The sequence below is a fragment of the Haemorhous mexicanus genome, chromosome 2 (assembly GCF_027477595.1).
Source record: "Haemorhous mexicanus isolate bHaeMex1 chromosome 2, bHaeMex1.pri, whole genome shotgun sequence".
NCBI lineage: Eukaryota > Metazoa > Chordata > Aves > Passeriformes > Fringillidae > Haemorhous > Haemorhous mexicanus.
Genome location: NC_082342.1, coordinates 120,378,975 through 120,520,792, shown reverse-complemented (window position 1 = coordinate 120,520,792; position 141,818 = coordinate 120,378,975). Strand labels below are relative to the sequence as shown.

General features: G+C 46.0%; 3 protein-coding genes across 8 annotated transcripts in view; all 3 read left to right on the top strand.

The window, feature by feature from the left end:
- Positions 1-43,438: 43,438 nt before the first annotated feature.
- On the top strand, positions 43,439-105,370 carry DOP1B (DOP1 leucine zipper like protein B). 2 transcript variants are annotated; one of them, XM_059840152.1, is made up of 37 exons: positions 43,439-43,574; positions 47,162-47,328; positions 62,942-63,123; positions 63,274-63,444; positions 65,906-66,095; positions 67,394-67,492; positions 69,387-69,510; positions 70,021-70,121; positions 70,553-70,667; positions 72,291-72,411; positions 72,852-72,971; positions 73,524-73,629; positions 73,709-73,900; positions 76,139-76,823; positions 78,653-78,921; positions 79,104-79,256; positions 80,930-81,030; positions 83,172-83,362; positions 88,243-89,827; positions 90,216-90,327; positions 90,681-90,869; positions 91,132-91,257; positions 91,740-91,874; positions 94,805-94,860; positions 95,156-95,260; positions 95,342-95,408; positions 96,062-96,203; positions 96,410-96,492; positions 97,012-97,121; positions 97,758-97,904; positions 98,189-98,250; positions 98,884-99,012; positions 100,325-100,461; positions 100,786-100,841; positions 101,329-101,463; positions 101,895-102,024; positions 102,716-105,370. In XM_059840152.1, the coding sequence occupies exons 2-37, from the start codon at positions 47,191-47,193 to the stop codon at positions 102,968-102,970; spliced, it is 6,819 nt and encodes a 2,272-aa protein (XP_059696135.1). In that variant the 5' UTR covers positions 43,439-43,574; positions 47,162-47,190; the 3' UTR covers positions 102,971-105,370. The 2 variants fall into 2 exon arrangements, with proteins under 2 accessions (XP_059696135.1, XP_059696133.1); XM_059840150.1 differs by having other exon boundaries at positions 43,533-43,673.
- Positions 105,371-109,043: 3,673 nt separating this feature from the next.
- On the top strand, positions 109,044-133,790 carry MORC3 (MORC family CW-type zinc finger 3). Of its 5 annotated transcripts, none has more exons than XR_009485527.1 (18): positions 109,044-109,173; positions 114,271-114,343; positions 117,218-117,350; positions 119,458-119,672; positions 121,191-121,338; positions 122,209-122,356; positions 122,442-122,573; positions 122,815-122,934; positions 123,340-123,437; positions 125,470-125,574; positions 125,681-125,803; positions 125,915-125,989; positions 126,849-126,891; positions 127,831-128,015; positions 128,510-129,341; positions 129,466-129,629; positions 129,805-130,044; positions 132,179-132,319. XR_009485527.1 is itself a non-coding variant. In XM_059840148.1 (17 exons), the coding sequence occupies exons 1-17, from the start codon at positions 109,135-109,137 to the stop codon at positions 132,330-132,332; spliced, it is 2,787 nt and encodes a 928-aa protein (XP_059696131.1). In that variant the 5' UTR covers positions 109,044-109,134; the 3' UTR covers positions 132,333-133,790. The 5 variants fall into 5 exon arrangements, 2 of the variants coding, with proteins under 2 accessions (XP_059696131.1, XP_059696132.1); XR_009485525.1 differs by having other exon boundaries at positions 129,805-130,470; positions 132,179-132,315; XR_009485526.1 differs by lacking the exon at positions 132,179-132,319 and adding an exon at positions 130,384-131,643.
- Positions 133,791-135,835: 2,045 nt separating this feature from the next.
- CHAF1B (chromatin assembly factor 1 subunit B) overlaps positions 135,836-141,818 on the top strand; it is a 13,156-nt gene continuing 7,173 nt past the window's right edge. The window contains exons 1-7 of the mRNA XM_059840147.1: positions 135,836-135,884; positions 136,354-136,484; positions 137,939-138,071; positions 138,192-138,309; positions 138,702-138,805; positions 139,563-139,659; positions 141,233-141,317. Of these exons, the coding sequence (XP_059696130.1) occupies positions 136,359-136,484; positions 137,939-138,071; positions 138,192-138,309; positions 138,702-138,805; positions 139,563-139,659; positions 141,233-141,317 (663 nt within the window). The 5' untranslated portion in view covers positions 135,836-135,884; positions 136,354-136,358. The remainder of the gene's footprint in view (positions 135,885-136,353; positions 136,485-137,938; positions 138,072-138,191; positions 138,310-138,701; positions 138,806-139,562; positions 139,660-141,232; positions 141,318-141,818) is intronic.

Sequence of the window (141,818 nt, the reverse complement as noted above, 5' to 3'; positions counted from 1 at the left end):
GGGACTGGGCTCTGTGTCCCTGCTGATGGCAGCTTCTCCCTGGGGGCAGGAGGCTCTGCTGCCTCTTCTGCCTCAGCGGCCAGAGGCTCCAGGGACTGCTCCTCCTCAGCAGCTCCCGCCGGGGCAGCAGCTGCTGGCTCGGCCTCCGTGGGACTCTGTAGGGAAGGAGAGGAGCTGGTTAGGGCAGGCACTGCCTCTGCTGCCACCTCTCTGCCCACTGGGCTGCCACAGCTGGGCCCCCTGGGGGACAAGGCTGAGGCTCCTCCTCACTCACTGGTAGCAAGGCTCTGTCCCACATCTCAGAGCTGATGTCATTTCTCCACTGGGACAGCTCCTGCCTGCTCACATCTTCCTCCCACGGGGACAGCTTTTGCCCACTCCCATCGTCCCACCAGGGCAGCTCTTGGGCTGCGGCGCCTGCTCCTTGGGACAGCTCCTTGTCACTGTGCTGGCTCTCACCTAGGACAGTTCCAGCTCTCTCCTCTCTTCCCATTGGGACATGTGACAGTGAACATCTTGTCCCCTCCCCTCAGAGATCTTGGTACCTCTCCGCTTCCCTCTGGGACATCTCTTGGCCATCGTCCCATTGGGAATCATCTGAGACACTCACATCTCTCTGCAGGGACAACTCAGGGCTTCTTTTGTCTTCTCCCCACCCCAGCTGCTGCTGCCCACTCCAATTTTTTTCCCCCTGGGATATCTCTTGGGTCGTCACACATTATTCCCACTCGCACACCTCTTGCTACATCTCACTGAGGACTCTTCCCACTGCTACAGCTCCCAGACTCTGACAGTTTCTTCCTGTTCCTAGAGCTCTTGGTGTGTCCCACCTCTGCACGGGGAGAATTCCCCAAATCTCACACTTACCTGGAATGGGTACATCTCTGGGCTGCTCCTGGATCTCCCCTGGGACATTTCTTGGACTCGAAGTATTTCCTCTCGGTAGTACAGCTCTTTTACACCTTCCCACTGGGAAAGCTCACGGTCCATGTTGGCAAAGGGCCTCTCCTCCTCCTCAGTCTCTGACAGCGGCAGGACTGACCTGCGCACTGCCCCCGACCACTGCCCGCTGGGGGCCTCCAGCCAGCTGGGCAAGGGGCTGGTGACCGGGAGTTGGAGTTGCCTTTGTCCTTGTCGCTGTCCTTGTCGGTCGCTGTCGGCCTCTGTGGCTGTGGGCGTCCAGCGCAGACAGACACAGGGAGCTGCTTCCTGCACAGAGAGCGGCTCTCCTGTGACTGGGCACGCCAGGGCTCTGCGCCCCTTAGACACCCTCAGCCAGGCCGGGGCTCCCTGATGTCACAAGGCTCTCTGGCCACCAGCACGTCCCACATCACAAAGGGCCCTGACACCGTGGGCCCGTGTCACAAAGGGCCACCGCCGGCAGCCCAGCATCAGTGGAGCAGCCAGGAACTGGCTGGCAGCAGCCCCGCACTTGTGGCCTTTGGCCCCCGCTGTGCCCAGAGCCCTCAGAGGCTTTGGCCACGCTGCCACAGGACAGCCCCAGCCCCACAGGGCACAGCCCTGGCTCTGCCGGCTGCGCTGCCCAGGGCACCAGGAATTGGCCGCACCGACGGGCCGGGGAGCCCGGGCAGCAGGGCTGTCAAAAGTCATACAAAGGTAGTTAGGACCAACATGTCTGCTGTCAAAAGATTTCATCCAAAAATCAGCTAGAGTAGTTGAAAAATCTTTCATGGGCAGTTTTTTGACTTGCTGTTCCTGCCTTTTGAACATACAAATACCTTGTTTCTTCTCATCTGCTTCATTTTGGAAACCTTGAAGCACTACTGAGCAGCATCAAGAAAAATACTAGCAGTTGGCTCCAAAGGCTCAGAATGGGGATGGAAGTCCAGGAGGATTCCCTGGCTTCAGATGTGTGTGCACACAGGCAGAAAGCACCTCTCCTTTCTGGGGCTGCATTGCTGCACACAAGGAGCAAAATCAGAGTTGCTCCTGTTGTCGCAGTACAAATGTCTCCTGTGCAAACTCCTGCTGCAACCAACTTAGTGACCATAAAACAATCTTGTGATCCAGAAGCTGGGACTTTTGGGGTACTCCTTCTTCTTCTGCATGTCCTATATCATCCATTCTTATTCCTCTTGCTCTTCTTCTTCTTCAATCTATTGGTAATTTCTTGCTTTTATGACTCTTCTACTGTGCATGACTGAATTCCAAGTCATCTTCATCATCTTCTTCATCTTTGTCTAATGTTCTTTTGTTGTCTTCCTCTCCTCCCCAGTGTTTGCCTTGTGCATCCGCAGCTCCCTATTGCTGTTTGCTGGCCCAGCTCCCTCTGGTGCTGGCAGCCCCGTGAGAGGCGCAGCCCTGCAGGGAGGGAGGCTCTGGCAGCGCTGGCGGCTCACAGGGGACTGCGCGGCGCTGGCTCTGAAAATCCATCGGCACCGCTGAGAGACTGGAAATGAAACCTGGCCACTCTGTTCTTGTGCCTTTTCAGAAACTTTATTAGACAACTTGATGAAAAATTCTTCAAGAACAGGAACAGTTTTGGGGGCATTAGAATGTATCGTAATTACAGCATATGGTATATTAATGTTTTGTATCATAGACTGTAAAAGAAATAAACAAAATGAAATCAAAAGAAATTATTTTATAGTTTTATTTATTCATTCAATTTTCTCTTCATTTTTCTATCATTATCCTTCTTAACGTTATTCTTCGTCTTCATACTATTTCTTATCACTCTTCTTCTTTGCTACGTCTCTAGAGTTTTAGATTCTTATAACTATTCCTATTCCTATTCCTATTCCTATTCCTACTCTTCTTTTTCTATTTCTCCAACATATTTTAAAATTCTTATACCTATTCCTAGTACTCTTCTTCTTCTAAGTATTTCTAAATTCTTATTCCTATTCTTCTTCTATGGAAACTTCAAGAAGCCTTCTCTGTCTTGTCTTCTTCGTCTTTGCCTTTGTCCTCTTTATCTTTGCCATTTTTCTCTTCATCTTCTTTGTCTTTGTTGTCTTCATCTTCTTCTTCATCTTCTTCTTCATCTTCTTTATCTTCATCTTTGTTGTCTTCATCTTCCTCTTCCTCATCTTTTTCTCATCTCTTTCATTCCTCTGGCCGTGGCCTCAGGCAGGAACAGCGGAACAGCCCCCGCAGCGCCCGCAGCGCCCGCCTGAAGCGGGAGGGACGTTTCCTGGGCACGGCAACAGCTGGCAGCACCTCCTGAGCAGCTCCGCAGCGGGCAGCAGCTGCCGGCTCGGCCTCGGTGGGACAGCCTGGGGCAGGAGAGGTGCTGGGCAGGGCAGGGGCTGCCAGCTGGGACAGCTCTTCGAGAGAAGAGTCTGCCCATGGGGACAGCAGGGACTCTATGTCATCATCCTCTTCCATGCTGATGGCGTCCCTCTCACTGTAGGCGTCCCTCTCAAAGTAGGCATCCCTCTCGCTGCAGGACTCACTGTCCCAAACCGAGGTCTCTGGGCTGCCTTGCAGCAACAGCTCTGGCCCTGCCAGCTCCTCAGCAGCTCCGCACCAGGATGCAGCTGCCAGCTCGGCTCTCGTGGGACAGCCCCAGGCAGGAGAGGCGCCGGGCAGGCCAGGGGCTGCCTCTGCTGCCACCTCTGTGCCCACGGGGCTGCCACAGCTGGGCCCCTCTGAGGGACAAGGCTGGCTGTTCTCCTCCTTCACTTGGCCTACAATGGCTCGCAAGAAATCCCAAGAGCCAGAGCTGCAATTGTCATCCTGGGACACCACTTCGAGAGAAGACTCTGTCCATTGGGACAGCTCTGACTCTGTCTCCTCCTCCTCCTCCTCGCTGTAGGTGTCCCAGTCACTCTCCCAAGGCGAGGCCTCCTGGCTGCCTTCCTGGGACAGCTCTGACTCTGCCAGCTCAGACTCAGCCGCTGCCCACTCCGGCTGCTCCCTGGGGGCCGGGAATGCCAGCTGGGCAGACCTGGTGCTGGGGGGGCTGTGGGGGGCAGGCACCGGCCTCTCTTCCCTCTCTGCCCTCACTCTTCCTTCCACTACTGGATCCTCACTTCCATCCTGCGGCTGCTGCCCGGATCCCTGGATCTCCAGCAGTACCTGGCTCAGGATCACACAGCTGATGAGGCTGGCTAAGTCCAGCAGAGCCTGGCTGCAGCCTGGGGGGCTGACAGGGCCAGGGACTGGGCTCTGTGTCCCTGCTGATGGCAGCTTCTCCCTGGGGGCAGGGGGCTCTGCTGCCTCTTCTGCCTCAGCAGCCAGAGGCTCCAGGGACTGCTCCTCCTCAGCAGCTCCCGCCGGGCCAGCAGCTGCCGGCTCGGCCTCCGTGGGACTCTGTAGGGACGGAGAGGAGCTGGTTAGGGCAGGCACTGCCTCTGCTGCCACCTCTCTGCCCACTGGGCTGCCACAGCTGAGCCCCCTGGGGGACAAGGCTGAGGCTCCTCCTCACTCACTGCTAGCAAGGCTCTGTCCCACATCTCAGAGCTGATGTCATTTCTCCACTGGGACAGCTCCTGCCTGCTCACATCTTCCTCCCACGGGGACAGCTTTTGCCCACTCCCATCGTCCCACCAGGGCAGCTCTTGGGCTGCAGCGCCTGCTCCTTGGAACAGCTCTTTGTCACTGTGCTGGCTCTCACCTGGGGCAGTTCCAGCTCTCTCCTGTCTTCCCATTGGGACATGTGACAGTGAACATCTTGTCCCCTCCACTCAGAGATCTTGGTACCTCTCCGCTTCCCTCTGGGACATCTCTTGGCCATCGTCCCATTGGGAATCATCTGAGACACTCACATCTCTCTGCAGGGACAACTCATGGTTTCTTTTGTCTTCTCCCCATCCCAGCTGCTGCTGCCCACTCCAATTTTTTTCCCACTGGGATATCTCTTGGATGGTCACAAATTCTTCCCACTCGCACACCTCTTGCTACATCTCACTGAGGACTCTCCCCACTGCTACAGCTCCCAGACTCTGACAGTTTCTTCCTGTTCCTAGAGCTCTTGGCGTGTCCCACCTCTGCACCGGGAGAATTCCCCAAATCTCACACTTACCTGGAATGGGTACAGCTCTGGGCTGCATCTGGATCTCCCCTGGGACATTTCTTGGACTCGAAGTATTTCCTCTCTGTAGTACAGCTCTTTTACAGCTTCCCACTGGGAAAGCTCACGGTCCATGTTGGCAAAGGGCCTCTCCTCCTCCTCAGTCTGACAGGACTGACCTGCCCACTGCCCCCGACCACTGCCCACTGGGGGCCTCCAGCCAGCTGGGCAAGGGGCTGGTGACCGGGAGTTGGAGTTGCCTTTGTCCTCGTCGCTGTCCTTGTCGGTCGCTGTCGGCCTCTGTGGCTGTGGGCGTCCAGCGCAGACAGACACAGGGAGCTGCTTCCTGCACAGAGAGCGGCTCTCCTGTGACTGGGCACGCCAGGGCTCTGCGCCCCTTAGACACCCTCAGCCAGGCCGGGGCTCCCTGATGTCACAAGGCTCTCTGGCCACCAGCACATCCCACATCACAAAGGGCCCTGACACCGTGGGCCTGTGTCACAAAGGGCCACCGCCGGCAGCCCAGCATCAGTGGAGCAGCCAGGAACTGGCTGGCAGCAGCCCCGCACTTGTGGCCTTTGGCCCCCGCTGTGCCCAGAGCCCTCAGAGGCTTTGGCCACGCTGCCACAGGACAGCCCCAGCCCCACAGGGCACAGCCCTGGCTCTGCCGGCTGCGCTGCCCAGGGCACCAGGAATTGGCCGCACCGACGGGCCGGGGAGCCCAGGGAGCAGGGCTGTCAAAAGTCATACAAAGGTAGTTAGGACCAACATGTCTGCTGTCAAAAGATTTCATCCAAAAATCAGCTAGACTAGTTGAAAAATCTTTCATGGGCAGTTTTTTGACTTGCTGTTCCTGCCTTTTGAACATACAAATACCTTGTTTCTTCTCATCTGCTTCATTTTGGAAACCTTGAAGCACTACTGAGCAGCATCAAGAAAAATACTAGCAGTTGGCTCCAAAGGCTCAGAATGGGGATGGAAGTCCAGGAGGATTCCCAGGCTTCAGATGTGTGTGCACACAGGCAGAAAGCACCTCTCCTTTCTGGGGCTGCATTGCTGCACACAAGGAGCAAAATCAGAGTTGCTCCTGTTGTCGCAGTACAAATGTCTCCTGTGCAAACTCCTGCTGCAACCAACTTAGTGACCATAAAACAATCTTGTGATCCAGAAGCTGGGACTTTTGGGGTACTCCTTCTTCTTCTGCATGTCCTATATCATCCATTCTTATTCCTCTTGCTCTTCTTCTTCTTCAATCTATTGGTAATTTCTTGCTTTTATGACTCTTCTACTGTGCATGACTGAATTCCAAGTCATCTTCATCATCTTCTTCATCTTTGTCTAATGTTCTTTTGTTGTCTTCCTCTCCTCCCCAGTGTTTGCCTTGTGCATCCGCAGCTCCCTATTGCTGTTTGCTGGCCCAGCTCCCTCTGGTGCTGGCAGCCCCGTGAGAGGCGCAGCCCTGCAGGGAGGGAGGCTCTGGCAGCGCTGGCGGCTCACAGGGGACTGCGCGGCGCTGGCTCTGAAAATCCATCGGCACCGCTGAGAGACTGGAAATGAAACCTGGCCACTCTGTTCTTGTGCCTTTTCAGAAACTTTATTAGACAACTTGATGAAAAATTCTTCAAGAACAGGAACAGTTTTGGGGGCATTAGAATGTATCGTAATTACAGCATATGGCATATTAATGTTTTGTATCATAGACTGTAAAAGAAATAAACAAAATGAAATCAAAAGAAATTATTTTATAGTTTTATTTATTCATTCAATTTTCTCTTCATTTTTCTATCATTATCCTTCTTAACGTTATTCTTCGTCTTCATACTATTTCTTATCACTCTTCTTCTTTGCTACGTCTCTAGAGTTTTAGATTCTTATAACTATTCCTATTCCTATTCCTATTCCTATTCCTATTCCTATTCCTACACTTCTTTTTCTATTTCTCCAACATATTTTAAAATTCTTATACCTATTCCTAGTACTCTTCTTCTTTTCAGTATTTCTAAATTCCTATTCCTATTCTTCTTCTATGGAAACTTCAAGAAGCCTTCTCTGTCTTGTCTTCTTCGTCTTTGCCTTTGTCCTCTTTATCTTTGCCATTTTTCTCTTCATCTTCTTTGTCTTTGTTGTCTTCATCTTCTTGGTCTTCTTCATCTTCTTTATCTTCATCTTTGTTGTCTTCATCTTCCTCTTCCTCATCTTTTTCTCACCTCTTTCAGTCCTCTGGCCGTGGCCTCAGGCAGGAACAGCGGAACAGCCCCCGCAGCGCCCGCAGCGCCCGCCTGAAGCGGGAGGGACGTTTCCTGGGCACGGCAACAGCTGGCAGCACCTCCTGAGCAGCTCCGCAGCGGGCAGCAGCTGCCGGCTCGGCCTCGGTGGGACAGCCTGGGGCAGGAGAGGTGCTGGCCAGGGCAGGGGCTGCCAGCTGGGACAGCTCTTCGAGAGAAGAGTCTGCCCATGGGGACAGCAGGGACTCTATGTCATCTTCCTCTTCCCCGCTGATGGCGTCCCTCTCACTGTAGGCGTCCCTCTCAAAGTAGGCATCCCTCTCGCTGCAGGACTCACTGTCCCAAACCGAGGTCTCTGGGCTGCCTTGCAGCAACAGCTCTGGCCCTGCCAGCTCCTCAGCAGCTCCGCACCAGGATGCAGCTGCCAGCTCGGCTCTCGTGGGACAGCCCCAGGCAGGAGAGGCGCCGGGCAGGCCAGGGGCTGCCTCTGCTGCCACCTCTGTGCCCACGGGGCTGCCACAGCTGGGCCCCTCTGAGGGACAAGGCTGGCTGTTCTCCTCCTTCACTTGGCCTACAATGGCTCGCAAGAAATCCCAAGAGCCAGAGCTGCAATTGTCATCCTGGGACACCACTTCGAGAGAAGACTCTGTCCATTGGGACAGCTCTGACTCTGTCTCCTCCTCCTCTTCCTCGCTGTAGGTGTCCCAGTCACTCTCCCAAGGCGAGGCCTCCTGGCTGCCTTCCTGGGACAGCTCTGACTCTGCCAGCTCAGACTCAGCCGCTGCCCACTCCGGCTGCTCCCTGGGGGCCGGGAATGCCAGCTGGGCAGACCTGGTGCTGGGGGGGCTGTGGGGGGCAGGCACCGGCCTCTCTTCCCTCTCTGCTCTGCCTCTTCCTTCCACTGCTGGATCCTCAATTTCTTCCTGCTGCCCCTGTTCCTGCGGCTGCTGCCCGGATCCCTGGATCTCCAGCTGTACCTGGCTCAGGATCACACAGCTGATGAGGCTGGCTAAGTCCAGCAGAGCCTGGCTGCAGCCTGGGGGGCTGACAGGGCCCGGGACTGGGCTCTGTGTCCCTGCTGATGGCAGCTTCTCCCTGGGGGCAGGAGGCTCTGCTGCCTCTTCTGCCTCAGCAGCCAGAGGCTCCAGGGACTGCTCCTCCTCAGCAGCTCTTGCCGGGGCAGCAGCTGCTGGCTCGGCCTCCGTGGGACTCTGTAGGGAAGGAGAGGAGCTGGTTAGGGCAGGCACTGCCTCTGCTGCCACCTCTCTGCCCACTGGGCTGCCACAGCTGAGCCCCCTGGGGGACAAGGCTGAGGCTCCTCCTCACTCACTGCTAGCAAGGCTCTGTCCCACATCTCAGAGCTGATGTCATTTCTCCACTGGGACAGCTCCTGCCTGCTCACATCTTCCTCCCACGGGGACAGCTTTTGCCCACTCCCATCGTCCCACCAGGGCAGCTCTTGGGCTGCGGCGCCTGCTCCTTGGGACAGCTCCTTGTCACTGTGCTGGCTCTCACCTAGGACAGTTCCAGCTCTCTCCTCTCTTCCCATTGGGACATGTGACAGTGAACATCTTGTCCCCTCCACTCAGAGATCTTGGTACCTCTCCGCTTCCCTCTGGGACATCTCTTGCCCATCGTCCCATTGGGAATCATCTGAGACACTCACATCTCTCTGCAGGGACAACTCAGGGCTTCTTTTGTCTTCTCCCCATCCCAGCTGCTGCTGCCCACTCCAATTATTTTCCCACTGGGCTATCTCTTGGGTGGTCCCACATTCTTCCCACTCGCACACCTCTTGCTACATCTCACTGAGGACTCTCCCCACTGCTACAGCTCCCAGACTCTGACAGTTTCTTCCTGTTCCTAGAGCTCTTGCTGTGTCCCACCTCTGCACGGGGAGAATTCCCAAATCTCACCTACCTGGAATGGGTACAGCTCTGGGCTGCTCCTGGATCTCCCCTGGGACATTTCTTGGACTCGAAGTATTTTCTCTCGGTAGTACAGCTCTTTTACAGCTTCCCACTGGGAAAGCTCACGGTCCATGTTGGCAAAGGGCCTCTCCTCCTCCTCAGTCTGACAGGACTGACCTGCCCACTGCCCCTCACCACTGCCCACTGGGGGCCTCCAGCCAGCTGGGCAAGGGGCTGGTGACCGGGAGTTGGAGTTTCCTTTGTCCTCGTCGCTGTCCTTGTCGGTCGCTGTCGGCCTCTGTGGCTGTGGGCGTCCAGCGCAGACAGACACAGGGAGCTGCTTCCTGCACAGAGAGCGGCTCTCCTGTGACTGGGCACGCCAGGGCTCTGCACCCCTTAGACACCCTTAGCCAGGCCGGGGCTCCCTGATGTCACAAGGCTCTCTGGCCACCAGTACATCCCACATCACAAAGGGCCCTGACACCGTGGGCCCGTGTCACAAATCCCCACCGCCGGCAGCCCAGCATCAGTGGAGCAGCCAGGAACTGGCTGGCAGCAGCCCCGCACTTGTGGCCTTTGGCCCCTGCTGTGCCCAGAGCCCTCAGAGGCTTTGGCCACGCTGCCACAGGACAGCCCCAGCCCCACAAGACAGAGCCCTGGCTCTGCCGGCTGCGCTGCCCAGGGCACCAGGAATTGGCCGCACCGACGGGCCGGGGAGCCCGGGCAGCGGGGCTGTCAAAAGTCATACAAAGGTAGTTAGGACCAACATGTCTGCTGTCAAAAGATTTCATCCAAAAATCAGCTAGAGTCGTTGAAAAATCTTTCATGGGCAGTTTTTTGACTTGCTGTTCCCACCTTTTTAACATACAAATACCTTGTTTCTTCTCATCTGCTTCATTTTGGAAACCTTGAAGCACTACTGAGCAGCATCAAGAAAAATACTAGCAGTTGGCTCCAAAGGTTCAGAATGGGGATGGAAGTCCAGGAGGATTCCCAGGCTTCAGATGTGTGTGCACACAGGCAGAAAGCACCTCTCCTTTCTGGGGCTGCATTGAAGCACACAAGGAGCAAAATCAGAGTTGCTCCTGTTGTCGCAGTACAAATGTCTCCTGTGCAAACTCCTGCTGCAACCAACTTAGTGACCATAAAACAATCTTGTGATCCAGAAGCTGGGACTTGGGGTACTCCTTCTTCTTCTCCATGTCCTATATCATCCATTCTTATTCCTCTTGCTCTTCTTCTTCTTCAATCTATTGGTAATTTCTTGCTTTTATGACTCTTCTACTGTGCATGACTGAATTCCAAGTTATCTTCATCATCTTCTTCATCTTTGTCTAATGTTCTTTTGTTGTCTTCCTCTCCTCCCCAGCGTTTGCCTTGTGCATCCGCAGCTCCCTATTGCTGTTTGCTGGCCCAGCTCCCTCTGGTGCTGGCAGCCCCGTGAGAGGCGCAGCCCTGCAGGGAGGGAGGCTCTGGCAGCGCTGGCGGCTCACAGGGGACTGCGCGGCGCTGGCTCGGAACATCCATCGGCACCGCTGAGAGACTGGAAATGAAACCTGGCCACTCTGTTCTTGTGCCTTTTCAGAAACTTTATTAGACAACTTGATGAAAAATTCTTCAAGAACGGGAACAGTTTTGGGACATTAGAATGTATCGTAATTACAGCATATGGTATATTAATGTTTTGTATCATAGACTGTAATAGAAATAAACAAAATGAAATCAGAAGAAATTATTTTCTAGTTTTATTTATTCATTCAATTTTCTCTTCATTTTTCTATCTTTATCCTTCTTAACGTTATTCTTCGTCTTCATACTATTTCTTATGACTCTTCTTCTTTGCTACTTCTCTAGAGTTTTAGATTCTTATAACTATTCCTATTCCTATTCCTATTCCTATTCCTATTCCTACTCTTCTTTTTCTATTTCTCCAACATATTTTAAAATTCTTATACCTATTCCTAGTACTCTTCTTCTTCTAAGTATTTCTAAATTCTTATTCCTATTCTTCTTCTATGGAAACTTCAAGAAGCCTTCTCTGTCTTGTCTTCTTCGTCTTTGCCTTTGTCCTCTTTATCTTTGCCATTTTTCTCTTCATCTTCTTTGTCTTTGTTGTCTTCATCTTCTTCTTCATCTTCTTCTTCATCTTCTTTATCTTCATCTTTGTTGTCTTCATCTTCCTCTTCCTCATCTTTTTCTCACCTCTTTCAGTCCTCTGGCCGTGGCCTCAGGCAGGAACAGCGGAACAGCCCCCGCAGCGCCCGCAGCGCCCGCCTGAAGCGGGAGGGACGTTTCCTGGGCACGGCAACAGCTGGCAGCACCTCCTGAGCAGCTCCGCAGCGGGCAGCAGCTGCCGGCTCGGCCTCGGTGGGACAGCGTGGGGCAGGAGAGGTGCTGGCCAGGGCAGGGGCTGCCAGCTGGGACAGCTCTTCAAGAGAAGAGTCTGCCCATGGGGACAGCAGGGACTCTATGTCATCTTCCTCTTCCCCGCTGATGGCGTCCCTCTCACTGTAGGCGTCCCTCTCAAAGTAGGCATCCCTCTCGCTGCAGGACTCACTGTCCCAAACCGAGGTCTCTGGGCTGCCTTGCAGCAACAGCTCTGGCCCTGCCAGCTCCTCAGCAGCTCCGCACCAGGATGCAGCTGCCAGCTCGGCTCTCGTGGGACAGCCCCAGGCAGGAGAGGCGCCGGGCAGGCCAGGGGCTGCCTCTGCTGCCACCTCTGTGCCCACGGGGCTGCCACAGCTGGGCCCCTCTGAGGGACAAGGCTGGCTGTTCTCCTCCTTCACTTGGCCTACAGTGGCTCGCAAGAAATCCCAAGAGCCAGAGCTGCAATTGTCATCCTGGGACACCACTTCGAGAGAAGACTCTGTCCATTGGGACAGCTCTGACTCTGTTTCCTCCTCCTCTTCCTCGCTGTAGGTGTCCCAGTCACTCTCCCAAGGCGAGGCCTCCTGGCTGCCTTCCTGGGACAGCTCTGACTCTGCCAGCTCAGACTCAGCCGCTGCCCACTCCGGCTGCTCCCTGGGGGCCGGGAATGCCAGCTGGGCAGACCTGGTGCTGGGGGGGCTGTGGGGGGCAGGCACCGGCCTCTCTTCCCTCTCTGCCCTGCCTCTTCCTTCCACTGCTGGATCCTCAATTTCTTCCTGCTGCCCCTGTTCCTGCGGCTGCTGCCCGGATCCCTGGATCTCCAGCAGTACCTGGCTCAGGATCACACAGCTGATGAGGCTGGCTAAGTCCAGCAGAGCCTGGCTGCAGCCTGGGGGGCTGACAGGGCCCGGGACTGGGCTCTGTGTCCCTGCTGATGGCAGCTTCTCCCTGGGGGCAGGAGCCTCTGCTGCCTCTTCTGCCTCAGCAGCCACAGGCTCCAGGGACTGCTCCTCCTCAGCAGCTCTTGCCGGGGCAGCAGCTGCTGGCTCGGCCTCCGTGGGACTCTGTAGGGAAGGAGAGGAGCTGGTTAGGGCAGGCACTGCCTCTGCGGCCACCTCTCTGCCCACCGGGCTGCCACAGCTGAGCCCCCTGGGGGACAAGGCTGAGGATCCTCCTCACTCACTGGTAGCAAGGCTCTGTCCCACATCTCAGAGCTGATGTCATTTCTCCACTGGGACAGCTCCTGCCTGCTCACATCTTCCTCCCACGGGGACAGCTTTTGCCCACTCCCATCGTCCCACCAGGGCAGCTCTTGGGCTGCGGCGCCTGCTCCTTGGGACAGCTCCTTGTCACTGTGCTGGCTCTCACCTGGGACAGTTCCAGCTCTCTCCTCTCTTCCCATTGGGACATGTGACAGTGAACATCTTGTCCCCTCCACTCAGAGATCTTGGTACCTCTCAGCTTCCCTCTGGGACATCTCTTGGCCATCGTCCCATTGGGAATCATCTGAGACACTCACATCTCTCTGCAGGGACAACTCATGGCTTCTTTTGTCTTCTCCCCATCCCAGCTGCTGCTGCCCACTCCAATTTTTTTCCCACTGGGCTATCTCTTGGGTGGTCCCACATTCTTCCCACTCGCACACCTCTTGCTACATCTCACTGAGGACTCTCCCCACTGCTACAGCTCCCAGACTCTGACAGTTTCTTCCTGTTCCTAGAGCTCTTGGTGTGTCCCACCTCTGCACGGGGAGAATTCCCAAATCTCACCTACCTGGAATGGGTACAGCTCTGGGCTGCTCCTGGATCTCCCCTGGGACATTTCTTGGACTCGAAGTATTTCCTCTCGGTAGTACAGCTCTTTTACAGCTTCCCACTGGGAAAGCTCACGGTCCATGTTGGCAAAGGGCCTCTCCTCCTCCTCAGTCTGACAGGACTGACCTGCCCACTGCCCCTCACCACTGCCCGCTGGGGGCCTCCAGCCAGCTGGGGCAAGGGGCTGGTGACCGGGAGTTGGAGTTTCCTTTGTCCTCGTCGCTGTCCTTGTCGGTCGCTGTCGGCCTCTGTGGCTGTGGGCGTCCAGCGCAGACAGACACAGGGAGCTGCTTCCTGCACAGAGAGCGGCTCTCCTGTGACTGGGCACGCCAGGGCTCTGCGCCCCTTAGACACCCTCAGCCAGGCCGGGGCTCCCTGATGTCACAAGGCTCTCTGGCCACCAGCACGTCCCACATCACAAAGGGCCCTGACACCGTGGGCCCGTGTCACAAAGGGCCACCGCCGGCAGCCCAGCATCAGTGGAGCAGCCAGGAACTGGCTGGCAGCAGCCCCGCACTTGTGGCCTTTGGCCTCTGCTGTGCCCAGAGCCCTCAGAGGCTTTGGCCACGCTGCCACAGGACAGCCCCAGCCCCACAGGGCACAGCCCTGGCTCTGCCGGCTGCGCTGCCCAGGGCACCAGGAATTGGCCGCACGGACGGGGTGGGGGAGCCCGGGCAGCAGGGCTGTCAAAAGTCATACAAAGGTAGTTAGGACCAACATGTCTGCTGTCAAAAGATTTCATCCAAAAATCAGCTAGAGTAGTTGAAAAATCTTTCATGGGCAGTTTTTTGACTTGCTGTGCCTGCCTTTTGAACATACGAAGACCTTCTTTCCTCTTATCTGCTTCATTTTGGATACATTGAAGCACTACTGAGCAGCATCAAGAAAAATACTAGCAGTTGGCTCCAAAGGTTCAGAATGGGGATGGAAGTCCAGGAGGATTCCCAGGCTTCAGATGTGTGTGCACACAGGCAGAAAGCACCTCTCCTTTCTGGGGCTGCATTGAAGCACACAAGGAGCAAAATCAGAGTTGCTCCTGTTGTTGCAGTACAAATGTCTCCTGTGCAAACTCCTGCTGCAACCAACTTAGTGACCATAAAACAATCTTGTGATCCAGAAGCTGGGACTTGGGGTACTCCTTCTTCTTCTCCATGTCCTATATCATCCATTCTTATTCCTCTTGCTCTTCTTCTTCTTCAATCTATTGGTAATTTCTTGCTTTTATGACTCTTCTACTGTGCATGACTGAATTCCAAGTTATCTTCATCATCTTCTTCATCTTTGTCTAATGTTCTTTTGTTGTCTTCCTCTCCTCCCCAGTGTTTGCCTTGTGCATCCGCAGCTCCCTATTGCTGTTTGCTGGCCCAGCTCCCTCTGGTGCTGGCAGCCCCGCGAGAGGCGCAGCCCTGCAGGGAGGGAGGCTCTGGCAGCGCTGGCGGCTCACAGGGGACTGCGCGGCGCTGGCTCTGAAAATCCATCGGCACCGCTGAGAGACTGGAAATGAAACCTGGCCACTCGGTTCTTGTGCCTTTTCAGAAACTTTATTAGACAACTTGATGAAAAATTCTTCAAGAACGGGAACAGTTTTGGGACATTAGAATGTATCGTAATTACAGCATATGGTATATTAATGTTTTGTATCATAGACTGTAATAGAAATAAACAAAATGAAATCAGAAGAAATTATTTTCTAGTTTTATTTATTCATTCAATTTTCTCTTCATTTTTCTATCTTTATCCTTCTTAACGTTATTCTTCGTCTTCATACTATTTCTTATGACTCTTCTTCTTTGCTACTTCTCTAGAGTTTTAGATTCTTATAACTATTCCTATTCCTATTCCTATTCCTATTCCTACTCTTCTTTTTCTATTTCTCCAACATATTTTAAAATTCTTATACCTATTCCTAGTACTCTTCCTCCTCTAAGTATTTCTAAATTCTTATTCCTATTCTTCTTCTATGGAAACTTCAAGAAGCCTTCTCTGTCTTGTCTTCTTCGTCTTTGCCTTTGTCCTCTTTATCTTTGCCATTTTTCTCTTCATCTTCTTTGTCTTTGTTGTCTTCATCTTCTTGGTCTTCTTCATCTTCATCTTCTTTATCTTCATCTTTGTTGTCTTCATCTTCCTCTTCCTCATCTTTTTCTCACCTCTTTCAGTCCTCTGCCCGTGGCCTCAGGCAGGAACAGCGGAACAGCCCCCGCAGCGCCCGCAGCGCCCGCCTGAAGCGGGAGGGACGTTTCCTGGGCACGGCAACAGCTGGCAGCACCTCCTGAGCAGCTCCGCAACGGGCAGCAGCTGCCGGCTCGGCCTCGGTGGGACAGCCTGGGGCAGGAGAGGTGCTGGCCAGGGCAGGGGCTGCCAGCTGGGACAGCTCTTCAAGAGAAGAGTCTGCCCATGGGGACAGCAGGGACTCTATGTCATCTTCCTCTTCCCCGCTGATGGCGTCCCTCTCACTGTAGGCGTCCCTCTCAAAGTAGGCGTCCCTCTCGCTGCAGGACTCACTGTCCCAAACCGAGGTCTCTGGGCTGCCTTGCAGCAACAGCTCTGGCCCTGCCAGCTCCTCAGCAGCTCCGCACCAGGATGCAGCTGCCAGCTCGGCTCTCGTGGGACAGCCCCAGGCAGGAGAGGCGCCGGGCAGGCCAGGGGCTGCCTCTGCTGCCACCTCTGTGCCCACGGGGCTGCCACAGCTGGGCCCCTCTGAGGGACAAGGCTGGCTGTTCTCCTCCTTCACTTGGCCTACAATGGCTCGCAAGAAATCCCAAGAGCCAGAGCTGCAATTGTCATCTTGGGACACCACTTCGAGAGAAGACTCTGTCCATTGGGACAGCTCTGACTCTGTCTCCTCCTCCTCCTCCTCGCTGTAGGTGTCCCAGTCACTCTCCCAAGGCGAGGCCTCCTGGCTGCCTTCCTGGGACAGCTCTGACTCTGCCAGCTCATACTCAGCCGCTGCCCACTCCGGCTGCTCCCTGGGGGCCGGGAATGCCAGCTGGGCAGACCTGGTGCTGGGGGGGCTGTGGGGGGCAGGCACCGGCCTCTCTTCCCTCTCTGCCCTCACTCTTCCTTCCACTACTGGATCCTCACTTCCATCCTGCGGCTGCTGCCCGGATCCCTGGATCTCCAGCAGTACCTGGCTCAGGATCACACAGCTGATGAGGCTGGCTAAGTCCAGCAGAGCCTGGCTGCAGCCTGGGGGGCTGACAGGCCCAGGGACTGGGCTCTGTGTCCCTGCTGATGGCAGCTTCTCCCTGGGGGCAGGAGCCTCTGCTGCCTCTTCTGCCTCAGCAGCCACAGGCTCCAGGGACTGCTCCTCCTCAGCAGCTCCCGCTAGGGCAGCAGCTGCTGGCTCGGCCTCCGTGGGACTCTGTAGGGAAGGAGAGGTGTTGGTTAGGGCAGGCACTGCCTCTGCGGCCACCTCTCTGCCCACCGGGCTGCCACAGCTGGGCCCCCTGGGGGACACAGCTGAGGCTCCTCTTCACTCACTGGTAGCAAGGCTCTGTCCCACATCTCAGAGCTGATGGCATTTCTCCACTGGGACAGCTCCTGCCTGCTCACATCTTCCTCCCACGGGGACAGCTTTTGCCCACTCCCATCGTCCCACCAGGGCAGCGCTTGGGCTGCGGCACCTGCTCCTTGGGACAGCTCCTTGTCACTGTGCTGGCTCTCACCTGGGACAGTTCCAGCTCTCTCCTCTCTTCCCATTGGGACATGTGACAGTGAACATCTTGTCCCCTCCACTCAGAGATCTTGGTACCTCTCCGCTTCCCTCTGGGACATCTCTTGCCCATCGTCCCATTGGGAATCATCTGAGACACTCACATCTCTCTGCAGGGACAACTCATGACTTCTTTTGTCTTCTCCCCATCCCAGCTGCTGCTGCCCACTCCAATTTTTTTCCCACTGGAATATCACTTGGGTGGTCACACATTCTTCCCACTCGCACACCTCTTGCTACATCTCACTGAGGACTCTCCCCACTGCTACAGCTCCCAGACTCTGACAGTTTCTTCCTGTTCCTAGAGCTCTTGGTGTGTCCCACCTCTGCACCGGGAGAATTCCCCAAATCTCACACTTACCTGGAATCGGTACAGCTCTGGGCTGCTCCTGGATCTCCCCTGGGACATTTCTTGGACTCGAAGTATTTCCTCTCTGTAGTACAGCTCTTTTACACCTTCCCACTGGGTAAGCTCACGGTCCATGTTGGCAAAGGGCCTCTCCTCCTCCTCAGTCTGACAGGACTGACCTGCCCACTGCCCCTCACCACTGCCCGCTGGGGGCCTCCAGCCAGCTGGGCAAGGGGCTGGTGACCGGGAGTTGGAGTTGCCTTTGTCCTTGTCGCAGTCCTTGTCGGTCGCTGTCGGCCTCTGTGGCTGTGGGCGTCCAGCGCAGACAGACACAGGGAGCTGCTTCCTGCACAGAGAGCGGCTCTCCTGTGACTGGGCACGCCAGGGCTCTGCGCCCCTTAGACACCCTCAGCCAGGCCGGGGCTCCCTGATGTCACAAGGCTCTCTGGCCACCAGCACGTCCCACATCACAAAGGGCCCTGACACCGTGGGTCCGTGTAACAAAGGGCCACCGCTGGTAGCCCAGCATCAGTGGAGCAGCCAGGAACTGGCTGGCAGCAGCCCCGCACTTGTGGCCTTTGGCCCCTGCTGTGCCCAGAGCTCTCAGAGGCTTTGGCCACGCTGCCACAGGACAGCCCCAGCCCCACAGGGCACAGCCCTGGCTCTGCCGGCTGCGCTGCCCAGGGCACCAGGAATTGGACGCACGGACGGGCCGGGGAGCCCGGGCAGCAGGGCTGTCAAAAGTCATACAAAGGTTGTTAGGACCAACATGTCTGCTGTCAAAAGATTTCATCCAAAAATCAGCTAGAGTAGTTGAAAAATCTTTCACGTACAGTTTTTTGACTTGCTGTTCCTGCCTTTTTAACATACAAAGACCTTGTTTCCTCTCATCTGCTTCATTTTGGAAACCTTGAAGCACTACTGAGCAGCATCAAGAAAAATACTAGCAGTTGGCACCAAAGGTTCAGAACAGGTATGGAAGTCCAGGAGGATTCCCTGGCTTCAGATGTGTGTGCACACAGGCAGAAAGCACCTCTCCTTTCTGGGGCTGCATTGCAGCACACAAGGAGCAAAATCAGAGTTGCTCCTGTTGTCGCAGTTCAAATGTCTCCTGTGCAAACTCCTGCTGCAACCAACTTAGTGACCATAAAACAATCTTGTGATCCAGAAGCTGGCACTTGGGGTACTCCTTCTTCTTCTCCATGTCCTATATCATCCATTCTTATTCCTCTTGCTCTTCTTCAATCTATTGGTGATTTCTTGCTTTTACAACTTTTCTACTGTGCATGACTGAATTCCAAGTCATCTTCATCATCTTCTTCATCTTTGTCTAATGTTCTTTGGTTGTCTTCCTCTCCTCCCCAGTGTTTGCCTTGTGCATCCGCAGTTCCCTATTGCTGTTTGCTGGCCCAGCTCCCTCTGGTGTTGGCAGCCCCGTGAGAGGTGCAGCCCTGCAGGGAGGGAGGCTCTGGCAGCGCTGGCGGCTGTCCTAAGTTGGCTATATGATGCTTTTATCCCCAATCGTCTCATTCCGTTTATGCTGAATAGTAAGTTTTGCACCTTTAAGACTTGCTCCAAAGATTGAGAAAAAGAGAAGAAGCGCGCAGTTTGTTTTCAAACACTGAACTCACTCCTACACATTCCTGCTCCTGGACTGCGTGTTTCTGCGGATGAACAGACGGGGGGACAGGGCTCTTTTTTTTCCTTGCTTTTTAGTTAGTTTAGCTAGCTGAGGCAAAAAAGTTCCCTGGACTGAGCTTTTTTTCCCTTTTTCCCCTTTCTGTAGACCTGTTCACACCTGCTCTAGACTGAACAACCATAAGAGCACCAGCAGCTCGCCTCGGTGGTCCGGGCCGGGCCTGGGCCACGGCATTTCCAGCGCCGGAGAGACTGATAAAAGACTGAGTGAGCTGAACTAGAATCTGGGGAGGGGACTTTCTGGGTGTGTCATCTCCTTTAGAGCAGCAAGGGGTTTTATTGTTTAATATTAAGTTTTCTTGTTTAATAAATAGTTTTTTTCCACTTTTCTCCAAAGAAGTATTTTCTCCTAGACCGGTTGGGGGAGGGGTGGTAGAATCCGATTTCCTAAAAGAGCCCTGTAGAGGTTCTCTCCCAAATTTGCCCTGAACCAAAACAAACACATCAATTGGCGCCCAACGTGAGGCTCGAGAAAGTAGAAAAAAGCATTATTGATTGCATGCTAGTTGTGCTTGCTCTGTAGTGAGTTAAAGCAGTCAGTAGCCATGTTGCTTGATTTCGTAATGTCTCTTGGAGTGGAGGCCTTCATGTGGTTCTGGTCTATAAGCCTTTTTGAAGTTTCAGTACCTTTCTGGTCACTAAGATTGCTGTCCCTAAGACGTAAGTTTCACAGTACAGGGGCACGGATTGAAATAGCTATTTTGCTGGCCTTGGTGATAATGATTTATAAGGCATTTACAAAGTTGCTGGACTCTGCTTACAATATGTATGGTGTATAGTTTCTTCGTCCTACCCCGCGTCCTAGTTCCGGCAGTATGTTTTGGGAATTTATTAGTAATTGCACCCAGTTTGTTAGAAGAGAAGCAAAGAATGAGACTTTCCAGCCTTTCCTTTCCTTCTTCTCCTCTAAATCTGTTATGTCACTTTTTGAGAATGTTCAGTTTCCCCTGACTGTTAAGGAGACCATGTTTCTAGCATTTAATGTAGTAAGCTTCCTCTATATAGTCTGCAGCTTCTCTAGAATGAGGGCTGAGATGTCCAGAAGAACTGACAAGACCCCTGACCCAGAAGTAGACTCAGGCATGAAAAATGATGAGTAGTGTAGAGAATGAGAAAATATGGGCCAAACCCTGAAAGAATTTTCTGATCCTGTAGACTGAGATTTTCCATGTGAACAAATTCAAAACCCAGCTGAGGTGAGAAAATACCTGGAAAAGAAATGCCATAGTGACTGTAAAGAAAAAAGTCTCATTACAATAAGCTAGGCCCTGGCCTACGCTTATCGCACCCTGCTAGATACTAAAGGGCAGCAGACAGAGGCAGGCAGGCAGAGAAATAAAGCAGCAGCTACTCCAATCACTCAGGCTGCAGCCAACACTCCAGCTGCTCAGGCTGGAGCTGAACCAGACAGTAAGCCTAAGCCACTGGCAGTTGCTGCAGGAAAGAAGTACACGAGCAAAACCAATCAACCAGTGACTGACGATGATGATCCAAGAAAAAGACCCTCACCACCAACTACTAATAAAAAGCCCAAAGTTAATGAAACTGATACAGCCTCAGAAGCCAATATAGAGTCCTATTCCCTGAAGGACCTTCGTAGCCTAAAGAAAAATTATACCCGGCGACCTGATGAATCCATAATTAGTTAGTTAGTCCGTCTCTGAAATGCTGCAAGTGAAGCTACAGTTTTAGATGGCAGTGAAGCCAGGCATTTAAGATCCCTGTCACAAGATCCTGTCATTGACCAAGGAATGATGAGGGAGGCTAACCCTCACAGCCTCTGGGCACGGGTCCTGGGAAGTGTTGCACAAAGATACCTGTGTGCAGACGATCTCTATATGCAGCAAACACAGTAAAAAACCATAGAGCAAGGGATCCAACGCTTGAGAAAAATGGCAGTAGCAGAGATTGTCTTCTCAGATGATGTAAACACTGTAAATCCAGACTTGGTACCATGCACATCTGTAATGTAAAGAAAACTTGTACGACTCGGGCCACATGAATATGCTTCTGCTCTAGCAATAATGAAGCGAGATGACGGTGAGGAGACCGTGCTGGATATGGCAAAGAAACTCCGAGCATATGCAGACGCTGTGCATGGCCCGACACATGCCAGAATCGCAGCAGTAGAAACACGTCTGCAGAAATTAGAAGATAAGATAGAAGAGAATCACAAGAAGCTCAGAGAAGAAATTAAAAAAGACCTTCTTCAAATCTCAGCAGTACAGATCAGAAGTTCTGGTGCCCAACGCAGACGCTCCCCAAATAGAGAGAGAAGGTACACCCCACGAGCTGAGCTGTAGTTCTTCCTGCGTGATTGTAGAAAAAACATGAAGAGATAAGATGAAAAACCTACTGCTGCTCTAGTACAACGGGTGCGTGAACTGAAGACTCAGAGAAGAAGTTCCAAAAGGGAAGCAGCTCCAGTAGCCAGTAACCAAACTGTCATACATGATAATAATGACAATATTTTTAATACCCTTGAAAGAACCTCCAAGACATATGTCCAAAGAAAAAAAGATAACCAAGCTTAGAGGGGCCCTGCCTCTAGCCAAGTAGAGGCTAGGGAAAACCGTGTTTTTTAAACTGTGTAAATTCGTTAGCCTAGCACATCTGAACCACAAGAATACGAAGCTTTAGTCGACACTAGTGCACAATGTACATTTATCCCATCGAGACATGTGGGGGCAGAGTCTATTTCTATTGCCAGTGTGACAGGGGGATCCCAGGATTTCACTTTAGTAGAAGCTGAAGTGAGCCTGACTAGAAATGAGTAGAAGAAACACCCTATTGTGACTGGCCCAGAGGCCCCATGCATTTTAAGCATAGACTTCCTCCGAAGTGGGTATTTCAAAGACCCAAAGAGATTCAGATAGGCATTTAGAATAGCTGCTGTAGAGGCAGAGGGCGTCAAGCAATTGAACACCTTGCCTAGACTGTCAAAAGACCCATCTGCAGTAGGACTTCTGAAAGTAAAAGAGCAACAAGTGCCAATTGCCACCTTGATAGTGCACCGCCGGCAGTATCGGACGAATCGAGATGCCGTGATCCCCATCCACAAAATGATCCGTGAGCTAGAGAGCCAAAAAGTAGTCAGCAAGACCCACTCACCCTTCAACAGCCCCATCTAGCCTGTGTGTAAATCTGAGAGAAAATAGAAATTAACTGTAGACTACCGTGCATTGAATGAAGTGACTCCACCACTGAGCGCTGCTGTGCCAGACACGCTAGAACTCCAGTATGAGCTGGAGTCCAAAGCAGCAAAGTAGTATGCCACCATTGACATTGCCAATGCATTTTTCTCCATTCCTCTGGCAGCAGATTGCAGGCCTCAGTTTGCTTTCACCTGGAGGGGAGTGCAGTATACCTAGAACCGATTGCCCCAAGAGTAGAAGCACAGCCCCACCATCTGCCATTGACTAATCCAGAGTGTACTAGAAAAGGGTGAAGCTCCAGAACATCTGCAATACATTGATGACATCATTGTATAAGAGAAGACGGCAGCAACAGTGTTTGAGAAAAGAAGGGAAATTATCCAGATTCTCCTGAAAGCCAGCTTTGCCATCAAAAAGAGCAAAGTCAAGAGACCTGCTCAAGAGATCCAGTTTCTAGGAGTGAAGTAGCAAGATAGACGGCGTCAAATTCCCACTGATGTCATCAACAAGATCACAGCAATGTCTCCACCATCCAGCAAGAAAGAAACACAAGCTTTCCTAAGTACCATAGGCTTTTAGAGAATACACATTCCTGAGTACAGTCAGATTGTGAACCCCCTCTACCTAGTCACCCGTAAGAAGAACAAGTTCCACTGGGGCCCTGAGCAGCAACAAGCCTTCACCCAAATCAAACAAGAGATCGCTCATGCAGTTGCCCTTAGCCCAGTCAAGACAAAACCAGAAGTGAAGAATGTGCTCTACTCTGCAGCCGAGAACCATGGCTTGTCCTAGAGCCTTTAGCAGAAAGTGCCTAAAGAGACTCGAGGCCGACCACTTAAATTTTGGAGTCAAAGCTACAGAGAGTCTGAAGCTAACTATACCCCAACAGAGAAGGAAATTTTAACAGCCTATAAAAGAGTCCAAGCTGCCTCAGAAGTAATAAGCACTGAAGCACAACTCCTCCTGGCACCCCGACTACCAGTACTGGGGTAGATGTTCAAAGCAAAAGTTCCCTCTATGCACCATGCCACCAGTGCCACATAGAGCAAATAGATTGCTCTGATCACACAGCGCGCCCATATTAGAAAACTGAATCGCCCTGAGATTCTAGAAATAATTACAAACTAGCCAGAAAGTAAAAACTTTAGTCTTACTGATGAAGAAGAAGAAGTAACACGTGCTGAAGAAGCTCCACCATACAATGAACTGCCAGTGGAAGAAACGCGCTACGCTCTTTTCACTGACAGTTCTTGTCGCATTGTGAGAATGAAACGAAAGTAAAAAACAACCGTATAGAACCCCACACGACAAGTTGCTCAAGCTACCGAAGGAGAAGGTAGATCAAACCAACTTGCAGAGCTCAAAGCCGTTCAACTAGCCCTAGACATTGCTGAGAGAGAGAAGTAGCCAAGGCTCTACCTTTACACTGATTCATAGATAGTAGCCAATGCTCTGTAGAAATGGCTAGAGAAGTAAAAAAAAGCTAACTAGCAACGTAGAAGAAAACTGATTTGAGCTGCCGATGAGTAGAAAGACATCGCTACCAGGGTAGGGAAGCTACCTGTAAAAGTCCGCCATGTAGATGCCCATGTCCCCAAGAGCAGAGCTAATGAGGAGCACCAAAACAATGAGCAGGTAGACCGGGCTGCAAAAATAAAAGTGTCAAAAATAGACCTAGATTAAAAACACAAAAGAGAGTTATTCCTAGCTCGGTGGGCCCACGACGCCTCAAGTCATCAGAGTAGAGATGCCACCTATAAGTAAGCACGAGACCGAAGAGTAGATCTAACCATAGACAGTATTTCTCAAGTTATTCATAACTGTAAAACGTGTACTACCATCAAGCAAACCAAGCGAGTAAAACCCCTGTAGTATAGTAAGCAGTAGTCCAAGTACAAGTATAGAGAAACCTGGCAGATCAACTACATCACACTGCCCCAAACACGCCAAAGCAAGCACTACGTGCTGACCATAATAAAAGCCACCACGGGATGGCTGGAAACCTATCCTGTGTCTCATGCTACTGCCCAGAACACCATCCTAAGTCTTGAAAAACAAGTCCTGTAGAGACATAGAACCCCTGAGCAGATCAAGTCAGACAATGGGACTCATTTCAAGAACAGCCTTATCAACACCTGGGCTAGGGAACATGGCATTGAGTAGGTGTACCATATTCCCTACCATGCACCAGCTGCAGGGAAAGTGGAGAGGTACAACAGACTGTTAAAAACAACTTTGAAAGCATTAAGTAAGAGATCTTTCAAAAACTAAGAGCAGCATCTGACAAAAGCCACCTGGCTAGTTAACACCCGAGACTCTACTAACCGAGTAAACCCTGCCCAATCTGAACCTTTGCATAAAGTAAATAGAGACAAAGTCCCAGTAGTACATGTCAAAAGTTTATTAAAGAAGACAGTTTAAATCAATTCTGCCTCAAATACAGACAAACCCATTCGTGGGGTTGTCTTTGCTCAGAGACCAAGTTCCACATAGTAGATAATGCAAAGAAATAGAAAAACACGATGTGTACCTCAAAGAAATCTCATTGTTAAGTGAGACCTACGTGTAAATATCACTGTTTGCTAAATGTTACTACCATTGTCTGTATATAGCTGTATATTAAATGTCTGATGTATGTGTTTATAGAGTTAGAATATATATATTAGTTTAGTAGTAAGCTGACGATATAAGAATAAGAAGTGAAATGTCCTAAGATGACTATATGATGCTTTTATCCCCAATCGTCTCATTCCGTTTATGCTGAATAGTAAGTTTTGCACCTTTAAGACTTGCTCCAAAGATTGAGAAAAAGAGAAGAAGCGCGCAGTTTGTTTTCAAACACTGAACCCACTCCTACACATTCCTGCTTCTAGACTGTGTGTTTTCTGCAGATGAACAGACGGCGGGACAGGGCTCTTTTTTTTCCTTGCTTTTTAGTAAGTTTAACTAGCTGAAGCAAAAAAGTTCCCTGGAATGAGCTTTTTTTCCCTTTTTTCCCTTTTCTCTAGACCTGTTCACACCTGCTCTAGACTGAACAACCATAAGAGCACCAGCAGCTCGCCTCGGTGGGCCGGGCCGGGCCTGGGCCACGGCATTTCCAGCGCCAGAGAGACTGATAAGGGACTGAGTGAGCTGAACTAGAATCTAGAGAAGAGACTTTCTGGGTGTGTCATCTCCTTTAGAGCAGCAAAAAGTTTTATTGTTTAATATTAAGTTTTCTTATTTAATAAATAGTTTTTTCCACTTTTCTCCAAAGAAGTATTTTCTCCTAGACCAGTTAAGAAAAGAGTAGTAGAATCCGATTTCCTAAAAGAGCCCTTTAGAAGTTCTCTCCCAAATTTGCCCTGAACCAAAACAAACACAGCGGCTCACAGGGGACTGACTGCACGGCGCTGGCTCTGAAAATCCATCGGCACCACTGAGAGACTGGAAATGAAACCTGGCGACTCTGTTCTTGTGCCTTTTCAGAAACTTTATTAGACAACTTGATGAAAAATTCTTCAAGAACGGGAACAGTTTTGGGACATTAGAACGTATCGTAATTACAGCATATTTTATATTAATGTTTTGTATCATAGACTGTAATAGAAATAAACAAAATGAAATCAAAAGAAATTATTATCTAGTTTTATTTATTCATTCAATTTTCTCTTCATTTTTCTATCATTATCCTTCTTAACGTTATTCTTCGTCTTCATACTATTTCTTATGACTCTTCTTCTTTGCTACTTCTATAGAGTTTTAGATTCCTATAACTATTTCTTTTCCTATTCCTATTCCTATTCCTATTCCTATTCCTATTCCTATTCCTATTCCTATTCCTATTCCTATTCCTATTCCTATTCCTACACTTCTTTTTCTATTTCTCCAACATATTTTAAAATTCTTATACCTATTCCTAGTACTCTTCTCCTTCTAATGATTTCTAAATTTTTATTCCTATTCTTCTTCTATGGAAACTTCAATAAAGCTTCTCTGTCTTGTCTTCTTCGTCTTTGCCTTTGTCCTCTTTATCTTTGCCATTTTTCTCTTCATCTTTTTTGTCTTTGTTGTCTTCATCTTCTTGGTCTTCTTCATCTTCTTTATCTTCACCTTTGTTGTCTTCATCTTCCTCTTCCTCATCTTTTTCTCATCTCTTTCATTCCTCTGGCCGTGGCCTCAGGCAGGAACAGCGGAACAGCCCCCGCAGCGCCCGCAGCGCCCGCCTGAAGCGGGAGGGACGTTTCCTGGGCACGGCAACAGCTGGCAGCACCTCCTGAGCAGCTCCGCAGCGGGCAGCAGCTGCCGGCTCGGCCTCGGTGGGACAGCCTGAGGCAGGAGAGGTGCTGGCCAGGACAGGGGCTGCCAGCTGGGACAGCTCTTCGAGAGAAGAGTCTGCCCATGGGGACAGCAGGGACTCTATGTCATCATCCTCTTCCATGCTGATGGTGTCCCTCTCACTGTAGGCGTCCCTCTCAAAGTAGGCATCCCTCTCGCTGCAGGACTCACTGTCCCAAACCGAGGTCTCTGGGCTGCCTTGCAGCAACAGCTCTGGCCCTGCCAGCTCCTCAGCAGCTCCACACCGAGATGCAGCTGCCAGCTCGGCTTTCGTGGGACAGCCCCAGGCAGGAGAGGCGCCGGGCAGGCCAGGGGCTGCCTCGGCTGCCACCTCTGTGCCCACGGGGCTGCCACAGCTGGGCCCCTCTGAGGGACAAGGCTGGCTGTTCTCCTCCTTCACTTGGCCTACAGTGGCTCGCAAGAAATCCCAAGAGCCAGAGCTGCAATTGTCATCCTGGGACACCTCTTCGAGAGAAGACTCTGTCCATTGGGACAGCTCTGACTCTGTCTCCTCCTCCTCTTCCTCGCTGTAGGTGTCCCAGTCACTCTCCCAAGGCGAGGCCTCCTGGCTGCCTTCCTGGGACAGCTCTGACTCTGCCAGCTCAGACTCAGCCACTGCCCACTCCGGCTGCTCCCTGGGGGCCGGGAATGCCAGCTGGGCAGACCTGGTGCTGGGGGGGCTGTGGGGGGCAGGCACCGGCCTCTCTTCCCTCTCTGCTCTGCCTCTTCCTTCCACTGCTGGATCCTCAATTTCTTCCTGCTGCCCCTGTTCCTGCGGCTTCTGCCCAGATCCCTGGATCTCCAGCAGTACCTGGCTCAGGATCACACAGCTGATGAGGCTGGCTAAGTCCAGCAGAGCCTGGCTGCAGCCTGGGGGGCTGACGGGGGGGGGCTGACAGGGCCAGGGACTGTCTGTGTCCCTGCTGATGGCAGCTTCTCCCTGGGGGCAGGAGGCTCTGCTGCCTCTTCTGCCTCAGCAGCCAGAGGCTCCAGGGACTGCTCCTCCTCAGCAGCTCCTGCCGGGGCAGCAGCTGCTGGCTCGGCCTCCGTGGGACTCTGGAGGGAAGGAGAGCCGCTGGTTAGGGCAGGCACTGCCTCTGCTGCCACCTCTCTGCCCACTGGGCTGCCACAGCTGGGCCCCCTGGGGGACAAGGCTGAGGCTCCTCCTCACTCCCTGGTAGCAAAGCTCTGTCCCACATCTCAGAGCTGATGTCATTTCTCCACTGGGACAGCTCCTGCCTGCTCACATCTTCCTCCCACGGGGACAGCTTTTGCCCACTCCCATCGTCCCACCAGGGCAGCGCTTGGGCTGTGGCGCCTGCTCCTTGGGACAGCTCCTTGTCACTGTGCTGGCTCTCACCTGGGACAGTTCCAGCTCTCTCCTCTCTTCCCATTGGGACATGTGACAGTGCACATCTTGTCCCCTCCACTCAGAGATCTTGGTACCTCTCCGCTTCCCTCTGGGACATCTCTTGGCCATCGTCCCATTGGGAATCATCTGAGACACTCACATCTCTCTGCAGGGACAACTCAGGGCTTCTTTCCTCTTCTCCCCATCCCAGCTGCTGCTGCCCACTCCAATTTTTTTCCCACTGGGACATCTCTTGGGTCGTCACACATTCTTCCCACTCACACACCTCTTGCTACATCTCACTGAGGACTCTCCCCACTGCTACAGCTCCCAGACTCTGACTGTTTCTTCCTGTTCCTAGAGCTCTTGGTGTGTCCCACCTCTGCACGGGGAGAATTCCCCAAATCTCACACTTACCTGGAATCGGTACAGCTCTGGGCTGCTCCTGGATCTCCCCTGGGACATTTCTTGGACTCGAAGTATTTCCTCTCTGTAGTACAGCTCTTTTACAGCTTCCCACTGGGAAAGCTCACAGTCCATTTTGGCAAAGAGCCTCTCCTCCTCCTCAGTCTGACAGGACTGACCTGCCCACTGCCCCCGACCACTGCCCGCTGGGGGCCTCCAGCCAGCTGGGCAAGGGGCTGGCGACCAGGAGTTGGAGTTGCCTTTGTCCTTGTTGCTGTCCTTGTCGGTCGCTGTCGGCCTCTGTGGCTGTGGGCGTCCAGCGCAGACAGACACAGGGAGCTGCTTCCTGCACAGAGAGCGGCTCTCCTGTGACTGGGCACGCCAGGGCTCTGCGCCCCTTAGACACCCTCAGCCAGGCCGGGGCTCCCTGATGTCACAAGGCTCTCTGGCCACCAGCATGTCCCACATCACAAAGGGCCCTGACACCGTGGGCCCGTGTCACAAAGGCCACCGCCGGCAGCCCAGCATCAGTGGAGCAGCCAGGAACTGGCTGGCAGCAGCCCCGCACTTGTGGCCTTTGGCCCCCGCTGTGCCCAGAGCCCTCAGAGGCTTTGGCCACGCTGCCGCAGGACAGCCCCAGCCCCACAGGGCACAGCCCTGGCTCTGCCGGCTGCGCTGCCCAGGGCACCAGGAATTGGCCGCACGGACGGTGTGGGGGAGCCCAGCGAGCAGGGCTGTCAAAAGTCATACAAAGGTAGTTAGGACCAACATGTCTGCTGTCAAAAGATTTCATCCAAAAATCAGCTAGAGTAGTTGAAAAATCTTTCATGCGCAGTTTTTTGACTTGCTGTTCCTGCCTTTTTAACATACAAAGACCTTGTTTCTTCTCATCTGCTTCATTTTGGAAACCTTGAAGCACTACTGAGCAGCATCAAGAAAAATACTAGCAGTTGGCTCCAAAGGCTCAGAATGGCTATGGAAGTCCAGGAGGATTCCCAGGCTTCAGATGTGTGTGCACACAGGCAGAAAGCACCTCTCTTTTCTGGGGCTGCATTGCAGCACACAAGGAGCAAAATCAGAGTTGCTCCTGTTGTTGCAGTTCAAATGTCTCCTGTGCAAACTCCTGCTGCAACCAACTTCGTGACCATAAAACAATCTTGTGATCCAGAAGCTGGGACTTGGGGTACACCTTCTTCTTCTCCATGTCCTATATCATCCATTCTTATTCATCTTGCTCTTCTTCAATCTATTGGTAATTTCTTGCTTTTACTACTTTTCTACTGTGCATGACTGAATTCCAAGTCATCTTCATCATCTTCTTCATCTTTGTCTAATGTTCTTTTGTTGTCTTCCTCTCCTCCCCAGTGTTTGCCTTGTGCATCCGCAGCTCCCTATTGCTGTTTGCTGGCCCAGCTCCCTCTGGTGCTGGCAGCCCCGTGAGAGGCGCAGCCCTGCAGGGAGGGAGGCTCTGGCAGCGCTGGCGGCTCACAGGGGACTGCGCGGCGCTGGCTCTGAAAATCCATCGGCACCGCTGAGAGACTGGAAATGAAACCTGGCCACTCTGTTCTTGTGCCTTTTCAGAAACTTTATTAGACAACTTGATGAAAAATTCTTCAAGAACGGGAACAGTTTTGGGACATTAGAATGTATCGTAATTACAGCATATGGTATATTGATGTTTTGTATCATAGACTGTAATAGAAAAAAACAATATGAAATCAAAAGAAATTATTTTCTAGTTTTATTTATTCATTCAATTTTCTCTTCATTTTTCTATCATTATCCTTCTTAACGTTATTCTTCGTCTTCATACTATTTCTTATGACTCTTCTTCTTTGCTACTTCTCTGGAGTTTTAGATTCTTATAACTATTCCTATTCCTATTCCTATTCCTATTCCTATTCCTATTCCTATTCCTACTCTTCTTTTTCTATTTCTCCAACATATTTTAAAATTCTTATACCTATTCCTAGTACTCTTCTTCTTCTCAGTATTTCTTAATTCCTACTCCAATTCTTCTTCTATGGAAACTTCAATAAGCCTTCTCTGTCTTGTCTTCTTCGTCTTTGCCTTTGTCCTCTTTATCTTTGCCATTTTTCTCTTCATCTTCTTTGTCTTTGTGGTCTTCATCTTCTTGGTCTTCTTCATCTTCTTTATCTTCATCTTTGTTGTCTTCATCTTCTTCGTCATCTCCTTCATCTTCTTTGTCTTCATCTTCCTCTTCTTCATCTTTTTCTCATCTCTTTCACTCCTCCGGCCGTGGCCTCAGGCAGGAACAGCGGAACAGCCCCCGCAGCGCCCGCAGCGCCCGCCTGAAGCGGGAGGGACGTTTCCTGGGCACGGCAACAGCTGGCAGCACCTCCTGAGCAGCTCCGCAGCGGGCAGCAGCTGCCGGCTCGGCCTCGGTGGGACAGCCTGGGGCAGGAGAGGTGCTGGCCAGGGCAGGGGCTGCCAGCTGGGACAGCTCTTCGAGAGAAGAGTCTGCCCATGGGGACAGCAGGGACTCTATGTCATCTTCCTCTTCCATGCTGATGCCGTCAATCTCACTGTAGGTGTCTCTCTCGCTGCAGGACTCACTGTCCCAAACCGAGGTCTCTGGGCTGCCTTGCAGCAACAGCTCTGGCCCTGCCAGCTCCTCAGCAGCTCCGCACCAGGATGCAGCTGCCAGCTCGGCTTTTGTGGGACAGCCCCAGGCAGGAGAGGCGCCGGGCAGGCCAGGGGCTGCCTCTGCTGCCACATCTGTGCCCACGGGGCTGCCACAGCTGGGCCCCTCTGAGGGACAAGGCTGGCTGTTCTCCTCCCTCATTTGGCCTACAGTGGCTCGCAAGAAATCCCAAGAGCCAGAGCTGCAATTGTCATCCTGGGACACCTCTTCGATAAAAGACTCTGTCCATTGGGACAGCTCTGACTCTGTCTCCTCCTCCTCTTCCTCGCTGTAGGTGTCCCAGTCACTCTCCCAAGGCGAGGCCTCCTGGCTGCCTTCCTGGGTCAGCTCTGACTCTGCCAGCTCAGACTCAGCCACTGCCCACTCCGGCTGCTCCCTGGGGGCCGGGAATGCCAGCTGGGCAGACCTGGTGCTGGGGGGGCTGTGCGGGGCAGGCACCGGCCTCTCTTCCCTCTCTGCTCTGCCTCTTCCTTCCACTGCTGGATCCTCAATTTCTTCCTGCTGCCCCTCTTCCTGCGGCTGCTGCCCGGATCCCTGGATCTCCAGCAGTACCTGGCTCAGGATCACACAGCTGATGAGGCTGGCTAAGTCCAGCAGAGCCTGGCTGCAGCCTGGGGGGCTGACAGGGCCAGACACTGGGCTCTGTGTCCCTGCTGATGGCAGCTTCTCCCTGGGGGCAGGAGGCTCTGCTGCCTCTTCTGCCTCAGCAGCCAGAGGCTCCAGGGACTGCTCCTCCTCAGCAGCTCCCGCCGGGGCAGCAGCTGCTGGCTCGGCCTCCGTGGGACTCTGTAGGGAAGGAGAGGCGCTGGTTAGGGCAGGCACTGCCTCTGCTGCCACCTCTCTGCCCACTGGGCTGCCACAGCTGGGCCCCCTGGGGGACAAGGCTGAGGCTCCTCCTCACTCATTGGTAGCAAGGCTCTGTCCCACATCTCAGAGCTGATGTCATTTCTCCACTGGGACAGCTCCTGCCTGCTCACATCTTCCTCCCACGGGGACAGCTTTTGCCCACTCCCATCGTCCCACCAGGGCAGCTCTTGGGCTGCGGCGCCTGCTCCTTGGGACAGCTCCTTGTCACTGTGCTGGCTCTCACCTGGGACAGTTCCAGCTCTCTCCTCTCTTCCCATTGGGACATGTGACAGTGAACATCTTGTCCCCTCCACTCAGACATCTTGGTACCTCTCCGCTTCCTTCTGGGACATCTCTTGCCCATCGTCTCATTGGGAATCATCTGAGACACTCACATCTCTCTGCAGGGACAACTCAGGGCTTCTTTCCTCTTCTCCCCATCCCAGCTGCTGCTGCCCACTCCAATTTTTTTCCCACTGGGCTATCTCTTGGGTCGTCACACATTCTTCCCACTCGCACACCTCTTGCTACATCTCACTGAGGACTCTCCCCACTGCTACAGCTCCCAGACTCTGACTGTTTCTTCCTGTTCCTAGAGCTCTTGGTGTGTCCCACCTCTGCACGGGGAGAATTCCCCAAATCTCACACCTACCTGGAATTGGTACAGCTCTGGGCTGCTCCTGGATCTCCCCTGGGACATTTCTTGGACTCGAAGTATTTCCTCTCTGTAGTACAGCTCTTTTACACCTTCCCACTGGGAAAGCTCATGGTCCATGTTGGCAAAGGGCCTCTCCTCCTCCTCAGTCTCTGACAGCAGCAGGACTTACCTGCCCACTGCCCCTCACCACTGCCCACTGGGGGCCTCCAGCCAGCTGGGCAAGGGGCTGGTGACTGGGAGTTGGAGTTGCCTTTGTCCTTGTCGCTGTCCTTGTCGGTCGCTGTCCGCCTCTGTGGCTGTGGGCGACCAGCGCAGACAGACACAGGGAGCTGCTTCCTGCACAGAGAGCGGCTCTCCTGTGACTGGGCACGCCAGGGCTCTGCGCCCCTTAGACACCCTCAGCCAGGCCGGGGCTCCCTGATGTCACAAGGCTCTCTGGCCACCAGCACGTCCTACATCACAAAGGGCCCTGACACCGTGGGCCCGTGTCACAAAGGGCCACCGCCGGCAGCCCAGCATCAGTGGAGCAGCCAGGAACTGGCTGGCAGCAGCCCCGCACTTGTGGCCTTTGGCCCCCGCTGTGCCCAGAGCCCTCAGAGGCTTTGGCCACGCTGCCACAGGACAGCCCCAGCCCCACAGGGCACAGCCCTGGCTCTGCCGGCTGCGCTGCCCAGGGCACCAGGAATTGGCCGCACGGACGGGGTGGGGGAGCCCGGGCAGCAGGGCTGTCAAAAGTCATACAAAGGTAGTTAGGACCAACATGTCTGCTGTCAAAAGATTTCATCCAAAAATCAGCTAGAGTCGTTGAAAAATCTTTCATGGGCAGTTTTTTGACTTGCTGTTCCTGCCTTTCTAACATACAAATACCTTGTTTCTTCTCATCTGCTTCATTTTGGAAACCTTGAAGCACTACTGAGCAGCATCAAGAAAAATACTAGCAGTTGGCTCCAAAGGCTCAGAATGGGTATGGAAGTCCAGGAGGATTCCCAGGCTTCAGATGTGTGTGCACACAGGCAGAAAGCACCTCTCCTTTCTGGGGCTGCATTGCAGCACACAAGGAGCAAAATCAGAGTTGCTCCTGTTGTCGCAGTACAAATGTCTCCTGTGCAAACTCCTGCTGCAACCAACTTAGTGACCATAAAACAATCTTGTGATCCAGAAGATGGGACTTTTGGGGTACTCCTTCTTCTTCTCCATGTCTTATATCATCCATTCTTATTCCTCTTGCTCTTCTTCTTCTTCAATCTATTGGTAATTTCTTGCTTTTATGACTCTTCTACTGTGCATGACTGAATTCCAAGTCATCTTCATCATCTTCTTCATCGTTGTCTAATGTTCTTTTGTTGTCTTCCTCTCCTCCCCAGTGTTTGCCTTGTGCACCCGCAGCTCCCTATTGCTGTTTGCTGGCCCAGCTCCCTCTGGTGCTGGCAGCCCCGTGAGAGGCGCAGCCCTGCAGGGAGGGAGGCTCTGGCAGCGCTGGCGGCTCACAGGGGACTGCGCGGCGCTGCCTCGGAAAATCCATCGGCACCGCTGAGAGACTGGAGATGAAACCTGGCGACTCTGTTCTTGTGCCTTTTCAGAAACTTTATTGGACAACTTGAAGAAAAATTCTTCAAGAACGGGAACAGTTTTGGGACATTAGAACGTATCGTAATTACAGCATATGGTATATTAATGTTTTGTATCATAGACTGTAATAGAAATAAACAAAATGAAATCAAAAGAAATTATTTTCTAGTTTTATTTATTCATTCAATTTTCTCTTCATTTTTCTATCATTATCCTTCTTAACGTTATTCTTCGTCTTCATACTATTTCTTATCACTCTTCTTCTTTGCTACTTCTCTAGAGTTTTAGATTCTTATAACTATTCCTATTCCTATTCCTATTCCTACTCTTCTTTTTCTATTTCTCCAACATATTTTAAAATTCTTATACCTATTCCTAGTACTCTTCTTCTTCTCAGTATTTCTAAATTCCTATTCCTATTCTTCTTCTATGGAAACTTCAAGAAGCCTTCTCTGTCTTGTCTTCTTCGTCTTTGCCTTTGTCCTCTTTATCTTTGCCATTTTTCTCTTCATCTTCTTTCTCTTTGTTGTCTTCATCTTCTTTGTCTTCTTCATCTTCTTTATCTTCATCTTTGTTGTCTTCATTTTCCTCTTCTTCATCTTTTTCTCATCTCTTTCATTCCTCTGCCCGTGGCCTCAGGCAGGAACAGCGGAACAGCCCCCGCAGCGCCCGCAGCGCCCGCCTGAAGCAGGAGGGACGTTTCCTGGGCACGGCAACAGCTGGCAGCACCTCCTGAGCAGCTCCGCAGCGGGCAGCAGCTGCCGGCTCGGCCTCGGTGGGACAGCCTGGGGCAGGAGAGGTGCTGGCCAGGGCAGGGGCTGCCAGCTGGGACAGCTCTTCGAGAGAAGAGTATGCCCATGGGGACAGCAGGGACTCTATTTCATCTTCCTCTCCCATGCTGATGGCGTCCCTCTCACTGTAGGCGTCCCTCTCAAAGCAGGCATCGCTCTCGCTGCAGGACTCACTGTCCCAAACCAAGGTCTCTGGGCTGCCTTGCAGCAACAGCTCTGACCCTGCCAGCTCCTCAGCAGCTCCGCACCAGGATGCAGCTGCCAGCTCGGCTTTCGTGGGACAGCCCCAGGCAGGAGAGGTGCCGGGCAGGCCAGGGGCTGCCTCTGCTGCCACCTCTGTGCCCATGGGGCTGCCACAGCTGGGCCCCTCTGAGGGACAAGGCTGGCTGTTCTCCTCCTTCACTTGGCCTACAGTGGCTCGCAAGAAATCCCAAGAGCCAGAGCTGCAATTGTCATCCTGGGACACCTCTTCGAGAGAACACTCTGTCCATTGGGACAGCTCTGACTCTGTCTCATCCTCCTCTTCCTCGCTGTAGGTGTCCCAGTCACTCTCCCAAGGCGAGGCCTCCTGGCTGCCTTCCTGGGACAGCTCTGACTCTGCCAGCTCAGACTCAGCCACTGCCCACTCCGGCTGCTCCCTGGGGGCCGGGAATGCCAGCTGGGCAGACCTGGTGCTGGGGGGGCTGTGGGGGGCAGGCACCGGCCTCTCTTCCCTCTCTGCTCTGCCTCTTCCTTCCACTGCTGGATCCTCAATTTCTTCCTGCTGCCCCTGTTCCTGCGGCTGCTGCCCGGATCCCTGGATCTCCAGCAGTACCTGGCTCAGGATCACACAGCTGATGAGGCTGGCTAAGTCCAGCAGAGCCTGGCTGCAGCCTGGGGGGCTGACAGGGCCAGGGACTGGGCTCTGTGTCCCTGCTGATGGCAGCTTCTCCCTGGGGGCAGGAGGCTCTGCTGCCTCTTCTGCCTCAGCGGCCAGTGGCTCCAGGGACTGCTCCTCCTCAGCAGCTCCCGCCGGGGCAGCAGCTGCTGGCTCGGCCTCCGTGGGACTCTGTAGGGAAGGAGAGGCGCTGGTTAGGGCAGGCACTGCCTCTGCTGCCACCTCTCTGCCCACTGGGCTGCCACAGCTGGGCCCCCTGGGGGACAAGGCTGAGGCTCCTCCTCACTCACTGGTAGCAAGGCTCTGTCCCACATCTCAGAGCTGATGTCATTTCTCCACTGGGACAGCTCCTGCCTGCTCACATCTTCCTCCCACGGGGACAGCTTTTGCCCACTCCCATCGTCCCACCAGGGCAGCTCTTGGGCTGCGGCGCCTGCTCCTTGGGACAGCTCCTTGTCACTGTGCTGGCTCTCACCTAGGACAGTTCCAGCTCTCTCCTCTCTTCCCATTGGGACATGTGACAGTGAACATCTTGTCCCCTCCCCTCAGAGATCTTGGTACCTCTCCGCTTCCCTCTGGGACATCTCTTGGCCATCGTCCCATTGGGAATCATCTGAGACACTCACATCTCTCTGCAGGGACAACTCAGGGCTTCTTTTGTCTTCTCCCCATCCCAGCTGCTGCTGCCCACTCCAATTTTTTTCCCCCTGGGATATCTCTTGGGTCGTCACACATTCTTCCCACTCGCACACCTCTTGCTACATCTCACTGAGGACTCTCCCCACTGCTACAGCTCCCAGACTCTGACAGTTTCTTCCTGTTCCTAGAGCTCTTGGTGTGTCCCACCTCTGCACGGGGAGAATTCCCCAAATCTCACACTTACCTGGAATCGGTACAGCTCTGGGCTGCTCCTGGATCTCCCCTGGGACATTTCTTGGACTCGAAGTATTTCCTCTCGGTAGTACAGCTCTTTTACAGCTTCCCACTGGGAAAGCTCACGGTCCATGTTGGCAAAGGGCCTCTCCTCCTCCTCAGTCTCTGACAGCGGCAGGACTGACCTGCCCACTGCCCCCGACCACTGCCCGCTGGGGGCCTCCAGCCAGCTGGGCAAGGGGCTGGTGACCGGGAGTTGGAGTTGCCTTTGTCCTTGTCGCTGTCCTTGTCGGTCGCTGTCCACCTCTGTGGCTGTGGGCGTCCAGCGCAGACAGACACAGGGAGCTGCTTCCTGCACAGAGAGCGGCTCTCCTGTGACTGGGCACGCCAGGGCTCTGCACCCCTTAGACACCCTCAGCCAGGCCGGGGCTCCCTGATGTCACACGGCTCTCTGGCCACCAGCACGTCCCACATCACAAAGGGCCCTGACACCGTGGGCCCGTGTCACAAAGGGCCACCGCCGGCAGCCCAGCATCAGTGGAGCAGCCAGGAACTGGCTGGCAGCAGCCCCGCACTTGTGGCCTTTGGCCTCTGCTGTGCCCAGAGCCCTCAGAGGCTTTGGCCACGCTGCCACAGGACAGCCCCAGCCCCACAGGGCAGAGCCCTGGCTCTGCCGGCTGCGCTGCCCAGGGCACCAGGAATTGGCCGCACGGACGGGCCGGGCAGTCGTGGGCAGCGGCTCCAGGAGCTGCGGGAGCCCGGGGAGCAGGGGTGTCCCTCAGGGCTCTGCTGGGCACCGGGACTCACCCTGCCCTCAGCAGTGACAGCCGGGGGCACCGAGCGCGGCCTCGGCGCCTTTGCCGGGCACGGGAAGCCGAGCGGGGCAGGGGCAGCACGCAAGGCCGGGGCCATGCACGGGCACCCGGCCGGGCTGGAGAAGCGGCACCACGAGAGCCTCCTGCGCTGCCACAAGGCCGGGGCCCGGCTGCTGCAGCTGCCTCGGGGCAGTGCCTGAGGCACCGACTCCTGCAGCTCTGCCCCGGCCTCTGCGGCGCCACGGGCACCGAGGCCGGGCCGGGGCTCGCTCCCTGCTGCCCGCAGGGCGCTGCCGAGGGCTCTCCGCCCGCCGGGGCCGGGGCCGGGCGCTGAGGGAGCGGCGCCGCCATTGCTGCCGCCCTCAGGGGCTCTGAGGGGAGCGCGGCTCCCGCCAGCCCCGCTCCACCCGCACGGGCCACAGAAATACAGAGCATGTTAGAAAATTTCCATAGTGTAGTATATAATATAGATAATTCATGCTATGTAGGTGTATAAAATATTATAAAGATCCAACATCTGCTTCTGACCATAATAAGCCAAAGGCAGAATATTTTTTATTCAAACAAGTTCTCAGACTTCATCCAATAAAAATCAGGTTGTCTGCTTTTCTGTCCAGGAGCAAAGTCTATGCAAATATTTCCGGGACATCCTTCAGATAGCATCAAATCCGTTAACGTGTGAATGGGGCCTTCATGGGCAATCAGCACCAATTTCCCAGGAATGCCAGACACTCCCCGGAGACTGCACCTGGATAGATTGCATCAAAATCGGCCACATCCCTGTTACATGTGAAAGAAGGTTACCCCGGGAAACCAGACAAACCATTTGGATTTCTGGACTTACTTTTGTATATGTTCGGATCTGTAAAGTCCCAGCTATACATATGAAGGGACATTCAGTAGTCTGTTGTCATTTCTGCCTCAAGCAGAATAAATGGTATATATGCCTGCTGCTGGAAGAAATTGGGGTGAACAGGTGCTGACACTCTGTCAAATGATCCCAGGGTTCACCCAGCACCGACACCCGGGGTTGACGCTGCCTTAGCTGTGGTGGGGTTTTTTTTCGCAATTCTATTTTTGTTGTTGATCTAATAAATTTTTGTAAGAATTTTTAAAATAAATTTTGGCTACCAATCTTATCATTTACAGCCATAGCTAAACCCAATTTCAATTTTATGTCTTTTCTTGTAAAGAAAGCAAGCAAGCAGCACTGGGTAGCCAGGTGTCCTAGGGTGACTTAGGATGCTTCTATCCCCATTTGTGTGTGTTATTTATGCTGAATATTACGTTCTGTGCCTTCAAGACTGGCACTGCAGTTTTGTTTTGGGCCTCTTATCAGTCATTTCCCCATGGCTGGCGGGACATACAGACAGTAGAGTACATAGTGCTGTTTTTGCTTTTAGCGCTGCTTTTCGCTTTGCTCTTCCTTCGGCTTTGCTTCTGCTTGCTCTTGCTTTCTGCTTCTTCTCATTAGTTAGTTTAGCTAAACAGTCCAAATTTCTTCCTGGACTATTTCTCCTTTCCTTTTTGGATCTACTCGAGCGTACTCTGGACTGCGACCTGGCAAACACCGAGAGTTTGCACCTTGTGGCCTGCAGCAGCTACCCCAGAGCCAGAGGGACTGACAACAGAGCAACCACCCTAGGAGAGACTTTCTGAATTTGTCGTCTTTTTCAGACTGGTGAATGAGTGGTGTCATCCGGTATTGTTCATTTTGTGTGCTGGGTTTCTGTGCCTGTCAAATAAACAGGTTCTTTCCACTTCTCTCCGAGGAATCCTTCCCGAACCGGTTGGGAGGAGGGGCTGTATGTGTTTGCTTTCTGGAGGGGGCCCCTTTTTGGGGATTGTCTCTTAATTTTGCCCTAAACCAGGACACCAGGGAGTCACTGCTCTACTCATGACACACACCACTTACAAGTTCGGCAAAGTAGATCTACTGGTTTTAGGCCTACAATGCATTTTCTAATGTGTTTAGTTAGTCCCAACCAGGAAATATCAATGAGATGAGATCAGCAATTTCATCATCTTTCCAGGTGCTTGTTGAAATAAACAGGGCACGAGATCTTTCTCCTTTTTAATGCCGTTATAAAAGTGATCAGCTCAGAAAAGGGGGGGGTTGGCAGGTCCGTGGGTTCCTGCCGCTGCTCCCAGGAGTGACTCGGAAGAGGAGGAATGTGCAGCTCTGTCCCCTAGGAGCAGAGCCCGGAGTCCTGTCCTCGCGAGGGCAATGGGGATGTACCCCGGGTCCAGTTTGGTTTGTCGATCCAGGAGTCCTGGACCTGACTGACTTCTTTTCCAACTGGGACGAGGAGTGACCGAGGTTCTCAGCGTCTCTGCTGGCTTCGGACCTCGGCCCTGCTGTTCAAACACCATCCTGACCTCTCAATTCTGCTTTGGCTCATCTCTTTTGGGGTATTTTCTGGGATTTGGTGGGGGTCTCGTCCCAATGCAGTCTGGGTTTTGAGATAAATTTGCATGTCTCCTGAGATGCAAATTCCCCCTCCCTCCCCACCGTCGGGGGAGGGGGGTTGTCATCCTCTTGGCAGCAGGCAAGGGTGGTACTGAAAAAAGAATTCTCCACACTAGAGGGTTAACGACGATACTCAACAGGTGATTACAACCTTTAACTAACAAAAGAACTCTTGGCCAGCGATCAGTTCCCAGCTTAACTTTAAACTCTGCAATCCCTTCTCTTAAAAAAAACGGGTAACTCTTTTTTTACTCATAACACTCCTTGCCTTCTTGTCCTCTATGACTAATACAGTACATATTTACGCTGATGCATATTTATTATATTATATTATATTATATTATATTATATTATATCATATCATATCATATCATATCATATCATATCACATTACATTACATTTATTATATTATATCATATTATATAATATCATATCACATTACATTCCATTATATTTATTATATCATATATCATATCCATTACATTGCATTATATTTCATTATATTGTATTTATTATAATTTATTAATAAGCAGCTAAAAACAGTTATAATTTGTACCATATCTAAATACCTATGATCAATAACAACATGCAAAAGCTAATACATAAATGCAAATGCCATTTATGGATTTTTTTTTATTATTTAAGACCATTATCTGGTCATTTTTAACAACTTCCCATGGGATGAACTTAAGGAAGGACAGGACACATGTTTTGCAGCTGTGGAGGGGGACTCAGGGAAGGAGGAGCAGCAGTTGCTGCCCCTGGAAGAGGGAATGTGCCCTGGGATGGGGCACAGTGCCAGGGCAGGGCTCTGCACAGAAATTGCAATGTCCAACCCAAATTTATCAATTCTTTATTTCCTTTCTCTTCCTTTTTATTTTAACTGCCTCCCCTGCCCCTCTCCCAGGTCTGTTGTGTGGGAATTGTTTTGTGACTCTCAGATTGTGGTGCCCTTGCTGAGTGTGAAGTTTAAGGGTTAATAATAATAATGATAATAATAATGAAATAATAACGAATTAATCATGGGCTGTTTGTTTTACTGATCTTTCCATGGCACGTCACTACCACAGAATCACAGAATCTCTGGGTTGGAAAGGACCTTAAAGACCATCCAGCTCTACCCCCTGAGAACAAAATTGGAAAACATCCTGAAAAATACACCATATTTTAGGACATAAATGTTATGTCTTAAGGAAATCATCAAAAATCCAGTTTCTTTGCTCAATAAGACACAAGCTTAGAAGCTCTGAGCATCATTTCCCAGAATAATTCTAAAATATAAAAATTTAAATTTGAATTGGTGGCACTGCAGTTTGGAAAGGTTAAATTCCTAAAATCTATCTAGGAAGGGGAGAGGCAGGTGGTGCCAAGAAAGAAAACAGTATATTAATGTAACACAATATATATTTATTGTACTTAATGTAATATAACTTAATATTTATTGTGTTACTTAATACTTAATGTAACTTATCAGGGGCCACTGCTGAAAGAGTATCATCCAAATATGAACAGTTTCTCTTCTCTCACCTTGAATAACTGAATTCATGCATTTCCATTGATTTTTTTTTCCAGCTGCTTTGAGAAACCAGAGTTTTCTGCCTGCTTGTTAAAAAAACCCCCAAAACAAAAAAAATCCGCCTTAAAAAACAAACAAACAAACAAACAAACAAACAAACAAAAAATCCCAAGAGAGAAGGAAAAAAGGGAAGAAAAAAAGGGGAAGTGGAAGAGGGGAAGGAATGACAAGGGAAAAAACAAGAAGGGAAGGGGAAGAGAAACTGAGGTTCAGTGATGTTTCCACAATATACGAATCAATATTTGAATCCTTTTCAGGCACAATCCTGTATTTTACTTCCCATGGGTACTTTGATTTTGTTTTGTTGGTTTGTTCCTTTGGTTTGTTGTCACTGGATTAAATTCCTCCAGCACAATCACTTTCTTCCAAGCAAACAGCTCCTTACATGGAACTCCAGCCCTCTATAAATGTGACATCCAACTTGCCATAAAAAACATAAAAATTTCCAAAAAATGCTTTTTTCCCTTTAAATCCACATAGTAGTGTAATATCTATATACTGTAATACTGTAATATCTATATATCCAATATCCTATCTTAGACTGTAGTATAATAGAGATTGGGAAATGTTGAAATGCTTTTTCATGTCACTAACTCAGTGTAATAACATATTATTTTATATAATATATATATAATTATATATATAATAATAATATATATTTTAATATATATTAATGAAATAATTAGGTGACTTGCCAGATTTGGGGACTGTCTTGTCTGAAAGACAAGATAACAGAAACAGAGACCAAAGCTCTGAAAAAATAAGTATTTATTGACCCTCATTATCAGGGAGTGAAAATACAAGAGGGTGGAACCAGAAAAAGAAATAAAATATATTCGTTTCCTCTACAAGATGGCATGAAAACAATTCAAAGGTTAAAACCAAACAAAAGAACATCTAAACTCAAAGGAATGTGTGAATATGTATGAACTCTTATGAATATGCATGTACCCCCTGTAATGTAACTGTAAATATAATTAAATATATATATAATATATAAAATATAATATATATAAATATATAAAAATTAAAATATATAAAAATATAAAATATATGAAAATTATAATATATATAAAAAATTAAACTTTTTTAAGAACAAATCACGATTTAAGTTAACCTTGTGCTTTTGGCAAGTAGCCAAGCACCCAGCGCTGGATTTTATCCCTTTTATCCCTTCATAAACTTTTATAAAAATTTAAAACAGTGAGCCGTGTTTCTCACATCCCCGTGCATCCCGGGTTCTCCCGGTGCATCCCGGAGCTCTCCCTCTACTTCCCGGGGCTTTCCTGGTGCTTCCCGGAGCTCTCCCCGTGCATCCCGGAGCTGTCCCGGTGCTTCCCGGAACTCTCCCGGTGCTACCCGGAGCTGTCCCCGTCCATCCCGGGGTTCTCTCGGTGTATCGCGGGGCTCTCCCGGTGTTTCCCTGAGCTCTCCCGGTGTATCGCGGGGCTCTCCCGGTGTTTCCCTGAGCTCTCCCGGTGTATCCCGGGGCTCTCCCGGAGCTTTCCGGAGCTCTCTCGGTGCATCCCGGGTTCTGCCTGTGCATGCCGGGGCTCTGCCGGTGCATGCTGGAGCTCTCCCGGTGCATGCTGGAGCTCTCCCGGTGTATCCTGGAGCTCTCCCGGTGCTTCCTGGAGCTCTCCCGGTGTATCCTGGAGCTCTCCCGGCGCGGAGCGGCCGCGGGGGGAGCGCGGAGCCGCCGTCCCCGCTCGCGCCGCCAGAGGGCGCGCAGCACCCCGGTTGCCCGCTGGGCTGTACCATCTCCCTGCAGGGGGGGGGGTGGTTGCCGGTGACGCGCTGCGGGCTGTGGCACGACGCGACAGAGCGTGACATCGGTAGAAAGATGACAGCGACAGCGCTTGACAACGACAACGGGTGACAACGACAACCGCGGCGGCCTCGGCTTATAGGGACAGCTGGAGCCCTCCCGCACCGCGATGTCTCGGCGCTCCCCGCGCGGCGCTCGGTGGTGCGGCCCCGCTGCGGGCGCGGGCGCGGGCGGCGGCGGCGGCGGCGTTCCGTAGGGCCGGGCTTCCACAGGACCAGCGTTCCGTAGGGCCGGGCTTCCATAGGACCAGCGTTCCATAGGACCAGCGTTCCATAGGGCCGGGATTCCATAGGCCGGGATTCCGTAGGGCCGGCGTTCCATTGGGCACGTTTCCATAGGCGCTGCGGAGCCGCTCCCTCCCCGCCGCCGCCCGGTTCCCCTCACGTCGCCGCCGGCCCCGGGAGGTGCAGGGGCCCTGCGCAGGTAGGCGGTGGCGGGGAGGGGACGGGAGGGGACCCGGCTGAGGGGGCAGCGCTGCCCCAGGCCGGACTGCCGGGATCGCAGAACGGGCGGGGTTGGAAGGGGATCGGCCACTGCAGCCCAGCCCAGCCCTGCCAAGGCGCTCACCTGGAGCAGGTGACACAGGCGGGTTCGGAACGGCTCCGGCCAGGGGGACCCGCGGCATTCCCAGGGGATGGACACGGCCCGAGGCTGCCGGTGCTCCGGGAGCCTTTGGCCAGGGCTGCCAGGGGTGCCCGGGGTGGGATTTGGGGGGGTCTGGGCAGGATCTGGGTGATCCTGATGGATCTTCCCCAGCCCAGCATATTCCATGATTCTCCCCATGCTCCGCCACCTTCATGGGAAGGAGCTCTTCCTCAGGTTGAGGTGGAATTTCCTGTTTTAATTTCTGGCCATCGCTGCTGGTCCTGACCGCTGAAAGGACCCTGGCAGCATCAGTGGTGGAAGGTGATGAATGATTATTTACATCGGGATTTGCTAGAGAAGTTTGTGACCTGGGTTTGGTTTATGTGCCTAAAGGTCACTGGCAGGTAGCTTTTGTGTGGGTTTTTAATCATTTTGTGTTATTACTTATTTTCCTGCCTCTGTGTCCAAGCACAAACATGCTCTATTTACCTTATTTCGATTATTGGGTTTTATCTAAACTTGCTGACATCTGGCAGCTGAGGTGCAGGAATATCAATCCACACTAAATCATTATTTACATCCCTGCTTTCCTGTGTGGAAATCAACCCTTTACCTGTCTTTTCACTGCAAAAATCCAGATTAAATACCTTGAGAGCTCATGTGTCCTGTCAGCAAAGCAGCTGCCTAATTCTGAGTGACCCAGACAAATCTCTTCTCCATGGAAGTGGCAGCAGCCCTGACTTGGCAGAGAGCTGCTGGAAAAACTTCCCAGCTCCTGCTTTGTCCTCAGGAGTGGAAACAATCCCATGATTAAGATCCTTGGATGAGATGAGGGAAATAGAGTTCCATTTCTTGCCCAGTGTTTGTATCAAATTACTCTTAATTTTTGCTGACAGTATCTTGCAGCTTTTCCACTTTGTTGGGTTTTATGGGAGGATTGACTTTTTTTTTTTTTTTTTTTTGGAACAAGCAGAGCTGGATCCCAGATAAATGAAATGTTATTCCCTGATTTCACTCTCTCTGCTGTGAGCTGCACTGCAAACATCCTGATAAAAACAAAATTAAATCCTCTTTGTAGCCAAACAAACCAACCCAATCTGGCCCTGATGACATTATGTGATAATTTTATTTTTCCATGGAGGTGGATCTGACTTGGCTGGCACAGAGTGGTTTTATTGGCAATGCCTCAATCCTGCTCAGGGGAGTGCAAAGGTGCCTTAAACCTGCACTTAAAATCCTTCCTGGTTTTCATTTCATCCAGCATTTTTCTGGTTTTGAGAGTTTCTTACCAAATCCCTTCTAGTGATGGAGTTAAAGTTGTTTATTACAACACATTTAATGTTTTAAAGGACGTGGAGGATGGCTTGGGTTTGTTTTTGTGTCCTAAACAGCAGGAGACTGAATGCAGATGTCCTTCAGAAATGTAAAATATTTTGTTCCAGAGCTGTGATTTCTTTTCTGTATCAGTGGTGCAGCAGGGATTGACCTAAACCTAAACCCAAAACATATTTAAACTATTCTAGAAGAATATTTGGATGTTTTCTAACAGAACTGGGGGCAGAGGTAGCAAAGGAGAGAAGGAAGGATTTTTTAAGTAGGGAAAATCCAACCATGCTTGGATTCCATTGTTTAAAGCAGGTGTATTTGAATTTTTAACCCAAATGCCTTGCAAAACACATGGAAATCAAGTCTGAACAGCTGATCTTTAAATATAAAAATATTAAAAATTTGTTTATTGAAACAGAGGAAGGTTATAATGCATGGCTTGGTATTTTGGCACAACACCTTGGACTTGCACTTGATCACCTGCTGCTGCCAAGTGGAGTTGCAGAGCTCTGAGAGCTCCTTGTGCAGAGGGCTGAGAGCCCTTGAGCAGGATTCCCCATGGAAGCTGTGTTTGCACAGGGAATGTTCCCCATTCCAGGCTCCACGTGACCTTGCACAGCACAGGGATGAGTTCTGGAGGCCATTTCCAACTCCTTTGAGGGAGATTTTGGGGTCCTCTCCTTTGTTATTGTGTGTGGAATGGGAAAACACCTCCCAGAAATAGGAAAAAGTGACTAAAAATGTTTTGGAAAAGTCAATGGAGAAAGTCAAAATTATTGGAAATTATTATTTGGAAAAGTCAAAATTAATTTGGGAATTATTTTTAATTCAGTGTTGAAATTTTGACCTGTTTGCTCTGAGAGCTCCTTGTGCTGAGGGCTGAGAGCCCTTGAGCAGGATCCCCCGTGGAAGTTGTGTTTGCACAGGGAATATTCCCCATTCCAGGCTCCAGGAATATTCCCCATTCCAGGCTCCAGGAATATTCCCCATTCCTGGCTCACCATTCCAGAGCACAGGGGATGAGTTATAAAGGCCATTCCCACTTCCTTGGAAGGAGATTTTGGGTTCCTCCCCTTTGTTATTGTGTGTGGAATGGGAAAACACCTCCCAGAAATAGGAAAAAGTGACTAAAAATGTTTTGGGAAAGTCAGTGGGGGGGGTCAAAATTAATTTGGGAATTATTTTTAACTTTGTGTTGAAATTTTGACCTGTTTGCTCTGAGAGCTCCTTGTGCAGAGGGCTGGGAGCCCTTGAGCAGGATTCCCCATGGAAGTTGTGTTTGCACAGGGACTATTCCTCATTTCTGGCTTTAGGAATATTCCCCATTCCAGGCTCCCCATTCCAGAGCACAGGGGATGAGTTATAAAGGCCATTCCCAGCTCCTTGGAGGGACATTTTGGGATCCTCCCCTTTGTTATTGTGTGTGGAATAGGAAAACACCTCCCAGAAATAGGAAAAAGTGACTGAGAATCTTTTGGGAGAGGCAGTGGGGAGTCAAAATTAATTTGGGAATTATTTTTAATTCTGTGTTGAAATTTTGACCTGTTTGCTCTGAGAGCTCCTTGTGCTGAGGGCTGAGAGCCCTTGAGCAGGATCCCCCGTAGAAGTTGTGTTTGCACAGGGAATATTCCCCATTCCAGGCTCCAGGAATATTCCCCATTCCAGGCTCCAGGAATATTCCCCATTCCAGGCTCCCCATTCCACAGCACAGGGATGAGTTCTGAAGGCAATTCCCAACTCCTTGGAGGGAAACTTTGGGATCCTGCCCTTTATTGTGGATGGAATGGGAAAACACCTTCCAGAAAGAGGAAAAAATGATTGAAAATCTTTTGGGAGAGGCAGTGGGGAGTCAAAATTATTTTGGGAATTATTTTAACTTAGTGTTGAAATTCTGACCTGTTTATTGTGCTGGCAGTGCTTCTCCATATTTATGATCTCAGCTGAGGCAGAACTGAAATTTGGGTGATTTTTGTAACTCTTTGCATGTCTGAGTTTTCCAGGAGGCTCCACCTTGCTATGAGCAGCCGAGATGGATCCAGAAGAGCAGGATTTACTTGGGGATTACAGATACAGGAATTATTCCTCAGCAATTGAGAAAGCTTTGAGGAACTTTGAATCATCCAGTGAATGGGCAGATCTCATCTCTTCCCTTGGCAAGCTCAATAAGGTACAGTGGGAGGGGAATTTTTATCATTTCTTTGTGATATTTGTATTGCTGTGAACTTTTCTAGCACTTCCAGCACTTGAAAAAATTAAAAATTCACTCAAGAATAATGGAAGGAGCTAAGTCAGTGTTTTTTTAATATAAAGTGAGACATTCTGGTGAATGTCTCACATTTATATAAAAGAGCTTTCCTGCAAATGGTATTTGCTGTCTTTATTCTGCTAATTTAATTTAATTAATTTAATTTTAATAATTTAATATTTACATCAAAGAAACCCTCACTCTAGAGCAGCTAAAAAGCTCTTCTAGAAAAGAGGAAATGACAAGTTTTAGAATGTTTTCTGAGTCAAAGCTTTAATTTAAAAGTCACATTTCCCTGGCTGTGCCCTCCCCTTGGATTTGGGGAAATTTGGTGGGTTTTGGATGACCATGGAGAGAGACAGAAATGTTGTTTTGGGGCAGGAGTTCCACATTTCTGCCTTCAGTTTTTCATCACGATTCTGGCTCTCATCAAGAGCCAGATGCCTTTAACATGCTTTTCTCCAAAGGGAAAATATGAAGTAATTAGAGTGAGAGGAAGGCTTTGATGTTTTCTCTTGACCCAGATGAACACTGAGCACCTACCTGAGCTCTTACTCAGGTACAGAATTGCCAAAATCTGTGCCAGCAGAGCAGGAACCAAAGGAAAAGCTCTCAGCTGCTCCAGAGCCCATCTGCTGGGGGGTTTTAGGGATTTAATCTTTTTAGGAGCTTAAGAATTGCTGGAGCAAATCCTCCCCAGTGTTCATCCCTGTCTGCTGTCTGAAAATCAGGAGGGATGTGGCAGGGGAAGGAAAAGAAGATGTCAGTAGCTGTGGGGATTTGTGGGGATTTTTGAAGGAGTTTTGAATAATTAGAGATGGGATTTTTGAGTTGTTTTTGATGATGTGGTTTATTTTTTATTTTCTGTATGGGTAGGAAGGGTGAGTTTGGCTCACATGGTTCCAGTATTGTTTAGAAGGTCACAAGACCTTTAAGTTTTAAGACTTTGTAAGGAGTTATTGCCCAATAAAACACTGTTAATAAGGATATTTATGGTTTTGACTCAATCTTTAAGTATTTTGTCTTATGGACTGCAGTGTGAGCTTTCTTAGCTAATTATGTTATGACACAAAACCTACAGTGCTACATTCTAATTTCTCTGTTTACTTTTGTAGTTACTTTTATTTTTTTTAATCTTAAACTTTAAAACTTTGAACTTTCTTTTACTTAGCTTAATCTTTCTCTGCTTTAAACTATAAATTTCCATTCTTGCTTCCAGCACCTCAGTTTGGGAGCCTTTCCCAAGGTCTCAGATCAAATCCTGGGTTTAATTCTAAGCTTTGGCTTCCAGGCCCAGAGCTCTGAGTTTTTTGTATTTGGGATTCTAACAAGTAACCATTCCCTGAACTCCTGGAATCACCTGGTCTCTGACAGCCTCAAATAAAAATATTATAAATATTATTGTTGATTTTTATCAGGGCTGGGGGAGGAGCCTCTGCCAGGAAAACCTCGGTGCTGGAGGTGGATGAGCAGGAAGGAGAGCAGTGATAAAATTGTTTTCACAATCTCCACCTGGTTATATTGAAGATCCTGGGGGTCACTCGTGGGCAGGAATAACTGAGATTAATCACCCATGAAAGTGCTGAGAAAAGCAATGACAAAACACCAGAAATCAAGAAGTCCAGAAGTTCTGTTCCAGAGCAGTGTGAAATCAGCATTACACCACATGGGTGTCATATTTTTGGAGACTTTTTCTCCTGCAGGCACTGTTGAGACACAAACACTTTTTTATTTTCATAAAGCTCAGTGGCATCACCTTCCAGGTAATCCAAAGGCTGGGAAAAGAAAGATGCAGATGTCCTTCAGAAATGTCAAATGTTTCCTTCCAGAGCTGTGATTTCTTTTCTGTTTCAGTGATGCAGCAGGGATTGACCTAAACCTAAACCCAAAACATTTTTAAACTATTCTAGAAGAATATTTGGGTGTTTTCTAACAGAACTGGGGTCAGAGGTAGCAAAGGAGAGAAGGAAGGATTTTTTAAGTAGTGAAGGATGGATTTTTTTTATGTAGGGAAGGAAGGATTTTTTAAGCAGGGAAAATCCAACCATACTTTGATTCCATTGTTCTAAACCAGGTATATTTGAATTTTTAACCTAAATACTTTGCAAAACACAGGAAAACCAGTTCTGAACAGCTGGTCTTTAAATATAAAAATATAAAAATATTTTTTAAATGGTTTGTTGGAATACAGGAAGATTACAATTCAGGGCTTGGCATTTTGGCACAACATGTTGAACTACAGTAGGAGGGATTGACCTAAACCTAAACCCAAGCATATTTAAACTATTCTAGAAGAATATTTGGATGTTTTCTAACAGAGCTGGGGGGAAAAGGCAGCAAAGGAGAGAAGGGAGGATTCTTTAAGCAGGGAAAATCCAACCCAGCTTGGATCCCATTGTTCTAAACCAGGTATATTTGAATTTTTAACCTAAATACTTTGCAAAACACAGGAAAACCAGTTCTGAACAGCTGGTCTTTAAATATAAAAATATAAAAATATTTTTTAAATGGTTTGTTGGAATACAGGAAGATTACAATTCAGGGCTTGGCATTTTGGCACAACACGTTGAACTACAGTAGGAGGGATTGACCTAAACCTAAACCCAAGCATATTTAAACTATTCTAGAAGAATATTTGGATGTTTTCTAACAGAGCTGGGGTCAAAGGCAGCAAAGGAAAGAAGGGAGGATTTTTTAAGTAGGGAAAATCCAACCCAGCTTGGATCCCATTGTTCTAAACCAGGTATATTTGAATTTTTAACCTAAATACTTTGCAAAACACAGGAAATTCAGGTCTGAACGCTGATATTTAAAAATAAAAATATAAAAATTTTTTTTAATTATTTGTTGGAATACAGGAAGATTACAATTCAGGGCTTGGCATTTTGGCACAACACCTTGGACTTCAGTAGGAGGGATTGACCTAAACCTAAACCCAAAACATGTTTAAACAATTCTAGAAGAATATTTGGATGTTTTCTAACAGAACTGGGGACAGAGGCAGCAAAGGAGAGAAGTAAAGATCCCTTTAAATATCCCTTAAAAATGAGGTATAAATGGAGCTTGGTGAAAAGAAACAACTCTGCTGCCTCTCTGGTGGTCCTTGATCTTAAAATCTCTTCCAAGCTCCATGATTCTCCTCAGAATAAACTGGAGCTTGTTTTTGAGTTTCCCTGTTGCTTCTGCAGCTCAAAAGAATATTTTCTGGTGACTTGTAGAAGTAGTGAAGCAACATCTGAATGCTCAGATGGCAGATCTGCAGAGATTTGATTATATTTTATAGATTATTTTAGTTTATTCTGTTTTATCATTGAAGGGAGGTGAGCTTTATGTGCCTTGACATTTCACTGCAGCCAGCTTCACCGTGCCTAGCTGGGAGGCAGGCAGAGGAATAAAGGGGTTTATTTTTTTGTTTTGTGACTCATCTCTTGCTTCAAGTAGGTCAGAGGAATGTTGTCCAAGACTGTGTTTGTTTCTCATGGGTGTTCTGGGGAGCCTGAGGAGTTGCTACAGTTCCACCCCTTTTTTGGGCTGATTTTGGGGTTTCTGAGGTCAGGAGAGATGAATTTCCCCCTCAGAGTTAAAAACCTGCAGGTGCCAGGTGTGAGCATGAGAGAATTGGCAGAATCTGCTCGTTGATTTTACACCCCAAAGGTGGAAGGGAAGGATCTTGGGGGGTTGTTTTGAATAGATCATGGTGGGAAATGAGAACCAGAGGAAAATAATATTCCTAATAAAAATGTAAATAAACAGATGCAAATATAGAAATATTCTATCAATAGAAAGAATTAAGATATTATCATATAAATATTATTTATATAATATTTGTAGCTGATATTTATATAAAAATATAAATATTACATTCTACTATTAGAATATAGATACTATATACTAATAAGAATATAAATGGCAGATGTATATATAGAAATAGTATAGAAATATAAATAATTAAAATATTAGACTATAAATATTATTTATGTAATATTTATGTAAATAATATTTCTATCTAGTATTTATAGAAATAGTCTGTTATACTGTTAGAATATAAATATTATATTCTAATAAGAATATAAATGAGCAGATGCAAATATAGAAATAATATAAAATATAAATAATAAAAAAAGAATATTAATTTTATATTCAAATATTTATATAAATTTTATTTATATCTAACATTTATATAAATATTATGTTCTACTATTAGAATATAGAGACTATATTCTAATAAGAATATAATGTGCAGATGCAAATATATAAATATAATATATACATAAAGAATTAAAATACTATAATATAAATATTACATTCTACTATTTATATAATATTATTTATATCTAACATTTAAATATTAGAATAATATTTATATAATAATATTTATATTTATATAAAATATATTCTAATAAGAATATAAAGGGGCAAATGCAAATATGTATAATTCTTTATAGAAATAGAAAGAATTAAAATATTAGAATATAAATACTATATTCTAATATTTTTATAATTATTATTTGTATCTAACATTTATAAAAATATTCTACTATTAGAATAGAAATATTCTATTCTAGTAAGAATAGAAGTGGGCAGGGGGATGAAACAGGCAGTAAAGATGGGTGTCAGTGTTTTTCAGAGGTTTCAGCTTCATTTCCAGTGGGAAATCATTGCAGACTTTGATAAAAAACCTGCTGGGGAGGAGGGATGTTTAAAATTAAAAATGAAGTTAAAACTTGTAAACTTAAAAAGAACTGCTGGTTCAGTACAGGTTGGTTTGTCAATGCAAAAGGTGCTTCTAACATTATTTTTATATCCAAAATATTATTATTTTTCTATCCAAAATGCCTAGTGCTGTGTTCAGAGGACAAACAAATAGCAAATCTCTATCAAATGTTCATGGCTGGGCAATTTCAGGCACTGAGAGTATAAGAATGTGCTGAGTTGGGGAATCCCAAATGCTCAGTTGGCAGGAGGGATTTTAGCCACAGTCTGGGGATTTGTTTTCCATAAATACCAACTGTGGGTGAGGGCAGGAGGTGGGCAAATGGCACGGCTGGACACAAGAAAAATTAGGTAGATTGGCTATAATATTAGATATATATATAATATATAATATGTGATATGTAATATATAATATGTAATATGTGATATATAATATATAATATACAATATATAATATATAATATACAATATGTGATATGTAATATATAACATGTAATATATAATATGTAATATATAATGTATAATATACAATACACAATATATAATATGCGATATGTAATATATAATATATAATATATAATATGTAATATATAATATATAATATATTATATATTATATATTAAATCATATTTTGTATATTGTATAATATATATTATTAGATATGTTAGCTATAATATTAAATATAAAATATAATATGTAATATATATAATATATGTAACATATTATATATTATATGTAATATATAATCTATTATATGTAATATATAATATGTAATATATGTAATATATTGTATGTTAAATATTAGATCATATAATATATATTGTATATGGTATAATATATATTATTAGATATGTTGGATATAATATAAAATACAAAATATAATATATAATATGTAATACATAATATAATATGCAATATATAATATATTATATGTAATATATAATATGTAATATATTGTATAGTAAATATTAAATAATATATTGTATATGGTATAATATATATTATTAAATATGATGGATAAAATATTATATATTATATATTATATATTATATTATTCGATATTTTGGAGTACAAAAGATTGGATTTTGGTTCTGTAAGGAAGCCAGGAAAGGAGTGTTTTTTAAAAACTCCCTGCAGGTTGGGGTGGTGAGGATTGCCAGAGAATTCCCAGAGCAGCTGGGACTGCCCCTGGATCCCTGGCAGTGCCCAAGGCCAGCCTGGGGACACTGGGAGGGAGCTGGCCCTGCCATGGCAAAGGCTGACCTTAAATAAATAAATAAAACATTGCAATGAAAGAACTAAAATAGAAAAAGAAAATAGTTATATTAATAGTTAACAATAAATTAATTAAATTTATAAATTCAAGAATAATTATAAGAAATAAAAGAAAAATATAAAAAAATTAAAAAAAAATCTTTAATGTCCCTTCCAATCCAGTGCATGCAGGAACTTCAGTATTATGTGCTCTAAAAGTGCACTTTCAAACTGCTTTTTACCCTTAGATAAAAATTTCTATATTATGATATAAATAAATAAATAAATTTTAAATTTTTCTATTTATAAATTATTTAACATAAATTATGAATTATTTTAATATATTTATTATATAAATTTCACGTTTTCAAACAGCTTTTTATCCTTGGATAAAAATATTTTATATTTCTTATATAGATTTCTATCTATTAGAAATAATTTTTTATATTAATTATTGAAAAATTATATATGTCTTTTAATATTAAATTATACATTATTTATATATATTATATAAATTTCAAACTTTCAAACTGCTTTTTCTCCTTGGATAAAAAAATTTATATTTACTATATAAATTTTCATATATTGTAAATAAATATATATAGTATTTAAAATTAAATATATTAATTATAAATTATTTTATATATTTATTATATGAATTTCAAACTTTCAAGCTGTTTTTTATCCTTGGGTAAAAAAAGTTATATTCAATACATAGATTTTTATATATTAGAAATAAATTTTAGTCCAGCTCTTACTTTCCTCACAACCAATTTTAAAATCAAGTCTCCTATTTTAGAATTAATTCTATTCATGGTATCTCTATAGAAGCTGGAGCTCTGTTTGCAATTTATTTTGAACTTGGAAAATGAATCAGTGGAAAAAAGATCACAGGTTCTTCTTCTCCCCCTCTCCTCACAACCACTGTTGTTTAAACAAGAATTAAATAATCATATTAATATATATTAACAAGAATAATGAATTTTATTATTAGCTGTTTCCTAATTGAAAATGGAATTTTCCTAAATAAAAATTCCTGGAATTCTAGTGGTGGAATTTAAAATATTTCTTTGATTTGCCTGGAATTTTTATCATTAATTTTAACAGATTTCTGCTGCAGAAGGAACTAAAGCAGGAACTGAGGAAATGCAAATATTCCTCTGTGCTTGTGGTTTAATTTTAAAGCATAGGTGTAAAAAATAGCAAGTTTTTGTAGACAATTCTGTATTTTTATAGCCCAAAATCAGAGAAATTCTGAGCACCCTGAGGTGTTAATGTTGGGAAAAAGGTGTGGGATGGGATCTGGAGTTTATTCACTTCTACCAGCCAAATTATAACTCCAGCATCCCTGGGTCCTGATTCTTTGTTCTTTTTCTCTTGTGGAAGCTCAGGATATTTTAAAATCCAACTTCTCAGCTTTGTCTGTCACCTGGAGGAGATGACTTATCATTTAAAAATCTCTCTATTTTCACCTCACTGTTATTTCAGTGAACATTTTGAGCTCTCTCTGCCAATGAATGCCTTTCAAACCTTCTAAAATCCCATGAGCTGCAGTTCTGGGCAAGCTGGGAAGAACCCAGCCAAAGTTATAATTCCAGCATCCCTGGGTCCTGATTCTTTGTTCTTTTCCTCTTGTGGAAGCTCAGGATATTTAAAAATCCAACTTCTCAGCTTTGCCTGTCAGCTGGAGGAGATGAATTATTATTTAAAATTGTGTCTGTTATCACCTCACCCTAATTTCAGTGAACATTTTGAGCTCTCTCTGCCAATGAATGCCTTTCAAACCTTCTAAAATCCCGTGAGCTGCAGTTCTGGGCAAGCTGGGAAAAACCCAGCCAAAGTTATAATTCCAGCATTCCTGAGTCCTTTCTCTCTCGTGGAAGCTCAGGATATTTAAAAATCCAACTTCTCAGCTTTGCCTGTCAGCTGGAGGAGATGAATTATCATTTAAAAATCTCTCTATTTTCACCTCACTGTTATTTCAGTGAACATTTTGAGCTCTCTCTGCCAATGAATGCCTTTCAAACCTTCTAAAATCCCATGAGCTGCAGTTCTGGGCAAGCTGGGAAGAACCCAGCCAAAGTTATAATTCCAGCATTCCTGAGTCCTGATTCTTTGTTCTTTTCCTCTTGTGGAAGCTCAGGATATTTAAAAATCCAGCTACTCAACTTTTCCTAATCCAACTTCTCAGCTTTGCCTGTCACCTGGAGGAGATGAATTATTATTTAAAAATCTCTCTATTTTCACCACACTGTTATTTCAGTGAACATTTTGAGCTCTCTCTGCCAATGAATGCCTTTCAAACCTTCTAAAATCCTGAAAGCTGCAATTGTGGGCAAGCTGGGAAGAACCTGAACCTTCCAGCAAAGCAGCAGGGAGGGCTCTTGGGACAGCCACAGCCTTCCAAAATGTTGGAATGGGGTTTCAAATCCCTGAACCTGCTGGAGATCAGGTGTAGCAGCCTGGGGTTTGGGTATAAAACCTTCTGTGATTTTCTCAGAATCTGCAAATGAGGTAAATTCCTTTAGCAGCCACATCAACTCAGGTGTTCTCATTTATGTCTTACATAAAAAGAACCTGAAAGGCCAGGAACTGGCAACAGGAGGAAAAACTCTCCTAAAAGCAGGCACTCTAAAGAAAAGCTGCTCTTTGGTTTGCTCTTCCCTTCCAGGCAGCAAATCCAACATCCCATTCCTGCCCATCCCATGGCAAATTCCAAAGAAAAGGAATGTGTAGGAGCACAGAGTGCTCAGCAGAAATAGGAGCCTCCTCAGGCCAGGTCTCATAAGCTCCTGGAGATTTATTTCACACCCAAGATAGCTCAGCTACTTTAGAGGCATAAAATCAGCAGGATGGCTTCTGTGGTAGTGTTAGAAACAAAAAGTTTTAATAAAAGGCAAAATAGCAAAACTCTACAGGGGAAAACCCAGTCAGGTGCCCGAGGTTCTTGTCCCTGGTAAAACACCCCACAGAAGCCATTGGTTTCTTTGTTCTCTTCTTTTTCTAGTGAATTGCTCAGGTGGGACTTATTGTCCTGTCCAGTTGGCCATCCTTAAGTGTGAGGTGAAGTCCCCCAGGCCTCTGAGGTGTCTTTTTCACCTCACTGGAAAAAGAAACTTCTGGGCTTATTTCCTTTTTGAGGGGACAAAGGAGAGTTTTGTCACTCCATCAACAAGGAGCACATTCCTACACTCAGCCTGTGGTGTTGTCCTGGCAGGCCACAAAATCCTTGTGCTTTTCCATTTTCCCTTTCTTTTCACAACATCCAAGGGATTGTTTTGGGATGAGATGACCCATGCTGCAAGAAGGATGGAGAGAGACAGTTTCCAAGGGCTGGAGGGTTTCCCACACTGTTGGTTTTGGTTTGAAGTTGTTGCTGCTGCTGTGGGTTTAAGTGTAGCAGCAGCACACCACACTCCCCATGGCAGAAGGACTTTTTGGGTGATAAATCCCAGCCAAGGTTTATTCCAGCAATCCCACAGGAAATCAGGGACAAAGCACAAACAGTGGAGTTTGCACAAGGTTAAGTGTGGGGTGGCACAAAGGGCTCTGCCCTGCAGGGAGGATGGGGTGGCCACCAGGGATACCATAGCAGTGAGGGAACAGAGAAAGGAGAAACCAGGAGAATTTGGGGTATATGGGAAAGGAACTGGGAGAGATCATGGTGTTGTAAGGCTCCATGGGGAAGCCTTACAACACCTGGGGATTTCCCTGAAGGTTCCAAAGGATTCCACAACTCCCCTGTTTTTTCTTACCATGAAGACTTCCCCAGTGGACCTCTGCAGACACTTAACAGGGAAACATGAGCAAAACAATAAAAACAATGATTACAACCCAAAAAATTCCTTCAACAAAAGGTGAAACCCATCCTGTCAACCCCCATTGTCCAAAAATTCATTGATCCAATTTGAATTCTCAACTTCTGTTCTTCTGCTTTCTCCCTCAAGTAGAGGGAGCAAGGAGAAGTTCCTCTTGATCCCAGCTTGTGGATGCTTGTGTGGATGGATTCTGAGGGTGAGGAAAGGTTGAGGCAGCACACCCCTTCAAAGTCTTGGCAGCCATGTGTGGGAAATGGATTTGTAGGGAATTCTGAGAGCCTGACAGCAGGCTCACCCAGTGTGCACCTGTGTGCAAACCTTGGGACAAGAAATGCTGAATTAGAAACGCCCTGGAATAGGACAGACATTGCTGGGAGAGAAATGGAGCTAGAAACAAGTTTCCAAGGATGGCCTTGCAAACCAGACTGGATGGTTTGGAGAAACAGAACTGTGAAAGATGCATTGCAGTGGGACCCACCAGGGGTGATTTTAGATGATTGGCTTTGAGGCATTTACAGCATGGTGTGGCTAAAGCTGACAGGCCAAGAAACACTTACAGTGCATTGTAATTAGGGAATAATTAGCTTCTAATTGTGAATTATAACATCTGTATTGTCTCACCCTTCTCAGGAGACTGAAAATGGAATAAAAGTTTTTAAAACACTTCTCAGTTGCCCATCTCTGGGCCAGGAAAGGGGCATTGCCCAACACCAATGCCATGGGCAAGCAATAAAAAGTTACAGCAATAAAAAGTCTGTGGCTCCTCAGTTTTGCAATGTTACCTGCTTGGCAGTCTCAGTGTCACCAAGCAGGTCCCTGAGTCAGAGGAGGTGACATTTGCCAGTGTCACCAGGCAGGTCCCTGAGTGCAGAGCAGGTGACATTTGCCTGCTTGCTAAGCCAACATTCCAGGTGACACAGCTCACCCAGACCTTCAGCTGTGCCCCCCCAAGGTAACAACAGTGAGACCACAACTCTCTTTTCTTTGTTCCAGTTGTGAACAAAGTAGTCCTGTGCCCCCAGCATTAATTAATTAATTAATTAATTCCCACAAGAGAATGTTTTTTTCTCTTGTGGAGAAGTCTCTATAACATTAAAAAGAAAAAATTCTCTCCCTAAGTAAACTAAATAAAGACTACTCCAAAAGTAGTAACTGAAAATTTTAAATTTTGTTTCTTTATGTTACCAGTAAAAAAAAAAAAAAAAGAAGTGTTCTAAAAGGTTTATTTTAATTCTTACTACTTTTTTTTTTCCTTTAGTTACTATTAATAAAATTTTCTTTCTACCCTTCTAAAGTTTTAAACCTACTTTACCTTTCTCCTAATCCTCTTTTCCTACCTCACAACAAAAAATAAGTACATGGCTAATTAACCAACACCAAAACAAACCACACCCTTTAATACATTAAACCAAAAAATCTTAAAATTAAAGAAATTTTGAGTTAACACACCAAAACCACCACACAAATTTAATATTTCCACCCAGTTTCAAACTAAAACCACCACACTGGCTGTCAAAATTTTCATCAAATTCAGTGTATGATCTCTTTTGGTGTGCCAGTTATCAGGGACAAGTGGGAATTTTTCTAAGATGGGATATTGGGAAGGAATTCCTGGCTGGGGGTCCCTGGAAGTGCCCAGGGGATTTGGGGTGGCCTTGGAGCACCCTGGGATAGTGGAAGGTGTCACTGCCCAGCCCTGGATGATCTTTAAGTTCCCTTCCAACCATTCCAAGATTCTAAATATTCAGTTTATCATTAAATATCATTTTCCCTGATGGTTGGGGAAGGGAGTTCTTATTTCCTTCAAATCCTTAGGAAATGTTGGAGCCAAAGCTGAGGTGCCATTCTTGCTGTGGTGGAGCTGTGGAATAAATAGTGAATATTTCCATTTTCTGCCTGGTTGATATTTAAATATTGGAATATTAGGATGGTATTTGTTCAGTCTGAACACTGAGAGGGAAACTATTTACTGTTAGAATCCAAAATACAAAAAACTCTCAGAATTTTGAGCCTGTAAATCAAAACTTAGAATTAAACACAAGATTTAATCTGAAACCTTGGAAAAGGCTTTCAAACTTAGGTGCTAAAAGCAAAAATGTAAATTTATAATTTAGAACAAAAACATGTTAAACTAAGTAAAAAAAAGTTTAGAGTTTTAAAGTTTAAAATATAGAAAAAATAATTACAAAAGCAAACAAAGAATTTAAAATACAATAGTATGAGTTTATGTATTATAATTAACTAAGAAAACTTATATTGCAGTATAAGTCCTTAAAACAAAATTATTCAAAATTAGGTCAAAAACATAAATATCCTTATTAACAGTGTTTTATAAGTCAATAACTCCTTCAAAAGTTTTATAACTAAAAGTCTTGTAACCTTCTAAATCATACTGTAACAATGTAAACCAAACTCACCCTTCCTACCTATGTAAAAAATAAAAAAGTAACAAAACACATCATCAAAAACAATTTAAAAATCCCATCTCAAATTCCTTCCAAAACTCCCCACAAGTGAATGATCACAATTTACCCCTGGCCTGCTTTTTTGTAATGATCTCCTTTTCTATCTCTAAATATGCAGAGAGGGTGTGGGCAATTCAAGCCAAGCAATATCAATAGAAAGTTTCAAAGTCCAGCTTGCCAGAAATCTTCCCAGTTCCTACAACTCTTAAAGATTTCAATGTTGAAATAATATTCCTCATGTGCCACATGAGCAAAAGGCCCAAATATAAAAGGGATCCAAAAAGTAACTCCAGAAATATGTGAAATAATGGTTTCTTTTTGGATTCTGGTTTTTACCATCCATTAAATGCAGCTCTGCCTGCTGGGGACAGGAGGAGGGAATGAAGTGGCTCTAAGTGACATCTGTGTGTCTACCAGGATGGGCTGACTTTGCTGTTTGCTGTTCTTGTAAACTCCCAACCTTTTTTTTTTTCTTCTTGGGTAAATTTCCTGCCAGCTGCTCTCACTGAAAGGATTTGATCTTCTCCCCTTCCTGCTGAGGAGTGCTCAGGGCAGAGTCACCTGGTGTAGGCTCATCCCAGGAAAGGAATTTTCCTGGAATAAGCAAAACAGAAGAACCTCAAGTTGAAAAGAATTCCATAGGATAAAACCATGATTTCATTTTGGGAAGAGACAAGAATTTGCCTGATCCTGAAAATATCCCAAATGTCCACAGGCTCTGGAACATCTGTGCTGGTTCTCAGCTTCCTTTTTCTGCCTCTGTCGAGGTCAGGATTGAAGGCACTTCAGACCATAGTTCACATTCAGGCTCAGATTTTATTTTTTCTTGTTTATGTTACAGTCTCACAAACCCTGAGTTCTGCAGTATTTCACTAACAAGTCACAAAATAGTGAACTATCATTCACTACAAGGCTTTTTAAGGATAAACTGTCCAATTAAGAAATGACACCTCAATTATTTTCCATTTTAACCCAACACCCAACCACCCGTGCCACAATGAGGACTTTTTTATCCAATGACACAAAACCACCCAAACCTGTGGAGAAGAAGGAGAAGAAGAAGAAGCAGCCTCCACCCTAAAACCTCCACCTTGCTTTCTATCTCTGACTGCATTCTAAACCCTTCAACTCTGAGTTTCCCACCCTGGGATATCACACACTTCTACCCAAACCCCACCCCCACAATCCCAGCTCTGTCATTCCATTCTGGAAGCTTCTCCAGGCCCTCAGGTCACTGCAGTGTTCTCTGGGGGTCAGTGCCTGGCAGCACAGACAGTCTGGAATTCTCAGCAGCCAGGGTTCCAACACATCTGTTTGTGTTTGCCCATTGAGCAAAGCCTGCAGTGCCCTTGACTTGCAAATTTTCTTTTTGATTGTCTGTGACTTGAAGAGAAAACTGATTTGTTTCCCTGCTGAATGCTCTGGTGGTTCAAGGAAAGGAGTTCCCTTTCCCAAGAAGGGAGGCACAGTTTTTTCTAAAGTTTTCTAACATTGTTTCAAATCTCATTTCAGTATTTCCAGCCCCAAACACCTCTCACTGGGCCATGAATGCACTGAGTTCCCCACCTCAGTGAGTGCAGCCACAGAGAATGCCAGAGCAGAGGCTTTTATCCCATTTCATCACCTCTGCTTTGCTTGGAAGCTTTGTTATTTTTGTTTCAGATAATGGGAAAAATTTGTTCCCTGTGAGGGAGAGGAGGTCTTGGCACAGGTTTTCCAGAGAAGCTGTGAGCTCCTCATCCCTGGAAGTGTCCAAGGCCAGGTTGGACAGGGCTTGGAGCAGCCTGGGACAGTGGAAGGTGCTGGAACAAGATGATCTTTAAGGTCCCTTCCAACCCATTCCATGATTCCATCCATGAAGGGAGAATTTATGAGGAAAAAGAAATCTTGAATTCTTTTTTTATTCCCTAAAAGCTGAGATGCTCTTCTTGTCGCTTCCCTTTTCTCCTGGAGATGGGATTATCTGGGATAATGGGATACCCTGCCCCAATCCTGTTCCTTTTCCCTCCTCTAAGCAGACTCACACCAGGCTTTTCCAAATTTTCCTTGGCTGATCCCAAATGAAAACTCAGCTGCAGAGTTCTGCTGTTAGGAGTTCAAACTCTTCCCAATATTCTCCTCTTCATAAACAGCCATTAGATATTTTATATTTCACATTATAACTCTTACTTCTCCTCTCCTTTCTCTCCAAACTTTAACAAATAGATATTAGGTATTTTATATTTCACTCTATATTTCTTCTCCTCAACCTTTAATAAACAGCCATTAGATATTTTATATTTCACTTTATAACTATTTCTTCTCCTCTCCTTTCTCCTCAACCTTTAATAAACAGCCATTAGATATTTTATATTTCACTTTATAACTATTTCTTCTCCTCTCCTTTCTCCTCAACCTTTAATAAACACCTATCACATATTTTATATTTCACATTATAACTATTTCTTCTTCTCTTGTCTCTCCTCAACCTTTAATAAACAGCTATTTGATATTTTGTATTTCACTTTATAACTATTTCTTCTCCTCTCCTTTCTCCTCAACCTTTAATAAACACCTATCACATATTTTATATTTCACATTATAACTATTTCTTCTTCTCTTGTTTCTCCTCAACCTTTAATAAACAGCTATTTGATATTTTGTATTTCACTTTATAACTATTTCTTCTCCTCTCCTTTCTCCTCAGCCTTTAATAAACAGCCATTAGATATTTTATATTTCACTTTTTCACTCATTTTTTCACTTTTTTTTTCACTCTTTCTTCTCCACTCCTTTCTCTTCAATCTTTAATAATTAAACCGCCATTAGATATTTTATATTTAATTTGTTCACTCTTTTTTTCACTCTTTCTTCTCCTCTCCTTTCTCTTCAATATTTAATAATTAAACAGCCATTAGATATTTTATATTTCACTTGTTCACTCTATTTTTCACTCTTACGTCTCCTCTCCTTTCTCCTCAACCTTTAATAAACACCTATTACATATTTTATATTTCACATTATAACTATTCCTTCTTCTCTCGTTTCTCCTCAATCTTTAATAAGCAGCCATTAGATATTTTTATTTCCCTTTTTCACTTTCTTTTTTCACTCTTTCTTCTCCTCTCCTTCCTCCTCAGTCTTTAATAAACAGCCATTAGATATTTTTATTTCACTTTTTCACTTTTTTTTCACTTTTTTTTCTCTCTTCTCCTCTCCTTTCTCTTCAATCTTTAATAATTAAACAGCCATTAGATTTTTTATATTTCACTTTATAACTATTTATTCTCCTCTCCTTCTCCCCAGGCTCTGCAGAGTAACCTGAAGTATTCTCTGCTGCCCAGGAGATTGATCATCAGTAAAAGATTATCCCAGTGCTTGCACCCAGCCCTGCCCAGTGGGGTGCACCTAAAGGCTTTGGAGACCTATGAAATCATCTTTAAAATCATTGGCACAAAATGGCTTGCCAAGGATTTATTCTTGTACAGGTAAATTGAATTTTTTCCTAAGGTACAAAAGGGCTCACTAAGAATTCGTTTTGTACATATAATTTTAATTTTTTTTTAAGGCATAACCATCTCAATCTATTTAAATTAACTCTCATTTTATCTTTTTTTATTTTATTTTATTATTCAAAGCTCTGGTTTGTTCCCTCTGCTGGCAAATGCAGCAATGTCAGTAAGACCTGTTCTCCTTGGCTTGTATGAGAAATATTTTCTCCCTCTCCAAAAATCCCTCCTGCCTGGTCTCCAGGCCTTTGTCATTGGGCTGCTGCCTGGCTTGGAAGAAGGATCAGAAATTTATGACAGGTAATATTAATTATTCCATATTCATTGAAGCAATATCCAGTGGTTTGGCTTTCTAGAGAATTCTCAAGAAATTTCTGTCAGATTTCTATAAACAAAAGAGCTTCTGAAGGGGGATGAATGGTGGGACCTGGAAAAATGCTGAAACAAAAAAACCCTTTCCTCCCTATTTTCATCCCAGGAAGAGAAGAAAAGAGGAAAAGGAGGGTTAAAAAAAGAGAAGAGGAAAAGGAGGGTTTAAAATAGAAATGCTGAGGAAAAGGAATAAAAAATTTCTTAAAGCTCCTCTGACTCCTAAATAATTCACCTGACTCCCCAAACCACTGCTCTGGAGATAAATTCTGTTTGAATTCTGTAACATGAGAGAGCAGCTGAATTCTTTCCAATATTTCTGTAAAATCTGGGAAAAATATGGAGCAGGGAATTAATGGGAATTGAAAATTAAATTCCAAGACCTGACCTCTGTTTTTACACCTTTTCCCTCTGTTTTTGATGGCATCATTTTCCTCTTTGAACAAACAGCATCTGACATATATTTCATAAAGCTTGGGAAATATTTATGTTAAAATGAATGTAATTGGGTTTTTTTGAAATACCAATTTCCATGGGGGACTTTTTCTTTTGTTCACTCATTGCAGTGATTCTATGTTAAGAATATCTTGTCAGAAGATGTGTTAGGTTAATTTCCAATCCTTTTTCATGAGAGGCTCTCTGCTGAGTGTTTTCAGAACCTTCAATATTGAGAACTAAAATTAATTAGATGAACTTTCAATATCTGACCTCTGGTTTTACAACTTTTCCCCTGTTTTTGGTGGCATCATTTTCCTCTTTGAACAAAGAGGATCTGACATAAATTTCATAAATCTTGGGAAATATCTATGTTAAAATGAATGTAATTGGGGTTTTTTTGAAATACCAATTTCCATGAGGGAGTTTTTCTTTTGTTCACTCATTGCAATGATTCTGTGTTAAGAATATCTTGTCAGAAGATGTGTTAGGTTAATTTCCAATCCTTTTTCATGAGTGGCTCTCCACTGAGTGTTTTCAGAACCTTCAATATTGAGAACTAAAATTAATTAGATGAACTTCCAAGATCTGACCTCTGGTTTTACACCTTTTTCCCTATTTTTAATGGCATCATTTTCCTCTTTGAACAAAGAGGATCTGACATAAATTTCATAAATCTTGGGAAATATTTATGTTAAAGTTAATTTAATGTTTTGGGGTTTTTTTTTTTGTGAAATGCCAATTTCCATGAGGGAGTTTTTCTTTTGTTCACTCATTGCAATGATTCTGTGTTAAGAATATCTTGTCAGAAAATCTGTTAGGTTAATTTCCAATTCTTTTTCATGAGAGGCTCTCCACTGAGTGTTTTCAGAACATTCAATACTGAGGACTAAAATTAATCCACCTCCTGCTGTTCCTGAAAGTGAACAAAGTGCTGAGGTGGTGCTTCAGCCCAGACACCATTTCCAGCTCCAAATTTCCCTGACTTTGTGCACTCACACAGAAAATGGGAGAGGAAAACTGCTTTGAGGGATTTTTTAATAAAGAAATGGAAAAAAACCCCATCACACTGGGAGGTTTTTCCTCTTCTGAGCTGAGATTTTCCTCTTTTCTCAATCTTGCATTCCTCCTGTGAGGTTTTAATTCCTCCTTTATGGTCAAATACCAAAGTGTTCCAGAGCAGGGGCTGTGCTGCACTCCCAGGATTTTCAGTGGGATGGTCTGGAATTCATTTCAGGGTGTCCTGTGTGCAATTTGTTGTTTTACCTCATGGAATCCTGGAATGGTTTGGGTTGGAAGGGACCTTAAATCCCACCCAGTGCCACCCCTGCCATGGCAGGGACACCTCCCACTGGGCCAGGCTGCTCCAGCCCCAGTGTCCAACCTGGCCTTGGGCACTGCCAGGGATCCAGGGAACTTCACATCTCTTGTTTTTCTTCATCCAGTGCCTTAAAAATGGACCCTGCTGGTTTGAAAGGAGGAATTTTTAGGATAACCTCCAGCTCCCAGACTGACAAAATTGCCTTTCAGACTTCAGCATCCTAAATGACTTCCAGTTCATCTTTTCACACCTCTGACAATAAACATTCTGCAATCACAGGTGCTGAGTTGTTTGGTCAGAGCTAAATATTTGCAGCTATTTCCTGGAGTATTTTCCAGTTTGTGAACAGAGACTTGGTTTTAATGACAAAGAATTGAGTGGGTTTGATTTTTTTATACAATGAGATTCATCCACCACCACCTGGGATAGGGGAAGGTTCCCTGCCCATGGCAGGGGGTGGAATGAGATGATTTTGGGGTCCTTTCCAACCCAAACCATCCCAAGATTCTGTGATAAAGGGAAATATTGACAACACAAAGCTGCAAAACATCAAATAAATTATATCAACTCTATATAATTCCATTTCTGTGGTATAAAATCAGCTAACAAAGGGTTTTTTTCTCTGCCTGGGTACAGAACAGATGCTCTGCTGGTGAAGCTGTCCCTGCTGATGGGCCAGGAGGTGTTTTATGGAGCTCTCTGGGGCAGTGTCCTGGGCAGCCCCTCCATCAGGCTCCCTGCTTCCCTCTTCGTTGTCAGCCACATCAACAGGGAGCTCTCTGGCAAACAGCAGAAATTCATGCTTGGCACTGATTATAAACTCACTGTAAGTTCATTTTACAGCCCTGTCGTGGTTTGAAAAGCCAGGTGTCTGCTAAGGAAGGCAGGAGCCTCCCCTGAAATGGAAAATGTCAACCATCTCCTCCAAATTGTTATCATTTTGAAATTAAGGGGCTCTCAGGCAAAGATATGGGAGTAGGAATAACAGTTCTTTATTAGGGAAAAAAAGTCAAAGAAAAAAATAAAATAAGAATGCAGTGATACCAAACAACCCTGCCAGAGTCAGACCATGCCCTGGCCCCTGTGTGTCAAGGTGGTGGCACAGTCCCATCCCAGGGGGGCTCAGGCTGGTGGCACAGTCCCATCCCAGGGGGGCTCAGGGTGGTGGCACAGTCCCATCCCAGGGGGGCTCAGGGTGGTGGCACAGTCCCATCCCAGGGGGGCTCAGCCCTCCTGCAGTGCCAGCTGTGGTGCTGCTGGAGCAGGGATCCTGCACAAGGGGGGAGTTTTCCTCTGCAGCTCCAGGGCTGCTGGAGATGGGCCTGCTCTCCCTCTGGGAATGCAGGGCAGCAGAAAGCTGCTCCTCTGGGAATGCAGTGGGCAAAGGCTGCTGGGCTGTTCCCAGGGCAGATTGGATCCAGGTAGGAATGCTTGGCTCCTCCCCTGGGTGGAGCATCTCCCCATGGGATGGTGGAATTTGATCAGCCCTGCAGGGACACTCAGTGGCCATGGACAGCAGAGATCTCCTGGAGGGAGGATGGGCTGTGGGAGAGATAAAGAACAAACATTTTGAGAAGAGAGACTGAAAGATCCATGCTCTGAAATTGCTCCATCCATTTAATTTGAAGAGCAGCTTTTCTGATTTTCAGTGTTTAATGTGTAGTTCCCATAGTGTTTGCTGTTCCTAGGTTTTGTGTCTTTTTGTTTTTTCAGTGAAGTGGAAATCTTCTGTAGGGAGTAATTTATGTTGAGTGATGGAATAAGTGTAAGGCTAATTAGAGTAATAGCTGCATTTTGGGAGGTTTTACATCTTGTAACTCTGGGACATTCTGTACTCTTACAAACCCAATTTTAACAATTCTTTTAATACCCACAAAATTTTTTTTTTAACTCACTTTGGGTACAGGAGTTAAATTGTAATTATCCTCTTAGTCAAACAAAATGTTGTTCGTAGGTAGCCAAATTTCCTTCCTTCCCTTCCTTCCTTCCTTCCTTCCTTCCTTCCTTCCTTCCTTCCTTCCTTCCTTCCTTCCTTCCTTCCTTCCTTCCTCCCAAACCTTCCCAAGCCTTCCAGTGATTATTTGATAGCAAAATCCAATAAAATGTTGTGTTTCCCTTTTCCAGATAAAGTCTTTATGTGTGTCAGTGCTGGATTCCAATGTCCTTGTGCAGAGGAACACTCTGGAAGCAATCCTCTTCTTTTTCCCATTTTATACAGCTTTGGTAAGAGGATTCTTTTGGGATTTTCCCATGGAAGGTGTGTTCTGTGCAAGCAGCCCAGCTCCACTTCTGTTATTGCCAAATGGCTGAATTTTGAACCTTCAAAATCCAAGAACTTTGGGATTTCTTGAGCCCCATCAATTTGAGGAGTGGAGGAGATGCTGCTGCTTCTCAGAGTCTTTACAGCTTCCAAGGCTGAAGCAATGATTTCACAGGGGCTTTTGGGGGATGTTTGGGATGTGCTTGAACTATTCAGGCCTGAGCAACTCATGTGGAAAACATGGAGTTTATTCAAGTAGGATTTTAGAATTTAGAATTGTCCACATGAAGTTATTTCTGGTAAAGACCAGGGGAGAAAAATCTTTCTTAAAACAAAATTTGTTCCTATTGTTTCCTCATCTCCCTGTAGGCAGTGTTTAGGATGGAGGAAGAGATTTTAAGTCTTAAGGAGAGGAGAAGCTTTGGGGTGAGCTCAGGGTGGACTTTTCCAGAGGATGGAGGGACAGGACACAGGGAATGCTTCCAACTGAGAGATTGTAGGGTTAGATGGGATATTGGAGAAAATATTCAGCCCTGGGAGGGTGGGCAGGGGCTGGGATGGAATTCCCAGAGCAGCTGGGGCTGCCCCTGCATCCCTGGCAGTGCCCAAGGCCAGGTTGGACACTGGGGCTGGGAGCAGCCTGGCACAGTGGGAGGTGTCCCTGCCATGGCAGGGGGTGGCACTGGGTGGGCTTAGAGGTCCCTCCCATCCTGTGACTTCGTGATCCCACTTTTCTCAGATCCCTTGAGATTGTGTCACGTTTCTTTTATTGACAAGGATGAGAGTGTTGAGCCTTTCATTAGTAAATCTGCAGACCACACTAAGCTGGGAGCTGTGTCTTTCTCTTGGAAGAAGAAGGGCTCTGCAAAAAGACCTGGACTGGTTGGATGGATGGGCAGAGTCTAGCAGGATGGAGTTTAATAAATCCAAGTGCCAGGTCCTGCATTTTGGCCACAATAACCCTCTGCAGTGCCAGAGGCTGGGGCCAGTGTGGCTGGGCAGTGCCCAGGCAGAAAAGGACCTGGGGGTACTGACTGACCATGAGCCAGCAGAGTGCCCTGGTGGCCAACATGGCCAATGGCTCCTGGCCTGGATCAGGAATGTTGTGACCAGCAGAGCAGGGAGGGCATTCTGTCCCTGGCTGTCCCTGGCTGTCCCAGGAGCAGGGAGGTCATTCTGTCCCTGCCCTGGGCACTGCTGAGGGCACACCTGCAGTGCTGTGCCCAGCTCTGGCCCCTCCATTTGGGAAGGACCTTGGGACACTGAGCACATCCAGAGGGGACAGCGAGGCTGGAGGGGGGCTGGGAACACAAACCCTCTGAGGGAGCCCTGAGGGAGCTGGGGGTGCTCAGCCTGGAGAAAAGGAGACCCAGGGGTGCCCCCATCACTCTCACAGCTCCTGAAAGGTGCCTGTGCTCAGCTGGGGCTGGGCTCTGTCTCCAGCAGCACTGACACAACCAGAGCACACAGCCTGGAGCTGCACCCAGGGAAATACAGGTTGGAGAGCAGGGAAAAGGTTTTTCCAGCAAGGGGGAGAAAGTTCTGGCCTGGCTGCCCGGGGAGGTGGTGGAGTCCCCATCCCTGGGTGTGTTTGACAAAGCCTGGAGGTGGCACTGGGTGCCAGGGCTCAGTTGGGCTGTTGGGGCTGGGCTGGACTCCATGGGCTTGAAGGTCTCTTCCAACCTGGTCATTCTGGGGATTCTTGACATTTTTAGCACACAAACCATTTTCCTGCTGATGCTTTGTTACCTTTTTCCCCAAAATATTAATATCCCCAGTTCAAAAGCCCAGCCCATCAACAGTTTGACTCCTTTCAGTGCTCACCAACAGCTGAAAAATCTTTCTTTTCCACCCTAGGACTGCAAGGAAAGTACCATCCTGCTCAGAAGGGCTGATCTGGTTTACATCCTGTCAGCAGCCACTCAGACACTGCTGAGGAGAGACATGTCCCTCAACAGGAGATTGTATGCATGGCTGCTAGGTACTGTGCAAAATCCAGGGGTTTTCAGTGTTCTGCATACTTGAGAGCAAAAAAAAAAAAAAAATCAGTGTTTAAAATTGAAATACACTTCTTTAGCTCTTAATGAATGGTGATAAAGTAAAGTGGTGTTTATCTGCCATTTATGAAGGGCCTAATACAATTAAATATTTGGTGAACAGGGCTTCTCTTCAGAGGTGAATTTATTTCTCTCTGAATCCCAGGGTATCTGATATATTCTGGTTCCACCCACAGCTTGCTGTGAAGTGGTTCAGTGGACTAAAATGACTAAAAGTTACTATTTTAACCTTATTTTTCTGGAAGAACTGGTGATTCCCATTGCATTTGGCCTTGGTTTTGATTTATGTGTTTTGCTGAACATCTGAATGCCCTCAAACTGGGACCTGTGGGCTGTTGAAATGCCAGATGCTAAAACTGCAGTGTAAATTCAATATAAACCCCTCAGTGCTCTGTGCTGCTCTCTGAGCTCCTCCTGCCTCTGTTTTCTTGTAGGCTCTGATATTAAAGGTGGCACTTTTGCTCCAGACTCCACCACTTCTGAAGACCATGCTGTTTATTTCTTTGGAAAATACTCTAAAGATCTTTTGGTTGAGGTTGGTGTTCATTTTATACAGATCTATTCCAGATAAATTCATGATCCTTGCAATTTTAGCTCAAACTGTGTCCAGAATTATTCCCAATTATTGGTTTGTCCTTCCCTCTCTGTGCCTGTGGTTATATTTCCCTCTTTCTCAAAGCCTCTGTGCTGTATTTATCCCAATATTGGATTGCTTTTGGAATCTAAGGAAACCAAAGGGAAGCATCTTGGCTGAACTACCTGAATTATTTAAAAATGTTACTCTGGATAAGATCAGCCTTTGAGTAGAGATGGTGGAAGTTGGAATTGATTTGTTTGCCCTGGATGGAAAATTAGAGTTCATTTGTAGCCAGTCATAAACAAAATCGAATTTAGCACCACTTCAGCACTTATTAAGATGACAATCTGTCTCTGATGGATAACATTGTGATGTTTTCCTTTTCCTAGAGTTTGATTGTGATTCTGCATCAGAAATTCCCAGAGGCTGACCCAGAGGAGCAGCACCAGGCTTATCTCAAACCCTTCAGGATCCTCATCAGCCTCCTGGACAAACCTGAAATAGGTGAAATGTTCATCCCAAATCTGAGTAGGACTTAACAAAACCCTGCCCAACTCTAATCCTGTGTTGTGTGGGAGTGTGCAGGAGGCTGTTCCTTGCCTTGGCCCTGCTCTGGAACAAATTCCCTCTCCGGGTTCTCTCTGGGTGCCCCACTGAGCCCTGCAGAGCATGGATGGGTCCCAGGGAGGGAGATGAAAATCTGTGCCCTCCTGTAGGGTAAGCACAGACCAGGCTGGGGGTTGTGCCAACCCCAACCCTACAGGCTGGGACAGAGTGTCCTGAGAGCTGCTCAAGCAGGAAAAGGCCCTGGGCGTGCTGGTGACAGGGGCTGGACCCGAGCCCGGGGTGCCCAGGTGGGCAGGAGCCCCCTGGCAGCTGGGCTGGATGTGGAATTGTGTGTCCAGCAGGAGCAGGGCAGGGATTGTCCCTCTGTGCTGGGGTCCCTCGAGGGCTGGGTCCAGTTCTGCTCCTGCAGGAGAGCCCTGGAGGGGCTGGACCATGTCCAGGGCAGGGAAGGGAGCTGGGAAGGGGCTGGAGCCCCAGGAGGGGCTGAGGGAGCTGGGAAGGGGCTGAGCCTGGAGCAAAGGAGGCTCAGGGGGCCCTTGTGGTTCTGCACAAGTCCCTGCCAGGAGGGGCAGTGAGGGGGGTTGGGCTCTGCTGCTGTGTCCCAAGGGAAAGGAGGAGAGGAAATGGCCCCAAAGGGCACCAGGGGATGCTCAGGTTGGAGACTGGGAAAGAAAATGTCCCTGGCAGAGTGTTCAGGCCTTGGACTGAGCTGCCCAGGGAGGTTTGGAGTCCCTGGAATTGTCCCAGAGCAGTCTGGATTTGGCCTTGGGGACAGGGTTTGGGGTGATCCTGAAGGGCTCTTCCAGCCTTGATAATTCTGGGGTTCTGAGCCTTGAGCTGGCATCTGAGGACACTTTAAAAAAGCACTTCCACCCTTGTGTCAATATTCAGCTCCATTTTTCCCTAGGGTGGACCTGCTCTTCCCTCTCTGGGTCTGTCCATGCAGCACCAGCAGGACGAGGCTCTGCCCTTCCTTATTTCAAAGGCAAATTTCACTTCTCTGCAGCAAAGAATTAAACCAAAGTGACTTTACAGATTTTAAAAAATATTTTGGGTGGGGAGTGACGTTGCCAAAGAGATTGTTTCTGTTAGAAATGTATTGATTAATCTAATTTAGAAAGTAAACGAGAGACATTGCCCTGCTGGATGTGTTGCTTGGCTGCCTGACAATCTGCATTAATCCAAAGTACAGATAAAGGGATCATAAATCCCTTTTAAACCAGGGATATTTAGCTAAACTGCATTATCCAGTTTAATCTTCCCAGTCAGAACATAAAGTTTGACTCCTTGAGCCTTAAGCCATTAAGACTTTCCTCCCTTTAGAAATGGATTTACCAATGCAACAATTATTTAAAGGTATCAAATCAAACATAACAAGCTTTGACCTTTTCTGCTATTCTTAGTCACTTCAACTTTTCTATTTTCATTTTTAAAGCACTCATTGCAATGCTTTATACACTACTTTTATTTTTTTTCATTATTCCAAGTTTAGGGCACTGAAATTATTTCCTTCCCTCCTCTGTAGACAATTCCTGGATTCTTTGTTCCCTTTCCTTGCAGGGCCACAGGTTGTTGGGGATCTGTTCCTGGAAGTTCTTAGAGCTTTTTATTCCTACTGCAAAGACACCCTGGGTTCTGATCTCAAACTCAGCTACAATCAAAGTGGCAACACCCTGGCAAGGTATGGCAAATTTCCAGCTCTGAGCTGAAACTGGATCACTTTTTTAAAGTTTAATGGTTAAAATGAAAGAGTTTATGAAGTTTTGGGTTGTAACAAAGTGACTTTCTGGCCAGAGGATGAAATTTTTCTCTGGTTTCCCCTTTTCTCTACACACAATGAATTTCTCTTGGATTAGCAGAGAAAAAATGAAGTTTGCTACATGTGATGGGAGTTGAGTAACCACAGTGACATCAGGCTGCTGGCAGAGCTTAGCCTTGTGATTCCCATCATCTGAGAGATGCTCCAGCTCCTGAATGATTTAGCCTTTGATTTAAAAAAAAAAGAAATCAACGTTTTTTAGCTTGTAGAGAAAGGGGAAAAGAGATTTTCGAGTCCATCAGTTCATGTGATGTGAATCCTCACTGACATCTGCTTTTCTCTCCCTTTTCTCTCCCTTCCAGTGCAATCAAAGAGAACAAAAATGCTTCAGAAATTGTCAAAACAGTGAATTTGTTGATCACATCCTTAAGCACTGATTTCCTCTGGGATTACCTGACCAAATGCTTTGAAGATTGTTTCAGGTATTTATGTTGTGCTCTCAAAAATGCCACTTCAGAGCTGTCTGTTCAGGATAATAATATTTACTGGAGCTTTTAAGGGGCATCACACATGGTAGAACCAGCCAGGTCTGTAAGTTGTGTCCACAAAAAATTCAGGAGTGCAACCAGGTAAACAATTAGGTGGGAATTTCAACCTGGGAACAAAAGAAATTCCTTTCAAATCAACAGAAGAAAGAAAAAGAGTTGGGAGGGGAGGTGGAAAGGTCTTTATAGAAGAAAAATAAAGATTCTAAATGGGCTTAAGGGTCTCTTCCAACCCTCTGATTAGATGGTATCTCTCTTTTTATCCTTTTATAACTCTAAGAAGATTCTGCAATCTGAAAATTAGCAGTTCTTCATTATACCACACAGAGCTGAGGTTGTTTTGACAGAATATTTTCCCCTGCTCTGTTAGAAGCCTTTTGCCTCAGAGCTGTTCAGTATTTTGTGCTGATTTTAACAAAGGTTTTTGCTTGTAACCAGAATTTTGCCATGGAAAAAAACCCTTCCATAAGAATGTTTCTTTCACTCTAGAAACAAATCCACAGGGATGAGGTATCCTCTGGAAAATGTGAGCACTCCTCCTACCATTTCAGAGCTCTGCACTCTGCTGGTGTTCCTGCTGGATGTGATTCCTCTGGTAAGGCTGGGCTGAGCAATCCCTGCCCAGTGATGGATGAGGTGGGATAACTCCTTCAAACATTCCTTTTTTATTGCAGGAGCTCTACTCTGAAGTGCAGACTCAGTACCTGCCCCAGATGCTCAGTTACATGGTGCAGTCTCTCCTGGAAAACATGGAAGTCTTGGGACTGCCAGAACTCACTCATGCCTTAAAAACCTGTTTTAAGGTGCTCAGCAAGGTGCAAATGCCCCCTTCCTACCTGGACATCGAGACAGGCAGTGGCAATGGGGTAGGTGATTTTCAACCCCTCAGAGATGGGTAAAACCCTTTAAAACTCTTGGTTTAAATGGTTTTGGGACAGAATTTAAGATGCTAATTCTTCTTCAGCCTCGATGACAATTGCACCTGAAGGGAGCCACAGGAATGTGGAGAGAGAGAGAATTTAAAAAAATTCAATTTCAGAATTGGATGGAGAGAGAGAATTTCAAGGGATGGAGGGAAAGGACACAGGGAATGGCTTTAAACAAAAAAAGAGTAGGGTTAGATGGGATACTGGGAATTAGGAATTGTTCCCTGGGAGGGTGGGGAGAGGCTGGATGGAATTCCCAGAGAAACTGTGGCTGCCTCATCCTTGGAAGTGTCCACAGCCAGCTTGGACAGGGTTTGGAGCAGCTTTGGAGCACCCTGGGACAGTGGAAGGTGTCCCTGCCATGGCAGGGGTGCCACTGGATCATCTCTAAGATCCCTTCCAACCCAAACCTATAATTCTATGAAATTCTTAATTACAACAATAAAGATTTCTGAAACTTCCCTTCTTTGGCTCCTTCCAGAGCCCTCTGCTGCCTTGTTACTCTCACTGGGTGTTCAGCTCTGGCCTGTTTGAATGATTTGTGGCACTGAAGGGACTTAGTCTTGTCTACCCCTGAGAAGGATGGGATCTAAATGGTTTTGGAAGCAGAATGCAGTAGGTAAAAACTGAAGTTACCAAACGCAGCCCAGCTTCACAGCTGGTTAGGTCTGCAGGGCTTTCAATGAATATTTCAGTGGAACACAATGGGGCATTGTTGGTGTGCAAAGGACCATGCTGAGGAATGAGGAATAGATGGGATAAAGCAACCCCAGGAGCACAGCCTGCCAGAATGTGCCAGCAGAACAAACAGCTGCACTGGAGCAGAAATAATGCAGCAGATGGAACACTGCTCTGGGGGGAATATGGGTTTGAAGGGAGCACATCCCTCTGTTTGATGAGTCAATTGGGAGGTTATGCAGATATTTATATCAGATATTTATATAAAATAAATGTATATATATGTTTTATATTATATATTTATACAGGTATTGGGTTTTAAAGGGGAATAAATGGAGCTGCTCTGGGTGGAAATGGGTTTGAAGGGAGCACATCCCTCTGTTTGATAAGTTAATTGTGAGGTTATGCAGATATTTATATCAGATATTTATATATAATAAATATATATATAATATATTTTATATTATATATTTATAAAGATATTGGTTTTTTAAGGGAAATTAATGGAGCTGCTCTGGGGGGAAATGGGTTTCAATGAGTCAGTTGTGAGGTTTATACAGATATTTATATATAATAAATATATATATATAATATATTTTATATATTTATACAGGTATTGGGTTTTTAAGGGGAATGAATGGAGCTGCTCTGCGGGAAATGGGTTTATATAATATGTATATTATATATTTTATATTCTATATTTATACAGATATGGGGTTTTAAAGGGAGATGAATGGAGCTGCTCTGGGGGAAATGGGTTTTAATGAGTCAATTGTGAGGTTTATACAGATATTTATATATAATAAATATATATATATATAATATATTTTATATTATGTATTTATACAGGTATTGGGTTTTAAAGGGGAATGAATGGAGCTGTTCTGGGTGGAAATGGGTTTGAAGGGAGCACATCCCTCTGTTTGATGAGTCAGTTGGAAGGTTATACAGATATTTATATCAGATATTTATATAAAAGAAATATATATATATATTTTATATTATATATTTATACAGATATTGGGTTTTAAAGGGAGATGAATGGAGCTTCTCTGGGGCAAACAGGTTTTAATGAGTCAATTGTGAGATTTATACATATATTTATATATAATAAATATATGTATATGATATATTTTATATTATATATTTATATAGATATTGGGTTTTAGAGGGAAATGAATGGAGCTGCTCTGGGGGAAATGGGTTTTAAGGGAGCACATCCCTCTGTTTGATGAGTCAAATGTGAGGTTTATAGAGATATTTATGTGAGGTTTATAGAGATATTTATATCAGATATTTATATATAATAAATATATGCATATTGTATATTTCCATAGATATTGGGTTTTAAAGGGGAATGAATGGAGCTGTTTGTAAACAACTGTGATTGTGAAGCTGGGAATCACAAACAGGAATTTTTCCTTTTTGTGTCACTGCTGTTCTCCAAGTGAATCCTCTGTTGGCAGTGCCACATTAACCACATCCCTACTGCTGTTGCAGAGCCCGGTGCCAAAAGATGTGGATATAACCCTGGAGACCAAACCTGGGCTGCAGGAGGAGGAGGAGGAGGAGGAGGAGGCTCCATTGCCCACCCTCAAGTCAGAAGACAGTGGCATTGGCCTGAGTGCCTCCTCTCCAGAGCTCTGGCAGCACCTGGGGGTGCCCACGGTGACCCTGGAGAGAGATGATGTCTGGAAAAAAGGAGGGAGCATCCAGAAAGCTCTGCACTGCATCCAGGAGCTGGTGGCCAAGTTTGCCAGCAAATACATTTTTGGGATGCAGCTCCAAGACATGAGTCCTGAAGGGATTGCAACAATACATCTGAGTGGGAAGGAGAAAAAGGAGAATGGCTACAGGTTACCTGAGAGTGGCAACAAGAAAAAGAGTCCCTGGGAGGGCAAGCAAATCACTGTGCCTCAGGTGAAGCAAATGCTCTCAGAGCTGTTCTCAGCCAGGGGCTCACCCTTCAGGAGCAAGAATTCCACTGCTCTCCTCTCTGAACACAAAAAGGAGAAGGAGGAGGAGGAGGAGTGGGACCTGGAGCTGGTGCTGGGACCCCTCAGAGGGGACTGCAAGGAAGCTTTCTCTGCAGCTTGTCACCTGCTGCTGGATTGCACAACATTCCCAGTCTACCTGTCTGAGGAGGAGATGGAACAGTTGTATCTCTCTCTGTTTCAGGGGCCTGGTAAGAATTTTCCTTTCCTGAGCATTTTTAGGATGCAAACAGTGAGAGCTTGGCTATTTTCAAGACTAGATTCAGTAAAATCCCTTGGACAGGGCTGAAGGCAAATTGGGAATTAAAGTCTCATTCACCTCAGCATCTGGGGTGTGCCTGGCAGCTGAGTTCTGCCAAGCTCCTTCAATTCAAATTTTTTTTTTGAAAAATTCCACTAGAAAATTTGGAGCTGAAGGGAGACAAAGACCTCCTGGCCTGTACAGCCCTCCATGGTTCAGGATTTTCAGGATATCCATCCCTGTTGTCCGTGGGTTGTGTCCCCAAAAAAGGATGTTGTAAAGGAAGATGGGTGTAGGTGGAAAATTTGAGCTCTAAACCATAACAGAGGCAAAATCATATCTAATCCCAAACCCTCAGGATTCAAAGGAGTTCAGTGTAACAAATAAGGATAACTCTGTACAGCTACAGGGCCTGTTTGTTCTTGGATTTCCAGTTCATTCCTTGGCTTTAGCAGGAGCTGGAATTGACCTGAGGTTAACTCACAAACAGGTTTGTGGGGAATGGAGAGGTGGGAAAGTGGAAAACTGGGTTCTGTTCCTCACCTCACTCCACATTCCTGCTGTCTGATGATATTCCCATCGTGGAAATATTACCATCATGGCTGAGCATGGCATGGACATGGAATACTTCCATTGCTCCCTCAGGAAAAGATGGCTTGGATTGATGTCAGCCACTTCAGTTATAATTTATAAATCCTGAAAGGAGGGGCCTCAGTGCTACTGGAAGAGCATCCATGGATCCTGAGCCCTCTGGAGCTGGTTGTGACAATGGCAGCTGGAAAACAAACCAGCAGCTCTAAATAATAAACATATTAATTGGGAATATTTATTGGGAGTATTATATGTTGTTGGGTTGGGAATAAACATAAAGGGCAAAGCAGAAATCCTAGAGGTTTTGGGGTCCTGCAAGAGCTTTCTGCTGGGAGAAGTAGGGAAAACATGGAGAGGTTGTGCCTGCCTCATCCCTGGAATTGTTCCATGCCAGACTTGGAGCACCCTGGGATAGTGGAAGGTGCCCCTGCCATCTCCAAGGTCCCTTCCAACCCAAACCTGCTGTGATTCCATCTGATTCTGAGCTGTTGATGACAGGATCTGGGCAGTCATTTTGGTCCTGTGACCTTGCTTAGAGGATTTTTGGGAGTATGACCCCATCCCTGAGGTTGTTTCATGTGGATTCTTTTGCTTCCTTTTTTTTGCCATGGTCAGGATGAAATGTGTGAGAGGGAATTTCTTGTTGGGACTCAGATGTTTATCAGTTCTTGTCTCTGTCACAGTCTCACAAACCCTGAGCTCTGCAGCACTTCACTGCAACACACTAAAAATGGAGCCCCATCTCTCTCTCTCCAAGGCCTTTGAAGGATAAACTGTCCAGTTAAGAAATGACACCTCAATTATTTTCCCTTTTAACCCAATGCCCAACCACCCGTGCCACAATGGGGACTTTTTTATCCAATGACACAAAACCACCCAAACCCATGGAGAAGGAAGAGAAGGAGGAGCAGCCTCCACCCCAAAACCTCCACCTTGCTTTCTATCTCTGACTGCATTCTAAACCCTTCAGCTCTGAGTTTCCCACCCTGTGATATCACACACTTCTATCCAAACTGCACACCTAAAATCTCAGTTTCATTATTGAATTTTGGAGGCCTTCTCCACGTCCTCAGATCAAATGCAGTGTTCTCCTGGGGGTCAGTGCCTGGCAGCACAGAAAGTTGAAAATTCTCAGCATCCAGGGTTCCAACAGTTCCAAACCCTTTCTGTCCCTTCCCTTGTGAGCAGGAGGTGATCCCAGCTTCCCTCTCTGGCTGAAGTCCCTGATGACAATCTGCTGCTGTGTTAACGACTGCTATGTGCAGAACGTGTCCATCTTCACCCTCCTGGAGGTCATCAACCACTCCCAGTCCCTGGCACTGGTGATTGAGGACAGGATGAAGAGGTACAAAGTGTCTGGCCACAACCCTTTCCTTGGCAAGCTGCAGATGGTCACCCTTCCTCCCATTGCTCCTGCAGTCCTGAAGATGATCTCAGAGAAAACAGATTTCTACCAGGTGTCCATTTTCTTTTCCTTTTTTACTGCCCAGCTACACTGACCCTCTAATTCATAGAATCCTGGGATTCTGAGGCAATTTGGGAATGCCTTCTGCTAACAGGAAGCCAGGAAGGAAATGGCTCCTATTATTAATATAATTATGAATATATTTATATTTAGTTGGCTGCTCTTTTTCCCTAGAGAGTTGCCTGTGTGCTCTGGAATCAGCTGAACAAGGAGACTCGGGAACACCACATTGCCTGTGTGGAATTGTTCTACAGACTTCACTGCCTGGCTCCCTCAGCAAATATCTGTGAGGACATCATCTGCCAGGCCCTGCTGCACCGGGACAAAGTAGGTCCTGGGGAGCTGCAGCTCTCCTCATGGAGAGCAGGCTGCCACAACTTCCCAAGGGAATTTCTTGGGAATTGCAGTGAGGACCTTTGGAGAAGGAGAAAAAATATTTTTTAGAGAAAAGTAGAATAGAATAGAATAGAATAGAATAGAATAGAATAGAATATGATATATAATATATTATATGATATACTATAATATACTATAATATACTATAATATACTATACTATACTATACTATACTATACTATAATATAAATGACATGATATAATATGTTATGATATTATATGTGATATACTATAATATACTATAATATAATATAATATACACTATAATATAATATAATATAATATAATATAATATAATATAATATAATATAATATAATATAATATATGACATGATATAATATGATATGATATGATATATAATATAATATAATATAATATAATATAATATAATATAATATAATATAACATTGTTATTGTTTAAATCTTTATACATTATATTATTATATTTATTTATTTAATATCTTTATTTTGTATATATAAAATAGATTTTCTATTTTATATTTATATTTTAAGTATAACAGTGTTGAATTTGATCTAAAAATTTATTTTTATAGAACTAAGGATTTTTTAATTTTTGGTGTTTAAAGGATGTTTTAGGAAGGAATGTGGTTTAAATGCTTTATTTATTCAAGGGATTTAGAATGAATTGTGAACAATGTGGAGGGATGTTTTTTGGTATTGGTTAAGTATTTATTGGTAAATTTGTTAAATAAGTTGAAATCTTATCTTTATTTTCTGGTTTTGTTGTTTTTATACATGTGGAATGTGTTGAGAAGATTGTTTACCTGAAGGGATTTGGTAATTAGATTCTAGTGAGAGTTGTTTATATTCATTAACCAACCACTCAAAGCTGTGTCCTGACTGTAAAGTTTTTCTTTAGTATCCTTTAAATATCTCTTTAGTGTAGTTATAATATAGCATTAGTGGGATACAGTGTTGTCTAATCAAGCAGTTGTTCAGCATTCTGGATCAGTAGAGTCAGATCCCAATCACTCCCAGATGTTGGGATCACCCTGATTCTGCCTGCACTGAGGCTCCTCCAGCACTGTGGAATTGTTCCAGTGCTCCCCAAATTTCCTGCTGCTCCCTTCTCCATGTGCTCACTCCCGTGGTTGCTGTGTTTTCCAAGAGTCTGACAGGCTCTGTCCATGCTTTTACATTTCCCTGGGATTTGTTCAGCATGGGATTAGTGCTGGACTTAATCCCTGGATACAAAATCCAGCACTAGACATTAGCTGGGGTTTTTAGTTCAAGCAGAAATCCTGTAATTTTTGTCAGGATTTCCCACCGCCCCATCTCTACCAATACCTGTAAAATCACTTTATTTTTTTACAATATTTGGTCTGACAATAAACTGTATTTAAGTGAGCCAGTTATTAATTCTTTTCCTTCCCTAATATCATGACAGCATAGTTCTTTAACAGCTGGCAGAACATTTTGCCCAATAAGATTTTAACCAGTCTTTGCTATTGTTTTCCTGTGCATGCAATTTTGCAACATAAAATTTTGCAAACATTTTTAAAGCTTTCTACCAATAACCAATGTATTCCAATTTTCTTTCAACTTGGAAACCTCCCTAAATCTCCTTTCTTTCCTTGCCAAGGGGACAAGGCTGGAAGCCCTGTTCAGATTCTCTGTCATGTGGCACCTGACCAGAGAGATCCAAGGCAGCAGAGTGACTTCCCACAATCGCTCCTTTGACAGGTATTTCCACTTCCATTTGCATTTTTTATATTTAATTATATTGTGCTTTATTCTCTTTTCTGAGGTGGGGAGGAGTTCTCTGTAGGGAGAGTAAAAAAATTTGAAAAAGCAACATTTTCCACTTCCTTGGGGTTTATCATTGCAGGGCACTCTGCATACTCTGTGGTTTTTTTGGGTGAAGTAAGTTGCTATAAAAATAGAAAGAGCTTCATAAGAGAGAAGTAGCTTTTCTGGAGAGCAGATATTTTTTGTCTTGGAGTGAATTAAATTTTCCTTCCAAAGAAAATAACACCAGCTCCTTGTAAAAATAAAAATCTTAGTTTAGTTTTACTTCCTATGGGATAAAATGAGATAAAAGCAAATAAATATGGGAAAGAACTTGAAAAGTGGGAGGATTTGTGTGGCCTTGCTTGTACAATTCCTGAGCTCAGTCCAGGAAAAGCTGCTTGGCCAAAGCTGTTGGGAGCAGACCTGAGCCACTGAGCACGCTCTGGGTGTGTTCCCTGCCAGGATTTTATTGCTTGATTTAAGTTTTTTTTAGGGATTTCAGCTGTCCTTGGTGCTGGTGATGCCTTGGAGAGGCTCCCTAGAACAGAGGCTAGACAAGACTAAGGGAATAAGAGCAGGTATTTATGAAAGGCCTCCACAGACACACCTTGGGCACTCAGCAGCCTCCCAGAGGCCTCACCCAAGCTGGACAATGCTCACCAGTGTTTCACACAATTATCACCTTGGTCCATTCACATATCAGGGGTTAATCCTCCACTGACAGCCTCAGGTAATGAAGTCATTTACCCCCAGTTTGCTCCCTCCCAATTCACTTTTGTTTGTATTTTCAGGGCCTGAGGCTGTAGGGTGTCCTTGGATCTCAGGCCCAGGGGGATTGTTTTTGTCTGAGCAAAATGTGAAGACAGTGATGCCTTGAGAGGGGACCTGGAACAGAGGCCAGGCAGAGTTAAAGGAATAAAGCAGGGATTTATTAAAAAGGCCTTTAAAGGATCCACCCTGGGCAGCACAAGAGCCCAGCTGGGGCTACACCCAGGATGAACCAAAATGGACCCAAGATGGACCCTGGGTCAGGAGTTTTCTCACTTCTATAGGTTTTGGTCCATTTCCATATTGGGGTTAATTGTGCAATTACAGCTCCAGGTTATGCAGTCCCATCCTCCCAGTCTGCTCTCCTCAGTTTGCTGCTGTTTGTACCCTTTGGGCCTGGAAAAGGATTGTTTGGTGTGACTGAACTCTGAGGAGAGCTTGCTAACACTTGACATGAAGTTCAGAGTTACCCACTAGTGCAGTACAGAATCTGGAAAACATAAAAGCTAAAACTTAAGGCATCAACAGTAACTAACACTTTATAAGGAGTTCAGAGTTGTGCACTAGTGTGTGAGAAATGGATTTGTAAGAATGCATTGTAAGATTTGTAAGAATGGATTTGTAAGAATCCAGGCACTAATCCATACACTAATGTGTAAGAATCCATGCACTAAAGTGTGAGAAATCCATTCCTCACATCAATGCAGTACAGGATTTAAAAACCAGAAAAGCTGCTGATTTGGGGAAACAAACAAACTTCACAACTTTTGTGAAAGTTGTAAAGCCGGTATGTTTATTACATCATCATCATCATCATCATTATTATATGTATACGTATATTTATATTTATATTTATTTATATTTATATTTATATTTATATTTATATTTATATTTATATTTATTCCCCTTAATAGGACACATGTGCCTCTGGGAACTCCAGATCCCTTTTTATCTCCCTCTCAAATACACATGCATGCAATATCACAATAGGTTCATGCATATTCATTCTACTGATTTTGTGTGACATTTGCTGCTAATTTTTTCTTGATCAGAAAGAACTCCTGGGTCACCCTGCCCGTTTCCCACAGCAGCCTCTGTCTGTTTCAGAGTTCAAGGGGCCTCCTCCTTATCTCTGTCCTTCGGCTGAAGCAGTTTCTTAGAGCATAGGCTTTTTGTGAGAACAGCAGTCAGACCAAACAGCTGTGTTTGCAAGCCACAGGCTTAACTCAAAGAAGTACATTTCACCTAAATCCAAATGGATTTCTACTCTGGAAACGTTCCACTCCGTCTCACTGCCGTGCTGAGGCATCCCGCTCTGTCCGCAGGTCGCTGTTCGTGGTGCTGGACAGCCTGACGTGCTCGGACGGGGCCATCGGGGCGGCGGCGCAGGGCTGGCTGCTGCGGGCGCTGTCCCTGAGCGACGTGGCGCGGATCCTGGAGCCCGTGCTGCTGCTGCTGCTGCACCCCCGCACCCAGCGCACCTCCCTGGGCTGCCTCGGGCACGGCGCCTCCCCAGGTACCGCCGGGAGACCCCCGTGCCAGGGAGAAATGATGAGCAGGACTCCATGGATATCAGAAGGCTAATTAATTACTTTATTATAATATATTACTATATACCTATATATATATACACACACCTATATATATTTATACACATATATAAAATATATATATATTATATTATATATTATTTACAATATATATTTTTAAATATATACACTCTATATATATATATATGTACACAAACTGTATAATATATATATATTATACTATATAATATATATATGTTTTACTATATTACTATATACCTCCCCAGGTACCACAAGGGAGAAATGATGAGGAGGACTCCATGGATATCAGAAGGCTAATTAATTGCTTTATTATAATATATTACTATATACCTAACTATATACCTAAATATATATTTTTATATAGATAGATAGATATAGATATAGATATAGATATAGATATATATGTATATACATATATATAATAAATTTTATATATATATATATATATATATATATATATATATATATATATATATAAAAACTATGTAATATATTTATTATACTATATAGTATCTATATATATATGTTATACTATATTACTATATACCTCCCCAGGTACCCCCAGGGAGAAATGATGAGGAGGACTCCATGGATATCAGAAGGCTAATTAATTAATTTATTATAATATATTACTATATACCTATATATATATATATATATAATACATAGATAATATGGAATATATAATATATATTTTATATATATACTATATATATACACACTATACACTATATAAATATTATACTATATATAATATATATGTTATACTATATTACTATATACCTCCCCAGGTACTGCTGGGCCTGTTGGAAGAGCAAGTGAGAGAAATGATGAGGCGAATTCCATGGATATCAGAAGGCTAATTAATTACTTTATTACAGTATATACCTCTATATATATATATACACACACACATATACATATATAGATATATATATTCTATTCTAATAATATACCTCCCCAGGTACTGCTGGGCCTGTTGGAACAGCAGGTGACCCCCTGTGCCAGGGAGAAATGATGAGGAGGACTCCATGGATATCAGAAGGCTGATTAATTACTTTATTATACTATATATATATATATATATATAGATATAGATACACACCTATAGATACATAAAATATTATAATTACATACCATATATAATATATAAAATATATATAATATATAACATATGTTATATATAAATAAATATAATATATACACTATATATATTATATTTTTATATATTACATATATACTATATACTATATTACTATATACCTATATATACTATATATAATATAGTATATGTTATATTATAATACATATATTATATATATTCTATAAAATAAAAAGTATATCATATATAATATATGTATACTATACATATAAAATATGTATATACACACACTCTCTCTATATATATATATATATTATACTATATTACTATCTACCTCCCCAGGTACCGCTGGGCCTGTTGGAAAAGCAGGCAACTTCTGTGGCAGGGAGAAGTGATGAGGAGAACTCCATGGATATCAGAAGGCTGATTAATTACTTTATTATACTATATTATTGTGACTCTTGCACTGTCACTGTGATATTTTCTGAAAAATCCCTTCACTGGGATTTCTTCTCCTGGGAAGATGAGAAGCCTCAGAGAAAAAATAACATTATCTCATTTGCTTCTCCCTCCTTTGCTGCTTTGGAATGTGGCTGGAGATTTTTTACCAACTGATCATGTTTGATTGGTTTCGTGTGAATTGTTTTTAATTAATGACCAATCACTGCCAGCTGTGAGGGACTCTGAGGAATCAGTCAGGAGTTTTTCATTCTCATTCTGGTTAAGCCTTCTGTCTGGATCCTTTCTCTTTCTGTAGTATAACAAATCAGCCTTCTGAGAACATGGAGTCAGATCCTCATCTCTCACCTTGTCATGGGACCCCTCACAAACTCAACATTGTGCCAAGAATACCACAGGAACAGGCAGGAGGCAGTGCTGTGCAAAGAGCAAAGAAGCTTTATTCAAGAGAACCAGCAGTTTTTATAGAGAGATATGACAGATTTTATTTGATTGACTAATTAACCAAAACACCTTCCTCACACACTGTCCTTGAGAAGAACAAAAAGATGAAGTAGAAAAACACCACTGTAGGAATGTGCCCCCTGATGGAGTGACAAAACTCTCCTTTGTCCCCTTAAAAAGGAAATAAGCCCAGAAGTTTCTCTCCTCAATGAGGTGAAAAAGGCACCTCACAGGCCTGGGGGACTTCACCTCAGACTTAAGGATGGCTAATTAGACAGAAGCCAGAAAGTCCCACCTGGGCAATTCACTAGAAAAAGAAGAGAACAAAGAAACCAATGGCTTCTGTGGGGTGTTTTACCAAGGGCAAGAACCTCTGGCACCTGACTGGGTTTTTCTCTGTTTGTTATTTTGCCTTTTATTAAAACTTTTTGTTTCCAACACTGCCACAGAAGCCATCCTGCTGATTTTTATGCCTTCTAAGGTAGCTGAGCTATCTTGGTGTGATATAGATCTCCCAGAGCTTATGAGACCTGGCTCAAGGAGGCTCCTATATCACACCACCTGCAGATTGTTCTTACTTAACAAGTTATCACATCCTTACAACTCCCTAAAAATTCTCAGAAGCCACTGTGAGAAATTCTTGCTGTTTCTCTCTCTGTCCCATGGCATCCACATATTATTCTATGCTATATTACACCACATCTAAACTGAACCTGCACTAGCATTCAACTGCACTGAACAGAATCTTGTGACTCACTCCTGACTGACACTCTGCACACATGCTCGGCCCTGACAGGCCAAGGAAACAAGCCACCATCACTGTGGGTAAACAATCTCCATACTGCATTCTGCTTTGGCACAAACACAGGCACAGCAAATGAGATAAGAATTGCTTTGATCATTCTTTTCTCTGCTTCTCTCACTGCTTCTCTCAGGTTCAGAGAATGTGAATCCCGCAGGGCCCTCTGGGGCACTGCCCCATCCATGGGATGAGGCCAGCAGGGTCAGGGCCAGTCCTGCCCTTGGGTCACCACAACCCCGTGGAGCTCCAGGCTGGGCAGAGGGGCTGGAGAGCTGGAAAAGGCCCTGGGGGTGCTGCTGACAGAGGCTGGACACGAGCCCAGGGGTGCCCAGGTGGGCAAGAGGCCCCTGGCAGCTGGGCTGGATGAGCAGGAGCAGAGCAGGGATTGTGTGGTAATCACAAATCCTCTGAACAGAGACAGACACAGTTCTCTGCCAGGATTTTCCTGGGAAGCTGTGAGAAAGTTCAGAGAAAAGAATGAGAAACAATTCTTATCTCCATCTGCTACACCTGTTGTTGTGTACCTGTAGAATGTGTTATGGAGATTATTTACCAAAGAATGATTTCTTAGTTAGACACTGGATGGTGTTTGGAGGGATTGGCCAATTAGGTCAAAGCTGTGTCAGACTGTTGGTAAGAGAAGTTGGTTACCAGCTTCTCAGTGAGATAGTGAAGTATAGTACAATCCTATGGTAAGCTTAATGAAACAATTGATCAGCCTTCTGCAGACATGGAGTCAATAGTAATTACTGCCCACTCAGGGGACCATTACCACAACAGGATTGTCCCTCTGGGCTGGCTCTGAGAGCCCCTCAGGGCTGGGTCCAGTTCTGCTCCTGCAGGAGAGCCCTGGAGGGGCTGGAGCGTGTCCAGGGCAGGGAAGGGAGCTGGGAAGGGGCTGGAGAATTCCTGAGGGAGCTGGGAAGGGGCTGGAGCCCCAGCAGGGGCTGAGGGAGCTGGGAAGGGGCTGAGCCTGGAGCAAAGGAGGCTCAGGGGGCCCTTGTGGCTCTGCACAAGTCCCTGCCAGGAGGGGACAGCCGGGGGGGTCGGGCTCTGCTCCCAGGGCACAGGGACAGGAGCAGAGGGAACGGCCTCAGGCTGGGCCAGGGCAGGCTGAGTTTGGATATTAGGAAACATTTCTTTATGGAAAGGGTGGTAAAACATTGGAAGGGGCTGCCCAAGGCAGTGATGGGGTCACCTTCCCTGCAAGTGTTGGAAACTGTGGATGTGACACCTGGGGACAGGTTTAGAGGTGAACAGGGGGGTGGCGCTGGGTTATGGTTGGACTCTGATCTTGGAGGTCTTTTCCAACTTTAACAATTCTCTGATTTGGCCCAAATATCCAAGTGGGTTTTTTTTTTGTTTTTTTTTTTACTGGAGTAGACAGGAAGTAGAGAAGTTTCTTGGAGTTTTACAGGAAGTTTCTGTCCCCTGTTCCATGCCTGTCACCAGGCTGTGCTTTCAGCATCATTTTTGGTGTCAATTGACAAATACATGTCACACAATTAAAGCATCCACAGGGCTGCTATAGAAACACAGAGCTAATCTATTCCTTCCTAGTTCCACAGCATTTAATCAAGGAAAACATTAGCTCTTTAATTAATTAATTAATCAATCCCTCTTCTTCCATCCTTCTCATTGCCCTCCCGATCTCCACAAATATTTAATGTTCAGGAAGCATAAAAAAAAACAATTGCCACTCTTAGGGTGTCTCAGCCTAAAAGTGATTTGTGTTCTGATCCTGTTCTTTTGGCAGGAGGTTAGCACTGCTCTTTAACCACTTTAAAAGAGAAATAATTCTTGCCTTAGGTATAATTGTTGTCCACTTTTTTAGCCCCACTCATCACAATTAATACTGGACTGGAGCAAAGTAGCTTTATAAACTTTTTTTAAAATGATTTCTTGAATATAAAGCATGATGTGTTGACTAAATGGCCCTTAAAGATAACTTCCAAGCCAGACTGTGATATGATTTTAAGTGTGAAATAGAAACTAATTGGAAAAAATCTTTTTCTCAGACTATGTTCGTGATTGGCTTTGCAAGAAAAAGGCCCCTCTGAAAGAGTCTGGCATTACTGAGAGCAATTCTGAGGAAAACCTTCCATTGAGCCAGTTCACTACTGTGGACAGAGAAGCAATTTGGGCAGAAGTGGAAACCGATCCAGAGAAAGCAGAGCTGAAAGCTGAGCAGCCTGAAAATGACGGATCTTCCCAGGACACGGAGGGCGACCAGGACAACAGCGAGCACACGGAGTCTGCAGACACCAGCACAGGCCACGACAGTGACAACACCTCCTCCTTGTCCCCTTCCCTGGAGCTGCAGGAGCTGAGCAGCGAGGACAAGGAGGCTGCAGCTGATGGCAGAGAGGCCCCAGGCCACGGGAATTCCCTCAGTGCCTCTGAGAGCTCCAGGTCCAGCGCGGGGCTCAACCTCGTCAGGGCCGACTCCGAGAGGACTCAGGCCTCGGAGTCTCTGTCCAGTGACGAGGAGGTGGAGCTGGAGCTGCAGGAGATGGCCCACAGCAGGCTGCTGAGGCAGCAGAAGGAGAAGAAGGAGCTGGCAGAGGCCCTGTTCAAGCACACGCTGCTGTACTTGCAGCCCTACGACTCCCGGCGGGTGCTCTACGCCTTCTCCGTGCTGGAGGCCGTGCTCAAAACCAACCCCAAGGAATTCATCGAGGCCGTGGCCACCACCAGCATGGACACCAGCTCCACGGCACACCTGAACCTCATCTACAACCTCTTGGCTCGCCACCAGGAAGCTCTGGTGGGGCAGAGCTTTTACGGGAAGCTGCAGCCTCAGTCTCCCGCGGCGTGCCCGCACTCGCTGCTGATCGAGCTGCTCACCTCGCTGTGCCTGAGCTTCCTGCGCTCCTACTACCCCTGCTGCCTGCAGCTCAGCCACAGGGACCTGCTGGCCAACAGGGACGTGCAGGTCAAGAGCGTGGAGGTGCTCATCAGGATGATGGCCCAGCTGGCCACCACGGCCAAGGCGGCCGAGCCCAGGAGCGCGGAGCTGATCCGGGATCTGCTGGGGAGGTGCCAGGTGCAGGAGCTGGTGCTGCTCTCGCTCTCGGCCTCCATGTACGTCAGCCACAAGCGCTACCGGCTCCTGGCTGATGGGGCCAGCCCCCAGGAGCAAGAGCTCTTCCAGGAGAGCCTCATCAATTTTGGCCACGATCAGATCTGGAGCGAGCACCCTCTCCAGATTGAGCTGCTGAAGCTGCTGCAGGTGTTGATTGTCCTGGAGCACCACCTTGGCCAGAGGCCTGAGGAGCAGGAGAACCAGCCAGACCTGTCCAAGGAGTGGCAGCAGGCTCTGAACTTCCAGCAGGCCATTGGGGCCATGCAGTACGTGTACCCACACCCCATCACCTCCCAGGGCTTGTTTGTCTCAGCCGTGGTGAGGGGGCTCCAGCCCGAGTATGGCCATGGGATGCATCCCACCTGGGTGGCCTTGGTCACCAGCTCCCTGCCCTACTTTGGGAAGTCCTTGGGCTGGACTGTGGCCCCATTTGTGGTGCAGATCTGTAAAAACCTGGATGAGCTTGTCAAGCAGTATGAGAATGAAGCTGTGAAGACTTCTGCCAAAACATCTGCCAGGTAAGAGCCACGGGGGGAGGGATTTGTTATTCCAAAATTTCCCTTTTCCACAGCTGGGAGTGTGTAGGAACTCCCTGAGTCACCACTGTGGGTCCCAGAGTTTGATCCTCAATTCCTGCTGCACCTGGAGTGAGCTGGAGACAGGATTGGTGCAGCAGCTGGAGGAAGAGAGGAGGGAGGAGCAGCAGCTCTGATATTTCTGGCTCCCTCTGCCTTCCATCCAAGTATTAAAGCTCCCAGATTAATGTATCCCTTCATTTTGACATTCCTGACCTGCTATTCCTAATATTCCCTCCAATTTTAGCTATGGAATAGAAACAGGAATTTTGAATCAAGAAAATACCACTTGGCTTATTAACATGTTTGGGTTTTCTTCCCCCTCCCAAAGCTTCACTTCTAAAAGAGAAAATGTGACTCCTGATTACCCCCTGACCCTTCTGGAAGGGCTGACAACCATCGGGCACTTCTGCCTTCTGGATCATCCCCATCCCACAAAAAAGGTACATGGAACCCTCTGACAGCAGAGTCACACCCCCTTCCCTTCCAGGTGAATAGAAACAGGGAATTGTGCAAGAAAATAACCTTGGAGAGGCCTCAGAGCACACCCAAAAACTGAACTGACTCAAAGTGAAAGGACTGAGCTTAATTTTTCTGTATTTGAAGCCTGCAAAGTGAATTTTAAGCTCTTGTTCACAAAGATCTTGGTGATGCAAATATCAGCCCTCTGTCCTTTACAAACTGGTTTATTTTCTTTTGGGTTTCTAATGTTTTGATGTGTTCCCTTCAATTTTTAGGCTCTTGTGCATAAGAAATCATTTTAACATTGATATTTTGGGGTTTTCTTTCCCCCCAGTCATCCTGTTTAGCTGAACCTGCCAACCTGAGGAATGCCAGGAATGCCATCCTGGACGAGCTGCCCCGAATTATCAACACCATGAGCCTCCTCTGGAGTGTCATCAAGAGGGAAGACTCCCAAAAAAGACCAACTGACTTCTTTGGGACAACTAAAGGCTCCTCCTCAGTCTACTTTAAAGCAACCAAAGTAGGAGCTCTTTTAAAAGGCTGATTTTTTTAATCTCCTCATCCTCCCCTGTGCATTTTACATGGAGTTCTTTTATTATTCTTGTATTTTTACATTGTTCTTTTATTTTTACTGGTATGGGATTTGGTTTCACTGCAGCTCCTCATTTCCCTGGGAATTAAACATACCCTATTTTCTGTATATCCTGGGAAAAGAAATTATATTTTATAAACCAGGAGCTGGTCTCTGCCTTACATTAATAATTATTTTCCTTCCTTTACAGACACTAAGAACAAAAATATTGGAGTTTCTGAATCCCTTGACAGCACACCTTGGAGTCCAGCTGATGGCAGCAACTGCAGCAGTGTGGAACAGCAAAAAACCTCACAGGAGTCACAGTAAAACCAAGGTGAAGCTAAAGAAAAGCACCCTTTTATTTCCTATATGAAGGCAAATGTTCCATTGATGTGGTCAGATCTCAACTCTGCTTGTAGATTCTTTGGGGTTTTTTAAATAGGACTGAAAAATCTGAAATCCTCTTAGTTCGAAAAGCATCAGGACTACAATTAAACCTCAATAAATAATCAAATAAAACCCAAATTGTGGGTTTAAATCTGAGAGTAAAAGCCATTTTTTATTTAATACTGGGTTGCAATTGGCCAATTATCCTTTAAAGCTCTCGAATCAGCTCAGTTTCCAGAGCAAATGAGAGCTGTGTTCTCTGGAACTCATTATTTATTCTGGGGAGAACTTTCCCTCCTGCTCTCACTGGGGCAGAATCCAGTTGGTTTCATGGTTGTGAGAGATCTTTAAATGGCAAGGGCTGGTTTGATTTTCCTCTGGAATTTACATTTCATTTTGAAACGTGTGTGTTGTGCTTTGTTTTGTCAGATTCTCCCCGTGGCCAGCTCATCCCAGCTCGTTCTGGTGGACTTGATCTGTGCCCTGAGCACACTGAGAATTGACTCCATATTGCATCTGGTCAAAGAGGTGGTCAAGAAACCAGCACAAATCAAGGGGGAGGAGGTATTACATGTTCTGCATTTTTTAAACATCTCTTTTCCAAAACCAAATCCACCAAGCATTAAGCATTTTTCTAATAGTACACAAACAAAAATTTAAAAAAATCCTTTAATCCTAGTCAAAAACCCAATAGCAAAACAAATTAAAAATCCATTTCCATTAATAACCTAAAGCAGAAAGTATACTGATATCTCCACAACTTCAAAAGCAAAATAAATTAAAACAAAGAACATGAAACCATATCAAACACAAAAACATATTAACAACTCTAAAAACAAAAAAGTAAACACAGAAATGTAAACCACACAAAAATTACAACTAAAAACAAATACCTCTTACTTCACATACAGAAACTACAAACATAAAATTAAATCTAATATCATATTTATCTATTTTCATTTTATTTACCCTCAACAATATTTTTACCCATTAATCAACCAAAAAGTAATATTTAAATAACCTTAACCAATGCATCAAACTTAAATACCATGTATTTAACTCATTCAAACCCTAAAAAACATTTTAAACTTATTTAATCAATTTACCAACACCAAAAACCATTCCTCCACATTGTTCACAATTCATTCTAAATCCCTCCAATAAATAAAGGGTTTAAACCACATTCCTTCCTAAAACATCCTTTAAACACCAAAAATTTAAAAATCCTTAGTTCTATAAAAATGAATTTTTACATCAAATTCAACATTTTTATGCTTAAAATATAAATATGTAATAAAAAATATATTATGCCAATGCAAAAATAAATACATTAAATAAGTAAATATAATAATATATACAAAATATTAAAAATTAAACTACAACATATTATATTATATTATATTATATTATATTATATTATATTATATTATATTATATTATATTATATTATATTATATTATATTATATTATATTATATTATATTATATTATATTATATTATATTATATTATATTATATTATATTATATTATTATCATACCATATCATATTACTTATATAGAAATAGAATGGATTTTTATATTTATTTATGAAAATAAATGATATCTAATATAACAACAAAACAAAATTTGAAGCAGGAGGACAATCCCATTTTCTCCATGCTTCCAGGCTGGAAGTGTTTCACTGTGTCTTTGAAGGGTTTGCTTTTAAATGTGGGATTGTCCTTTGCTCCTGAAGAAGTTTTGGTATCCAGATTGTGTCTGATCCCCAAAAGCAGATCCTTTAAAATACATCAGGAGATGGTAATGGGATAAGGGGAATGGCCTCCCATCCCTCACAGGGAACACATTTTTCCCAGTATCTGAAACAAAAATAACAAAGCTTCCAAGCAAAGCAGAGGTGATGAAATGGGATAAAAGCCTCTGCTCTGGGATTCTCTGTGACTGCACTCACTGAGGTGGGGAACTCACTGCATTCATGGCCCAGTGAGAGGTGTTTAGGGCAGGAAATACTGAAATGAGATTTGAAACAATGTTAGAAAAAGTTTAGAAAAAACTGTGCCTCCCTTCTTGGGAAAGGGAACTCCTTTCCTTGAGCCACCAGAGCATTCAACAGGGAAATAAATCAGTTTTCTCTTCAAGTCACAGACAATCAAAAAGAAAATTTGCAAGTCAAGGGCACTGCAGGCTTTGCTCAATGGGCAAACACAAACAGATGTGTTGGAGCCCTGGCTGCTGAGAATTCCAGACTTTCTGTGCTGCCAAGCACTGACCCCCAGAGAACACTGCAGTGACCTGAGGGCCTGGAGAAGCTTCCAGAATGGAATGACAGAGCTGGGATTGTGGGGGTGCAGTTTGGATAGAAGTGTGTGATATCCCAGGGTGGGAAACCCAGAGCTGAAGGGTTTAGAATGCAGTCAGAGATAGAAAGCAAGGTGGAGGTTTTGTGGTGGAGGCTGCTCCTGCTTCTTCTTGTCCTTCTTCACCTTCTTCACCTTCTTCTCCTTCTTCTTCTTCTTCTTCTTCACCTTCTTCACCTTCTTCTTCACCTTCTTCACCTTCTTCTTCACGTTGTTCTTCTTCTTCACCTTCACCTTCACCTTCTTCTTCTTCTTCTTCTTCTTCTTCTTCTTCTTCTTCTTCTTCTTCTTCTTCTACTTCTTCTACTTCTTCTTCTTCTTCTTCTCCTCCTCCTCTTTCTCCTTCTTCACCTCCTCCTTTTTCTCCTCCTTCTTCTCCTCCTTCACCTTCTTCTCCATGGGTTTGGGTGGTTTTGTGTCACTGGATAAAAAAGTCCCCATTGCAGACTTCGAGTGATTATTTATTAGGTTAAAAGGGAAAATAATTTAGGTGTCATTTCTAAAATTAGATAGTTTCACCTTAACAAACCTTGTATAGAAAGATAGTTAGCCATTTTATGCCTTGTTAGTGCAATACTGCAGAACTCACTGCTGTGAGACTGTAGCATAAATAAGTATAAATAAACATCTAATCCTAAACACAAAACACCATCTCAAGTACCTTCAATCCCAACTCCAACAGAAGTAGAAAAAAGAAGCCAAAAACCAGCATATAATGGTGTTTTGTGTGAGCAATAAAATATTGATTGGTTTTCTTTTGTAAAATGGTCTAGAGATATGGAAGATAATGATATAAGTTGTTATTAATAATATTATTTGGTTAGGAGTATGAGGAAGTATTAGAGCAAAACAATGTATGTAGTGAAGAAGAAATTGGTAATAATTAGGAATTAATTAGATAATAGATATATAATTAATAACATGTATGAAATTATATCATTAGAAAGTACTATGGTTAAAAAGTACTAAAATGAGATTTTGGGAATAAATCCTTCCCTGTGAGGGTGGGCAGGGGCTGGGATGGAATTCCCAGAGCAGATGGGGCTGCCCCTGGAGCCCTGGCAGTGCCCAAGGCCAGGTTGGATTTTCTTCTTCCTTCTGATAACAAATAAGTGTGGGTTTGCTTTTCTTTTCCAGAAATCCTCTCTGGTGGATATCCCAGTGCTGCAGTTCAGTTTTGCTTTCATCCAGAGGTAACTCAGCCATTCTGAAAGAGAATTTTCTGTTTGACTCCAAGGAGGGAACAGCCAGCATTGCCATTTTCTGTCCTTTGAGCTCCGTGTCCCAGAACACTTCTCTGCAGGAAACGTGTTGTCCCTTGGTTGTTGACACACACACAGAGTGCCAGGGCTGTCACACTGACACTCAGGAAGGGCAGGACTGATCCTGAAGCTTTCAGGCCACCAAGTTCCTCTTATTTGTTGTTTTTTGTTCTTTCCTTAACTCTGCCTTCACTCAGGTGTGCTTTGGTTTTATTTTTTTTGGCAGACTCCCTGTCCCAGCCCTGCAGGAGAATTTCCAGCCCTTGTTAGGGCTCCTCAGAGAGTCTGTGCAGCTGAACTTGGCTCCTCCTGGCCACTTCCTTCTCCTCAGGTACTGTGGGAGTGAGCAGAGGTTCCACTGAGGTTTTGTACTGTGCCATTCCTAACTGAGGGTGCTCTGCTCTCCCCACAGCATCCTGAATGACTTTGTGACAAGGACACCCACCCTGGAGAACAAAAAGGACCAGAGAGACCTGCAGGTACAGAGGGTTCAAACTCACCTTTAGTTCTTAAACCTGGCACTGCTCATGGAAGGACAAGTGGAGATGGCCTGATCTGTGCTTCGGATCTGAATTCCTGTGTTTTGGGAGTGCCTGGATGTGCATCCACCCATTTGGGCTGAGGCCTGGTGAACAGGACAGACTCAAACATGAGAAACAAACAGAATTTTATCCCAAATGCTTGAAATCTTTTCAAAGCTGGTTTTTTTTGTTGTTATTTTTCTCAGAACTGAGCTGGTAACACAAGTGGGATGTCTGTGTGTGGATATTGAAGTCTCCGAGCTGTCTAGGAAAATTCATGGATCCTTGGAGCTCCCAGCTGGGCTTGGCAAAGGGAATGACTCTGAGCTCAGCTGTGTAAAGAAAGGAGCAGAGCAGGATCCTCCTCCTGTTCTGCCTTATTTCACCAGCACAGTTTGAACACTGCTTACCTGGCTGGTTTGGGTTTCATGTGCCAACAGAGAAATTCAATCTCCCCTTCTGCTTCAGAGTCTTGCCAGTAAAATGACAGAAAATGTCTTTTTACAGCCTCTGCCTTGCTTTGGCTGAATTTGGTTTCATTGCAGCTCCTCATTTCCCTGGGAATTCATCACACCAATTAAATATCTGATGCCACTTTGGTTACATTACAGGAAGTGACCCAGAAGATCCTGGAGGCTGTGGGGACCATTGCTGGCTCTTCCCTGGAACAGACCAGTTGGCTGAGCAGGAATTTGGAAGTGAAAGCTCAGCCTCAGATTTTGCCAGATGAATTCAACGTGGAGGATGTCAATGGTAACTCGACTTTCCCTGACTCCTGCTGCTCCCTGGCCTCTGCTGCAGGCAGTGAAGAGCACGAGGTGTTTGAGGATGTGGGGTTTGCATCATTTCATATTTCATGAACACCAATTTGCACATAAATGTTCTGTTTGGGCAGCAGATAAGGAATCAGCATTTAAACCTGTCTGAAGAGAAAACTTGATTATTTTGCTTTTTTTTAGATACATCAGTGGCACCATCTTCAATGGTTTCTGCCTCTGCTCCTTCAATCTACAGTGTCCAAGCCCTTTCTCTCCTGGCAGAGGTCAGTGGGGCCCTCTCATCTGTGGGGTTTTTAAGCTGAGGACCTCATCTCTCTCACAGCTCCTGAAAGGTGCCTGTGCTCAGCTGGGGCTGGGCTCTGTCTCCAGCAGCACTGACACAACCAGAGCACACAGCCTGGAGCTGCACCCAGGGAAATGCAGGTTGGAGAACAGGGAAAAGGTTTTTCCAGCAAGGGGGAGAAAGTTCTGGCCTGGCTGCCCGGGGAGGTGGTGGAGTCCCCATCCCTGGGTGTGTTTGACAAAGCCTGGAGGTGGCACTGGGTGCCAGGGCTCAGCTGGGCTGTTGGGGCTGGGCTGGACTCGATGGGCTTGAAGGTCTCTCCCAACCCAGGGATTCTGGGAATTCTGTGAATTCTGTGAGGAGGATTTTCCTGATAGATTAAACAGGCGTTCCAATCTTTTGGGGGCTGTTCCACTGCACAGATTTCCAGCCTGAAGCATGGCTGGAACACTTGCAGCAGTGGCAGCTGTGGTGTGCAGTGTGTGTGTGCCCTGTGCAGGTGCTGGCCTCCCTGCTGGACGTGGTGTACCGCAGCGATGAGAAGGACAAGGCCGTGCCCCTCATCTCCCGCCTGCTCTACTTTGTCTTCCCCTACCTGAGGAACCACAGGCCAGTCTCTCCCTGCTCCTGCCATCTTCCCTCCCTCATCTTTCTGTTCTCCCTTGTTTCTCCATTCTCTGTTCCCATTCTAATGGGTTTGAGCTGGGTTTGAGCAGTGTTTCCCCAGGAGCTGAACCTGTTGTTGTTTGAGGTCTGGTTGCCCCACCTGGGATTTTGGGTTTTGCTCAGATCTCCCCTTTCTGTGCCTGTCAGGGGATGGGGATGGGGCAGCAGAGCATGGGCAGGTCCCAGGATCCACCAGGAGGCAGGAAAGCATCATCTCTCCCAATCCCCTCCCTAGTTTTACTCACAAATCTGGGAAAGATGATGTTATCCAATGGGGACACAGGGCATGGAATCCTGGAATGGTTTAGGTTGGGAGGAACCTCAAAGCCCACCCAGAGCCATCCCTGCCATGGCAGGGACACCTCCCACTGTCCCAGGCTGCTCCAACCTGGCCTTGGGCACTGCCAGGGATCCAGAGGCAGCCCCAGCTGCTCTGGGAATTCCATCCCAGCCCCTGCCCACCCTGCCAGGGAACAATTCCTTCCTAAAGATCTCATTCAAACCAACCCTTTTGTGAGCTGGAATCTATTTTTGAACTTTAAAAAAGCCCATACTGATCAGTTTTGTCCTCTCCCCCAGTGCCTACAACGTTCCCAGTTTCCGTGCTGGTGCTCAGCTGCTCAGCTCCCTGAGTGGATACGCCTACACCAAGAGAGCCTGGAAGAAAGAAGTGCTGGAATTGTACATGGATCCATCTTTTTTCCAGATGGACACTTCCTGCACTCAGTAAGATGGAATTGCAGCACTCCAAGCTTGTATTCTGATTTTACAAGGAAAGAAGGCTTCAAAGGAGAAGAGTAACATTGGGAAAATTCCATTTAGTTCTTTCTTATGGAATGGGATAATGTTAAAAATGGGTCTCAGCACTAATTCTGCTCCAGACAAGAGTCTGCACACAAATCCTGCCTGAAACTCTTTCTTTGTATGAAAAATTTGACCCAAGTAATTTCTGAGGTGAATCCACACCTCAGCTTTCCCTGGATATCTAATTCCTTCTTTCTCTCCTGCAGCTGGAGATCCATCATTGATCATCTCCTCACACATGAGAAAACCATGTTTAAGGATTTGATGAGTAAGTATCAGCTGCTGATCATTAAATTTCTACCTTAATTTGAAATCTATTTGCATTTGAGCCATTTGGGTGCATTTTTATTACACTGATTTATCCATAAAGTGCTGACTGTGCACAACTGACCATTTTATTAACTTCATTCCCAGCTAAAGCTGAGTTAAATTTGGACTTTGATCACGTCTGGAACACACCAGAGGAGGTTTTGCTGTGGAGGTGCTTCTGTTGGGTTCCCACATTGACATTTTGCTCTAGTTTAGAGGTGTCCAAGTGGGACCTTTCCCAGGAGGAGACTTTGGCAAACTCTGCAGGTGTCTGCCATGAGCAGTGCAGCAAACTTCCATTGCTGTGCTGTGACCTCTAATTCAGGCTCCAGGAGAGTGTGGAAGAACAAATCCTGGGGGAAAGGGTGGGATGAGACCCCTTAAATTGGCCTCAAGCACCTTCAGTCTCTTTCTCATCCTTTCTAAAACAATAATTGTGTTACAACACAAGACAAATTTTACTACACAAGACAAATTCACGATCAGTGGCCCAGGAGAGTTTTTTGTTCTGGAAGATTTCAGGAGCCAGGGATGATGCCCAGCCCCAAAGGCAGGCAGTTGCTGTGGGGTGGATAACTGTGCTGTGTTGCAGCCATGCAGAGCAGTGCCCTGAAGCTGTACCCCAGCTGTGAGCAGAAGGCCATGCTGCTGAAGCGCCAGGCGTTCGCCGTCTTCAGCGGGGAGATCGACCAGTACCACCTGTACCTGCCCCTGATCCAGGGTGAGCCTCCAGCCCTGCCCTTCCCTGGGCTGCAGCACAAATCCCTTTGGCCACGGAAGCCCCTGGATCCCTGGCAGTGCCCAAGGCCAGGCTGGATGGGGTTTGGAGCAGCCTGGGCTAGATGAAGGTGTCCCTGTCCCTGGCACTGGCTGATCTTTGATGTCCCTCCCACCCCAAACCATTCCATGACAGAAATTCTGTATGAAAGCAAAGTCACCTCTTTTCCAACAAATGCTTTGGGGTTTTTTATATTTTGAATAAAATTTATGAATCTCTGAGTTCCAAGAAATAAATGACCTCAGCAAGGACAGACAGAAATCTTGGTTTCAAGGCCTTTGTGTGACATTCACATTCTCTGAACAATCCCTTCACCTAGGAGTTTTCTCCTGGGAAGCTGAGAAGCCTCAGAGAAAAGGAAAACAATTCTTCTCTCATTTGTTTCTCCTGTGCTGTGCCCATGTGGAATGTGTTTGGAGATTGTTCACCCCCAGGTGATTGTTCCATTGCATTCTGCTGGGAGCTGTTTTCACTCTGTGGCCAACCAGGGCCAGGCTGTGTCAGGGCTCTGGAAAGAGTCACCAGTTTTCTTTATTATCTTTTTAGCCTTCTGTAAGGATCCTTTCTGTATTCTTTAGTATAGTTTAGTATTCTTTAATATAATATAGAGTCATAAAATAATAAATTAGCCCTCTGAGAACATGGAATCAGATTCATCCTTCCTCCCTGCCACAGAGGTCCCTGCAAATACCTTTGGTCTGGAAATGGGATTATTTCACAGCAATCTTCCAGCCACTCTTGACCTGCTGTTCTCCTTAAATGCCAGTTCTGATCGCATTTTGTGCACCATAAACCCACTCAGTCTTTGCCTGAATTACAATTTAGTTAATACAATGCAAAGAACTCAGCCCAAAACTGATGATCAAGTAAGAATTGTGTTTTGCCACCTTCCACAAGGTGGAGAGTGACAGGAGCCAGGGAATGGCTCCCAGTGCCAGAGGGCAGGGCTGGGTGGGATCTTGGCAATGAGGAATTGTTCCCTGGCAGGGTGGGCAGGGGCTGGGATGGAATTCCCAGAGCAGCTGGGGCTGCCCCTGGATCCCTGGCAGTGCCCAAGGCCAGGTTGGACACTGGGGCTGGAGCAGCCTGGGACAGTGGGAGGTGTCCCTGCCATGGCAGGGGTGGCACTGGGTGGGCTTTGAGGTCCCTCCCAACCTAAACCATTCCACATTGCACACTTGAATTCCCAAAACAACTCAAATTCAGGAAAATGCTGCTTTTATTTTACTTTTTCCCTTTTTTATGCTTCCCCCAGAACGCCTGACTGAGAACCTGCGCGTGGGCCAGACTTCTCTGGTGGCTGCCCAGATGTTTCTCTTCTTCAGAGTTCTCCTGTTGAGGATTTCCCCTCAACATCTCACCTCCTTGTGGCCAATCATGGTCACAGAACTGGTAAGAAAGAAGCTTTGAGCATTTAAAAAAAAAAATTCCATTTGAAAAAAATCAACTTGTGGTTTTCCCAGTTTAGCTTTTTCCTCTTCCCTGCTTGGAAATGTTTCCACAGTTTTACATTAATCTGATCATCTGGGGGGGAAAAGTTAAATTGTCATTAGGAAATTCCTTTTTGGATTAATTTTGGTGTTGTTAATGGAATCTGCTGCCTGAATTATTAATTTGTTACATGTCATAAAGGTTCCTTTTCAAAGGAAATCATCACTTCTAGTTGGGATTGAGTTGTGTGAACATTTCAGCTTCTCAATAATTATTTCTTTAAAGATCCAGACATTTCTACAGCTGGAGGAAGATTTAACTGAGGAAGAGGAACCAGCAAAGTAAGAGCTGCCATTTGAGAGACTTCTTTAAAATTATTTAATTTAATTAATTTTCTGGGATAGGAAGGAGAGTTTGAGAGATTTCTTTAAAATTAATTAATTAATTCTCTGGGATAGGATAACAGGACATTTTGCTATTATATTTTTATTTTTCTATTACTGCTAAATCATAATTTAGACTTTTTTTAGCAGCTAAAATAGTGATAGGCTTAAAAATATAAGTACTAAGTATTAGTTGTGTACAAAAAGAAATGCTGAATTGGCAGCTGAATATTTTAACGTGGTGCCATTTTTTGGCATATTTTAGATTATTTTGCTCCTACAGAGCAAAATTAAAATAAAAATGCTCATACAAGAGCCCCATGAAGAATAAAAATAATTGTCCAAGAGCTCCTTTGTGTAAATGTGGGCATTCCTCTTGTGCTGACTGAAAAACCTTGGGTGGATTGGAGTTTGAATGGGACTTTTTTTTAAAATTGAAACACAGGAACAGCAAAATGAGCAAAGCCAGAGGCTCAGGGGCTGAGATCCAGCCCAAGGAGCTGTGCCTGTACCTGGCAGCCTGCAAATTCCTGGACACTGCACTTTCCTTCCCCCCTGACAGGATGCAGCTCTTCCAAATGTGAGTCCCTCTCCTCCTGTTCCTTTAGCCTTTGAAAGAATTCTGTTTTCCTCAAGGTTTTGTTTTGCCTTTCCTCAGTTCCTTTAGGAGTGGTGATATTGAATATTTGGTGATAAATATGGTGATAAATGGGATTTGGGAGAAGAATTTGGTTGTGGTGTAGGAGGATTTCCCCATCCTCTTTGGGAGATTCCTGAACTTGGAAAATTGGGAGAGGAGAAGGGTGGAGATTGTTTTCCATCTGCACACACCTGGGAATGTTTTGGAGCTGGCTGTATTTAAATATTGCCAAATTAGTAATGTAACAATTCATTAATAGCAAAGAAGAACATTTGTGACAGATTTTTGTAGAAACAAGCAGTGATGCACTAAAACAGGCATGATCCAAACAAGGATTTCACCTTTTTAAGGAATCAAACCATTTATTACAGGTACAAATGGGCCTTTGTGCCAGAGGTGGACACAGAATCATCTCCTGTCACCTCCCACCTGGTGGAAAACCACCAGGAATGCCAACCACACATTGTGAGGATCATGGATCTGCTCAAGATGAAATATGGGGTAAAGAAACTTCTCCTTTTTATTTTTAATCCATTAGTTTACTTTTCCAAACACAAGATTTTTAGTTATTCAAGAGATTTTTAGATATTCCCTGTGAGGAAGAGGAGGAGAAGCTGTGGCTGTCCCTGGATCCCTGCCCAAGGCCAGGCTGGATGGGGTTTGGAGCAGCCTGGGCTAGATGAAGGTGTCCCTGCCCCTGGCACTGGCTGATCTTTGATGTCCCTCCCAACCCAAACCATTCCATGACAGAAATTCTGTAAGAAAGCAAAATCACCTCTTTTCCAACAAATGCTTTGGGGTTTTTTAAATTTTAAATAAAATTTATGAATCTCTGAGTTCCAAGAGATAAACGACCTCAGCAAGGAAAGACAGAAATCTTGGTTTCAAGGCCTTTGGTCTGGAAATGAGATTATTTCATGGCAGTCTTCCAGCCACTCCTGACCTGTTGTTGTTCTCCTTAAAGGGCAGGTTTTAAGTTATTGAAGGATTTTTAGATATTCCCTGTGAGGGAGAGGAAAAGGCTTCCCAGAGCAGCTGTGCCTGCCCCTGGATCCCTGGAATGTCCAAGGCCAGGTTGGACAGGGCTTGGAGCACCCTGGGACAGTGGAAGAGCTCGTGGATGAGCTGGATGATCTTCAAGGTCCTTTCCAACCTTTACCTTTAATAAATCCCAGCTATTTTTCCCTTCCAGGACCCAAAGCACCCCGAGGGAGCTGCCAGGAATGCCAGGTTCCCCCTGCTGAGCCTGCGCTCGCTGTCCAGCATCACCCAGCTGCTGCCTTTCTTCCAGACCCTGTGCTGGGCGTTCAGAGCCCCTGGCAGTGACCCCCACAATTCCCACCCCTCTGCAGCTGCCCCCCTGGATTCCCTGGGCAGCAGCAGCAGGGTCCTGCAGCAGCTGGAGGACAGCGTGGAATGGGATTTCCTGGAAAATATGGAAAGTTGAGCCTCACCTGGGACACTCCTGCTGCATCAACCACAGGGAAAGCTTGGCTGAAATTCCGTTTTTTTCCCCAGATTTCCAGCTGCATTTTGGGATTTCCAGCTGCATTTTGGGATTTCTCTTCAGTTCTTCAGGAGCTGGTGGAAAAAAACAGGAATCTCCAGTTGCTGTGGTGGGAAAAAAAGGCAGTTTGGTGGGAATTTCTCAGAGTTCCTGAGGTTTATTTGTTTTCTGTGGGAAGGGTTAAAGACATTTTGTAAATAAGGGAAGAATATTTTGGACTTGGTGGAAGGAGCAGCTGCCCTGGGACTTCTCCAGGACTTTAAAGTGCTTTTGGAACTGTGTCCTGAAGGAAAATAGAAGGAAAATCCAATATTGCATGTCAGTGTACAATCAGTTTGCAGCGAGTCATTTCCTGAGGTGAAAGCCCCTAATTTGCCCTAAATTGATCAAATTCTAAAAAAAATCCCCCAAATTCCCCACAGATGGATTGTCTGAGTCTCAGCATTGTGCAAAGAGCTGCAGCTTTGCCCTGGCTGTAATTTCAGCTCTGTGCTAGAGCAGCAGCTTCAGGCTGAGCAATTCCTAACAAATCAGAAATGTTCATAAAACACAAACCAATGCAGGAACATTCTGTAATTAGCATTACTTGAGGGGGTTTTGATTTCAATTAATTGATTAAGACATTTAAATTCATATTTTTTAAATTAAAAACTTTAGTTCTTTCAGTGACTCAGGTGGCTGCAGCTTCTGAAATGCAACTAAATGAAGAAAATGCTGTAAAAATAGAAATTGCTTAACTAAAATGAAAATAATATTCTTTTTTGTTTGTTTTTGTAAGAACATTTTTTGTACAAAAGAATGTATTTGGCTGCTCCTGGATGCTGAGAGGGGTAGGGGGATCATCCCAGTGCTTTTCCTAAGTTAAAAAGGACATGGGAAAAATCTGGTTGGGAGTCAAGGATTTCTTTATCCCAAACTCCCATAACAACAAGGGAGGCTTCTCTGCAGTGGGTTTTAGGTACAGGTGGATGAGATTTTCATCTTGGCTTTATAAACCAAAATAATGAAACATCCTTCACTCTCACACTGGAATAGTGTACAAAAATAACAGCACAATAGGCTTGTGCTAAACTTATTTAAATCCTTTGCATTTTTACAGTGAAGGAAGTGGTGGACTGAGGTGTGGTCATTAAGAATGTGAATTATTTCTATGAGTATAATTTATTAATGCTTTCTAATGCTGTTGCAATGAGCACAAGTGAAAAGTTATCCTTTGAAATCATGACTTGAATGTTGGAGCAGGCCACTGTTAAAATGTTGGTGTTCATTTCCTACCTGTCTTCAATATTTTCTATGGATTATTGAATACTCAGGATGGATTGGTACTTTCAGTTTCCTGCTGGTTGCATTCCACACTTGGATATTTCCCTTAAAATGCTGATAAAGAAGAGCAGGGTTAGATGGGATGTTGGGAAGGAATTCCTGGCTGGGAGGGGCTGGGATGGAATTCCCAGAGCAGCTGGGGCTGCCCCTGGAGCCCTGGCAGTGCCCAAGGCCAGGCTGGAGCAGCCTGGGACAGTGGGAGGTGTCCCTGCCATGGCAGGGGTGGCTCTGGGTGGGCTTTGAGGTCCTTTCCAACCCAAACCATTCCAGGATTCTGTTATTCCATGATTCTGTCAAATGGTGTTAAAATCTAAGACAACTTTTGGTCATTAAACTGCTTTCAATGGCATCAGACATTTGAGGCACCTGCAGAATCCTTCCTCTTCAGAAGAAAAAGTTCATTAAAATTTAGTATCCAAGCAGATCTTTTATAATTTTAAATAACATGTGAAAAAGGAGGAAAGGGCTTTAACAAAAAGTCCTGTTTGAGTGCTGGAGGGGCAGAGTTCCACAGGCCCAAAGGGGAATATTTTATTCCTTTATTCCATAACTTTATTACTGCTCCATGTGGGACTAAGAATTCCTACTGATAAATCCACTGAGGAGCCACAGCAGGGCTCTCCTGCTCTGAGCTGCTCCTGCCAAAGCAGAACAGCCTCACTGGCCATGAATCTGGAAATGTTTTTGCCTGGAACTCCAGACATTCTCTGCTTTTCCAGGGCAGGAAATGCTTTTGCTTTGCTGTGATTTTGCTTTTCAGTCTAACCAAGCTCAGCTTTGTCTTTGGGACACTTCAGCTCCGATATAGCAGAGCCACAGTGCTCAGAGGGAGACCTGGAAATATTCCAAAGGATTTCATTGTCCTGAAAGAAAAAATCAGGAGGTGCAACCAAGGGAAACTGCTGAAGAGCAGCAGGACTTGAAGTGTAGAGCATTGTGATGGTTGTGTATCCCATACCATACATGAATGTAATTCTTCTATTAATATTAAATGTTATTTTGCAATGCCTTTTCAAATGCAGTTCTTATTTTTCAACCTGCCTTCACTGCTCACTCACCAACTTGAATTTTTATCTGACTTTGGAAAAGCTCCCAAATTCAAACACAGAAAAGATCTCCAAGATCATCAAGTCCCAGCTGTGCCCCATGGCCACCTTGTGCCCAGCCCAGAGCACTCAGTGCCACCTCCAGGGCACACCTGCAGGGATGGGCACTGCAGAGCTCCCTGGGCAGCCCCTGCCAAGGCCTGAGCACCCTTTCCATGGGCAAATTCCTGCTGAAAATCCCATCCCAGGGGATGGGCTGCGGATCCCAGCAGCAGGACCCTGCTGGCCCCTGCCTTGGGAGAGGCTGTGCTGCTCCTCTCTTCCCCTCTCATCTCTCACCTCCTGCATCCCTGGCCCTTACAGCCCTGGAATTGTCACCCTGAGATCCCTGTCCCTGCCTGGGACAAGCTTTGGGGAGCTGTCTCTGGCACAGGGAGCTGCTGCAGGGATCATGGATTGACCCTGGATGGAGGGAGAGACTTCCCAGGAAATCAGGATCATTTTCACATATCCAAGGGAATGCCCAGGAAGAAAACTTTCCTGTTCATCCAGAGGGAAGAAAACTCTCCTGTACCATGAGCTTGAACAGCTCAGGCTGGAGGAGTGTGATTTAAATGACTGTGTGTGGCAGTTTGAGTTTGAAATTGGGTGGGAATACTGATTTTTGTGTGGTGGTTTTGGTTTGTTAATTTGAGATTTTTTGGTTAATGTATTAATTGGTGTGGTGGGTTCAGTGTTGGTTAATTATTAGTGTGCTCACTAGAATGTATTTTCTTATTTTTTGCTGTGATACAGGATGAGGAGAAAGGTAAAGTAGGTTTAAAATCTTAAAAAGGTATAAAGAAAAATTTATTAACAGCAACTAAAAGAAAGAGTAATAAGAATTAGAATAAAATCTTTAGGATACTTTTCTTTTCTTATAACTTTTTCTTTTTTACTGACAATGTAGAGAAAAAGAACCTAAAATTTCAGTCAGTTTACTACTTCTAAAATAGTCTGTGTTAGGGAGAGAAGTCCCTCTTGTTAATGTTATGGAGACTTCTCTACAAGAAAACAGTTTTCTTGTGGTTCTCTTTATGAATAGCAGCCACCCAGGGAAATTTGTAATTGTGAAATCCTCATTTTTTATAAGTTTTGTTATAGTTGTGTTTATGGGCTGTGCTAACTTATGGGGTAGTGTTTTAAAGATGAGTTGTTTAAAGGTAAAGGTTCTCATTATCTATCTCTGAAATCATCTTCCTGGGGGTACAGCATCTTTATCACTCTAATTTCTCTGTTTAAAGTTCTCATAGGATCACAGTTAATTGAACATCCTTAAAACATGTTAATTTAACATGTTTAACATGTCACCTTACCATCTGCTTATTTTAGTGTGGAGGCTGCACTGAGGGAAAGCTCTGCTGCTCCCATTTCACCCTTCCCTGTAGCCAGGGCCTCCCCTGGGACGTTGTGTGAGGGATGGATGTGGATGTGCCAAACTCCAAGAGCTGAGGAGCCATCCAAGGATTGCTGTGAGGAACAGCAGGATGTGCCTGGGGAAGGGGCCATGAGGAGGTGGGACAGCAATTTCTGGGACAAATGTCCTCGTTCTGGCACAGGGATGAGGGCAGGGAGTGTCAGACAAATTTCCCAGATGCTCCTCCAGGGTCATCCTGCTCTGCTCCAGGACACAAGCTTGGCTGCTGGGGTCAAAGAAGGAATCCCAGAATCACCAAGGCTGGAAAAGACCTTTAGACTCTGTCAGGATCCAGTTATTAAAGTTATTAAAAATGCCTCTGCCTGAATTAAGGTGCAAATGAGACCAGATGCCATGACAATAGTATGGGTTTATCTGATAGTAAACATGAGACAGAAAATAGAGAGATAGAAAATAGGTGGGGGAGGACAGAAAGAGAGTGACGGGGACAGAATAACGAAAATACCATCACTCCACAGATCCCAGTGATGTTCTATTGATCCTCTCCAGTGCTCTTGGTGCTGATGGTGCCACGAAAGCACAGAATCCCAAGGGTTAATGTAGCTCAGGCCAGGGGGGAATGCCCAGGGCAGTAAACTCCAGATCTGTTGCATCCAGTGCAGACTGCAGGAATGACTCAGGGGGGCACTTTGGGATGGATTCTGACACCTCTGAGGTGTCCCTGATGTCAATGTCCTGTGGATGTGCCCTGTGGGGCTGGGGCTTTGTGGTGTTCAGTGCCTCTGGACTTCGGATGAACCTCTGAGGTGACTCCCAAAACCTGCTCCCCTCCTCGTTCCAGGGGAGGCTGTGGAAAGCTGCCCACTGTGGGCTCCACACCCCAAACCCTGCCAGGGAAGGATCTCTACTGGGTTTGGCTCTTTTTTTCCCCTCTCCCTCAATCCTGTTTGCTCCCTCAATCCTGTTTGTTTGCCCCTAGGCTGGGTTGATTGAACAATAGCATATCTAGGGGTTCAACTCACAGTCCAAAGTCCCAGTCAGGTGGAGGCTTCTGTGGTTGCAGCTTCTTTAAACAGTTTTTGTTTTAATTGGCAAAACTCTTTCATAACAATGCTTAAGGCATGAATCCTTTCAGTCCCTGAAGGCTCCTCAGGCCCAGCCATGACCCCAGCAGCACCACCATGTTCACCATGAAACCCCAGCCTCAAGTGCCACATCCACAAGTTTTTTGAACGTTTCCAGGGATGGGGCCTCCACCACCACCCTGAGCATCCTGTTCCAATATTTGACCATCCTTTCCCAGAAAAAATATTTCCAAATATCCACCCTGAGCCTGCCCTGGCCCAGCCTGAGGCCGTTCCCTCTGCTCCTGTCCCTGTGCCCTGGGAGCAGAGCCCGACCCCCCCGGCTGTCCCCTCCTAGCAGGGACTTGTGCAGAGCCACAAGGGCCCCCTGAGCCTCCTTTGCTCCAGGCTCAGCCCCTTCCCAGCTCCCTCAGGAATTCTCCAGCCCCTTCCCAGCTCCCTTCCCTGCCCTGGACATGCTCCAGCCCCTCCAGGGCTCTTCTGCAGGAGCAGAACTGGACCCAGCCCTTGAGTCAGAGCCAGCACAGAGGAACAATCCCTGCCCTGCTCCTGCTGGACACACAATTCCTCACCCAGCCCAGCTGCCAGGGGCCTCTTGCCCACCTGGGCACCCCTGGGCTCGTGTCCAGCCCCTGTCAGCAGCACCCCCAGGGCCTTTTCCTACTGGGGCACAGTGGGACTTTCCCACAGCATCCTGCCCTCCAGGCACTCAAGTGTTCGTGTCTGGCTCCCCAGTCCAGATTCTACTTCGACATTTCTGCTGATTCCGGGTGTCCAGGGCAGGGAAGGGAGCTGGGAAGGGGCTGGAGCCCCAGCTCTGCTCCCAGGGAACAGGGACAGGAGCAGAGGGAACGGCCTCAGGCTGGGCCAGGGCAGGCTGAGTTTGTATATCGGGAATTTTTTTCCTGGAAAGGGTGCTCAGGCCTTGGCAGGGGCTGCCCAGGGAGGTTTGGAGCGTCCATCCCTGCAGGGGGCACTGAGTGCTCTGGGCTGGGGACAAGGCGGAGATTGGGCACAGCTGACCTGGATAATGCCCAAGCCCGGTCCCAACCTCGGCCATCCCCTCACTCCGCCCCGCCGCCATCCCCTCACAGCGCCCTCAGGCCCAGCCCCGCCCACCGGTGGGAAGGGGCGTGGCCCCACAACAAGCCCCGCCCCGCGTGCGCGCGCCCGGCGCCGGAAGCGGGAAAGGCCGCGGGGAGGCGGAAGCGCGCGCGGGGCCGCGGCCTGAAGATGGCGGCGAAAACACAGGGCGGGATCCGCCTGAGCGCGGTGAGTGCGAGCGGGCGGCGGGGCCGCGGCCGGCCGGGGCACGGCACCTGAGGGACCCGCTCGGGACCGGCTCCTTCCAGCCTGCTGCCACGGCCAGGGACACCTTCCACCGTCCCAGGCTGCTCGGAGCCCCGTCCAGGCTGGCCTTGGGCACCTCCAGGGTCACTCCCTCAGCGAGGGCGGGGAGCGCCGCCGTGTCTCTGCGGGGGACGTGGGGCCTCTGATGGGCCGGGGGCTCCCCCGCCCTCATCCCGGCTCTGATCGGGGAAAATTCCCTTCTCCCGGTCCGGCCGGGCTGTCCGAGGGGAAGGTGAGGGCTGGGGGTGGGCTCGGTGCTGGGGGCGGGATTTCCCCGCCTCTGGCGAGCGCCGTGACCTCTAATTGCCGACTTGTAACTTCAAATCTTAACTACTTTTATTGCAAGCGGCCTAATTACAGTTTAACCCTAATTGCAACTGAGAGGGATGAGTGTTCGCGCAGTTCGGTGCTGTTGTGTTGGGTTTTCAGTCGCAGTATTGTTGCTGAGCTGTTGTGGCAATTGGTTCGTTTGTTTGTGCCGATGGGAATGAAGTTAAAGCTGCTTTTTTAGGGGAAACAGGAGCGGTTTTCCTAAGTCTCTGCCTCTAAATCTCACCTTGCTTCAGGACAGTGGAAAGGAGCAGGAGTGCTCTGATGAGTAACTGATGAAATATTTGAGTGAAAAAGGTGTGTTGGGATATGCTCAGCGCTGCTGGAATTACAGAATCATTTAGGGTGGGAAAGACCTCCCAGATCATCGAGTTCAACGCTGGCCTGAAATTTTATCACCTGATATCGATTTGTGTTACCCTAACATCCATTTCTCTTACCTTAATATGAATTTATATTACCCTAACAAAGTTGCTAAAGGAAATTATTCTGGAGATGAGCCCTAAACATCATTTCCTTGAAGTTCCAAAGTTGCATTTGGATTTTGATTTCAGGCCTTTAATTCTTGCAAGTGTTTGAAATCCACAGTTTGTGTGATATTTTATTGCAGCAGGGTTGTCCTGGTTCTTTAGATAAATATTTGGATTTATTATTATTTTTTTGAATGTATTATTGGTGTCTTGAGAGGAAAAATGTCAAAAATCAGCCTTTTCATGGGGCAGTTCAGAGTTTAAAATCATTCTCAGGTTGAAATCACTTTGCCAAGCTGAACTCTCAGAGGTACAAACAAAACAAGATGCACTTGGTAACTTTCTGAATTATTTTTAGGCTGCTCTTTGGTTTTGTGTGTTGCAGGCACAGCTGAGAATTTGCATTCAGTGGCTTTCAAGTGAAAGCTGTGGGTTTTGTAGGGTTTTTCTTTTTTTTTTAATTTATTTTTTGCTCAGGTGAAGCAGCTGATGCAGTTTTGACCAGGTTTGTAAAAGGCTTTGTAATGCAGAGAATGGTGAGAAGAGCTGATAGTCACAGTTCTTTGGGAATATAAAATATTTCCCGTGGACTCAGAGGCACTGGGAGGGCCTGGGAACTCATTCCCAGCTTAAAATTTATCTCCTGCTGGAGCTCTGACAATATTTTTGTCCAGCTGAACAATGAAGCAGCTCAGGGAAGTGATCCAGGTTGATATTTTAAGAGTGGTTTTTAATTTGGATTGGTCCCTTGATGTGGTTCATTGAACAGTGGTGACCTGGGATTGTGTAGCTGGCAGGAGAAATTTCTCCATAGAATTTTACATGGAAAGGGTGCTCAGGCCTTGGCAGGGGCTGCCCAGGGAGCTCTGCAGTGCCCATCCCTGCAGGTGTCCCCTGGAGGTGGCACTGAGTGCTCTGGGCTGGGCACAGGGTGGCCATGGGGCACAGCTGGCACTCCCTGGGCTGGGAGGGATTTTCCAACCTCAGGAATTCCATGAAAATGGCAGAGTTGTTCCCAAGAAATGCAGGCTAAATCAAGATGCATTTTTCACTCAAATGCATGAATTACTGTAGTGATGATGGGTGACACAACAAAAATCTATTATGTGCAAGCAATAATTTCCTAAGATGAGGCAAACTCTGCAAGGCTTTGGGATTTGTGCACACCTTAGGATCTGCAAGGGGTGGAAACTGAAATTCCCAAAGCTGCCTGTCATTTTTGAGAGATAAACTGCTTTATTCCTCCATATTTGCTGTTATAACTGCAGGAGATGCTGCTCTCAGGACAGGTCAGTTTCAGCTGTGCAGGTTTGAGTTGCTTTTGCCTGCACAGAAAAAATGAAATTACTAAACAAAACCCACTTAATAATGAAATATGTTTGGCTGAGCGAGCAAAACAGCTGGATTGGCAAAATGAGTGTTCAGCTCTTACTGAATCTCAATTAATTAGGAGCTAATTAAAGTGGTGCATTGATGAATGAAGTGTAAGGACAAACGGACTGAAATATTTCCTGGTGAGTTCATCAGGAATTGGGGAGTGGTTGCTGACAGCTGGATTGCTCTGGAGGAAACTACAAAACTGATGGCCTACAACCACTGTTCTCTTCCTCCTTCATCTGGTTTTGTGCCCTTGTTACAGTGAGGAAGGCCAGGCTGGATGGGGCTTGGAGCATCCTGCTCTGCTGGAAGGTGTCCCTGCCTGGGGCAGGGCTTTGTTCTGGGTGGTCTCTAAGGTCCCTCCCGGCCCAGAGCAGTGTGGAATTCTGTGATCAGGTGGTGCTGTGTGCTCTGAGGTAATTTTCCCATGAATTCCCTGTGGCACACGTGCTCAGCTTTGCTGAGGGATGGGAGATTGGTTCCAGTTCCCATCTTGCCCTTGCTGTACCTGTCACAATTCCCAGTCCTGTGAACCACTTGCAGCCTTTCTCAGGCAGTGATCTGGAGAATGTCAGCAGGATTCCTGTGATGTTGTTTTCAGAATTCCCAGTGGTTCACAGCAGTGGAGCTGTTGTGTTACACAGGCAAGCTTTGATTTCTGTGCACACAGAAGGATTTGGTTCACAGGCAGAAAAAGACATTTATTGGTGATGGTGCCGCTGTGGGTGACACTGAGGTTCTTTCTGTCCTTCCTCAGCTTTGTCTGATAGTCAGAGGAGGTGCTGCTTCCTTTTCAGCAGGAATTTGCCCATGGAAAGGGTGCTCAGGCCTTGGCAGGGGCTGCCCAGGGTGCTCTGCAGTGCCCATCCCTGCAGGTGTCCCCTGGAGGTGGCACTGAGTGCTCTGGGCTGGGCACAAGGCTGGGATCGGGCACAGATTGGGCTTGGTGGGCTGGGAGGGCTTTGACAGCCTCAGGGATTCCATGAAATTCCCAAGTGTGAGTTGATGCCTCTGTCAAAACCACAGTCAGGGCTTCTTGCCAAGTCCCTCTTGCTGAGATTCCAGGGAATCCAGCAGGGAATCCAGCAATGAATCCAGCAGGGAATCCAGCACTTCCAGCTCCTGTGTGCCTGGAGTTGTTCAGTGTTTCAGCAGGGAGCTGAGCAGGTGCCAAATCCCTGAATGTGCATCCTTGTGGTGGGTTGGGATTTTAATGAGGTTTTGTTTTACCAGGGAGGGATTTCAGGTGGGAAAAACCCCACCAGTTATTTCTGGTGGATTTTGTTCCCAAAGCTTAGAAAACCAAGGAGCAGATGCTGGAGGATCAGATGAGGAGAATCACCAGGGCTCTGAGGATCCCCTGAGTTCCTGCACAGCAGAGGGAGAAATCCAAAGATCCTTCTGCCCATGTGCTGTGGCACATGTGAGGTTTCCATTAATAGCCCAGAGGAATTTTCTTTTGGATTCAGAATTACTTGGAAGTGTTTGTTGGGAGCGCCCTGGCTTAGCCTGACTCCATGCATCAGATTCTGTAAACCTGGAGCTCTGCAGCACAGATGGCAACCAGGAAGGTGCTGTCTGCTCCCTCTGGTGCTCCATGGAGAAATGCAGGGATTAGGTTGCAGTTGGAATTGTGTCATGTGCTGCTGTGACCTGAGAATCGAGGTGACAGCTCTTGGCACGTTCTGTTGCTCTGAACCAGGGCTGCTGCTTCTCCCTGTGCCTCTCTCCTGCTCTAGAGCCTGGTTTGTGGCTCTGGGATTTGCTTTTAGCATCATTCCTTTTCACCTTGGAGCTTGGAGGTGGCTGCTTGCTTTTATTTGCACTTGACTTTTATTTACACTTCATACCTTGATAAAAGTGCTTGTCAACGAGTAACTCTGTAAAAATGATGCAGTATGGATATGTGCACAGTATTTATAATATTTCTCAGATTTTCTCTGTGTAATAATGTTGATTATGCTGTGGGTTTTGTCTAACTCAGTGGCACAAGGGCTGTTTTCAGTGTTGTGTTCATAGGTGCTGCTTTTTTTACCATCACCACCATGCTGGCAGGGGGGCTTGAGCAGATCTGTGCAGGGGGTTTGTGTTAGAGGCTTTGTAGGAGTGTAACCATGGATTTCCTCAGGGGGAATGCAAACACAGCGAGCAGCTGCAGCAGTTAAATTTTTTCCAAATGTTGCTTGGACAGGTCCTTAACTTAAATGGATTTTTAGTTCTGCTTTTCCAAGTCTTGAAGTGAATGTATGTGAGCCTAGGCTGGGGCTGTCTGGCAATTCTTTTGGCACTGACAATCTCCAAGTTACATCCCATAAGGAGGTGCTTTATTTGCATATTTTCATCTAATTCTGGCAGTGTCTGTGCCTTTGGGTGCATGAAATGTGTGAGACCCAAGTGCTAAAAGCACCAAGCACCCCGAGAGGGGATTTTGGTCACTGTGGGCACAGACAGTGCCCCACAGAGGGTGTTGGGTGCTGCTCACTCTTCACATGTAGTTTGAATCCTCCTTGTTTAGGATGTGAGTTTTGAACATCTGAGAGCTTCTGTTACTGGGTTTCGACCATGGCTTTGATGTTTTCTGTAACCTCTGGCATCACTAGAGAGCAACAGTTCCTTGTATTTTTATAAAGTCTGTTAGTTTGACAGCCCATGCTCAGAACATGCTGAAACTGTGCTGAATTTCCTCTTCAAGAGCTGTGTTTATGTTCCCTGCCAATACCCAGAAATCAATTCAATTACAGCCTTTTGGTGGTGTTGTCCAAACCAAAATTTCCTTTATTTAACAGCCTGGTTTCTGCCTTGGAGAGCACAAACTAATGCCCCTGCTTGTGCTTTCTTCCAGCTGTGCCCAAAGTTCTTGCACACCAACTCCACCAGTCACACCTGGCCCTTCAGTGCAATTGCAGAACTCATAGGTAGGTGATCAATAGCTTGGAATGATTCTTGTTTCTTGTTACAAACCCTTTTTCCTTCCTTTTAGGGAAAAACCTGGCTGAACATCCTCAGTGTTTTGATTTTTGTTCTGGTCCTGTTACCTGCATTACCTGGGGCTTGTCCATCTGTTTGTGAGCTCCTGATGATCATCTTGCCTTTGATTTTGAGCAAAAGTTAATTGGACATCTCCAGTGTTCCTCTTTTCCATAGTCAGGGAGTGATGAGCTGGTTCCTCAAAATAAAAGTGTGGCTTGGGACCCCAGCCAAGCTGATTGAGCACTTTGCTGCTGCAAAGGGAGCAGCTCCTCTCCTCCACATTTCCCCCCTTTCCTTCCCCCCCCTTTCCTTCCCCCCCCTTTCCTTCCCCCCCCTTTCCTTCCCCCCCCTTTCCTTCCCCCCCCTTTCCTTCCCCCCCCTTTCCTTCCCCCCCCTTTCCTTCCCCCCCCTTTCCTTCCCCCCCCTTTCCTTCCCCCCCCTTTCCTTCCCCCCCCTTTCCTTCCCCCCCCTTTCCTTCCCCCCCCTTTCCTTCCCCCCCCTTTCCTTCCCCCCCCTTTCCTTCCCCCCCCTTTCCTTCCCCCCCCTTTCCTTCCCCCCCCTTTCCTTCCCCCCCCTTTCCTTCCCCCCCCTTTCCTTCCCCCCCCTTTCCTTCCCCCCCCTTTCCTTCCCCCCCCTTTCCTTCCCCCCCCTTTCCTTCCCCCCCCTTTCCTTCCCCCCCCTTTCCTTCCCCCCCCTTTCCTTCCCCCCCCTTTCCTTCCCCCCCCTTTCCTTCCCCCCCTTTCCTTCCCCCCCCTTTCCTTCCCCCCCCTTTCCTTCCCCCCCCTTTCCTTCCCCCCCCTTTCCTTCCCCCCCCTTTCCTTCCCCCCCCTTTCCTTCCCCCCCCTTTCCTTCCCCCCCCTTTCCTTCCCCCCCCTTTCCTTCCCCCCCCTTTCCTTCCCCCCCCTTTCCTTCCCCCCCCTTTCCTTCCCCCCCCTTTCCTTCCCCCCCCTTTCCTTCCCCCCCCTTTCCTTCCCCCCCCTTTCCTTCCCCCCCCTTTCCTTCCCCCCCCTTTCCTTCCCCCCCCTTTCCTTCCCCCCCCTTTCCTTCCCCCCCCTTTCCTTCCCCCCCCTTTCCTTCCCCCCCCCTTTCCTTCCCCCCCCCTTTCCTTCCCCCCCCCTTTCCTTCCCCCCCCTTTCCTTCCCCCCCCCTTTCCTTCCCCCCCCCTTTCCTTCCCCCCCCCTTTCCTTCCCCCCCCCTTTCCTTCCCCCCCCCCTTTCCTTCCCCCCCCCCTTTCCTTCCCCCCCCCCCTTTCCTTACCCCCCCCCCTTTCCTTACCCCCCCCCTTTCCTTACCCCCCCCCTTTCCTTACCCCCCCCCTTTCCTTCCCCCCCCCCTTTCCTTCCCCCCCCCTTTCCTTCCCCCCCCCTTTCCTTCCCCCCCCCTTTCCTTCCCCCCCCCCTTTCCTTCCCCCCCCCCTTTCCTTCCCCCCCCCCTTTCCTTCCCCCCCCCCTTTCCTTCCCCCCCCCTTTCCTTCCCCCCCCTTTCCTTCCCCCCCCCTTTCCTCCCCCCCCCTTTCCTCCCCCCCCCCTTTCCTCCCCCCCCCTTTCCTTCCCCCCCCCCTTTCCTTCCCCCCCCCTTTCCTTCCCCCCCCCTTTCCTTCCCCCCCCCTTTCCTTCCCCCCCCCTTTCCTTCCCCCCCCTTTCCTTCCCCCCCCCTTTCCTTCCCCCCCCTTTCCTTCCCCCCCCCTTTCCTTCCCCCCCTTCCTTCCCCCCCCTTCCTTCCCCCCCCCCTTTCCTTCCCCCCCCCTTTCCTTCCCCCCCCCCTTTCCTTCCCCCCCCCCTTTCCTTCCCCCCCCCCCTTTCCTTCCCCCACCCCCCTTTCCTTCCCCCACCCCCCTTTCCTTCCCCCCCACCCCCTTTCCTTCCCCCCCACCCCCTTTCCTTCCCCCCCACCCCCTTTCCTTCCCCCCCACCCCCTTTCCTTCCCCCCCCACCCCCCTTTCCTCTCCCCTTTTCCCTCCCTCCAGAAAATTCACCTAACAGAAGAAAACAGGGATTTTTCAGCTGGATGAGGCCAAAGCTGTCCCAAAGGAGGAAACCAGAGCCCTGTGGCTGTGGAAAGGCCTGGCTTTTTTGGGAATACAATCTGTTCTATCATCTCAGCTCTTTTCACACTCCAAATGCTTCCAAACTTTCAGCCGTGTCTGTCTGTCCTCTTTTGTGATGCTGAAATACATTTTATGAAATATTTCACTATGATGCAATTTGGACTTAAAGTTTATAGGAAGAAACCTGCCAAGGTTTCAATCACCAACCTGTGAATCCTTTTATTTGTTTGAGCTGTTTTCTGTTTCTCAGCTGAACCTGGGGAGCAGGCAGTGAGGCAGAGGTGCCATCACATCCCACCCTTCCTCCCCCTCACAAATCCCTGGTGGTGAGGGGAAAAGATGGACAAAGTGGTGTTGGGGCAGCTGAGGTGGGCCTGGCTTTGCTGCCAGGAGGGCTTTGTGGAGCCCTGGTTTCTCTTTCACCCGAGTTTGATTTTCACATCCTGTAAACAGAAAGTCGAGTCTAAAGCATTTTGCAGCTCCCCTCAGTAAGGGCTGGGAGAAAGCAGACATTGCACCAGCTGCTCTGCAGGCAGGAAATGAAACTGGAATCTGAGCTTGGTTTCATTCATTTTCTGTTCTTGGGTGAGCTGCTCACCTCCAGCTACATCTTTGGCCTGTGTGTCACTGTCATTGATCATCTGGGCAGTTTTGTGTTGGTTTGGGTGAGGTCCTTGTGGTTTGGATGTTCCACCCTAACACTCTGTAAAACATGTCTGCACTCGGTTAATTTTTGTTTTCTGCTGTCCCACGCTGCTTTCCTTGCCCTCAGACAATGCCTATGATCCAGATGTGAGTGCCAAACAGATCTGGATCGACAAGACCGTCATCAACGACAACATCTGCCTGACCTTCACCGACAACGGCAACGGCATGAACTCCGAGAAGCTGCACAAAATGCTCAGGTGGGCACCTCCTGACACCCACCTGGGACAAATTCCACCTCTGCTTCTCATCTGTAATTCACTGATTTTGCTGATAATTCAACATTTCTGAAGGTTCTAAGGGTGCAGGTGACATTCCAGAGCAGGCAGATGCTGCTAAAGCTTCCCTGGAACTTTGTCAGGGAACTTTTACCTTATAATTTCCTTTCATCCTTTCTTTCAGCCTTCCCTTCTGTGGCAACTCTCTGTAGTGGCTGCTAGTGGAGATAAGGAGAATTCAAATATTTATTACTATTATTATTATTATTATTATTATTATTATTATTATTATTATTATTATTATTATTATTATTATTATTATTATTAATATTATTACCATCAATTAAAATATTTTACTATTATTATTAATAATAATTAATAATAATAATTGGTACATGCAATGTGCGAGATCCAAGTGCTAAAAGCACAAAGCCCCCCCTGAGAGGGGATTTTGGTCACTTTGGGCACAGACACGCTGGCTTTAGTTGAAGTTAGTGAATGAAAAAAAAAAGGGATATTCAGCTCAAACCCATTGGAATATTAATAATAGAATGTATTGTAGAAAAATTAATGGATTTTCTATTTTTTTAATTATTGTCTATTTATCTTTAAATATTCTGATTTTTCTCTTATTCCTACAGTAGTAAAAAGATTTCTGTGTAAAAAATTGCTCTGCCTGCAGATTTAAATTTGAGCAAGCTTGAATTCAAACTGTTATTTTTCTGCTAGATAACATAATAAATCCTAAATTCCATGTGCAGTTCCCTGTTTTACTTGAAGTGTGATATGGAAATGGAAAACTTGTGAATCAAGCATTTTCTAGGAAGTGGGGAGAGGAATAAGACAGGGTTAGGGGCTTTTATTATGAAATTTAGTATTTATTGTGAAATTGCAGGATAACTGTCAGATTCTCATAAAAATGCTTTTTCACCTAATTCCAAACTTTCTATTCCATACTTATTTCTAAGTATGGATATTTCTGTTCCATACTCAAAAGCTGGAAGTAGATTTCTCTAAGTGTTTGCTGTGTGGTTTTAGCAGCATTGTCCAGGGGATTTTAGGATTTAATTGTTCAGGAATCCCCAACCTCTAAAACAAGAGGTTTGGGTTAAATAATTTGCCAAGTCCTGCACTTGCATCTCTTGAACCCTCAAGTTTTGCAGGGATTTTTTTCCCACCCTTGATGCCTTCTAAAGTCTGACCCAGAGCAGAGGCTGGACAGAGTTACAGAATAAAGCAGGGATTTGTTCAAGGATCTCCTCCATGGATGAACCTTGGGCAGCACCAGAGCCCAGCCAGGGCTGCACCCAAGATGAACCAAAATGGTCCCAAAATGGACAAACAGTCACAAGGGCTCTCACTTTTAGAAGTTCTGCTCTGGGGCAGTCATGTTTTCTGGAAAAAATCCCCTCGCCCAGGATTTCTCCTGGGAAGCTGAGAAGCCTCAGAGAAAAAGGAAAACAAATTCTGATCTCATTTGCTTCTCCTGTGTTGAGCTCACATGTGGAATGTGGTTGGAGATTGTTCACCCACAGGTGATTGTTTCATTTGTTTCATGTGAATTGTTTTGACTTATTGAGCAATCAGGGCCAAGCTGTGTCAGGGGTCTGGAGAGAGTCACGAGTTTTCATCATTATCTTTTTAGCCTTCTGTAAGAATCCTTTCTGTATTCTTCAGTATAGTTTAGTATTTTTTAATATAATATAGTATCATAAAATAATAAATTAGCCTGCTGAGAACATGGAGTCAGATTCATCCTTCCTCCCTGCCACGGGGCACCCCACAAATACAATACTGCTCCGTTTGCACCTTGCAGTTCATTGTCCCAGCCCAGCTTTAGCCCAGGCACTCCCACCCTGCTTGTTTTTCTCTCTCCAGCCCACGGGGTTTGTGCTCCTGGGCTGGGATTGGGCTCATTTGTCCTTGGTGCCCAGCTGGAGCAGGAATTGTTTTGTCTCCCTGCTCTGTGCACAGAGCTCACCATCCCATAATAAAAAGCTCAGAAGTATACACTAAAACAGCACAGGTTCTGAAAACCATGAAAGCTCAAAGTTGAGGCCTCACCCTCCTGGTGTTCCCCCCGCTGCAGCTTCGGTTTCAGCGAGAAGTCGGTGATGAACGGCCGCGTTCCCGTGGGGCTCTACGGCAACGGCTTCAAGTCGGGCTCCATGCGCCTGGGCAAGGATGCCATCGTCTTCACCAAGAACGGCGACACCATGAGCGTGGGGCTGCTGTCCCAGACCTTCCTGGAGGTCACCAAGGCAGAGCACGTCATGGTTCCCATCGTCACCTTCACCAACCAGCATATCCTTCCTGCGTGCCTGGGCAGGGCTGGGGCTGCGCCCCGAATCCGGGGATAGCGACGCCCGAAGGGAAGCGTTGGCTGCTTTCGTGGGGGTTGATAGCAAAGTTCTCTCCTTGGAGAGGAGAAAAATTTCAAATGAAATTCAATTTTCAAATTTATATCAGATGTTCAAAGTTAAATTCAATTTTCAAATGTATAGAAAAATTTCAAATTTGATAAAATGTATATAAAAAATGAATTTATATGGAATTTTTGTCAAATTTATTTATGGGTGTTTGTATTAATTTTCTCCCTGGAGAGGAGGAAGTTTCAAGTTTATATCAAAATTTCAAATTTATAACAAAATTTCAGATTTATATTAAATTTTCAAATTGATATATGGACATTTATATCAATTTTCCCCTTGGAGAGTAGAAAATGTTCAAATTTATATCAAAATTTCAAATTTATATCAAAATTTCAAATTTACATCAACTTTTTAAATTTACGTCAACCTTTCAAATTTACATCAACTTTTCAAATTTGATATAATTTATATCTAAAATTAATTTATATGAATATATATATATGGATGTTTATATCAGTTTCTCCTTGGAGAGGAGAAAATTTTCAAATTTATATCAAATTTTCAAATTTGATATCATTTATATCCAACATGAATTTATATAAAAATTACATCAACTTTTCAAATTTATATATAGGTGTTTATATGAAAATTTTCTTCTGGTGGAGGAGAAAATTTCAAGTTTATATCACAATTTCAAGTTTATATCAGATCTTCAAATTTGATATAATTTATATCAAACATGAATTTATATGAAAGTTTACATCAAATTTTCAAATTTGATATAATTTATATGAAAATTTACATCAATTTTTCAAATTTATACATGGATGTTTATATCACTTTTCTCCTTGGAGAGGAGAAAATTTCAAGTTTCCGTCAAAATTTCAAGTTTGATATAAACTTTCAAATTTATATCAAATTTTATGTAATTTAAATAAAAAGTGAATATTTATATATCAGAGTTTATATCAAACTTTCAAATTTATATCAAAATTTCAATTTTATATCTTTTTAATATAATTTTTATATCAATTTTTCGACGTTGATGTAATTTATATAAAAAGTGGATTTTATGAGAATTAATATGAAATCTTCAAATTTATATATTGATGTTTATATCAAATTTTCAAATTTATATCAAAAAGTCAAATTTATATCATTTTAAAATGTGATTTTTATATCAAAATTTAAATTTGATATAATTTATATTTAAAATAAATTTCAATTTATATCAAATTTTTAAATTTTTAATCTTACATATGGCTGTTTATATCCAAATTTTCTCCTTGGAGGGGAGTCATAATCCAGAAGATTCTGGGTGATGCTGTAATTGGTTCAAACTTTTAACTTTGTAGGAGTTCTGAGATGAACTTGGGAAGTGAGTCCTGGAATTTCCTCGTTTTCTGCACTTTGCTCCATTGCCAGTCCGTGTCCTTAACCCAGCCCCCACGGCAGATCAGTGACCCAGCCGAGTCCAGGAACAGCCTCAAGGCCATCCTGACCCACTCCTTGTTCTCCACTGAGGAGAAGTTGCTGGCAGAGCTGGATGCCATCATCGGGAAAAAAGGCACCAGGATCATCATCTGGAACCTCAGGAAGTAAGAGGAATCCAGTCTTTTACCTCTCAGTCATTTCACATTTCCTTTCAGTGTTTGCAAACACAGAAGGATTTGGAACCTCAGGAAGTAAGAGGAATCCAGTCTTCTACATCTCATTAATTTCACATTTTCTTTCAGTGTGTGCAAACATAGAAGGATTTGGAATCTTAGAAAAATAAACCCAGTCTCTTACCTCTCATTAATTTCACATTTTCTTTCAGTGTTTGCAAACACAGAAGCATCTGGAACCTTAGAAAGTAAGAGAAATCCAGTCTTCTACATCTCATTAATTTCACATTTTCTTTCTGTGTTTGCAAACATAGAAGGATTTTATATCCTAGAGAGTAAGAGGAATCCAGTCTTTTACATCTCTCAAATTTCACATTTTCTTTCAGTGTGTGCAAACATGGAAGCATTTGGAATCTTAGAGAGTAAGAGAAATCCAGTCTCTCACCTCTCTTTAATTTCACATTTTCTTTCAGTGTTTGCAAACACAGAAGGATTTGGAGTCTTAGAAAGATAAACCCAGTCTCTTACCTCTCTTTAATTTCACATTGTCTTTCAGTGTTTGCAAACACAGAAGCATCTGGAACCTTAGAAAGATAAACCCAGTCTCTTACCTCTCATTAATTTCACATTTTCTTTCAGTGTGTGCAAACACAGAAGCATCTGGGGGTTCTTTGTGTGTGGAATAACTGGAACAAGCAGTGTGCACTTCACACATTTAAGTTCAGCTTCCCATTTCTTATTTTAGCAAATCTCTGAGGAATTCCCCTTTTTTTCCTTCTTTCCTGTCTCCACCACAACACCTCCTCTTGTATTTGCTTTTTTCCTCCTATAATTAATACATTTTCCCATCTTCATTCTTAGAGATAAAAATGACAAACCAGAATTTGACTTTGACAAGGATAAATATGACATCAGAATTCCAGAAGATTTGGATGAAACAGGCAAGAGAGGCTACAAAAAACAGGAGAGGCTGGACCAGATTGTTCCAGAAAGTGATTACTCCCTAAGAGTACGTGTTGGATCTTTAAAATTGAGATTATCTTTGGAAGCTGGAGGGTGCAAATGTTTTAATTTTAATAGGATCTGTTTTCTAGGCTTACTGCAGTATTTTGTACCTGAAACCAACCATGCAGATCATCCTGAGAGGGCAGAAGGTGAAAACACAGCTGGTTTCCAAAAGTTTGGCCTTCATCGAGAGGGATATTTACAGACCCAAATTTCTCAATGTATCCTTTAATATTTCCTTTGCAGAACTGAACTCTGTGACTGGATTTTGTTCAGTTGTATTGATAAATTTTGGAGTATTTTTTGGTTTTCTGGGTTTGTTTTTTTTTGTTGTTTTATAAGTCCTGCTGAAGAAATTATCTCAATATAAGAAAAGAAAGCTCTAAGACCCACTCAGAGTAACTCTTTATTTTTTTGTGTTCCATGAGATTCACCCTGTTATTCCTTAATATCTGCTCAAAGGCCAAAACAGTCAGAATTACTTTTGGATTTAACTGCAGGAACAAAGATCATTATGGAATAATGATGTACCACAAAAACAGACTCATCAAAGCTTATGAAAGAGTTGGCTGTCAGTTAAAGGTAAGAAATTGAGGCTTCAGAATATTTCAACATCTTGATAAATTTCATTCAAGCACTGATTTTAAAAAAGAATATGGATGGAAAGCAAGATACTGATGTATACTTTATAAAATCACCTTTTTTGCTGTGTGCAGCAGTTAAAAATTGTATTAAATTGTTTGGTTTTGAGACTGTTTGATACAAAAATATGAATCTGAGCACATCCTTCAGGACAAAAAGAGGGCTGGAGCAGAGGATTTGTTCTTTAGGGGGTTTATATCAAGACTTTCTCCTTGCAGAGGAGTCACAAGCCAGAAAATCCTTTTTACCCAATGTAGGTGCAGTTAATAATTACCTCCAGCAAACTCTTGCAATATTGGCATAGATTTTGTATTGGTTTTCCTGATAAACTTTAATTCCTTGCAGGCAAACAACATGGGTGTGGGTGTTGTTGGGATTATTGAATGCAACTTCCTAAAACCAACTCACAACAAACAAGATTTTGACTACACCAATGAATACAGGTATTTTTATCTGCATTTTCTAGTCCATATTACCATTTCCTAGGAAACACTTGATAAAGCTGCTTCTTTAAATAGGAAAAATAAAAGTTTCTGGTGTTGTGGCCAAACCTGTTCTTTTTAGACCCTTTTTTGCCTGCCCCCTCTTTGCCTCTTTCCCTTTCCTTACCAATATTTTTCCACAATATCCACACCACCTTGTTGCCATGTTTTTCCCTGGATATTCTTTTGTGGCTGTTCAGGAGGAGGCATTTTCCATGTGCCCAGCAGTGCTTTTAATGTGGACTTGAATGTGGAAATTTTGGGCATTGGTTGCAAACCTTGGTGATCCTGAACCATTTCCTGTGTGTGGCACCAACAGTTCCCTTGGCAGAGGGGCAGGAACTGGGAATGCCCTTGGCAGGCACAGTGAGCAGGGAATGTTTTCCACTTTTGGGGGTTTTTTGAACACTTCACATGAAAAGGGAGTTTCCTCAATCCCTTGGGTTTGATTTGTGTCTCAGCACCCCCAGGATATCTGGGAACTTTGTGCCCAACCAGTCTGTCCAAAAATGTAATTAAGTCAATATCCAGACAAGTGGGGAGAATCAGAGGATCATTAAGGTTGGAAAGGATCTCCAAACCTTAAAGTGCCACATCCAGTTGTTCCTGGACATAACTCTGGGGGGGAGGTGGGAGTTAATCTTACAATTAAATTATAATGATCCAAGTTACCTGAGGAGAGGGATTTTACCCAGCTGCTGCTTCAGCAGCAAAACAACTTCTCCTGTCCTGGCTGCTCTGTGTTCTGTCAGCTCCTGGTGCCATGGAGCTCCCATTCCTGCAGGGATTCCTGCAGGGATTCCTGCAGGACCTGGCTGTGGTGTCTCCACTCTGCCGTGCTGTTTGTCACCCAGGAGCAGATTCCCCATGCCAGCTGCATTCCATGCAGGAAGCAGCACCTGCATTTCACCTCTGGTTTCAGCACTGTTAAATGGGAGTGGAACCCCCCCAGCTTTCTCTGGTTTTACCCCCAGCCACCTCCCCTGCACTTGGAATGTGGGTGGGCAGTGACACCACACTCGAATCATCTCCTGTGAAGGGTTTTGTGCCAGGAGTGCTCCAGGCTTTCACAAGATGTTTTTGTTTTGGGCTGGAACGTTGTGAACCTGATGGAAAGGTGCCCTGCACTTCTTCCCTCCCCACAAAGGGGACATGGTCCCATCCATGCCTCACTGCTCCTTTCTGCCCTTCTGGTGTCCCCTGGCTCAGCAGTCCCTGCTGAGGTGACCTGGATCCAAGCTCTGGGTCACACTTTGAGGTCACTGTACAAACATTTTTCTTGGTTTGAGGCCCAGAGCAGGTGCTGAGCCAGGCCAGGGAGGGCTGGGCCTGGTTACTCATCCACTGGATTGCTCAGAGCTGAATTCCAGGGGCTGTCCTCACCTCCCCTCACCTGGGGGCTTTGTTGTTGTTGCTCACCTCTCCCTCCTGGGTGTGCCAGCTCTGGGAGTCCCTGAGCTGCACCGTGAACAGGAAACAAGACTGAGAATTACCCTGGGTGACACTGAGCTGCTCCTATTATCAGAGTGCAGACTTTATATCAAATGTTTGCCAGCTCCTTGTTGTGAAGTTGGACATCAGCCCGAACCTGCACTTGGGATGTACAGGAACAGCCAGAACCAGGGTCAGGTGCTGGATTGGTTTTGTGTTTTTAAATTCTCTGGTTGAGGCTGAACTGGTGAAGCCCCTCCAGGATTTGCTCTGTCCATCAGCAGCACCCTTGATTTCAGTCTTTGTGCTCTGACTTGTTTTTCCAGAAATTCTATTCCTGAAAAACACGACTTCAGACAATTCTCATTTCTACAGGTTTCTAAATAAAAACTTTTTATAAAAGAAAAAAGGAAAAACTTTTAGAAAAGCTTTTTTCCCACTCTTGTGCAATTAGAAATATTAAAGTGGTTCATGCACTTTTTCTGTCACTGGAGTTTATAAAGATTCTTTCTGTGCTAGAGTTGGATTATTCAAGGTGATCTTTAAATTCTTTTCTTTGCAGACTCACGATAGCAGCACTGGGAGAAAAGCTCAACGATTACTGGAATGAGATGAAAACCAAGAAAAACGAGGAATATCCCTTAGCTCTGCCTGTCGAGGAGATCCAGTGAGTCCCCTGTGACAGCCCAGAGCTGAGCACACTGTCTCTGGTTTATCTGATAGGAGAGCCCTCTCTGGTGTGCAGATGCTGATTTATTTTGGTTTTTGCCCAGGAAACAGCCAGACCAGACGTGGGTGCAGTGTGACGCCTGCCTCAAGTGGCGGAAGCTCCCGGATGGAATCGAGCACTTGCCGGAGAAGTGGTACTGCTCCCTCAACCCTGACCCCCAGTTCAGGTAAGGACACAGCCCAGGGACACCCCCCAGCCCTCACAGACCACCTGGCAGCAGCAGGGGTGTTCAGCTCCTCCTGTTGTGGGTTTTTTTCTGTCCTCTTCCTTCCCTCAGGAACTGTAACGTGCCAGAAGAACCAGAGGATGACGATTTAATACACCCCACGTACGAGAAAACCTACAAGAAAAAGTGAGTTCTGGAGATTTGACAGGGCTCCCAACACTAAACGCTACCAAGGAGAGCTGTGCAGCACTTGGGGTGACTGTCCAGCCCCCAGAGGGATGATGTTCCAGAGGATTTGGCAGTGTGAGAATAATCAGTTTGGGATGTCCCATCAATAAGTAAATGAACAATCAGTTTGGGATATCCCATCAATAAATAAATGAAGAGTCAGTTTGGGATGTCCCATAAATAAGTAAATGAACAATCAGTTTGGGATTTCCAATCAATAAATAAATGAAGAATCAGTTTGGGATGTCCCATCAATAAATAAATGAACAATCAGTTCGGGATGTCCCATCAGTTAATAAATGAACAATCAGTTTGGGATGTCCCATCAATAAATAAATGAACAGTCAGTTTGGGATGTCCCATCAGTAAATGAACAATCAGTTTGGGATGTCCCAGAAGCAAACTCTGAGGGCTCTTAGGAGATCTTGGCTGGGTCACTTTCAGAGGTGCACACTGAAGCATATTGAAAGGATCAATACATTGATTTAGGAATAAAAGGGTTCTTAGCTAAGGTGTATGACAAAAACTGATTTGGGTAATTGTGATGCTGCCTTATATTCTAGAAGTGGGAGTTTGGGGTTGTTGTAAATATTTTTACAAATAATCTAGAGGGATTGTTGGAAGTTAAGCTAACTTCAGACAAGCTTCCAGCTTCCTGAGGAAATTTTCATTCAATAAACAAGAATACTTGGATTATTGTATCTAGCTGAGATGAGGAGTACTGTGTTTGCTTTTAGATCTTAGATTTAGTTTTTATAATGAATGAACACTTTGAATATAAACTCCTAATTTCTATTTTTTCCTTACTGCTGTGCAGGGACAGGGAAAAACTGAAGAGGAGACTGGAGTACAGCCACCAGGTAACTGCTGAGGCTGGCAGGAGCCTGCCCTGGGTGCCAGTGTCTGCTTCAACATCCACTTGTACTTTGCAGGATTTGCTCACCATGAGGAAACCCCAAATCCCCTTTCTTTGCTGCCCAGTGATGGAAAATCCACCATTTCTTTCTCCTCAGGAGGGGGTTTGAGAGGGACAAAGGTCTCTGGCCAGAACTAGAGGAGATGGCAGTCACTGGTGGCTGTTTTTATGGCAGGACACCCAGTTCTTGAAAGGGGATTTATTGGAGAGAGATGTGATGATGATAAAAAGTAAAGATGCCCTTAAAAGTGGAGATCTCAGTGGGGATAGACAGAGGTGGAACAGCTACACTTGTGCAGGGAGACACTCAAATTCAGAATTAATCCAGATGCAGATCAAGGTGTTTGATGGGAATGTCTGGATTGTAACTCAGAATCAAATTTTCCAAGTAGGATTTCATTTCAGTTGTATTCAAAGTCAATTTCTGACGTAAGATCATTTCTGGAGAAGAGATGCTGCATGTGCTGTTTTAACCTATTTATTTCATCTTACTGTTTCTCTGCCATTACATCTCCCCCAGTACAAAAGGAATTTCTAAAAGTGAAAAAATTGCTTATTTTGGGCCAACTGAGCGAGCCCTGAGCAGCTTTCCCAGGGATGTCTGTCCTGGAGTTTGTGTCTGATGGGCAAACTCCAGACAGACCCACAGCTTGGGAAAGGCTCTTGCCTGGGATTCTGCACAGCACTTTAAAATGAAAAAGTGGATTTGCAGTAGTCTAGTCAGCATTTATCATCCCAAAATCCTGAGCCTGGGTTCAAGGGGGTACTTAGATATGGACATGTCAGAATTTTAGGTGTTGGTATCTAAAGAACTGCTTAAATCTCTCCTGAAGACTCTACTAATATCTGTTTATTTCCATTCTTAACTTACATTGTCTTATAGATCAATAATGAAATATTTTTAAAAACATCTGTTTCTTCAAGTAAAGACTTCAAAACATTCTCATCTCCAAATGCAAAGGAAGCTCTTCCAAGGTTACTTATACCAAAATCATCAGATGCTTCTGTTAGAAGATCTCTGCCTATTTTAATTAAAGTATCTTCCCCTCATTTGGATGCTGATAGCAGGTGAGTGGACCTGTATAAAAGAGATTCCTGTTTATTTCTAAAATTGATAACTGAATGAAAATGATGGTGTTGGGGGCAGCTTCAGCTGCTGAAATTCCTGTGGGAATTCTGGGAGCATGGGAAGCTCCAGGAGACTTCATCAAGTACAAAAGTGAATGCAAGAAAATGACAAAGGAGCATTTTTAGTGATTTGTCTACTCAGTAACAGAATTTGTGTTCTCCACACTCCACAGGCTGTTTTCCTGAAACTCTCTGGGGATGTTCCTGGGAATACTGGGTCTGTTTCAGAATAATGTGGGAGTGTGTGGATGGCAGGCACTGATTTTTACAGGAATTTATTCCTGCAGGTGATTTTCTGGAGTGGTAATTTTTGAACAGTGCTCAGAGAAACACTGCACGTGGTCGGAAACAAATGATTTGGCAGCATTTAAGCAAATAAATTATTATCTTAATATTTTAATAAAGAATGATTATTTTAACATTTTCCTCCTCAGTCTCAAAAGGAGGACGCAGAGCTGTGCGACACCAGTGTCCCTGAAGACACCTCGGCTCAGTGACAAAACATTCAGCAACCACGAGGAGGAGGATGATGATGAAGATGTCATCATTTTAGAGGAGAGCAGCACTCCAAAGCCTTCAGCAGATCCTGATGTTCCTGTGGTAAAAACAGAATGTATCAATTTGGATCAGGAGGAGAAGCAGAAGGAAAACTCTCCCGTGGGGGAACCTTGCAGTGCAACCACTTCAGAGGCAAGAAGTGAACAGCTGAGCTCAGCAACACAGACAGAGCTCCCAAAGCTGGTGGTGAAAAAGGAGGAGGTGGAAGACATCCCAGTGCAGATTCCTGGGGCAGAGATGGAAAAGGAACAGCACAAGGTCAATGGTGTTCCTGAGACGTCTGCAGAGATGGAAAATGAACTGAAAAATCAGCTGCAATCATTGACCAGAGAAAAGGAAATGTACCAAAGCAAATGTGAAGCGTTAACCAAACAGGTGGAAACACTGGAGCAGCAGCTTTTGGAGATGAATAATAAATATGTGAAAAAGGAGATGTGCCATCAGGCAACGGAGACAGTTCCCTCCTGTGCAGAAGGGAGTGCTGATGGGAGGAGCTTGGCAGAGGTGACAGCTCTCTATGAGCAGGCCCTGGGGGAGATAGCAACGCTCAAGGAGCAGTGCAGCACCCTGCAGAACCTAAAGACTGAGTGCAGCAAATGTGCTGATGGAGAGAGCAAGAGTGAGGTGGACGAGATGGCAGTGCAGCTGGATGATGTTTTCAGGCAGCTGGACAGGTGCACCACTGAGAGAGACAGCTACAAAAGCCAGGTACATCTGCTAAAACACTCCTGACACTTCAATTATCTCTATTTTTTACCCCCTGTTTCACAGCACTTCTACTACACAACGTTTTGAATAGTTCTTACAGCTTTCTTTTTCTTTTGATTGGCAGATTGAAGTCCTGGAAGTGGAGAAGAATCAAATGGCCTGTCAGTGTGAGGAGCTCAAGGCAGAGCTGGCTCAGTTAAAAGCTTCAATCCCACAGGCTGTAGCACGTGCAAATGATTCTACCACCAGTAATGTAGAAGACTCTGTAAATTTTTCTGATGGAGAAAGGTATCAGTTTTGTTCTTTCTAGATGTTATTTCAGGATTTTTGCTTGTTGGTTGTATTTCAAATGTTTTGATGAAGGTTACATTTGATAATTGTATAATAAAATGTGATGCTTGCAATTCTTTTCTACTGCATTTTGTGACTCCTAACTAATGTTGTTTTTTTCTTTTTTCTCAAGTGATGTTTGTGATTTATGATTTGTGTGAGCAGGATTGGTCACAACAGAATAGCAAATGGATACTTCTGAAAATATCCAAAATGTTGTATAATTTCTAAACACAACTTGCAAACCAAGGAGAGAAAAGGGAGGCAGGAAACAGGAGGATGATCATTATTTTCTGCTGTGTAATGAACTTCACTTTGAGAGTCTGTTTTTCTCTCTTGAATCAACTGAAGAGTCTGGATTTGAAACTTTCCTGTAAGAACTCCTTGCTGCAGGCAAATCCTGTGGAATCAGGGTCTGGGGTGTGTCTTGGAATTAAACAAGGGTTGAAATTTCCAGCTGGAGAGCTTGGAGCTCTTGGGAAGTGGGAATAGCACACACACAAAAAAGCCAGAGCAGGTGGAAGCAGAGTGAGCTGAGGTCCCTGCTGGGGGGAGCATCAGCTCTGATAAAAGGGGAGTCAATTAAGGGATCAATTCAGCAAATTGATCCCTGGGACCAGACGAGAGGCATTTCAGAGGGAGCTTTAGGGCCTTGCAGTATCTCCAGCAGTTAACATTCCTGGAACAAGGCAGTTCTTATGCTCATATTTAGGACAGCCAGAGCTCCATCCTTGTACTGCAGCCTCAATTCCAGGGAAAGCATGGAATAAATCTACCTGGAAGCCACCTGCAGCCCCACGTGAGTCAAAAAGGGAGTAAGGACAACCAGCATGGGGTGACTGAGGGCAAACTGGGGATCAGCAGCAAGACCAAGAATGGAAAAGGCTTTTGCACCTCAAGTCCTGTGTCCAGTTCTGTGCCACTAAAAGGACATTGAGGGGCTGGAGCCTGGCCAGTGAGGGGCTGGAAAACATCCTGGGAGAAGCAGCTGAGGGAGCTGGGAAGGGGCTGAGCCTGGAGAAAAGGGGGCTTGGGGGGACCTCACTGCTCTGCACAACTCCTGACAGGAGGGGCAGTGAGGGGGGTTGGGCTCTGCTGCCCTGTCCCAAGGAAAAAGAGGAGAGGAAATGGCCTCAAATGGCACCAGGGCAGGCTCAGATTGGAGATTGGGAAAGAGAATGTCCCTGGCAGAGTGGTCAGGCCTTGGGCTGAGCTGCCCAGGGAGGTTTGGAGTCACTGTCTGTGGGAATGTTCAGGAGCAGCCCTGGGGATGTCATTTTGGGGTGATTGTTGGACTGAATAACCCCAAAGTTCTTTTCCAGCCCTGGGGATCCTGGGATTCACGGCCTGGGTGACAGAGACAAATGAACTCAATAAATTCCTGGTGCCATCAAACTGGCAGGAGCTCAGTAGGGCAGAGCTGCTGCTGAGGGACTTTGACCAATTGGACAAATGAGCTGGAAAAAATCCCCTGAAAATTCCACAGGGGCACCTGTGAATTGATGCAGGAGCAGCAGCTGGAGGAAGTCCCCGTGGTGCTGGGGGTGGCAGTGCAGCGTGAGCCAGCAGGGCACTCTGCTGGTGGCACCACCCGGCTCCTGCTGGGCTGGGCTGGGCTGGGCTGGGCCAGTGACTCCTCCCTGGGGCCCGGCATTGAGAGCCCAACCAGGGAGTGCTGGATGCACCTCTGGACACCCTGGCAGAGTGGAGAATAACCTGGATAATTTCCAGAGATTCCTTTCAGTCTTAAAAAAGAAATTGACCCGCATAAAAAATTATCTGTCAGCATTTAATTTCATTTCTCCTTATAGCTCTGATGTGTGTTTATAAAAAGAATTAGCAAATAAGTGCAGGACTTGGAAGTAAGTTCCCCCACAAGCTGATGGAGATGTGGCAGCACTGGGAGAACTGGATAAAGGAGCTGAGCGTAGAAGGAAATGGGCCACAGAAGGGATGGCTCATGGCAAAACAATTTGATCACGAAGAGGAGACAGCAAGGACATCCAGGAAAGAAACCAAAGAAAGGAGGCGCAGCCTTTTCCCTGGGCTATAACCCTTACTTCCTATTTATATTTTAAAGCCTTTGGACAAACTCCTTTTTCTTGCCTTCTCCTCTCTTTTTCTCTCCTTTTGTTCCTGTGGGTTGTGGTAGTTTGGGTTTCTAAATGGATAAAAATACCAGGCCTTAATACTGCTTTGAGAAATACAGGTGGTGTGGGGGAAAGGATTGTACCAATGCTTATTCTGAAATATTTCTGACAGGAATTCAGTTCAGTATTGGTTTGGAACTGAGGGAATGTCCCCCTTGAAGCTGAAAACTGAAGAGAAGCTTGGCAAAACTGGTAGATTTAGAAATAATCTAGAGGCAGCTTTACCTGCATCCATTTTTTTGTTGGTTTATGGGAGTCATGGAGCATCTCCAGCCTGGATTATGAGTCCAGCATTGTTAGGTGAGCTCTGAACACAGAATTGCATCTCCAGCTAATGCTGTGCTGCTCTCTCCCCAGCCTGAAGCTCCGCTCTCTCCGAGTGAACGTGGGACAGCTCCTGGCCACCATCATGCCTGACCTGGACCTGCAGCAAGTCAATTATGACATTGATGTGGTGGATGAAATCTTAGGGCAAGTGGTAGAACAAATGCATGAAATCAGCAGTACTTAAAATCTCGGTGTTTTAGCAGAGTTTTATTGCTCTTCCATTATAAACTGTAAGTTCCAGACTGTAAATGGGGCTGCTTTACTTTATATATTTGACATAGGTGGATCTCTCATGTAAATATTCCACATTTAGCTGTTCACTTCCTCCTCAAGGAACACTGTCAATACTGACCCACCCTGATGTACTTAATTAAGGATTTTGCTTTGGAAATGTATTTGTAATTAAATTTGCAGATATTTTTACTATTAGGAATCTTAATACTTTTCTACAGACACCTTTTGGTTGACTTTGGATCTTATATAAGCATTGATACCTGTGAGTATTTCCTCTTCTAAAGTAGTGGAATATCATAGAAATGAAAAAAAAAGAAAAAAGAACTTCCTTGATTTCCTTCCCAGAGTCGTGTACCCCACAGTGTTGTTCCATTGCTCCCAGCAGTGTTCTGTGTTGCATTCATGGGATAGAAATGTAAGTAGCAGGTGAGAATTTGGGCCACGTTTGGGGAATATTTGTGTGGTACTACCAAAAGAAGAGTTCTTAAGGGTTTTATCCTGAAAACTGGGGATGGACCAGTTGGATGGAAGCACTTGGAAAAGGAGTGATGTTTCTTTATCTGTGGTGAAAACAACAGGGTGAAAATGTTCAGCTTCAACAGCTCTAGACAGTTTTTATTACAGACAGGAAAAGGGAATTCCTCTTTTTCACATCTCCCCTTTTAGAGTTCCAATTTTTCCATGATCATGGGAAAACCTGGAAGCAATGGTACCAAGAGAAATTCCCAGCCAGCTGCAGGGATTTCTTTCCAAGTCATTGGGAATGACAAGCTGGGTGGGCAAAGACAGCAAATCCATCTTTTCCTCTGTGGTGGGATTGGTCACCCAAAGAGTGATCCAGAAAAATTATTCTTGCTTTGAAATTCAAAAAATAATTTAATTAGTGTTCAATATGTTAATTCTTAGGAAGGATCTTTTTTTTTTTTTTTTTAAATTTAAATAAAGCCAATACTGTTGGCTTTTGCACTGCTACTGTCCTGAGTTAATCCCTTGGTGTCCCTTCGAGTTGTAGTTCAGTGGAATTCTTTCCATGGACAGTATTTCAGTGGAAGATCTCTCTCTATGCCAATAACGGGAATGCACTACTGTTGTACTTTATAAAAGAGAAATTGAATGTTTGATTTGGGAAGAGGTGGCTGTAATATAACTATGTATGACTTTTGCAAAGTTTATATTTCCCATTTCTTGGTGTGTAGCTTTTCCATTTCTTAATCATTATTTATTACGTTTCATCAGACTGTAGCTGAATTTCTTGTAGACAACTGGCAAAATAGAGCACATGTCTATATTAAAAATGGCAAATTTACAATGTACATTTACACTTTGGACAACGGTGGACTTATGGAAATGGTTTCTATTTACTTGTTAAAATGTATTTTTTGTAAAAAATAAAAAGATATAAATTGGAGTTTGCAGTTTGTGTTTGTTTCTAAATGAAGGCTGGCTCAGTCTGGTGTTGGACTGGGCACACCAGTATGGAAATGGGATGGCAATGTCCTGGATGTGGAAAAAGCAGTGCTGGGGTAATCCAGAGGCTGTTAATGGAATGGAGCCGAATTTCAGGAAGTTCTGCTGTTGATTCATGGACAAGCTTCCTTGTCTTCAGAAATTCACTGAGCACGTGGACTTGCACCATCTTAAGGCAGTTCCTACTGCTGTGGAACTCCTCAAGACTTTTGTAAAAATAATTTTAAAATCCCCTATTCCATACACATCCTTGTCCCTCAGCTGGAAAGAGATGGAGAAGGAAGGAGTTGGTTTGGGGGTCCTTGGGGTGTGGGGGCTGGGGTTAAGATTGATGGAGATGGATGAGGAGGGGACTGGATGTGTCAGGCCTTAATTCAATGAATGGTCTCAAACACTGCCAAAGGAGGGAGTTCCCACAGGACAACTCACCTAAGACAGTCACAGCTGGCAAACAGGAAGGGGAAAGGTTTGGAAGGAGCTCAGCACGGGAGAAGATTGCAGTGTGCAGACAGTGGTACAGTGCAGACACAACACCAGGAAGGTGCCAGGCTTGGTGAGGCTGATTGGGCAAAAATTCCCACTATGGCAAACTGGGGGAAAAGGAAGCAACTGCTTCCACACAGACCAGACCAGGTTGTGAAGGGAAAGGCAGCCAGAGCCAGGCCTCAGCCCTCTGTGGGGACAGTTGCCACCTCTGCCACCTCTGCCATGGGTGCCCTGCCCAGGGGACTCGAGGGACACTCACAGCTGGGGCACAGAGCTGGGGAGCACAAGGGACATGGGGCCACAGCCCCACAGCCCATCCTGGGCTTCTCCTGCAGCCCCACACTCCCACCTCAGGGTGCTATTGTCACTGTCCCCCATGAGGGTGGCACAGGAGGGCACAGCCCCTGTGTCTCCAAGCCAGGTGGCTCCTGCCATGGAGCACTGGCACAGCACCGGGCTGGGAAGGATCTGAGCATTGTGTTGGGCCCTGGCACAATGTGGAGCCAAAGCAGCCCTTGGGCTGTCCCAAGGAGAACACTCCAGAATTCAAGGGTTGGCCAGAGAGCAGGGGGACAATGACAGTGAGCTGTGCCATAGGGATGACAACGAAGAGTTCTCCCATGGGAATAGAAAGGCTGAGAGAATTGGGATTGTTCTGCCTGGAGAAGAGAAGCTTTGGGGTGATCTCAGTGTGGCCTTCCAGGACCTGAAGGGAGGTGACAAGGAAGATGGAGAGAGACAGTTTCCAAGGGATAGAGTGGCAGGACAAGGAGGAATCACTTCAAACTAAGAGAGACGGTTTAGATTGAGTATTTGGGTGAAATTGTTCCCTGGCAGGGTGGGCAGGGGCTGGGATGGAATTCCCAGAGCAGCTGGGGCTGCCCCTGCATCCCTGGCAGTGCCCAAGGCCAGGTTGGACACTGGGGCTGGAGCAGCCTGGCACAGTGGGAGGTGTCCCTGCCATGGCAGGGGTGGCACTGGATGGGCTTTAAGGTCCCTTCCACCCCGAACCATTCCATGATTCCGTGATGAAGAATTAATCCTCCTTTGTCCTCTGCTGCTCCCTCCCCTGCTGCGTGAGGCCGTGTGGGGTCGGGGGAGTTCTCAGAGCGCCATTTTGGGTTTCAACCTCCTCTTCCCAAAGGCTCTTCTTCCCCTGAGCAAGAAGCGAAAGCAGAAGCCGTTTTCTCACAATGTAATTTGTCATTATTATTATTATGTTTTTCAGGCAAAAGGTTTGCACTTGAAACAGGGAAGTTTGGGGACACGCTACCTGTTAGGACTTTTATATATTTACACCGGTAAAGCACAGCAATGCCTGCGAAATTAAAAAAAAAAAAAAAAGAGAGAAAGGAAAAAAACCCAAACAACACTCTTTTCAGGAGTTTGAGCAAGCATTGGGCTTTTTTCATTTTAGGTTTATTCGGATGTTCTTGCGGTTTTTCCCTCGGGCAGCCCCTGAGAGCTCCTGAGGCGGCGCGCGGGGCGGGCGCGCGCATGCGCGGGGCGGGCGAAGGCGGGAACGCGCGGGAGCCGCGGGCGGGCTCAGGTGAAGGGAGGAAGGGGGAGACCCGAGCGGGGGGAGCCGCGCCGGGATTTGGGGTTTGGGGGCTCTGGGGGGTAGGGTTGGGGGGTCCTCGCGGTCTGGAGAGCGGGATTGGGAATCCCCGCGGCACCGGGAGCGGCCAGCGGCGCCTCTGCCCTTCCCCTGCCCGCGCCGGGCCGCCCGTGTCCGCTCCTTGTTTGGATTCCGGGCAGGGTTGTTACCCCCAAAAAAGTTTTTCTCTTAAGTCTTAAACCGATGCACAGGGCTTGATAGCGTCCTCTTGCAACCGCTAAACAGGAACTTTAGCCATAATAATCACAACTTTTAGAAACAGCCGTCCTCAAAGCATCCTGTCAATGACTGCAGTGCAGTTCCAGGCTCTGCCAGCGGTGCCTGGGGGATGCGCACAAAGTTTGACCGCCTGAGCCATAAGGAACAAGAACTGATGTGGGGTTTGTTCTGTTTTCTCCAGGAAACATGAAAGTCATCACCTGTGAAATCGTGTGGCATAATAAGGAGCCGGTTTACAGCTTGGACTTCCAGCATGGAGCGGATGGGAGAATCAATCGCCTGGCCTCGGCGGGAGTGGACACAGCCGTGAGGGTGAGCTGAGCCTGGGGCTGGAGATGTGCGGGGTATGGGGGTTCTTATCCAAAATGTCGGGCTGGTTTTGTTATCCAAAATATCGGGTTGGTTTCATTATCAAAATATTGGGTTGATTTCATTATCCAAAGTACTGGGTTATTGACAGGTACATGCCAAGGGGAGTGGATGGTTTCAGGAAAGAGTGTAAGATTGTACATAGAATTATAGTGTGGTTTGGGCTGGAAGGGGACTTAAAGTTCATCAAGTGCCACCCCTGCCATGGCAGGGACACCTCCCACTGTGCCAGGCTGCTCCAAGCCCCAGTGTCCAACCTGGTATTGGGCACTGCCAGGGATTCAGGGGCAGCCCCAGCTGCTCTGGGAATTCCATCCCAGCCCCTGCCCACCCTGCCAGGGAACAACTTCATCCTAATATTCAATCTAAACCTTCTCTCTTAGTTTGAAGCCACTCCCCTTTGTCATTACATACTCTTGTAAGTAGTCTCTGCAGTAGTTTATTCCAGTTGTCTCAGAAAAAATTTTATCCTTCCTCACTGGCAAATTGACCTCTTCTTCCCTGATGGTGCATATGTTTCAGGGCTTTTTTATACATATTTTGGAGCTAGAAAAATGTCAGTTTTCTTTGACATAAAATAAGCTCCCTGATAGGAGGGTGGAGTGAGGTGGGGTCAGGCTCTTCTGCCGTGTCCCAATGATTCGTGGTTGCCAGAAACTGATGCCTTGTGCAGGCAGCCCTAGAGCAGAGGCTGGGCAGAGCTAAAGAATAAAGCAGGGATTGATTCCATGGATCTCCTGCATGGACCCACCTTGGGCAGCACCAGAGCCCAGCCAGGGCTGCCCCCAAGATGACCCAAAATGGCCCCAAAATGCACGCCCGGGCACGGGGTCTCTCCCTGGGATCAGCTCTGCTCCATTTGCACCTTGCAGTTCATTGTCCCAGCCCAGCTTTAGCCCAGGCACTCCCACCCTGCTTGTTTTTCTCTCTCCAGCCCACGGGATTTGTGCTCCTGGGCTGAGATTTGGCTCATTTGTCCTTGGTGCCCAGCTGGAGCAGGAATTGTTTTGTCTCCCTGCTCTGTGCACAGAGCTCACCATCCCATAATATGGAGCCCAGACCCACACACCAAAGCATCACAGAATGTGAAACATAGAAAAGCTAAACCTGAGGCCTCTTCAAGGGAAGGGAGGAGAGGAAATGGCCTCAAATGGCACCAGGGGAGGCTCGGGTTGGAGATTGGGACAGAAAATGTCCCTGGCAGAGTGGCCAGGCCTTGGGCTGAGCTGACCAGGGAGGTTTGGGGTCCCTGGAATTGTCCCAGAGCAGTCTGGATGTGGCCCTTGGGGACAGGGTTAGGGGTGATGGCACTGTATGATCCTGGAGGTCCCTTCCCACCTTGATGATCCTGTGACATCCCATCTTGCCCTGGAAAGCTGTAACACTCTCCTAACCAGATCTGGAAGGTGGAGAAAGGCCCGGATGGAAAAGCCATCGTGGAGTTCCTGTCCAACCTGGCGCGCCACACCAAGGCCGTGAACGTCGTGCGCTTCTCTCCCAGCGGGGACATCCTGGCCTCAGGAGGGGATGGTGAGAGCTGCTTCTCCTCTGCTTCATCCAGCAGCATTTTGAAGTTAAACTAAATGAAATCCACCTGAGTGAACAAAAGGGAGTGGGAAATTAAGCAGCTTGCTCTGGTTTCTTCTATAGATGCTGTCATTTTGCTGTGGAAGCTGAATGACAGCAAAGAGTTGGAGCCGTTGGTTTTTCAGGATGAAGATGAAGCTCAGCTCAACAAGGAGAACTGGGCAGTCATAAAAACTTTGAGGTAATTTATTATTTGGTCAGTTTGGTCTTTTTTTCAGTGTTTTTGTTTCCTCAGTGTCTTTGTCATGTGTACTTTTCAGTTTGTGTAGAATTCCTGCACTGTCTACACTTAATTTGATATTAATCCTTTGAACTCCCTGTTCAGAAAAAGGAGGGAGAGGGACATTTTGAATAATCAGGTGGTGACAGGACAAGGGGCAGTGGTGTTAAGCTGAAGGAGCAGATCCTGGCAGCTGCTGAGGTTGATGTGAGAAGAGTTGCAGAAGTGCTTGAAGCACCAGCAGGAGTTTTGATTTGCCTCTTGATATTTTTTAAACCTAAAAATGTATAAAACTCATATTCGCACATAGCTTTTAATTTTCAAATTATTAATTGGTTTCACCTGCCTTCTAGAGGCCACTTGGAGGATGTGTATGATATTTGTTGGACCTCAGATGGAAATTACATGGCATCTGCTTCTGTGGATAACACAGCAATCATGTGGGATGTCAATAAAGGTAAATGCTGCAGTTATCCCTTGGAATTCCAGATTTGCTGGAAGTGCTTGATGGCAGTTCCCCCCCAAAATGGGAAACATCTTTTTTGTGATTGTTTTTCTGTGTGATTTTCCAGGTGTGTGAGGGCCCTCTATAAACAGATAAAAAATATTATCAGGCCAACAGAATTTACACCTGAGGAATCTGTTCACCTTGGAGTGTTTAGGAAATAACTTCACACATTTTTTACCCCCCCAAAACTCTTGCACAAACTTCTTACTTCACTTTTTGTTGTTGTGCATCATGGCCTGAGCTCTGTTGCTGTCCTTCCTTTTGAAAAGCTATTTATTTCCTTTGAAACTTGTCAGCTTCTGATATTTCTTTGCAAGAAAGCAACACTTAAATAATGAAAAAAAATCTCTCCTGTGGTCAGTATTCAACAAAGTATTTCTAAAACTCTCTGTAACTTTGTCTCATCAATGTTTTGGCTCTGAGACCTTCCCTTGTGGAACATCAGTGGGGTCAGAGAGCTCCTGCCTTTGCTAATATTAATCTAATATTAATTCTAGTTAATTATTAAGTTTGTAGTGAACAAACCCTAAACTGGCCCTTCAAAAGCAACTTTTGCTGATGTTCTTATCAGTCACCATCCAATGGACCCTTCTATGTTTAAAGAATTATTTCCCTATGTTTTGAAGCATTTTTTTGTCTTGATTGATGTCCGAAATGTTTGGAAACGCGTTGGAATTTATGATCTGAAGGCTGTTTGTAATTTCAGGACAGAAAGTTTCAATATTTAATGAGCACAAGAGTTACGTCCAAGGAGTAACCTGGGACCCTCTGGGCCAGTATATTGCAACACTGAGTTGTGACAGGTGAGCTGTTGGTCTGAGTGTTTTTCCTGGATATTCCTTTTTCCAGGAGGCTGAATTAAAAGGAAGTATGCCAGATAAACATGAGGTTTTGTTTTACTCACTTTGTTGTGTAAGCAGGTTGAGGTGAAAGTAAAATAATATTTTAGTTAATTTTTTGGCTTGTGCTCAATGATTCCTGCAGTCTCTCTTAGCAGCAAATAAACTTTTGTAGGAGTTTTCCTTTAGGAATTTAATTTTTATGTTATTGATCATTACTGGTACTCTTAAGAGAGTGCTGCATGGTTGTGTTAATGAGCTGATCAATTCATCCTTGGGGATGGAGCAGCCTGGGACAGTGCAAGCTCCCTGCTCAAGGCAGGGATGGAGTTAAATGATCTTTAAGGTCCCTTCCAGCCCAAAGCATTCCATGATGATACAACTGATGGAGATGTAGCTAATTGTTTTTAAGTGAGTTCCCACTCTTGAGGAACCTGCAGTGCAGGTAGGAACAGCCTGGCAGTTCCCTGTTTCCTATTTCCCTTATTCCTCCGTAAATCCAAGTGCTGGGACTTCCCAAACCTTGTGGAGGGGTTCCCAGGCATTGTGAGGGGTTCATTGGTTCTTTGGTCATTAACACACATCCCTCTGGTGGTGTCTCATGAGGAGAATTTTAATTAATGGTTAATTGGTAGTCCAGATTTATATTTTGAGGTGCTGACTGAGAAGGGAGATCCTGGGGCATTTTTGGAAACTTGGGGTGAAAGGAAGCTGTTCATAGGAAAGGCTGGGAGAGCTGGGATTGTTCACCTGGAGAGGAGAAGCTTTGGGGTGAGTTTAGTGTGGCCTTGCAGGGCCTGAAGGAGCCCCAGGAAACCTGGAGAGAGACAATTCACAGAATCACTGGGTTGGAAGAGACCTCCAAGCCCATCGAGTCCAGCCCAGCCCCAACAGCCCAACTGAGCCCTGGCACCCAGTGCCACCTCCAGGCTTTGTCAAACACACCCAGGGATGGGGACTCCACCACCTCCCCGGGCAGCCATGCCAGAACTTTCTCCCCCTTGCTGGAAAAAACTTTTCCCTGTTCTCCAACCTGTATTTCCCTTGGTGCAGCTCCAGGCTGTGTGCTCTGGCTGTGTCAGTGCTGCTGGAGACAGAGCCCAGCCCCAGCTGAGCACAGGCACCTTTCAGGAGCTGTGAGAGTGATGGGGGCACCCCTGGGTCTCCTTTTCTCCAGGCTGAGCACCCCCAGCTCCCTCAGGGCTTCCTCACGGGGCTTGAAGGACAGGACCGAGGGATAGAGGGACAGGAGCCAGGGAATGGCTCTCAGTGCCAAAGGGCAGGGCTGGATGGGATATTGGGAATGAGGGATTGTTCCCTGGCAGGGTGGGCAGGGGCTGGGATGGAATTCCCAGAGCAGCTGGTGCTGCCCCTGGATCCCTGGCAGTGCCCAAGGCCAGATTGGACACTGGGGCTGGAGCAGCCTGGCACAGTGGGAGGTGTCCCTGCCATGGCAGCAGTGGCTGATTTTTCATGTCCCTCCCAACCCTGCTGCATTCCATCATTCCCTGCTGGCTGACTCTGCTCTCCCACGCAGGGTCCTGCGAGTTTACAGCACCCAGACCAAGCGAGTGGCCTTCAATGTCACCAAGATGCCATCGGGGTCGGGAGCTGAAGGAGAGGTACCTGCTTCTGCTGGGGCTCCAAACTCTGCTGGGGGCTCTTTCATCTGAACTTCCTGTCCCATGAAACCAAAGGATCAAATATTTTCCTTTCAAATAATCCCTATGTTGTAGAATCACCAAGGTTGGAAGAGACCTTCACACTCATCCACTCCCACCATCATCACCCCAAAACCACATCCCCAAAACTTCTTGCTGATGAAAGCAGTAACACAATCCTTTAGTTGTAAAAGTTCAAAATAGTGTGGAGAAAACAGTTCTTAGCAGGAAAAACTTCAAACATACCTGGCAGTAGCTGGGAGTTTATTAATGGATGTGAGTAATAATAGTAATAATATTTTAAAGTTAATAGTAATAATATTTTAAAGTTAACAGCCTGGAATTTTCAAGAAGGTAGTTAAATTGTGAAGAAAAATATGAATTAGGATAATTTAGGAAATTCTAACCTGAAGAGGGAAAACAAAGAGCTTTTTTTTCCTCCCAAACAGCTTTAAGTGACAG

What these genes read in the sequence shown, in the direction of transcription:
- DOP1B (XM_059840152.1), top strand. Translation starts at nt 47,191, where the DNA reads ATGGATCCAGAAGAGCAGGATTTACTTGGGGATTACAGATACAGGAAT. An exon ending in GCACTGATTATAAACTCACT is followed by an intron (nt 66,096 to 67,393) that starts GTAAGTTCATTT and finishes TCCCTTTTCCAG; the next exon opens with ATAAAGTCTTTATGTGTGTC. An exon ending in ATTGTATGCATGGCTGCTAG is followed by an intron (nt 69,511 to 70,020) that starts GTACTGTGCAAA and finishes GTTTTCTTGTAG; the next exon opens with GCTCTGATATTAAAGGTGGC.
- MORC3 (XM_059840148.1), top strand. Translation starts at nt 109,135, where the DNA reads ATGGCGGCGAAAACACAGGGCGGGATCCGCCTGAGCGCG. An exon ending in TGCAATTGCAGAACTCATAG is followed by an intron (nt 114,344 to 117,217) that starts GTAGGTGATCAA and finishes CCTTGCCCTCAG; the next exon opens with ACAATGCCTATGATCCAGAT. An exon ending in CGTCACCTTCACCAACCAGC is followed by an intron (nt 119,673 to 121,190) that starts ATATCCTTCCTG and finishes CCCAGCCCCCAC; the next exon opens with GGCAGATCAGTGACCCAGCC.